This window comes from Ammospiza nelsoni, chromosome 1, assembly GCF_027579445.1.
Source record: "Ammospiza nelsoni isolate bAmmNel1 chromosome 1, bAmmNel1.pri, whole genome shotgun sequence".
In the NCBI taxonomy this organism is placed as follows: Eukaryota; Metazoa; Chordata; class Aves; order Passeriformes; family Passerellidae; genus Ammospiza; species Ammospiza nelsoni.
The window spans coordinates 102,489,645-102,633,823 of NC_080633.1; the positions used below are offsets into that span (position 1 = coordinate 102,489,645).

At 39.6% G+C, this 144,179-nt stretch overlaps 3 protein-coding genes across 8 annotated transcripts; all 3 read right to left on the bottom strand.

Annotated features, from left to right (window-relative positions):
• Positions 1 to 747: 747 nt before the first annotated feature.
• TWSG1 (twisted gastrulation BMP signaling modulator 1) lies at positions 748 to 24,335 on the bottom strand. The gene is made up of 5 exons (XM_059480902.1): positions 24,225 to 24,335; positions 22,098 to 22,263; positions 15,026 to 15,125; positions 11,233 to 11,499; positions 748 to 3,251 (listed from the first exon to the last, which is right to left on the bottom strand). Exons 2-5 carry the CDS (start codon positions 22,218 to 22,220, stop codon positions 3,070 to 3,072), a joined length of 672 nt encoding a protein of 223 aa, XP_059336885.1. The 5' UTR covers positions 22,221 to 22,263; positions 24,225 to 24,335; the 3' UTR covers positions 748 to 3,069.
• Positions 24,336 to 26,406: 2,071 nt separating this feature from the next.
• On the bottom strand, positions 26,407 to 85,865 carry ANKRD12 (ankyrin repeat domain 12). 6 transcript variants are annotated; one of them, XM_059483536.1, is made up of 12 exons: positions 85,582 to 85,865; positions 66,555 to 66,692; positions 60,110 to 60,257; positions 52,429 to 52,575; positions 51,198 to 51,398; positions 47,838 to 47,980; positions 46,123 to 46,270; positions 39,040 to 43,721; positions 32,862 to 32,960; positions 30,582 to 30,725; positions 28,007 to 28,102; positions 26,407 to 27,679 (listed from the first exon to the last, which is right to left on the bottom strand). In XM_059483536.1, exons 2-12 carry the CDS (start codon positions 66,639 to 66,641, stop codon positions 27,494 to 27,496), a joined length of 6,081 nt encoding a protein of 2,026 aa, XP_059339519.1. In that variant the 5' UTR covers positions 66,642 to 66,692; positions 85,582 to 85,865; the 3' UTR covers positions 26,407 to 27,493. The 6 variants fall into 6 exon arrangements, 4 of the variants coding, with proteins under 4 accessions (XP_059339519.1, XP_059339637.1, XP_059339831.1 ...); XR_009419565.1 differs by having other exon boundaries at positions 27,536 to 27,679; positions 28,007 to 30,285; XR_009419576.1 differs by having other exon boundaries at positions 27,536 to 27,679; positions 28,007 to 30,343.
• A 5,620-nt stretch (positions 85,866 to 91,485) lies between these two features.
• On the bottom strand, positions 91,486 to 103,525 carry NDUFV2 (NADH:ubiquinone oxidoreductase core subunit V2). Its single transcript, XM_059471438.1, has 8 exons — positions 103,367 to 103,525; positions 102,234 to 102,296; positions 96,605 to 96,667; positions 96,404 to 96,520; positions 94,663 to 94,831; positions 93,344 to 93,453; positions 92,551 to 92,627; positions 91,486 to 91,641 (listed from the first exon to the last, which is right to left on the bottom strand). Exons 1-8 carry the CDS (start codon positions 103,523 to 103,525, stop codon positions 91,548 to 91,550), a joined length of 852 nt encoding a protein of 283 aa, XP_059327421.1. The 3' UTR covers positions 91,486 to 91,547.
• Between the last annotated feature and the right edge of the window lie 40,654 nt (positions 103,526 to 144,179).

Below are 144,179 nucleotides of genomic sequence, written 5' to 3' on the forward strand. Positions count from 1 at the left end.
TAAAGATACAACAGGTGTTCTTACATTTATTTTTTTTGAAAGCCATTAAGCATAATAAAGGTAATCCAGGAACCTTTAAGAAATGACAGGAAAGCAATGTCACATTATGACCTTTGTACTCAAGTGTCTGTAAGGAAAAACAAACTTAAAAAACCTGAACAAAAACCCAGACCCCAAAGCAACTAAACTTTTTACTTTTAAAGAAAGAATAACAAAAGTCCCTCCACCCCTTTTCGGTCAGACCCCCAACACACTAGGGTGTCTGGCCACAAGAAATTTGTATAATTTCTTACTATATGAATTCCCTCTTTGCTTCCCTTTATGTTCAGTGATTTACAATTCTGTCCCAAAGGACAGTGATAAAAGTGGCCAATGCTTTACCTGGAGAACATTCCTAACTAAAAGAAGTTTTAAAAACATGTTCTTATGTAGGTGATGGTTTGCTGGTTATCCAGACATAGGGTGAAATAAGACCCCCCAAAATAAATGGTGATTTTTTTTTTTTCCTGCAAAATTAATAAGACTAAATAAACAGCTTTCTAAAATGGTTAGGTTTTTTCAGAAAGAACATTCTGAGTATTCATCATTTATGTACAGAAAAATACTTCAAAGCAACACTTTTAGGTATGGGAAAAAACTGCTGGAGAGGTAATTCTTAGTATTGTTCTATCCATCTAGATCAGTAACTTTTGTAATATGCTTCCTGGTAATGTTTCCCTGAGAAACTCTTGAGAAAGAACACACGAGAACCAGTAATGTCTTTTTATTAAAATACCTCTTAAAACACTCATCATCATAAAATACACTGGGTGTTGCTGCATGACATTTTTGTACACACAACACTTTCCGCAAACTCTAGACAGCATCAGGAATTACAAAAAGTAAGGCAAGCCCCAGAAGGTGTGCACTACCTTCTCTCAGGCCACTACAGACAATTGTGTTTACATTTTTATGCCATTCCCCCAGCATTTCCTGGGACACCTGTTAGGCTGCTCCCCCATCCTTCCTGCCCCCCACTTGATTTGACCTCACAGTGAAATTCTGAGGATGTAAATGGAGACAGTGTCACAGATGCATGGGGCTGCAGGTGCCTGACCAGAAACATCAGCCCTCTTCCTCCCCCAAGAAGATTCTGAGCTACCCTCATCTTTCCAATAATTTAAGACTGCAAAAATCTGAAGCATGCTAATGACCTCCTGCTTGTTGACTGCTACGTGTCTCCTGTCTCAGTCAGGAACATGGATGCATCACCCTCCAGCTACAGTCACAGCTACTCTTAACATATTCTTCCTCTCCATTCATTTTAAGAAATTCTAGCAGAAAAAAATATAACATGAATTGTAAAATATAGGAAGAACAACTCCTCCATTATAAGCTAAGTTTTTCTATTTTTGTCTATGATCTTTTATCACTTAACTGTAAGTTTAAAGTATGAAGACATTCCATAATCCACTAGTTCAAAACAATAACATTCATCTTTCAAGTACATCTTTATAGCTGAAAAAGACACTGAAGAAAGTAACATTATTTAAGGAGAGTAGATTTTTCTTTTATTATTATCATTATTATTATTATTCCATCTTATTGAAAGAACTGTATCATGAGAAAAAAATGGAAAAAACCTTCAGGAAAATTTTTCAACAAAATAAATGTAATATGACTGCTTTCATGTGTACATGGTACAGATAGACAGGTGTAACTAGAAAACAGTTTAATCCCTCTAGCTGAGGTTAATGAGAGAAAAATGAATAGTCAATAGTTCCTTTTTGTATTTGCATATGCATATATGCATAAAAAATTGAAGGAGTTTAAACCTACATTATTATAAATACAAAAAGCTGATCATTAACTACTCATAGACTTTATTCTTGTACTTAGTACCATTATCAGTGGACACCTTAAATCAGTCATAGTAACTGCTATGTAACTGTCAACATATAAAAACTCTTACTTAGAAAAATGCACAATGTTCTAAACTCAGAGCACTTTGCCTTTGCAGACACATATTCCCTTCTTCACTGACAAAAATTTATGGGGAAAAAGAAGAAATTTAATAATAATAAAAATGTTTTGGAATAAATATTCACAGGAAATTACTAAATGGGAACATGCTTGCTGCCAGCTGCTCAGCTGGTAGACCTGTACCACTTGCTTGTTCCTGTCATTTCATTCTTTATTTCTTTAGTTATTAGATCCATCATAGCCTTTCATGTTTCCTTTACTGGACTAAATGTTCAGGGTGTAACAGCCCTAGAGAACAGTGCAACAGGTGGGAAATGCAATAGCACTTACCAGCTTTGTTTTGGGATCTAAGAGAAGACTGAAAAGATTACTTTGCGTAACACATAAATTATGCATCATGGCCCCAATGAAAAGAGAGCAGGGCAAATCAAACTTGCAGGAAAAGTATGACATATATGGTGTTTTGCTGGGCAGCCCTTCTAAGAAGTTAGGATTTTATCCATGACAGCCCATTCTTTGAATGTGAAGAGGAAACATGAATTTTAATTTTTTCCAAATATCACTTCCACAATAAAAGCTAACCTTAAAATCTGGAAGGTAATAAAGTCAAAAAACAAAGCCAGAAACCAAGTCCCAAAAACCCAGCCCCTAAACAACATCCACCCTCCCTCCAACCTAGCAGCCATTTATTTATTTGTTGAATTTAGATAATGGAAATCTCATCACCATATTCTAAAAGTTTCCCTACTCTAAACTACAAGATAGAGTACTATGTTCTGAAAACCAGTATAGACAATACTTTCAAATCAAAGGAAAACAATCAGAACAATAATGATGAGCATGACTGTACCATTTGAGCAGAAACAGAGAAAAACAAGTTTAAAACATAGTGTTTAAACATCTACTAGTTAGCCTCGCTTATATGAATAAAAAAAAAAAAGAAAAAAAAGAAAACAGTTCTCTGATTTTATACATCCTCTTTTCAACCAGGTACATTTAATTGCAACCAGCAGGCACTCCACCAAAATGCAGTATTTGCAATCCCAGTCTCTTTAACCGAGAGAGATTACTTTGGCCTCAGTATTGCTATAATACAATTTTCCTGCTTCAGAACATGCAGTTCATACATTTGACAGTTTTACTGCCATAGTCGATGCATTCTGGCCCAATGCACTCACAGCAGGCGTTGTGAAACCATCGGTATTTGGAAGCTCCCATGGACTCGCAAGAGATCTTGCACTGATGTATTGACATGCAGTCATCAAAGTACACCACAGTACACATGTGTTCTAAACCAAGAAGGGAAAAAAAGTTTGGTTTAAAAGGTGTTTTTAAAGGTTGCTTAGATATTAGTTAAATGAGCAGCTGTAGAAGTATGATTGCAAACCAACAGTACTATGAGGCATAAGGAAAAAAGTGACAGTAAAAGCAGAGAGGCAAGGCAGAGAGACAAGGTAAAATCTATCAACTTCAAATTTTCAGCATCTACAACTCAACCTGTTGTCTGATCTTCTCCTGGATTAATTTACTTCCATATTCACAGGCAAGAATGTTTTTAAGTTTTGTCCCCCAGTTACGAGAGCGTAAGTTATTCCAAAATTACAAGCAGGAATGTGTCCTCTGAAGGTAATATGCTACCACAAAAAACTTTAGGTTTAGAGAAGTTATTTTAAAAAACCATCAAAAACCATTACGTGGTTGTAAACGTTTCTTCCCCCCCCGCCTCACACTCCACAATGATCTTTAGCCAGATTAAATCACAGACCTAAATAATCCTTTTTTCATCAGCATCAAACTGCACACTTTTTTCTTTCCTTTTTTAAGCAACACCACCAGCTTTACTACTAATCTTAAGAAACCCCTTCTGCCTAAGTGTTGACTTCATGCTTCTAACACCCATGCAATTACTTGAAATGCCATGAAGTTTGGTGCTGCAACATCAAAATGGAGCTAAGGCAGTCACCACAAGTATAAATAAATGACTGCTAAGGCAGTCACCACAAGTATAAATTCCCCCCTCAGTCCACTGTCACCATCATATTTTCTGAAAAATCCCCTTGTCCAGGATTCTTCTCCTTGGGAAGCTAAGAAGCCTCAGAGAAAAAGGAAAACAATATGATGTCATCTGCTTCTCCTGTGTTTTACTGCTTTGGATTGTGGTTTGGAGATTGTTTATCCAACAGGTGATTGCTTCATTGTTTTCATGTGAATTGTTTTGCCTTAAATGGCCGATCATGGTCAGGCTGTGTCTGACCCTGGTAGGAGTCACCAGTTTTCATTAATATCTTTCTAGTCTTCTGTCTGTATCCTTTCTCTGTTCTTTAGTATAGTTTAGTTTAGTATTCTTTAATATAGTATAGCATCAAAAAATAATAAATTAGCCTTCTATGAACATGGAGTCAGATTCATAATTTCCTTCCAACAATGGATGTCCTCAGAAAATACCAGTCCACTTCCAATTCTCCAAGCTGGCAGATTCCACCACCTCTTCTGTACTGACCATAAAACTTTGTTCATCCTCCAAAGGACCACGGTTACATAACATTTACCCAGACCATAACTGGCAGACTTTGGGGAAAGCACAACTGGCAGCTGTCTGCAAACAGGAATGTCTCCCTCACGCAGATCAGACCAACTTGTAAGCAGGAGATGTCAAAGGGCTTTCTAGCCTATTACTACTCATGGTGCACCTGGGAGAAACCCACTGATTTACATTCCAATGTGGATTAGAAAAAAGTAATACAAACTTAAAGAGTAAATCAAAACAGTGGGTTTGGTTTGGTTTGGTTTTTTTTAATGGCTGATTTTGATCACTGTCAAATTATTATGCTACTACCAAAACAGCTGCAAGAAGGTCAGAGGATGTGCTGCCAGCCCACTGAAAGCAACAGAGTATTCACTGCCTGGGTCAGGCTCCAAACTGATGTACATGCCTTGCAGACACCAGACACAATGCAACAGGCAATAGGGATCTTAGGTAGGAGAGGCAGACCCAGAGCTGAAGCCGTTTCTGCTTCCAGAAAAGCTGTGCTGCAGTTGTCAAAAAAATCTTGCAGTACTTTAAGTACTACTGGAAACATCAACCAAGTCCACTGTGGCTATGTAAGTCCTGTCCCATTCTTGGCACTTCTATTTCTATAAGCCCTTATAATATATCCTCAGGCAAAGCAACCAGAGGAATAGAGTTCTCAGAGAACAAAATCTCTACCTGAAAACAACCAACATATCTACAGCTTCAATAAGGATGTTTGACTCACAGAGAGGAAGAGGAAAGACCTGAATAGAAATATGGTACCATGTGCAGAGTGATAGGTGCACACCTGAAGTGCTCAGCCAAAGCTAGAAGCAGTAGGGAGATGCAGCCACTGTAGCCTCAAAGGCAAGAAGGCAGAGGCCAGACAGAGCTCCAACTTCTGTGGGGAATGCACAACAAGGACTTGGCAGTATTTCATCACCAGCGACAAAAAGTTCAGATTGCCATAGTCCCAAGAAGAAGCACACACCATCCATACCTAGAAGGCCCAGATAGCCCCAGGTATATGTTCCCTTCACTCCTCACAGGAAGTTTCTAGTGGAAGGGTAGGGATGAGAAAATAGGAGCAAGTCTCCAGACAGTATTCTCATTCCCATCAGTCATCCAAGCCAGTGCTGGGGCTCAAGCACAAGAGCCTTACAGAAGCCTCTGCTGCACATTACCCATATTCTTTATATCCTTTTGCTTAATCTCTATTCAGTCCTTTGATTCCTTTTTAGTAGTTTTCTACTGAAGTGTTACTACATTAAGTTTGATCTTAAATTCCATAGTCTTAGAAGATGTCAGCTGGAGGCATGGAGCCTCTCCCTTGAAACAGGCAATCCTGGCTAAACAAGAAAGATTTCTTCCTGCAAAATCACCTTTTGGAATGCCATCTCCAGCTGACTGACTTAGTCTCCAGATAAGCCTGAGAAGGCAAAATGGCTATTTCCAGATTGGAGTGAAACAGCTCTTCAGTGGAAGCAATCATCCAAGGGGTTGCCAGAAGTGCTCACTATCTGTTGATCATGGCACTCCAACTTACAACACAGAAAGGAAAGCCTAGGGTAGACCAGGGAAGTTGTCAGAAAAGCTGTGAAAACTCTGAGGTGTGCTAACTGCTCCCAGCACTTACAGACTGTCTTCACACCAGAGAATGTCCAGTCCCTTCTGTGTAAGGAGACATCTGTGCTCACCTTCATGTTAACCTCATCTCTGACAGCCTCAAAACTGTTAGCACTGCTTCACAAGTCCTGCTGAAGCCTATCAGCTAATGTCTGCAGAAATGAAATAAACTTCCTGGGGAAGGAGAGCTCTGATTTCTAGGATGTAAAGATCAATGACACTGAACAGGGAGACATCTCTCTGGATAAAGGAGGCCAGAGGAGCAGTAGCACCTGGCCTATAACTCTGGCAAAACTAGGTGGCATCAGTCAGCTCCTGTGAGACCGCAGACTGGTCTCCTGAATCACTCTCCCAGGACCAAAGCCAAAATTCAACCTTATTATGGTGGCAGTGACAGCCAAGGACATTAATCTTGACTGACTGGAGAGTAGAAAAGAAAGTTTATTTCCACCTGCACACAAGTCAAGGGGATTAGGTTCTTGAGGACAAACACAAAAATGCTGCAAAGGGGAGAGAGCAGACTGCATGTGGCAGGCCAGAGCCAGCAGTAGATCCATCTGGTCCCAAGCAGCTCTTGTAAGCAGCTGGAGGATGTGCTCCATGTATATGTTACCAAATTGTTTCTGACATCTTGCTTACTGAAAGACTTGGCAGGTCTGAACGAGTCAGACTGTCCAGGGTGCACTTTGTCACGGGGCACTTGTGATCCCCTCCTCAGCAATGCCTCTGTGCTCATGTGGAGGCTGAATTGCTGAAAGCAGGAGAGTTCCTCCCCTCAAGCACTAAATCCTGCTCTATAGACTGCAAAAAGAGAGTTACACAGGGGAAAAAAATACATACCTACAGGCTCAGCTGGGAGCTGGGAGAGTACTTAAACTCCTTCACAAAGCTAATTACCGAGTCATCACTTGGCTCCCTCAGTGTAGATAAAAACAATATTATTTAGTGCAGTAACAGCTTTCTCATTTGCATTTTGCCAATTTTCACACCCCAAGGATGACAGACTGCAGATGCTGGGAGGGAGAAGGATGCAGCAGTAAACTTTTTTCCCAGAACATTAATTTCTCACCTTTTCCCCCCTCACACTTCATACTCAGTGAAGGCTGTGTAGGAGAAACAATAATCAAGCTTAAATTAAAAGTTAACAGAAGAAACTACCAGGCTTTGCTATAAAACTATCTGTATTGGTGCAATATAGAAAAATTTAGCAACTCAGAGAACCTTCCCAGTTAATGATAGCTTCCTCTATGGGATCTTTGAAGTTATATGTGCTGTGTAACTTCAGCTGTCTGCTGGCCACTTTATTGGTAGCTCTAAAAGTTCTTTAAAAAGATAACTGTCCATCCAGCAGTCATACCATTTTATCATAGAACAGCCTGGGTTGGAAGAGACCTTAAAGAACATGTCGCTCCAACCCCCCTTCTGTTGGCAGGGATACCCCTTCCACTAGGAAAAACACTAGTCTAGTGCAGTAGTGAGGAGAGGGGAAAACAAGAACAAGATTAACCTGCAACTGCTTATGCACAGTCCATTTACATAATCTGGTACTTTTGGACAAGTCAATTTTATGTCAATCAATTTATAAAAAGAAACATTAAAAAAAAAAAGTCTTCCTAGACTACCTACAGAAGTAGATGTCTCTTCACTGGAATTCTTGCTCTCCTCCCCTGTTGCACTGGAGGGGAGCAGAATTGCAGACCAGACACCATTCCCTGTGTCACCAAGCAGTGCAAGTCAGAAACTCTTAACTACAGCACAGATTTTGTTTTATCAATTGCCAAAAAATTATCTAGTTCCCCTCTCCCTCTCGCCAACATCCTGTCATCATCTGAAACAACTAAGCTTATTTAAATCTCTGAACTCACAGTTCAGAGCTCTGAGGGTATCAGCTAGAAGTACAGCAAAGAGAATGAAGTACAAATGTAGCTCCAGATTAGTAACCCAGATTAATCACAATCCTCTCTGAACCAGAGGCTCAAGTGCCAGAAACAACAGATACAAAGAACTACAGCAGCTCCAGCAGCGCATGCATAACTTTGGCAGCTAAAGCATTACAAGTCAGCTCACAGGAGGAAAGGGAAGACACTCATTAGGAAAATAATGGGGAAGTTCAAGGTCTGGTGGCTGGGTTCAGAGTAGCTGGGGCGAGAAAGGAATGCTTTATATCCCACCGCACCCCACCTCCTCCCAGATCCACAGCCACCCTCCCTGGTGGTGGCTCCACGCCCCTCAGGCACAAAGCTCGTGGTTCCTGTGGCTGGTGCTGCTTTTCCTGGCACTCACCCAGAACTGCATCAAGCAAGTCTGGCACCCTGGGCCAGCTTAACGGCGATCCCTGCGAGAACGCGCAGTAACGCTGAAATCAGAGCTGTGTTACACTACGTGACAAGGGGTATCTGTAAGCAGAGCCTTTCCAAATTTTGGAATGTATTCCAGAAGACAGCACAGACACCACTGTCCCCCTACAAAATCTACCTCTCATTAGCCCCTGTCCCTTAACAGACCATGCCATCGGCTACTGCCAGCACACCATGTTGGAGGGAAAGAAGCAAGGAGCCACAGAAGAACCACAAAATGGAGGAGGCACAGCACTGTAAAGGAAACATAAAGCATCTGTGTTCCCACTCACAGGAATATTCTTTCAGATCCTTGATTGTCACAGCCTCAAAGACAACTGCTTGGCAAGTCACCGTAAGGGTATCTAGGTTTGCAAGACCTGCCCTCAAGCCTAGCAGCATTTCTGGGGAGAAGGAAAGGGTAAAGACATGGCCTGTTTCTCCCACTGCAGGCTAAGCCTGTGTTTACTGCCACTGAGCACACACATACACCTTCACAAACCCTCCCTCTCTTTCAGTGGCTCTTACACTTGCCAGATTGTTAAGGCAGTGACCCAATTGTGTGACTGAACTCTGCATGGGCAGAAGCCATCAGGCTCCAGGAACTCCCTCAGCTGCCTCACTGTGCCCATGCTCACAAGGCTCTTCAGTCCTGACCTACTGCCTGTCCCTCCACCTTCTGATTATGGCTTCCCCAATGAACTCAGCAAAATGGAACTGGAAACAATGCTAGCCCATGGCTCACACAACATCCAACACTCTTGGATGTCCAGCTGTCCTGCTTCCACCATAATAAACATCAGCTGATAGAGGCCAGATGCTAATTGTTCTTTCCACCTCCTCTGTTCTCAATGCTCAAATCATCAATGTTTTTATAAGCAAAATTTAATATGACTTTAGAGAAAGCAGAGCACTACAAAGTTATCTACACTGTGACCAAGAAAAGAGACTTTTTGGCAGGCTTACGTATTTAGGTACTTAAAAGTATGGGAATAGGATGTGGAAAGTAATCCTCTATCTTTTCCAGTTCTTCACTGGTCACTAAGATGGAGAAGGCACAGCAAATGATTACAAGAACAGGCTCTGACATTTATTTCTGTTTTAAGTGTCTGCTGAGGCTTGAAAGCCAGTGGCATTTGGTAACTATTTCCAAATATAACTGTTGTTTTTGGACTGTCCTCATTCCAGTAAGAGCTCTCTCAGCCTAATCTCTAATATGTTCCTAGTAAAAGAAATGAAGGGGACTTTTGACTAAGAAAAAATGGCAGTGTTATGTATTTATCTGTGTTGTTGAACTCAAAACTGGTCCACACCCTTGAGATGCAATTCAAATTCTAAGTTTAATCCAAAACTATCATTAGCCCATCCTGTTGGTACAGTAGTAAAGGACTGTCGGGAACAGCCATCTGGATTGCAGTACCTAAGTACAGTGGGATATATTCAAGGCTGTATTAAACATAATTTTTTCCCCTGAGTTTAATTTATAATTGTAAGCACTGTAGTCTTTGTACACAGGGCTTTTTGTGGCTTTCCATTTTACATGACTTTGTACATTATTCTCATAACGGCAAGCAAGCATTTTAATAACATCAAAGACATATGAATGAGATGCTTTCTGCCCATCTGGTTTCCTAGTTCTGGAGTTAATTTATTTTTCTAATGTGCCTTAGCCAAAGGAAATTAGAAAAGTTGCCATTATGGTTCCATTTAATCAGCAGCAGTCCTACTCAGAAACACAACTAGGTCATTGGTTCACACTGGTGTGGAAAAGCAGCATGTCCATCAATTAGGGTATCTTTTATTGATAAGATAAAAGGGCCATCACAACAGCAACATATGGGTTACAAATATTTAAAGTGTATGTTGGGAAGGATGCAAAGCATTAATTGCACTAATAAATCAGATGCCCTTTTTCCCCTGTTAAGCAGCAATTCCACTATGAACTCTTTATGAGATTCTTTAAAGTCTGACGTAATGATTTGCAGGGAAAAGTGTTTCAGGTTTAGTATGGAAACCAAAAAACAGACAGTGTTTTTTTTATATCACCGTTGACTCTAACTCAAAGTTCTCATCTTTCCCCCACCCAACCACAGCAAACAGTATCCTGAAGTCTGTCCTCTAAACTGAAGGAAAGAATATAAAAAACTTAATATTAAATAGGAGGAATGAATCTCTAAGTTGAACCCCTACCACCAAGTTACTTATTTTGAAGACATTCTGTCACATATCCTTCCTTCATCAATGCTTCTAATCTTGCTTAGGTTTACTATTAATCCTGGATTTCATACAAAACATCCCTCTAAAGATTTCAAGTTATGCCAGCTCAGATGAAATAAATCAACAACTGTTCCAGATACAAGAGCTTATGGCACATGGTTCTCTCAGACCTCTTAAGCCATGTTTCAGTTGCCTACTTCTGCACCTATATGTAATTTGGATTCAGGTTCTGGTCTGTCCTGTCTCCTAAACTACAGGTAACTGTTTCTGGGTCAGAGAATACACTGTGCCAATGCACATGAAACAACATGAACAAACTGCCTCATGCCACGGGGTAATTATAAACTCACATGGATCAGTGTCTCCTAAGAACATCAGTCATTTTAACACCATCTTCCATGTTCATCAACACCTTTGCCTCACTCCTTCTGTTATGTCATGCTCAAAATTAGGCTGAACCTTTCACACATTCTTATGGGAAAAGAAGAAGTGAGCATAGAGAAGAATAGGACATGCACTGAGAAGGCTCCTGGAAGAGACAAGAGGAGATGCCAGGGATTTAGACACTACACTCCTTACCTTTGTCACTGGAGTAAGGTGTGTGGACATTGTTGTTTGGAACAGAGATGTTCTGATGCTGTGGCTGGTTCACTGTTTCTAAAAAGGAGACGAGGTTCTCATGGTGTGACAGTTCTTCTGCCACAGGGAAGGAAACAATATTCCAGTTCAGCTGAGTATCCCCTTCTGTCAGTGCCCGGAAAAGGGAAGGAATTGGTTCATGCAGCTCCTCGACAGTGCTCTTGGATGTCGGAGGTGTGTCACTGTAATTGCGAGGATTGCACATACCTGCCGTGGAAACAACCAGTAAATTACACAGAACTCCCCAAGCTCTTCTTGAAACAGGTAGGAATATTTGGAGAATTAAAATTGCTTCTTTTCTTACTGAACAGAACAGAACAGAACTCTTTCATATCTATCCCACTCTCAGCCCAATAGTAGAAGTGCTATCAAATACAGCAGGACAAGTTTTCCATTACAGCAGGTTTTGGATTGTTCAGACTTCTACAAAACACACCTGTGACTTGTGGAAAGAAAAACCCCATCTAAACAGCACTTTCCTTCCCTGTCAGTATTACAGCTTAGGAAATGGAGGGTTCAGTGGAAGGTTTGTTTTCCCTGGGAGAAGAGATTATACAAAGCACAGTATAATCGATAGGAGCATAAACCTGGCATGCAAGGTTAGGACTGAAGAAAGGGAGTATCTTGATAAGTCTGAGGTATATGAAACTTCTGATCACAATTTAAGTATTCCATCTCATCTGCTTCAGCAGTGCACTAGATCTTTTTAGTCATCTGCCAGAGACACAAAGATCACTCTCAGGACAGAGCATGAGTCTGAATTACTTTACTTGTGTAGAGACAGCCAAGATGAACCTCATTTTGCTACTTAGCTGGAGGGGCCACAACAGGCAAAATACTCATTTCTAGGTTACCTCTTCCTTCTTTTTCAACATCTTCGGCAGTATCTTTTTTGAAACCTCGTCATTTTTTTTCACTTTGCCAATTCCTACAAAATGCTTTTGTGATATGCAATGCTGGTTCCAGCTTTTCGTTAACCATTTAAACACTAATATTTATTACTAGCAATTAAACCAAAGGTCATTTCAATTTAAATCCAATCTGTGGAAACTTGCAAGATTAAAAAGAAAATTTGTATCTGCATTGGTATTTTAAACTCAGGAGTGATAAAACACTGTTGCAAGTCACCTGTCAAGAGACAGGCAAATCCATTTTCCCCATGTGCATCTGAATATAATTTTGGGTAGTTTCACAGACACAGGTTGAGACAGCTACAACTGCAAAGCACACCAATTCCTGAAGTATTAAAGTCTTATGAGACATGAATGTTCAAAGTCTACCTGCCTCATACAACCAGAGAAGCATCTCCTGCCCCACAGATCCACTAGGGCTCTGGCTTCACAAATAATTGTGTTTAACTAGAGCCTTATACAAGCCCATAATCTTCTCAACCTAAGTAGATGGATTACCACAGTGAACAAAGCAGAGGGAAGTTTGTCCATGGTGATTAGCATGAGATCCAGCAAATCTTAAGCAAGTGGTTAGCATTACCAGCATTTGGTAATAGGAACACTCCATGACAGTTTGCTCCTATAAAAAGGCGAGCCAAGTACAGAGTAGGAAAAAAAATAAGCCTCTTTTCCTAACAACATCAGGTCATAATAAAATATAATTCCACTTACACAGACACCCTACTGTACATGATTGTTTTCCTGCTCCTCTCAGTTAGGTTTGCTCTTCACAGACCTTTCTAGACTCACTGCTTTAATAAAAAATTTCTATCCCTTCCTTACCACCCTTTAATAAGCACTAATATTAACAATGCTTTAACAAGCACTATATTAACCATACAATTGCAATAGATGATAACCACATGAAAATCAGTTAGGAAGATATCAAACCAGGTAAGAGTTTTGTACAGATACATCAAGGGATGTATGCTTGATTTGATGGCATTTTATTAATGACATCATTAATAAATTTCACTGATAAAAATGACACACAAGGGAAAGAAGAACCAAAACATCAAGATTGTTTACCAAAATCCTGCAGAATGTATACAAGTTTGTGTGCATATCAATGCAATGAAAATATTACCTTAAGATGGTACCAAAAAATCATTGCTTATAGTTTAATGGGTAAGTGCTCATCCACAAAGATCCTTCACCCTTGCTGTTTTTAAAAGCATTTGAATAATAATATTTTCATATAGTAAATATTGGTTAAAAAGACAATTGGTTAAAAGGTTGAAAACAAAATTTAAAAAAGTTTAACTTATGAGCAACCTGTAAGGATCAAACATGTCTACATTATCACTTTGGAATGGATGAAAATATGCAGAAATGGGCTGTTAAAATGATGGAAGCAGATAAACCTTTACACAAGGGACTAGAAGAGCTTAACTCAAAGGGAATGGGGGACTTGCTGCTGTTCTCCCTCCTCCAGCATGTTTTTCCCTGTCAGAGAAGGCAGAGAGCATACACAAAACATGGGGCATCAACTGAGCACTAGTACAGTTAGTGGTGGAGGACAGGAGGTAATTCCTGCCCTCGAGGCAGACATGACCTTTAAGACACAACAATCTGTCTGCTTTTACATTAGACATGATCAGCTTATAAACAAACTTGAAACATCAGCTCAATTATCAGCAAAGAACTGTGTCTAGGGAGTCAGGTATGGCATGTATTCATGTATTCCTGTTTCTTTATTTGAATAAAGCTACAGCAAGGATGATCCTACACTGAAGAGGAGTAGGACTGAGCCATAGAATCCAAAAAGGCCTGAGGAACCCAAAGAACCATCAGGAGAAGTTTTAGCTTACTCAGTACTGGGAAACTAAACCTGAAACCCTGTTAATTCCTCTCCAGAAAAACACTATGGGAAAGAGCAGCAGAACAGTGAGTCACCTGCAGATTTATGAAGAGAAGCTCATGTGTGGACTTCACAATCCCAAGAGGTAGGTTCTTCTTCTCCCTAGAGATCAGTACACTATGCCTTGTTTTCTACACCAGGTTCTAAACTAGGAAATAACCTGCACTGAAAATGGGCATTTTGACACTAATCACCTCCATGAATTCAGAGAAAACTGACCTAGAAAGCCAGGATTTTGGATGGTGGCACAGGGAGATTTACAACAACCACAGGAAGATGAAGCTTTTTTTACATATAAAACATGAAACAGAACTAGAATACAACCTTCTTAAGCTGGGACAGCACTCACTTGCAAAGATTTGGGCACTCTGAACACCACCTGTCAGCAGCAACGTGTTCTTTAAGACCTTGTCTGCTTCTTTCTCACCCTTCACAAAGGGCTATTTTTGTAAATAAAAGAACAGTGGAAACACTGGGCCGTGCATATTTACTAGTTGTCCCAACCCAGTTCTAAAGTTCTAAAGTTGTCCCAACCCAGTGCTGTACCTGTCAATGCACCTTTTACAGGTAGAAACCTTCAGAAATAGAGAAACAACATCCAATCCCACTGGGGAGTTACCTCAAGATGACAATTCAAACAGGAGTTTTATGTTTGAGAGACAAAATTAATAATCAGCTATGATGACATTTAAAAAGCAATACCTGGGCTACTGCCACCCCCATCTCCACAGAGCAGACACAGCCCTCAGATGTTTGGGTCTCCACAGTAATTTATTCCATACCCACACAACTAGCTGTAAGGTGCTTAAAGCACAGATTCTGTCCCAGTGTTTTACTCCTATTTTAGGACTGTGAGCTCAGCATGTGGCAGGAGAAAGCAATGTAAAAAAAGCAAGAATTCCCCCCAAAAGTGCAAACTTACCAACACAGTCACAGCACTCATCCCAAAGTGTGCCCAGGCAGAGCATGCACTCCTTACAGCAGGAACAGTTCCCTTCCCCAGGGCGGCACTGACACAGCTCCTGGAATCAACAGACACTCATTACACTGCAGCAATCCCACATAAATAACTACACAGCACAGTGATTTTTTCCTCAAGCCACAACTCAAATTAGGGCATTAAAAAAGCTTAGTACACTAATACAGCGAGTAAACGGTGAAACAACTCTAGCCAAAATCCAATCCAAGTTTACAAAAGGATCTTTTGCGAGTTTGCTTTATTTTTCCCTTAAAGGTGACATTCTGAAGAGAAATCTGAAGCAAGCATTTAAAAGACAAAAAATCCTATTCATGGGAGAGGTGTGTGCACTTTTGTGCATGTGCATGCCTAAATCTACAAGTTCTTTGAATGTTTTCCCATCACAACAGGAAACTTGGAGACAGATTCTTCTTTATATATAAATAGTGACCGTACATTATAATTTAACCAAAAAAGAAAGCTACTGTAAGCCACATGTGCCCACTCGAGACAGGCATGATGTCTACCATCACACCTATCCCTGGATTCTAAGAGGAACTTACCCATTTAAGCCATCTGACCACAGGATTTTCTGCATCTCCAAACACTTGTTACACATTGCTCTCTGTTTCCAACATTAGTGACCAGATTTTCCCCCCTTCCCACCCGCCCCAGGTCTGGATGATTCATTTTTGCTATTATGAAAACAACCTTTTGCTTTGTCCCTCCAAATTGACACCTTGGGATACCTATGAGATTTCTAGAGCCTCTAGAAAGTGAAATTACCTACACAAGTACTTTTCTTTAACTATTAATAACCTAAAAAGATGGAAAAGGTGTGGAAACATAAAGACAAATATTTCTCTTCATACTACCTAAACACAAAATCTCTGGTTTAGCAGTCCTGCAGGAGACACACACTTGTGGACTCAAAGCATGGAAAAAGCCAACAGGGATGAAGAAAATCTAAAAACCAGGCAGTCTCCTTCCCTCTAACTCAAATCCATACTAGTAACTCCAGTTTGGCCAAAAGCCTGCGGCTGCACGACAATAACTCACAGCCTTGAATTACATCATAGCACAAAACACAGACTGGCCAAGAAGTCCCTTTGGTTGTCCTGTGTAAGGATTTGGCTTTGATGACGTCTGTCTAACTATCACATTACACACAACCAGGGGAGAAAACAAATCCCATTACTGGAAACACTGACCACGGGATGGGATCGTTCCACCCCTGGCTTTACTGGAAGGGCCATCGGCAAATGTGTTACACACCAGGCCAGGGGGGAGATTATGGCCATCCCCACTCTTTGATCCCATTATCCAGAGGCAGAGGAAGGACACACTGCAGGAGGTGCTCATGGACAGGAGAGAAGGGCAGGAAGGTGGTTTGGTTTGAAATTGTCCTATCCTGCAGTCTCCACCCATGGATCCACCCCAGCTGGGTCAGGGCCACCTCTCCTTACATTGGTGGCAGGCACCAATGTAATTTTCCAAGTGAGGTTCCTTTCTGAAGCACATTGGGAAGAGCTCAAATTGAGCAAAATTCCATTTTTAAAATATTTCCTTGCTTGCTATGGTTAAGAAGCACAAGGTAGGGGAGAAAGAGGCATTTTTATAGCAGATGTCAGGAACAGGTTTGCAAGGCACAGTGAGTGCAGTCTTGCACCTGATAGTGTATGACTCCTGCTCTCTCTTTACTCTGCAAAACTGGCCACTGCAAATACCCACAGCCTGCTGGGCTGCACAGCAGCCACCCCTCGCTCACACCAGCTCACGTGGGCACACAGAGGACCAAGGAGAGCCCTTCAGAGAGGGAGGCCAGAGCAAAGTCTGTACAGGGACAGGCTCCCAGAGCACAGCAAATGGAGCTGCAAGGCTCCCAGGCCTGAACAAGCCCTAGAATGTGCTGCAGACAAGCTACAATCTACTAATGCAGTATAAATCCACTGATTCCTTATTTTTCCTTTCACTTCATCCCAGATCACAAGTCATCTTGTATCCAGCAAAGAAACAAAATTCACCAGCTATTGCTTGTGCTACATAATGCTGAGAAATGCTGTTGCCTGTAGAGTTTATTGTGACCTCACTGACTGATGGAGAGTGAACCCCTGCTCCACGCTCATTTCTGCAATAGGCAGCCCTTGCAAGTATTGAGTTTTTATTTACAGAGTGGAAAGCTACTAAGATTTATTACTTTTTCATCTTCCAAATTTATGAATGGCACCTATCACTGTTTCCACACAAACTGTGCCGTTTCCAAGTAAAAGATGAAAACAGGCTCATTAACAAAATATGTACATTTTTCCACCACAGGATACACCACAAGATGACTTACGTGAGTTAATGATGCACTTCTAAAATATTTATCTTACCATTTGATAAACAGATTTTGTCAGACTTTAGAATAAAAAGCCTGAATAGAACAACTTTAAAAATAACCACGAATTTAGCATTAAAAATATCCAATTTTTCTTCAACAGTTAAACCAGGCAAACAACTTTTACATTTTAAAGACACCAATAGGCCAGCATGTGGGAGGAGGCAATTCTCACTAAACTATTAAATGTAATGCATGAATAGAAGCCAGAAAGTTCACTAAACTAAAGTAGTTGTGGTTTTATGCAAGAGTACTCTCAGAGAATTAAATGTAACCTTAAATTCTGCACTTGCAACCTGTTAACAAAAATTTCTGCCTAGCATCTGTGTGTAAGCACTCACTTGGGGCCACCACCATTACACCTACCAGTATTGTAACAAGCTTGTTTTCACAGGAAGGGCTCATGAGCTGTGCAATGTTTAAGGGTTTTTTTGTTGCTGTTTGGGGTTTTTTGTATGTTTATTTGTTTTTTTATTACTATTTCTTTATTTTAAAGTTGAAAAGAGAGGAAGGAAGAAAGAACAACCTAATTAATTAGTCTTCTGCCACTTTGGGGCAATAACTGTATGTTTTTCCATGTATCTGTTCGCACATCCATGGTTTCCTTAACCAGTTTTGAGTCCTCCTGCCTGACTCATCCACACTGGACACCGGTAGAGGATATATCTTTTTAAAAGAATGCTTACATGAGACGTGGGTGACAGCAAGGCAGAATAAGGAATGTTCCTTGTTGATAGCTGGGGGTGGTGAGGCGTCAGTGGAAGAAAATATTACTCATCAGCCAACTTGGCAACTTCCCAAGCTGAACTACTGAAGGTGCATCAGAGAATGTATTTTGCTAGGCAAGAAATAAGCCTCAGGGTTTAAAAATACAGTATTAAGTAGGAAGTAGGCATGTTTGTACAATAAAGATATTCCTGGTCCAGAGAGCAAACAATAATTTTTAGAAGATGTTAAACATCTAATTTTTTTCCAAAGCTTTCTTGCAATTCCAGAGAATATTTTCTTGGTGCAGGGAGAAGCAGGACCTGAAGGCATTGGAAACCTCTCTGCAAACTGGAAGGGGGACTGAAAGAGAGCTTTCTTCCCTAGAACAGTTTAATAACAGAAAATCTCCTGGAAGTGAACCAACCAGAACTGTTTTGTTAACCCAGCCGGGTTACGTACTACAGCTACAACACACATTGGAAGTAATTTTTAGCTGCCGAAGCCCTGAAGTTAAGGAGTGGCATTTATTTCATACCACGGGGCTAAAATGTCTTGGAAATCCTTTCAGGCTGACAAGTTTGTACACAGGATTAACAGGAGGCAAAAAAGACAGATGGAAAGAGATTTTAATTGGAATGATACCACACCAGCTGAAAGGTGGCTGCAGGTCTGTAGAGTTCAAGAGAGAAAATCCCATTTTCTCCACAAAACAACTCTCTTTAGAAGGATCATAAAACCATGCCTGAATTAAAACACTGTTTGTTTCCCATGCACAGCAGTAGTTTAAAGCACTGTTGCAGACGAGGCAGCAAAGCTCAGCTTCCAGCCCAACACTGACATTCCACCCAAGCCTGACTCCTGCCAGGAGCTCTGCACCTCAAGAGCCAACCTGGGACCTTTTGCTATGAACAATTGTGGGAACGTCTCATCTCGAGGTTTCTGCCTTCAAGGATTTCCTCCATGTTGCAAGGACACAATATTCCCTCTCCCCCGCCCAGTGAGGGCCTTTTCATCTCCTCCACACATGGAAACATCAAAACAACCCACGGGCCAAGCCAGCAGCAGATGTGCTCAATAAACACTGCAGCACACGCTCCCTGTGCGCCCAGGGCTCCCCCTGGAATGCAGGGCAATGGTGGCTCATGGACTCCAATCCCAATCCCAGGGACGTGGGAAGGAGCTACAGCCAGAGCCTTGAAGGGCCAAACTAATTTTGGCCCTTCACTCTCTATACTCCCAAGTCTTACCCACTGCTCTCTCAACAGCTACAGGAAGCCACAAAGTTTCTTAGCGAAGGCTGAGCTGATGCAGAGAGATGCCTCAAGCTATTTTCTTCCAGGCCTTTGCTTATGGAAAAAGAGGAGCACCAATAAAGCTAGAGCCCAGGATGCAAAAGGAAAGCTGAATCCATGGGAGTTGTTGATCTCATGCACTGTTCTGGACCTAACAAAATAAATATTTATGTAGGGACCACCCTTAAGCAGAGGAGCTCCTAAGGAGTGGCAGTAATGACTGTACTGACTTTTAGCCATGCTGGCAAAAATATTTATGCTAACTGTATGCTTGTTGAGAGAGCAGGTCCCTTGTCCCTCTGTCTCCAGGACAGGCAGCCTCCCTTTCTGCACACAGATGCAGATGACAAACACTCACAATCTGTTTGCTCCCCCAGTTGTCTCTGAGTGACATTATCTGGGTTTCAAGACAGGGATTTTTCTAAACTTGAACATCGATAAAAGTCGGTGAGGGAAAAATGTCATGCGATATTCAAGCAACCTCCCTCAGCATGGTATTTTATTTTTGAGTTCAGATTCCTCCAGAAGAGTTTAGAGAGGGAAAAAAGTACATGGATATCTACTTGCATATCTATCCAGGAAAGACTGTGCATTTCATATGCCAGTGCAGCATTTCTGCCACACTAGCACTGAAGTTTTAAAACAAATGAAAAAGCCAAGAAGAAAGATGACAATTGCTTTAAATCAAAGCTTTAGGATATCTTCCTGTCCACAACCAGACTAGTCTGACCTGATCTGTTCTTCTATAAAGAATGAATACTGACTGGTAAGTCAGGCCTGTGTGCAGGAAGACAGCAGTCAGATGGTGAAAGCAAACAGTGGAATTCCCTTGCAACTGCACAACATTTACATGGCCTAGGCCACTTTAGGGTCTCAGAGAATTGCATATGATTTTGATTTTAGGGAAATGCTTTAAAAAGGGACTCCACATTACCTGCACAGAGAGAACACACTTACCACAAGTAAAGCAGTTCAGTGGTTTCTCTGTATGCACAGGGCTGTGTTGCTACAGAGATGCCAACATAATCCAAGGACAGCAGAGTTGTATGAGCCATTTCAATGCACTGCTGAACCTCAGCCACTTATTGCCAGCTGAGTAAGGACTCCAGTAGTATTAACTCCACCCCTCCTGGGCTGTGCTCTATTCAGACTAGCTCATAAAAATAAAGTTTAAATGCTTGCTATCTCAAGCTTGACTCGATAAGAGATGATTTCTCAAGGAGAAGATATCTGTTCTTTCACAGATGGTGGTCTCCATCAGTGGCACCAGAAAAGGAGATACATCTTCCCTGTTGTCCCCTTTGCTTACAGAGAAACAAGCAGCAGATCAACAGCTTCCAGGACTGAAATCCAGCACCTGGACCAATAACTTTCCCCTGAATCAACAAATCTGTACCATTGGATTTACTATTTAAGTGCCACTTACATACAATGCCACAATTAGCATGTTACTTCTTACAGGTTTCATTCCTGGAGCTGATTTCAAAAAATGCAAGAGAAGGGGCTCATATGTGCATCAGTTTGTCACAGTGCACAGTATCCAACATGCCAGCAAAACCACTGGAGTTCTGTTTGAAAAGGTAAAAGTCAGAAGCCTCATTCTTGCTCCCCTATTTAACAACTCCACAGATTGTGGTGGGGCTGGAAGAAGCAGCAATTTCTTTTATTTTTACTTTTAAAGCAAAGGCAGTGCAGAATCCAGAAAGAAGATCGTTCAGCCTACAGTCAGTCTTGTGAATCTGGATGGATTTGTGAGTGGCAAGTGTTTTATTTGTAACCCAGACAAATTTTAGACAGAAGTCAGCAAAATGAAGTAAACATGGAAATGCTTGAGGCCACTTGTGCATCTCTTTTCAGGCTGTGACCATGCATTTACAGTAAGCACATCACATCTTACTGCCATATGACGTTGGTGCTCTCTGTTATTGCCTTTCCAATCTACAAAGAGGCAGTAGGAAACAGTTGCTTTTAAAAAAGCTGCAGCTGACCACATGAAGCCTCCTTTCTCAGTCGGGAGTCAAGAAGCATGCCGTGTTTACCATGACTAAAAAAATACTTGGTAGCTACCAGAACTGCTTGTCTTTTTGCTAGAAAAGGCCCTTTTGTTCTGCTGCACACAACATCTCCTAACTCCGCTCTAAGAAGAGCAACCTGGTTTCTTTCTTTCTTTCTTTTCACTCTGTTTCTTTCACTGTACAGACATGCAGTGAGTCTAAAGCAGCAGCATGAATTTAACATACATTTCCTAGGAGTTCAGCTCATAAGTATTTGGTTTGGTTTTTAGGCATCTTTTAATTCACCATACAAACCTGATTCTATGGAGAGCATCAGGTGTCAGCTCCTGACCCTCTGCTTGAGACTTAAGGAACTGGACAAATTGAAAGTTAAGGGCAACAGCTCAGACAGACATAATCCTTAGCTTGAAAAAAATTCAATTACAAAAAACGCAAGAAGCATACCCATATAAATATGCCCTTGGTATTCTCTGTCTATAAAATGGTTGTAAATCTGCACTTATATGAGTAGGAGCTCAAACCAACCTCTTTACAGAGACACTACTTAACATAAAATGCCAGTTACTGGTATCTTTTCAGGAGGCAGTTTCGGGGCTGCTTCCTGCACCCTGGAAAGCAGATGGAGGACGCAGGACCCGTACCTGTATCAGGCACTTGCTGACGTCGCTGGCACACAGAGCCTTGTTGCAGCCTGCTGAGTATGGGATCCACAGCAGGAACAGAAGGACGGTGACTGTGGGCGCCGTGATGTACTGTGACCTCATGTTTCCTGCAGGCGAGCAGTTTTCACAAGTACTTCAACCAGCACTGAAACAAGAACCAGCGACTGAAAAGGCTGTTGGAACACAAATTCCATTCCATTCCCCCTTCAATAAATATGAATATTTTAAAAAAATGCAAACTGGGGTACTTTGCAGCATACCAAATCCCTCCTCCTCCAGCTAACTTGTTTGTACAAAGCTTTCTGCTATTGCACCTTTGGATTAAAACTGCAATAAACTTGAGGCGAGCAATCTCAAGCTTGCAGTATCAAATATGACTTCCTGTGATATAAATTGCCTCAGATGAGAAAACCCACCAAAGGAGACTTAATTTTGCAAATGCCCAAAGCAGGAAGATGGGTTTTGTGTAGTATCTCCTCAGGCTAAGGTACCCACAGGTCTGTAGGGCCAAGGCCACACAGCCATCTTTTACAACAAGGTAAGTTGTCCCTGTCACCTTTAATGCAGACAGGCAGCTATGTTCACATGGACTCAGATGTCACACAGGCTATCAACCCAATCACAAAGTTGTTAACTTATTTTTTAAAAATATACAGACACCACCATTAAAAAAAACCGTACCAGACACTTTGAACAACGTAACTTTCAAAAGCCAAGCAAGTGTCTGAGGTCAACCAGAGACGACAAGCATCTGCTACATCAAACAGACAGGAACCGGGTTTGTTCAAAGCATTCCACCTTTCTCCCTTTGTGAAAGCCCAGCCTGTCGGCAGGTGGTATTTGCCAGAAATAATATATCACGATTAGCAGCGTGCCACTCAGTTTTCACTTGTGCTTTGCATGAGAGCCCGGCTGCAAGAGGACCTATTGCACCAGGCACTGTACCAACATATAATAAAAGGCAGCCCATGTTTGGGCAAGCTTACAGTGAGCCTGTATTGTTCTCCTAAGAGAGAAAGAATGCTAATGGAGCACTGGATTGCTTTCTTTTGGTATCTAGAAATGTTTTTCTGTTTTATGAACTACAAAACCCTCAATGAACAAAAAAGTGGAAAATGAAGGCATGATCTGGACATTCAAAGTCTGCGTCCGATTAGTCCCTCTTACAATGGTTGTTAAATGCCTCCGAATCTCGCTGTGCAGGGCACGTCGCCATCTGTACCAAGTTTTGCTGGGGAGACCCCCCTGCAAGACGCACGGAGAACACGGGATCTTTTCCCCCACCGCTTTCCCTCCCTGCCATCGGGAGCCAAGGACGCTTCCCTCCAGCACCCACAGCCGCCGGCCCGGACCCAGACCCGGAGCCGGAGCCGGCGGGTGCCGCATCCCGGCCGCGGGAGCGGAGCCGAGCACGCTGCCTGCCGGGGAGCGATCCAGGCGTGCTCCCGCACGGCTCAGCGCGGGGCTGCGTTACATAAAGGGTCCCAGCAGCGGCGCCGGGCGATGCCGTCCCCACGGACAGCCCTGGGGAGCGCACCGGGGTCCGGGTGCTCCTTCCCCGGCTTCACCCCCCGCTCCAGCTCCGATTCACCGACCGCTGCTTTCCCAGACTTTTATCCGGCACGGCACCCCCCGGAGCAGGACCCCCGCCCGCCGCCCCTCTGTCCCGCAGCCCACCGCGGCGGCACCGGCTCAGCATCGCTCCCCCGCTCCGCCAGGATGGCACCGGGGCGGAAAACTCCCCAAAACCCCTCCGGCCGATCGACCCGCGCCCGGCTCCCCGTCCCCGCCGCAGCTCCCGAGAGGCCCGGGCCCCAAAGATGGCACTGCCAGGGGCCGGGAGGCCGGTGACAAGGAGGGAGATGCGGGAGAGCATCCCCCCGCCGGAGTGGCCCGGGGCAGGCGGGGCCCCGCACGGGGAGCGGGTCTCCTCCTCCTCCTCCTCCTCGGGCAGGCACGCAGGCAGCGGGGCGGCCGCGCCGAGCCGCACCGAAACTTTCCTGCCACAAAGAAGCAGCCACGGCTCCGCCGCCTTCTCCACCTCCTCCTCCCCAGCCATCGGCTCCATCCCGGCCGCCCCCCGCGCACTCCCCCGGCGGCGCTCACCGGGCGGCCCGGGCCGGGCACCCCGCGCTCCGCAGGCGGCTCTCGCTGCTCCGGAGGCGGCGGCGGCAGCAACCCCGCGCCTCGTCCCACTGCTCCCCCCTCGGCCGCAGGCAGCGCGGAGGCGGTGGCCTCGCATCATCGCCCCGCCTCGGGGCACCGTCAGGCGCCGGGACCCTCCCCCCGGGACCCTCCGCCCCGGCGGGCGGCGGCTGCGCGGAGCGGCGCGGGAGGAGGAGGAGGCGGCTGGGGCCGGTGGACGGGAGCTGCCGCCGGGCCGTGCCTAGCGGGACGGGACGGGACAGCCAGGCCACTGCCTTCGGAGGGGCTTCTTCTGGGGGGGAGGAGGAGGGACTATCACCCCCCCAACCCGAGTGCGAAACTCGAGGCTCTGTGGGCAGGCAAGCAGCCCGGGAAGCCGGGGCGGGAGCAGCGGGCGCGGGGTCTCTCCGAGCGGCTGCCGCGGGGAGCAGAGGGCGCCCAGGGCAGCGCTCCCGGGCCGGAGGGAGGCGGGGGAAAAGGAACCGGGGGCAGCGCCCCTGGAAGCGCCAGCGGGGGGGAACGCGATGAACTTCCCCGATGGCCGAGGAGGTGCAGGTGCCCGGGGGAGGGCAGGGACCGCCTGCATTGGGAAGGGACCCTGGGCTTCCGGACAGCCTCTCCCAGGACCTCTAAAACGCGGCCGGACGGCGGCTTTATCCTCCCACGTGCCAAGCCCCAAGGAACCAAGGTAACAAGTTTGGTCCCTAGAAGAAAAACACAAGAGGATCCTGGCTGGGTACCCAGGAACTCAGAGTAGCTCTCGGGCTTCCCAGGAGGCAGCTGGACCCTGGCGAGGGAAACAGCCATCGCGCCAACGCGTTACTGCCGTGTTTCCTCTCATCCCTTCTTCCCAGATTCCGGCACTGTGCTGAGGTAAACCCACAGGCCGGTGTCCTTAAACAACACAGGAGGTACCATCCCACAGAGTAAACTCGGGGAAAGAAAAGAAAAGGAAAAACAAAAAAAGGGAACAAACCTTGGATTCAAATGAGAGAAGCCAAGAGATCATTATCTATGGGACTGAAACATTTGGAGCAATAAAACTTACTAAGAAGTTGCAATTGTAAAAACTCTGTTGCGGAGACTGGGAAATCGTTTCTCCTTATAAAGAAGACCCAGAGTAATGCTAAGAAACATCTGTCTTCAGATCTCCTTACAAGATACTGCCAAAATATTTTTCTTGTCTCCTGCAGACCAAGTATTTTTGTCACACACTTCGTTTTTAACACAGCCAAGACTTGTACAACCCAGTTTATTTACTGTTCTTTTTGCTAGCCTCTTAATTACTATCTCATATTTCTGCCACTTCCAGTCACGTCTGTTGCTTTTTACTACTCTAGCAAGTATCTGATAGAAGTAACTTGTACCCACTTACTAGTTAACACCTTGCAGCTTTATCCATTTTTCCTCATCTTTTCAAGCAGATAAAATAGATTTCTGCAGCATTTTAAGATTTTACAGCTATGTTCAGAAGAGTATTTAACTTGGAGAAGAAATTTGCTCTTTCCTCAATAGTTTCAATTTTGAATGAGATCAGAAAGATATTCCTGTAACAAAAGCAGGAACAACTTCTCCTTCCACAGGTACTTAACAAATTAAAAGTGAAAAAAACCAAAAACAACTTACAGGTCAGGAACTACACACTAATTGGCTTTACTGTGCTTGAGTTACTATTTATTCTAAACTGGCACCAGCAGTGATGTGCAGAGGGAAGGAATCTGCTGTCCACAAAGTCTCTTGTGTGTCCACATTCACACAAGCACAAGGAATAAGTTCTCTGGAGTAGCTCACCTACTCATTTAAAAATCAGTTCAAAACCAAGGATTTAAAATCTCTTATTCTGAGTAACCAGCTGTCCTGTCCAAGCTTCACTTCCTTCAGAAATAATTTCACAGACATCAGATCTCGAGCATTCTTGAATAATTTACGGCCTGGAGGGTAACAAATCTTTTTCATGAATATCTGTAACCTCCTACTAATAAATAATTAACTGTCTGGTCATTAACAATACTAAGAATAAAAAGCATTAAATTTCACAACATGGAGAATTTTTTTTTAACTTTTCCACCGAGTCTCCTTATATATTCCAGGAATGCTAAGGTTTGATGTATCAAGTGTTCCAATACTAAGAAATTCCAACTAATAACAGGACCAATAAAATTTATTAAGTATTATATTTACAACTATTTACATATCCCTTCCATAGATTAATATTAAAATAGACAATATACAATTTAAGAATTTTAATTCAAAGGCATTTTGTTGGAAAAAATAGGCTCTATTACGAGACCACCATATAAGAGAAAAAGGGTTTTTTTGTTTTACACAAAAATATTTTCAGTATAGGAAGTCGTAGGTATGGCATTACAACAGCAGACTAATATGAAGTATGATTTTGTAAATATTACAACAGTTTAGGTATCAGTTATTGAAGGGAAGGAGTTCAGAGTCCTGTGGAGCATGCAATACAGTTCAATCCTCTTACAGTTATGGTGATGAAACAAGCAGCTAAATCAAACGCATGCCATACAAAAGGGAACTGCCAACCAGGAACACACTACACTTAATAAAAACGACAACTTTGGTCCAATAAAACATTAGACAAAAACAGTTTTACAGTTAAAATATCTATTTTATACAGGTTTGAACATTAATTACAAGACTATTTACATTTGCACAATATGTATAAAATAAATTATTTAAAAATGAAGACAATATTACATCTTTTTCCAAAAAGAATTCTGTACAGTAATTTACAAAACATCATAAGATTGATTCTTTTTCTCCAAGTCTTACACTTTCTTCCACAGGCTTTCTCATAATTTTTCTGTGGGAGTTCAACTGTTACTGAAGTTTCATAATACAAAGCTTTATAGCAGATTATAAGTATCGTTTGCTTTTTGGTGGATGTTTTAGTTATTTACAGCTTCCAGCGCTGTAAACTCACCAGGTTTTGTCATCTTTTTCAGCAATAAGCCATAAAGCTACAGGCAATTTTAAAACACAGATAACAGCAGTTACTGGGAATCTGAATTTAAAATCAGCATCCATCTTCTGTGTTTGAGCAAGTGTCTGTGCCACACTTCTCTGTAGGAACACCTGAATTATGGAGAAAGGTAGTATTCCACAGAATTAAGTGCTCTGTCTCAAAAGAAAAAATACCTTTGTGCATCACTGCACCTCAGTCTCCAGCTGTCCACGGCGAGGGACGAGCCAGGCGGTGCCGGCTGTCATATGGGTGTCAGTTCAAAGTCATCATTAACATCAACAAGAGGAACATAGAACTCCTGAATTTCATAAATGCTGATAGATTTGTAGGTAGCAGGATCGAGCTCTTGCAGTTTAAGCTGCCACTCCAGTCTCTGCACTGCGTTCAGCGCCGCTGCTTCGTGCTGCTGCCTCATCAAAAGGCACGTCTGGTTTGAAATTGAGAAAGAAGTTATTGAAGTATTTGAAAAAATATTATTGCAGCAAGTTTGAACACAGGAAAAGTCTCTAAGAGCCTCTCTGGTGATAGTAAATAATTCCCCCAGTATATATTTAGAAATTTGCAGAATATTTCATTACACTACATGGAAACAAAAGTTAGGTTTTTTCTATACTGATAGACCTTCCTTTGTGTTGCCTCCACAGAAGCCCATGATACTGCACACAAATCTATTCTTTATTCATCTCATCTTCATGTTGACATTAATTTTGGTTTGGTTTTTTTTTTTTTTAAGCAGAAAAACTAAGATGTGTACCTTTAATTTGTCAAATTTATCATCAACGTCTTGCAGCCATGACATGAACTGCCTTGCATTAAACCGATCCCTCACCGATGTTTTGCTATCATCAGTCTGCAAAAAACAAACATTTATTAAAACCTGATGATTCAATCTGAAACATTAAAACACAAAACCTACTCCGTGGGACATAAACAGTAAACAATCCCACAAACACTGCTTCCCATGGAAAAAGAGATTCAAAATACAAAGGTATATGAAAATATAAATGTTGACCAACACTTCCCTCTGTGAGCCAGCTGCTCACTAAAAATGGGTATTTTCAGACTTCCTCAAGCTATTTATTGTGCTCTGGTTTTGAAATTTAGAATGGGAAGCTTAAGGATTTACACCTTAAAGTCTTAACTAATAAAAGATCCTTCCACAAAACTACTGTCTCTTTTTGCTCTTTAAAACACAGTATCAAATCAATATCCCTCATGGAAAAGCAAAAACATTAATAAAGGAAAAATTAAGCAGCCTTATTTAACTGACTACACAAGTATTGAAAGCAATTAAAAATATTTCCGCCATCACAATCCTCAAAAGGAGATTAAAAAATTGAGCAGACCTGTATTACGTCCTGCTTAATGAAATAGTTTTATTTTTAATTCCAACTTTTTCCAAAGGATTTGGAATGTTACATCTGTCCGCTGTGAAAAATTAGATATAGTCTATGCACAGTCCTAAAGCCAGACTATGCCAATCTAACATTTAAATTATAACCACTAAATACAAGAAGCTGCTGTTCCTCTTTCAAAGAGAAAAGAAGACACTGCAGGAATTTGTATACTGTAGCAGAAGGAACAAAAAGAAGCCCAACCAAATGTGCAAAGATTGACCTTTCTAGAGAACAAAATAAGTTGTTTGCTAATGAGGTAACAGGAAAATTGCAGGATGCACTACAGGACAATGTCTTCTTATGCATCTACACTCTTCCCATTAAACAAATTTGAATCAAACCATCAAGCTGGTAGTATAAAACATTGATTTCAATTATATAAAAATGTATTTCATAATTTGCTCAATATTATATGCAATGTAGTTTCCTAAGAAAAATTACCACAGACCAAAACACAAAGTTGTTGAAGCAGTGAGGGGGAAGGAGAGGCATTTTATTGCTCTTGTTATTATATAGATGGTAAAAAAATGGCAGTACTTGGGGGGGGCACATCTCAACTTCTCCCCCAACAAGGATTCCTTTTGTTTCATAAATTCAAATACAGAATCAGCTTACTTAAAACAAATTGTAAAATGTTAACTACAAAAATGCACTTATGTGCACAACTCACATATTCCTCATCTCTAAAAAGCTCAAGGCCTCTGAATTGGAGCAGAAATAAAGCAAAGGATTTTCCGAATTTTGGAAGAGAAAAATTTTTGCCCTATCAGTTAGAAGTACTAAGGACATGATGCTTTAAAAATTTATCTGTGTGAAGCTTAAAATGAGACAACAATACAGTCTCCATAAACTGCTATCTCCTGCTGAATCACCTTGTAGGGCATAGCTCTAGTTCTTTAAAGGCTGGGTAAAAACGTAGCAACTGACTGAAAAAACACTGGAAGCTGTAATAATTCTATAAAGGGCTGTAGAACTAATGTAAAATCTCTCATATGTTGGAAATGTACGTGTTTCATTTTAAAATGCTCAACATCCAATGCACCAATACTTTTATTACACCCAAAATATCAACATTTCCTCCTTGCATTATGTGCTTCTCACAGCCACTGTAACAGGTATCAAATGTTGGTTCTGTGTTTGCTAATTGGAAAAACTGTCCACTAAATACCAACACCACGAGATAATTTTATCTTAGAGATACAGCTGCAGCCAACTTTTGAGTGACAGTCCATACAACATACACAGATTGTGAAGCACATTTCTTATTTTATATGTTTTATTCAGGACTAAATACTCACGCTGAACATGTAAATAACAGGGCACAAGTAAGTCATATAGAGTCTGAAGTAATTTTGAAAAAGGTTATTTCATCTGGTAGCATTCAACATTTCACTGCTGGTCATCTGTTTTTTATGGTACAGTTCTAGCAGCTGCCTTGTACAGAGGAGGGAAGTGTAATGTGGATACGTCCACAAACATCTCCAGAGTTCACAAACCAATTTCATCACTTCACACACTACTGCATTCCAATTATCTGGATTTCTGATAGATGTCATCTTCTGTGCTGATAATTTCTTTGCTCTTGTTTAAGCTATATTCGTAAGCTTCAAAAACATGTTCTGTTTATGACTGAAATCTGTTTTTTATAACAAAATCAGCAGAGGAATGTTCTTATTTTATCCATCTCATAATTCCTGGATTTGAAAGAAAACCAGACACGGCAGAAAACAGAAAGAACACACACATACACACATATCCTCCCATTACTGTACACCCAATGGAGGCCTAATATAAGTAACAACCTATCATGGGCATAATCTTAATTCCAGGCAAATCCACGACAATTTTGCTATGGGAACAGAATTCTCTCTGAATACTTGAGCCAGGCTAGCAAGACCTTTTTGTCTGAAGCTGTGAAGGACAAATCTTTACCTGAGCATCCAGAGGCACGTTGTACACCTCAGCATCCAGCAGCACAGTGCAGGCACTGAAGGGCAGAGTTTGATTAGCCAAGGTCCTGGCTGCTCGGTAGTGAACACGTAAAACCTCTTGCTCATTAGAGACAATAAGCTTTTCCTAAATAAGATATCAACATATAGATATACATTTAGTAAGTTAAACATTCATACAAATATCCACTAATTCAAACATATCTTTTCAGGGCTTACACTTTTGAACACTGTGAGAAATTGCATGCTGAAGGTAGGAGGGGTTGTTCTTCTAATCAAATAGGAAATTGCAATTTGATGATGCAAAGATTGTCCCATGGATGTCAGAACTGAAAACACCTTCTCCTTAGCCCCAGCCTCCACTGATGGCTGAACGTTTCCACTTACTGAGGCAAGTCTTGGTTAATGAAGGTGGTGAAAGATGAAAGGTAGGAGGAGCATAGGTTTAGAATACACATTTGTGAATGTTAACTGTATGAAGCCTTTTCTCCAGGCACACTGGCCAAGCAAACTGAAGCAGAAATGCACTATTTGCATGATGATGTTTTTAAAAACAACATGCAATAACTCCCTAAATTCACATCGCATAAATATTCTTTCCTAAACTGAGACAACAAAAATACAACTCACTTGACAAAACTTGACTTACAATTCTATAAAGTGGATATAATTTGAAGAACAGCCTATATGAACAAAATAACTAGGCATATGTGTAATTTTTTAAGACACAGAAAAATGTTTGTATGTGTTTACTGCTCTACAATAAAATGGCTCTAATTTTTATCAAAATAAAAGAAGGTGCATTATAATATTATAATATATTTCCTGTTTTTCAGAAAACAGGAAAAGGACCACCTTTGCTTTGGTTAGAATCATAGAGTCTGTGCTGGAATGGACCTTAAAGATTATCTATCTACAACTCCCCAGCTGTGGGCAAGAACACCCTCCACTAGACCAGTTTGGTCAGGGCTCCCCACAGCCTGGCACTGAACACTGCCAGGGATGGGGCACCCACAGCTTCTCTGGGCAACCTGTTCCAGTGCCTCACCACCTCACAATAAAGAATTTTTCTTAATATCTAATCTAAATTTCTCTCCTTTGGTTTACAACTGTACCTCCCCTTGTCTTATCACTATTTGCCTGTGTTAAAAGTCACTTTGCCTCTTTTTTACAAGCCCCTTTAAGTACTGAAAAGCACCAATGAAGTCTCCCAGGAGCCTTCTGTTATCCAGGCTGAACAGCCCAGGTTTCTCAGTCTGTTCTCCATAAGAGAGGTGCTCCAGTCCTCTCATCAGTTTCCTGGCCCTGCTCCGGACTCACTCCAACAGGTCCATGTCCTCTTTCCGCTGGGGACCCCAGGGCTGGATGCAGCACTCTAAGGGAGGGATGTCCCACCAGAGCAGAGGGACAGAATCCCCCCCCCCTTGCCCAGCTGGCCAAAGTATTTTTAGTTGCAACTGATTTCTTTTCACTCAGAACTTGAACCACGTTTACAATTTCTGTGCTACTTATTTAATACTCTTCACTGAAATACTAAATTCAAGAAAAACCCCTCCCTCAGCTGAGTTTGTTAAGTCACATCGGAACTGTCAATTGAAAAAGTAACACACTGGGTTTGATGTGGCAGCTCCTTGTGTAACTATGTGGAAATCCTTGTGATGCATCCCTGTCTGTGCCCACAAGTTATCTGGCCACAATATTGGCATCTAAAGCTAGGTTACCAAGGAAAAAGGGCAACCTAAAATTACAGAATACTCATAAACCAGGAATATTTTCTCTGTTTCTGTGCTCAAAATCAGTGATGACTACAGATGTAACTCTAATATAATGTTAGGCAGTTTCTGAGCAGAATACTGCCAAACATGTTTCAGTCTTACAGCCACACACGTCTCCTCTCAATAAAGAATTTACTTTATCTTCAATTCTTTTAACTAAGTCAATTTGGATCTGAAGTCTACAATCATCATTAGCTTTTAAAATGACAGTGTGAAGCTTCCTTCCCACTGCTTCTAGGATAAATCTGGGACACAACTCAGAGCAATTAACAGAAAAAAGCTGTTGTCTTACCAACTTGAGGGTTCTGCTAACAGCTGTTCAAACCATTTTGCCCCCCCCTACTTCGAAGTTTCTCCAATTAATAAATTTGGATAGACAGAAGATTACTTCTAAGCATTGTTAAATTAAGAAAAATGTAGTCTGTTTGTTGAAAAGGCAAAAAATCCTAAAGCTTAAATCCAGGACATAAAAAATAAATTATTCTCACCCTTTCAATACTGTGCTGTAAACGCAGTTTCATCCTTACAACCTCCTGTTGTTTAAATAGCTCCTTAAGTGGGTCCGACAGTGATGGAGGTGGTGTAATCTGTGGAAAAAGTTTTATAAATAATATAGTGAATGTGTATTTCACATGCTTAGCATTGCTTATGTGATCTATTAAAAAAAAAACCCCAAGAAACAATAAGGCATTTTAAAAGAAAAATAATTTTACTTTTTTTAATTATGTGAATTCAACATGTTTGCAGTGTTTGCAGTAAAAGGTTTTAAGAATTCCATACCATAAAATTAATAAACCCAAGTGAAAACAGCATTTCAAGCTCTTTAGAGCTTTTAACCAGTCATTATCAGCATTCCATAGCTGTTCTTTTTAAAAGGCTATAGTGTAGAATATAGTAAGAATACAACTTGCTTCCTGTTCTGAAGATTCTTTAAAGCACAGCTGTTCATTTTGAGAAGATAAAAACTGCCTAGCAAAAAGCAAGAAAAAAGTAAAAAAAAGTAAAGCATTGCTAAAAAAAAACCCCAACCCCTTCATATATTCATACAACAGCAACAGCATTTTATACTGCACAAAAGATAACCAACCATACTCCTAATCTTGCAATCATACAGAACACAAGAAAGCACAAAAAGTAGACTAGAGACCCAGACACTAGCTTGAAAAAGTGATTCTTCCTGTCAGTTATTTAAGTAAGTTTTTAAAAAACCTTATTCCTTGGAAAGAAAATAATTTTAAAAAATCAAATAGACTTGAGTGACATATCAATGCTGTTACTGATTTGCTATACTATAAACATTTTGCATCTTCAGTCAATTACAGTAAACATCCAGAATTACTGTCTGGTCTGAGCTGTAATGAAAAACATTGAGAAGGCACCCGGAGCCCTCCTGGCAACTGCAGAAATCAGATGCTTTTTCAGAAGTAAATAATAAACTTCTTGGGAGTTTTAAGGCTCCACCCAAAGTTCACTTTCCTTTATGCCAGCTCTATCTGACAGTTCAGCATGGGTTTTAACACCTGACAGATGTAAGAGCACTGATACTGCTTTGCAAAGACCCATTCAAACTACATGAAACACTGCCTACTACCACTGATACTCAAAAACTACAGCTCAAATACATATCTGCAGTTACTATACCCTGCCTCATACCTAACACAAGCAGAAAGATAAATAACTCTTTTCAATAAAATAGATCCTTCAACTGCCAAGAAGAAATAAATCCATTATGGAAATAAAGACACACTGTAGGTTAAACTAGATTATTAGTATCAATCTTGCACCTATACACTCCAGCAATGAAGTGATTTATCTACCAGAAATGCTTGAATTAGTATTATATTGGAAAATTATTTCGGGACATTTTTTTTCCCAATTGGAAGTTAGCCAGTGCCTCTGGAATTATAGCACATAATCTGAATAACTGATTGCAGTCAATTCCTTAAATTATTATATTGTATAAAATGACATTCAACTCCTTCACATTTCAAACTACAAAACAAGATACACTTCATTTTTCTAAGTGAAAACAGTTTGGTTCTCAAACCAGTAATGTTTATGGCATGTCATTTTGTGTAAAACAGCAGTATTAAAAACAAATACACCTCCTATAGTCTATTTTTCTTGAAGATTTTGCATTCATGGTACAGTACAATAGTGCTGTCGCAGTCTTTCAATGAAATAAGACAAGATGCTTGTAAATAATATCAAGCTTTAGTTTCAAGAAACCCAAAACGTCTCCCAAAATCTCCACTATTTTGCTTACAGAAAAGCACACAGATAAGAAGCAAGACAGAGTATCTAAATAAGCTTTGGGTTTATGCACATGGATTTTCCAGAAATAAAAATTTCAGAGCTGGCAAGCATCCTTATCACTTGAACAATTTCACAGAATCACAGAATGGTCTGGGTAGGAAGGGACCTCAGGGGTCATGGAGTTCCAAGCCCCCTGCCATGAGCAGGGATGCCACCCACTAGACCAGGGTACTCAAGGCCCCATCCAATCTGGCACTGAACACTTCCAAGGATGAGGTATCTACAGTTTCTCTTGGCAACCTGCTCCAGTGTCTCACCACTCTCACAGTGAAGAATTTTTTCCTACTACCTAATCTAAACCTCTCTCAGTTTGAAGATGTAATGTCCTTGTAATGTCACTACATTTCAAATATTTTTAAATGTTATGCCCTTAAATTTACAGACAGTTTGATTGTGCAACAGAAATAAGAATCAACATCATAGAAATAACCTGACAAGGAGCTGATCATCTAGACAGCAGAGCTGTGTGGTATTCTATTTAAATGTGTAGAACTCTGTTTCAGCAGATTATGCTCAGCCCTGAACACAGATTATGTTCAGACTTGTGTGACACTGACAGGTCTCCATGACCCCAGAGATCCCTATTGCCACCGGATACATTCATAAACTCTTCACTCCCGCCCAGCCCAGCACCACCTGCCAAAATACTACGTTTGGTTACAGTCATTTATGGAATTTTCTGGTTTTTCCTCTCTTCTTGGAAACTTGGGAAGGGTGAGCCTCAGATCCTTAGGAGTCTGAACACAGGATTAGGGCAGTTGCACACCACCTGCTGGAAATTCCAGCTTGTGAAGCAGCACTGGATTCAGACAAAGGAAATTGGTTTCTTTGAGACCAGAAAGTCTGACCTAAAGGCTCTGAGGCAGGAACAGCCAGAGGAGCCTCCTGGACCTTCCAGTCAAAGAAACAACTACTACACAGAACACAAAAAACTGTGTAGGGAAAATACAAACACATAAGTTGGACTTGTAAGAACAGAGCATGAAACTGAACACCACAATAAAAAAGGTGCCCTCTGTTTTGCATAACCAAAGCATCAAACTATTTTAAGGGCCCAGACTCCATAGAGAAGAGAGAGAAGCAAACGGGCCCTGCCTGCTTCAGAGAATTCTCTTTTCCCAGTCTGAGAAATGACCCAGAAGAGCCAGACAGATCTTGGCCTTGTGCCTCTGCTCCACCTCCCTTGGAGCCAGCCATTAGGGCAGGTTTGATTGGCCAGAGTTCACGTTCAAGGCATGCCCTTCCCATCTCCAACACATCAAAATCCATCAGCAACTTTCCTGCAGGCCTTGCATGCTTCAAAACAAATCCAGCTACAGCATCAACTCTTCACTCTATAAACCTTCAATCTCTATTTTGCCTGCTACAAACCTCCACTCTTCTATGTCATCCAAACAACTGGCCTGCTCTAATGCTCTGTTTCATGTATTTTGAAAACAAGTTTCTAGTAATACCCTTAAAAGTAGATCTTACTACTTGAGTTTCTACAGCAATGCCAGGGAGAATGGACAGAATCCCCTTTACTAAAAACACATCTGCTAGATAGGCACAGGAGGATGGCAGTGAATCATCCTGGCACCTTCTCTCAGGAGACAATACAGATAAAGATGACTGAGCCCTGTAGAACATGGAATAACCTGAAACGCAACAGAGCCAAGTACAATTGAAATTTCTCTGTTAGAAGAACCAGATTTGTTTCCTTCTATTTTGAACTGACCTGATGTCTCCTACCTTATGTTTTGTATTTGTACTGGTGAGAGAGAAGCCATAATTCATACATGAATATCCTCACAGCCTTAGGTGATCCGGGCTGTAAGTTACAATGTATAATCAAGGCTGTGGAAACAAGGTTTTTGCACACCATCTCCTGGCTCCCACCTACAGCATGTCTGAAGTTCATGAGATAAACCACAATGCATCATTAGAATTCCAATGCAAAGAGCAGTAAACACACTGTTCCATACACCAACCATTCCAAGTCTCAGTATCAGAGCTAAATATGCAGTCTCCACACAGACCTACACAAAGGATATCTGTAACACAGCAATAATTAAAGAAAGAGTATCTACTTTCTCTCCATGTAAATTGATGAGGCAAAAATTTGGTTAACAGAGAATCATTAGAGAATTGAAGGAAAAAACTGCAAAACAAACATGACAAAAAGGTATTTTTACAGTTGCTTATTAAATTCTGCATTATAGGGATAACAATACACTATTAATATTTCAGAGAGACTAAGCCTAGTCTTTATTTTCACTTTATTGGACAATATGTACAAGAAAAAAACACTCATTTCTGAGAATGAAATGATCCTTGGTTTAGCAATTCCCCTGTTCACAGTATTTGTAACAGGAATTATTATGACTGTGACTTTCAGTGGTGACAAAATAAAATCATTAGACTGTGTACACAAGCAAATTCTGCCAGTAAGTTAAATCTGAACTATTACTAGTGTTTTAAGCAATATTTTTTTTCTGAAAGGAAACCTGAGAAGTTTTATCAAAATTGTACACAAGTGACAGTAATTAAATAAAGCACTTAGTCATATTGGAGATTTTTTAGACAAGCAAAACTGAATTGCTTAGAGTATCTTCTTATTTAGAGCAAAACTCATGCTTTTTCTTACACTTTAACTCTAATGAAAATAATCACCAATTTCCCAATAATTTATTTTGGCTTCTCAAAATTTATTATCTTCCTTTTTGCTTCTAGGAACTTGAAATAAAAAGTTCCACCTGTTTTCTCTACTATCTGTAGAATATAACCAGGAGCATCAAAGTATATACAAAACAATTAACTGTTTAAAATATCATTACCATCAGAACATGTATGTGTAAGGAAGTAAACCAGAAATCTAAATGAGACAAAAATCAGTAACTGTAATCCTTCAACTACATACTCACATTTCTATCAACCTTATTTAAAGAGGCTTTTCTTTTCAATGATTAATTAAAAGCCATTGAGAATAGGAAGCACTTATCCATCTCTGACATTTTCTGAACCTGTTACCTGAGATTTTGCTCTCCAATACCTAAATTTATTTTCATTAACTGCAGAGCTCCTATTATACACAGCAATAGAGACAGGAAGGAATTATAAGGCAGTGCTTTAATATCAAGTCAAAACTCTGTCCTCCTTATGGTGTCTACACACGTTGCCATTTATGATTGGGAATTGAATTCTATTGCTCAGGTAGGAGATGGGCCAGGGAAAAATATATTCCAGGTTTCTCTACTTTCCACTTATCCCAAATTAAGCACTGAAGTGTGATTTCAAAGCAGTAAGCTGTAGCTCGGAAACAGTATGTACTTGACTAGCAGCAGCTTTAAAAATATGAAATCTGTGCCTCCAGTGATAAAGATGTTACAAAAGCTGCAACAGCTTCTGTAACATTGAGAAAGATTTGCAGACTTGGGAAGGCTGACAGCCTGGAACATCGTGGTAAAGCTTACCATATACCCTTGTTCACCTACAGACCTTGCAAAAGGTCTTACCCACATTCTTTCTTAGACTGTAACTGGCCTAGTAATTCCCAAAAAATGAGAACAAATAGCTTGTGTAGGGAATTAAGACTAGCTGCATAATGAAGCAAAAAAGTAAATTTTAAAATTTACACATTAAACTTCTGTTCATTGCTTCATCAAAAATTCCTCAACTCTACTGGAAAAAGCTAAAGGTTTTTACTCTCAAGTAAGGCTGAGTTATCTTAGATGAGCTGACATAATAACTTGATCATTCAAAAATGGAGATCTTAGACCTAAACAAGTGTCTCTGAACTACAGATGTTCTTCAGTAAAAAGGAAAAAAACCTTGACATATATTTAATAAAATTATGAACACTTTAGATTGATGGATTACAAAAGCCAGGACACAGCAGATTACATCTGCTGCATTTGAGATAGCTGGCAGGCTATCCTGCTTAAAATATTGGCAATAAAACATTTGGCAATGGACTTGGTATTTTTTTTTAAGCACTGCATGTCCACCCCCCTCCAAACAAAACAGCTTTGACTAATTAGCTTTAACGAAATTATTGACAGCAGAAATTCAGAGAAGCTCTCAATAATTTACTTCACTTCTGAAAGAGCAGGCTTTACATACTTTGAAATATAGTACTTGTCTGTGTGCCCTTGACATGGTTTGTCTTACAGTGACTGAAACCACTGTTTGTATTTCCAGTGAATGGGGCTTTTACATATGATGCTATTAATCAATATTAGTTGACATGTATCAGCTTACTGCTTCCGGCAGAATATTCAGAAGCAAGTTAGGAAGAATATGGAAGCTACAAAAACAAAACCAAAACATGCCTTTCCATTGCACTGCATGTTGAAAGACCATGTTACTTACAGTTGGGATGCATATCTTGCTCAGGGGATTGCCATCCAGCAGGTAGGAGCCATTGAAGGTCACATATTCATCGTAATATTGAGGCGCCTGAGGAATAACACTGCACAGCAATTTACGCTTCTCTTCTATTTTCTTCCTTATGTGCAAGTATTCAAAATAGGGGTTTGCTCTCTCTGAACTGTACGGCTGAATCTCTTCAAGTTTCAAAGAATCAACAATAGCTGCCAGTGACTGCTGGGTTTTCTCCTTGGCCTGCAGCAAAGAAGGGTTTGCTTGCGCAGGCTGAGGCACGCGTGACACCTTCCTTTTACGTGGATGATGTACCTGAACATCATCATCTTCAGTTAATCTAATTCTTGCTTTCATAGATGCTGACGATTCAGACTCTTTTTCTAATGTTTGTGTACAGCCAAGAGGATTCTGCTTGCCCTGGTTAGCAAGCAAATTTGCTCTGTTCCTCGTGATTCTTTGAGGTACTTCTTGCTGTTCCATCTTCTGATCCTCAGCAACTTCTTCTTCTACTTTAACTATTTGGCTGTATTTATGCACCTCTTCCTGTATAATCTGTTGTGAACTATTTTCCAAATTGGATATAGAGGAGTACTGTGGTGGGTCATCCTCCAACACATTTCCTCTGTCTGCAGTGCAGGGGCTTTTATTAACCAATTCATTTGTAATTCCCTTTGACATTCCTGAACTTAGTTCACAGAGATCAGCATTGGCTTTACTATCAACAATGTGCACAGAGACTAACTTTTCTTGTTGATCTTTTTCATTTCTAATATCTGAACTATCTGCTGTGTTACCATCCACTTCACTCAGGGCATTCTTACAAACAACTCTACTGAATGAGCTCATGTTTAACTGTGAACTGCTATCACTTTCAGGAGTATCCTTCTCTAATGGTAAATCATTCATCTTTTCATAGCTCTGAGAAACATCATTTGCAGAGCTCTCAGAATATACAGCCACAGGTGCATCTGTCTTCCTGAAGTTTGAAGGGGAGAAAGCGTTTTCCAGCTCTCTGGTACTAGTAGTATCTGTTTCCAAAGCAGAAGTTGCAGTCTGAACTAGATTTTGCTGCTGTACTAATGATGAATCTTGACTGATAATGCCTGGTAAAGAAACGTGTTTTGACACAACTGGAAGTGGCTGGATAGGTAAAGAACAAGGAGATTGTGAAGGCAAAACTGATGCAGATTCTTGAGAACTGGAACTTCCCTTAATTTCAGGGTGCTGAGGCAAAAAATCAGATACTTGTTGCTCTTTTAATGTCCTGCTCTCAGAATTATGCACTGCTACAATGCTTTTAGCATCTTGCTCTGGTACACCACAGCCTGAGCTGTTAAAGTCATTGTTTAATGAATTAAGTCTGTCAAAAGGCACATCCCACAATTTGGTTTGCTGAGTCACACCCCTTTGACTACATGGTTCTAAATGCATGTTAGGGTCTTCTGAAGGGCTCATCTGAGCAGTATCTTTAATGGTACTTGTCCCCGTTGTTGCCTGCTTGTTGCTAACAGCTCTGCTGGGAGATGATGTGAGGTTTGACTGCAGAACAGCCACACTGCTTTGAAAATCTCTTTCGAGCATGCTGCACAGTAGCTCTGGTTTAGGAGAAGTGCTATTGTAAGTCTGAAATGACGGCAAAGTGTTCTGGTTGTTTTCTTCTGATGTTCGAGGCTGTTTGCTGTGCTCAGAAACTGCAGCAGGCATGCTGCATCTTCGAATCTCTGTAACAGGCCTACACTCATTTAAAACCAGCTTAACATCTTCAGCAGATGCTGATCTCACATACATTTGTGGGAGCCGGTTCGTGAAAGGCGGCTTAATGCGATCTGGCAACTCAGCAAGACCATCGGCCTCTTTTTCCACAAGGGCTGGTGATTTGGCACTTGCCAAAAATGGTGACTGTGAAAAAGACATTTGGGAATCAGAACCTTCTGGCATAAAGTCCGAATCATATTCGATTACAGGCCTTGGAGTAGTCACTGTGGTATGGCAAGAATCCTCAGAGCTCGCAACAGAAACCATGGACACGGACCTGGAGCTCAGCCCCATCTTTTCATTTTCTGATCTGGGGGATCTATTTAAATTATCTAAAGCCAATGAAGCCTTTGCAACACTGACACTTCTTGTATCTACTGACTGTGATCTATTACTTGTAGCATCTTTCTGCTGTTTTTCCTTCATACAAACATCTGGCAACTCGGAACTTTTGGAACGAATCAGTTCTTTGCCTTTTACTTCAGTGAATGAGTGCTTGGGTTTTTCCTTCATTTTGTTATGCTCTGAACAAGTGCGGTTTCTCAAACGTTCCTTCTCTTTCTGTTTTATTTTTTCTTTATGCTTTCTATGCCACTGTTCTATTTCCAGATCTTTAAGGCTAAGCATTCTTTCGAAACTAGTTTGCATTAAATCATCATTGACTAATCTTTTTTCTTTAGGCCGAGCATCCTTCGATGCAGGAGCTAGTTTAGGCTTAAGTTTCTCATGTTCAAGTTTTAGTTTCAGCAAACTACTTTGATGCAGTTTATCTTTGTGCTTATCCCTCTCTTTGTATCTGTCTATATCTTTATCTTTTTTATCTTTCTCTCTACCATCTGGAGTTTTCAACAAATCATCTTTTGGTTTGTCTTTCAAAGATGACAGTTTGTCATGAACTGTTTTATTACTTTCGGTAATAGTGCATCTCCTTTCCTCTTGCATATGTTTCGAGCTTGCTGAGGATGAGGCCTCCTTGTCTTTGGATTTGTCTTTTTTTTCAAATTCCTTTTCTTTGGTTCTACTTTTTTCTGATTTAGTATATTCAGATTCTTTTTCAGACTGTTTGACTTTTCTTTCAGTACAGTGTTTTTCTTTGCTTTCAGCCCAGTGTCTGTCTTTATCAGCCTTTTCTTTATCATGCTTCTTATCAGTTTTTTCTTTATTTCTTTCCTTGTCATCAACTTTTTTAAGAGCACCCATGCTTTTTATTTTATCATTTTCCTTATGGCACCTTTCTGCTTGCTGAAAACTGGACTTCTCTTTTCCTTTCTCTGTATTCTCATTTATTTCTGCTTTATCCTTCTCCATTTTGTATTCATGCTTTAACTTTTTCTCTTTTTCTCCATGTTTTCTTTCTATCTTTTCAAAATCTTTTTCTTTGATTGAGAATCGCTTTTCTGTCTTCTCTTTATTTTCTTTTAAATTCTTTTCCTGCTTTTCAGTATCTGTTTCTCTTTCTACTACATGCACGCTAGCTGCCTCATCTTTAACACCAAAACAGAACAATTCAATTTCTTTATCTGCAAGCATAACATCTTTTTCTTCTTTTGTATCTTTTATTTTTTCATCCTTGAGAGACTTCTCATTTTCCTTTTTGCTCTTCTCTTTTTCTCTCTCATCTTTAATACTTCTCTCTTTCTGGAACTGTCTCTCCTTAACTAACTTATCTTCTTTTGCCACGGTTTTTTCTAGCTTTGATTTTCTGTCTGAAGAAAGAGATTCATGTTCCGTATTTATCAGCATATCATCATTTTCATCACTTTTGAAAAAGTTCTCTTTCCAAAATTCTCTGTCAAACTCAATACTTCTTTGAACCTCTTTAACATTATCTTTATGTTTGTGTTTTTCTCTTTCCCCATCCTGTTCCTTTTTGTGCTTTTCCTTTTCTCTTTCTTTGTGCTTTAATTTATGTTTTTTAAGTGTTTTACCTTCCTTGTCAATTTTTCTCAAAGTATATTCTGAATTCTCAAATGTTGAGCTATTATCTTCCTCTTTAATTTTAGGACTAGATTTTTCACCAAATTCCAAGTGAAAATCCTTTTGATGATGCTTACTTTTTTCTTTGTGCTTGCAAGATTTGCCACTAGAACTTTCTACCACATAATCAGAATCAGTGTTGTGATCATACCGAACTAATTCAGACTGCAATGTTATTTCAGAACCTCCTGGTGATAAGCAAGTTTTGGTGTTCTCTTGCTTTAATGGTGTTGACTGCTTTTCACTTAACCCACAGGGATGCTTTGGAGATTTTCCAGCAGTGATATGAAACAGCTGTAAAGAAGAGTCTTCTTTTGAGGTGAAAGACTTCTTAAAGGTTTCTTCCTCTCTAGCTTTATCTAAAGAATCTAACCCAGAAGTAGCTATATTTGTTACTCTAGCATTTTCTTTTTCTTGCTTTACTTCTTGATTCTCTTTATTTTTGCTTTGATTTTTTACTTTCCTTTTAACTTTGCCCTTTTGCTTGTGCTCGTTTGTAACCATATATTCTTTCTTCATTCTGACATCAGAATTTGATGTCTCTGAAACAGAGCAAGGAGAGACCATTTTCTTGTCCTGCATTATTTCTTCATCTGAACTTTCAGAACTTGAATAGAGAACTCTAGACGGTTTCTGCTTTTTGTTTTTGAATGATTTTGAAAACACAACTTTTTCTTGTTTCACAAATAAGCTGGTCTTTTCAACTTCAGTCTCATCTTCTTTCCTTGGGTCTTTTCTAAGAATATGTTTGTCATCAATCATTTTTTTCATTTCATCATCATCATCATCTTTGAACTCATACTCATCTAGAGCAGATGGAAGTGGCGCCTTACTAGGGACCGTTTGTTTGCTGTTGTTGGCTACTGAGTCCTTTTCTGCTTCTGAATCAACATTCCCATCTACACTGGAAGGATTTACAGATGGAGCTTCTTCAGAATCTAGAGTAAGAAAGTGAAAATTAATTGAATACTGATGGAACACTTGTCACACTTCAGGACAAAAGAGTTCAGTTGAGCAGTCACCTCTTCACAAATGAAAAAAGAATAAAACCTATCTTAAACACACAGCAAAATTTCTCACTAGAATTAAGCTTTTTAAGAAAAAACAAAAGGTCATGAAATCAAAGTTCTCCCCTCCCTTTACAGCTTTCACTTAAGCATGTAAAAATACTGAATAATATTTATATCTAATAAACGTAATGCAATTTAAATTTTGAAAACCTCATCCATTGTGCGTAATTACTGTATAACCTGACTCTTTCTAAAGGACAATACCCTGCACAGACTGTTGAGGAATCAGTTGCTAAATTGTAACAAGTTTCTATTACACATATGTAAAAATATTTGTCTTAAGATCAATGCTTTCACTAAGCTGAAGTTGATTCTGTGAAGTGATGCCACAACAGTCCCCTTAGAACAGAAGGATCATGCACTGCATTTCAGGTCATTCTAATGCCAAAAAAGCTAACACTACATCAGACCATAGGGCAATTTGACTTTTTTCCTTGAAGTATACTGAAACTTTGTCTAGAAAACATTCCTAGGGGGTAGTGTTTTATGTATTTGTCTGGGAAAGAGAAACCAACTTTTACAATCATGTGACATGATGCTTTTCTTCATGTGCTTTTCACAGACCACAGAATGGCTGAGGTTGGAAGAGACCTCTGGAGATCATCTTGTTCAACCCACCCTGCTCATGCCAGGACACCCAGAGCCAGCTGCCCAGGACCATGCCCAGAAAGCTTTTGAATTATCTCCAAGGAAAGAGACTCCACAGCCTCCCTGGACAACCTGTGCCACTGCTTGGTCATCCTCACAGTGAAAAAAATGTTTCCTGCTGCTCAGAGGAAGCTTCATGTGTTTCACTGCGTGCCCACTGCCTCTGGTCCTGCCACAAGTGACAAGAGACCAGCTCTGTCCTCCTTGCAACCTCCCCTCAGGTATTTTTATACATCAACAAGATTCTCCTGAGCCTTTGCTTTCCAGGCTCTTTGTCATGCTCCTGGCCCTTCCCTGGACTCTCTCCATGGTGTCAATGTCTCTCCTGTACTGGGGAGCCCAGAACTGGACCCAGCACTGCAGCTGTGGCCTCACCAGTGCTGAGCAGAGGGGGAGGATCACCTCCCTCAACCTGTTGGCCACATGCCTCCTGCTGCAGCCTGGGACACCACTGGCCTTTGTAGCAAGGGCACATTGCTGGCTCATGATCAACTTGGTGTTGTTCAGCATGAGCCAGGGCCATTTCTGCAAAGCTGCTTTTCCAGCTGGTCAGATCCCAACCTGCACTGCTGCTTGGATGGCTGTTCCTCATCAGCTGCAGGACTCTGCACTTCCCCTTGCTGAACTATATGAGATTCCCAGGAGCCCATTTCTCCAACACAGGAAGATTCCTCTGGATGGCAGCACAACTCTCTGATGCACCACCCACTCCTCCTTAGAATCCCCAGTTCTGTGTCATTAGGAAACCTCCTGATGGAACACTCTACCCCAGCCATTAATGAAGGTGTTAAACAGGAGTGGACACAGTACTGATACAAGGTACAGAGGCAGTTACTGGCTCCAAAAAACTTTGTGCCACTAATCACCACCATTCTGGCCTAGACGTCTAGACGTTCAGCCAGTTTTCAATCCACTTCATTTCTTTTACCTAAAAGATTCTGAATTGTTGAATATTCTGTGAAAGCCAAATGAAGAGTTCCTGTCTGGCACTCAAGTAAGTTACCCATGATCAAGAATCTTTTGCTTCTGAGGAGGCAACAATTCTTTCTGTGCTCCAAGAAGTGTTACATACTCCTCAATCTGCAGGAACACAGGAGAGACAAAGAATTATTGCCTCCACTTCAGCAACTTACTTACCTGGTCACCCACAGAAACCAGTGGTCCCACCCACTGGCAGGAACTTTTCTACACTGAGTAACTAAGTTACATCCATGTGAAACACTGACTTCTGATTGATCTACTAAAGATGGGAAGTGACTTTGGGGCTATTTTTCACCATGAAACGAACCATCTCAGAAACACACTGTATCGTAAAAAATATGGTATTTTCCTCTATATCTTTCTCCGGTAAAATCATCATTCTGGTATTGAGTTGATCTGCAAAGTGGGAATGGATTACTAAAGACAGAGAGAAAAGTAAAAAAAAAAAAATAAAAATCAGAATATACATTTCAGGTAATTCAATTGAGAAATTTAACAAACTACCCCTAAAAATGTAAGTGAAAGACAATCAATTGTTACCTGCAGCAAGCCTTAATAGCTAACACTATACAAAAGATTAAGGTCACTTAAACTTAGGTGAAGTGATGCATTAAGTATGTAATTAAATAGCTACTTTTACCTGAGCAACTGTCCTCATCATCAGAGATGGGCACCTCTCTTTTCAACAGCATCTCCAATTCTTCAGTTTCAGCAACATCAACAGGTCTTTCCCCGTGCTTATTGGCTTGAAATGGATTTCCACCATGTCGAAGCAACAGCTTCACAATCTGCAGCATTAAATAAATCATCTTTCAGGTTATCCACAACATGTTACTTGACCAGCATAAAAATCCTCTGTTGCACATGAAACGTGAATAACACAATATGCGATCCTAAGTCCTATCCATGATACTGAGATTGGAAAGCAAGACTTCAGCAAGTAAAATGCAAACTCCAGGTAGTGCATAGAGTCTGCTCTGTAAAGGAGGTAAAGGGGAAGACTAGAGACAGCTGCCCTTTGTTACACAGCATCATTATAAAAGAAAGAAACAAGGGCCTTTTTTCTTGCTGTTCTAGCACTTCTTCACACAATTTATCTGGTTCCCCACCTACCAGGCTCTTTACTCCTCTGCAGTTGATTCACCCTCTTGCTCCAAATTTTATTTCACTTCAATAAGGAACAGATAAACTTTTGCAAATCACAATACTATTGGTTTCCCCAGCAGTTCCAAAAAGCCCAGAGATCCAAGATCTTACTGGAGGAACAAAGCACCCCACCAGCAACTACATGCAATAAATCAAAATCATCAACTTCTCCATCATCAAATGCAACAATTCATTAATATTACAGTGAATCCAAGGCCACTGCATTACACAGTGTCCAGTATTACTTTTTTTTCCTATGTATAAAGAATGTGGAAATTCAGCAGACAGTGATACCTTAACAGGAAGCTTCAGAATTATTCTGGTACATAATGTCAGTGAGATTGCCACAGGTACCTGTATTGATATCAGATAAACAAGAGGTCCTGTTCTCCAAGACTCTGCAACAACTCTATGAAAGCTGATCTAAAGACCCAATTTGTTTATATACCTAAAAAACCACTTACTAAACAGCTAATAAAAAAATTCCCAACAGATTATGATAATTAATTTCTCTCTTTTCCAGAAAAGCCTTTCAAACTGAGCATCTTGTTTTCAAGGTGTACTTGATTTAAGGATTTCCTCAGCAGGCACCTGTCTTTCCAAACCAAGACAAGGATGCATTCTATCTTTTGCTTTATACAACAGATCGCATACACAGTAATGAAATAAAGGAGATATAAAGGGAAAGCAGAGTCATTTCTGCATCTTATTTGCAGAAATCAAGAACAATTTGAAAGTTAATATAAAGCACCTACAGATCTCCATTTATCTTCTCCATTAAGTGCTGATTGGTAAATTAAAAAAAATAAGAATATATATACATCTATTTCAAAAGAAATATAGGATATAAACCTTGAAATATTTATAAACATATATGTACAGTATAGACTAATCCACAGTATACTTTTAGGAGATCATTTTCTTTTGAGAATTCTATACAGTAAAAGTTTCTCAGAAAAAGTCACTTCAGTGCTTATTTATTAAGAAACTAAAGATGAAGCCTATAAATAATTAAGAAAACAGATATTAGTAGAAAATATCTGGCAATAGAAGTCAGATGAAACAATCAGAACAACTTTAGGATGCTCCCAAAACAGCAGAAGTAGAACTACAAGACCATATGACTGCAATGAGGACAGTCAGGATTTCTGAAGCTTTAGCATTTCAAACCACGTATTTATCCCCCTCCCACTCTCCCAGAACACTCACGTTTCTGTGCCCACTGCTAGCAGAATCATGAAGTGGGGTATCATCATCCAGGCCCTGTGTGTTCACATCTGCTCCCGCTGCTATCAGAACTTTAGCAACATCGTAGTAACCAACATTACAAGCTTCATGCAGAGGTGTCCAGCCTAGAGTGAAGAATGGTAGGTTTGAGACAAAGATCAAAGATTTGGTTTTTCATTCCTGTGCTATAGATCTCTATTGCCTCTGAACATTTCAAAACACTCTCACACACAGTACTTGGCAGAACAGCAATGCCATCCGTCTGATGAACAACATACACTTTATCAACTTCAAACCTCACATGGAATTCCAAGTTTTTCTGAGATTATACACTGGAATCAGAAATCAAATAGTAGAAGACAAAATCTGGCATAAAGTCCCCAGGCCAAACATGTCAGAGATTCTTTGACAAGTAAACATTTGAACTCTGGTAAATACATATAAAAATAATATTACAATACATGGAAACCCTCTGATAACCACACTATTGGAAATGGTAAGTGCAGCAAACTGCCATAACCAGTGCTCATTTAGAGTTACTGAACATGTACTAGGAATCAATAACAACATCAGCAGCTAGAGAGCAAGCTATTAATAAATAATGGCAGTGAACTTATTCTGCTATTTCCCAGAACACTAGTCATTTTTTGCAATTATGATTTCCTCGAGTTCACTGCTCATTCTCTGTAGCAGAGTGTCAATTGTAGATGACAACCCACACATGCTACATTCCTTACCTTAATTTCCTCTCCCCAACTTGATGACTTCCACTTCATAGCTGACCTGAACTGCTGTTGATGCCTTCTCAAAGCCCAGTTCTGGGGAGGCATTCAACTTTTGTTTCCAACATAACCAGTAAAAGAGTTTAATCACATGAGCTTTGTATCTAATCAGTAGCAGTCTTGTACATCTATGAAGAAGAGGTACAAGAAACCCCTAACTTATCTAATCCCTCAGTAATGGGATTTCTCACCTTCAGCCTTCACTCAACTTCCAAGCTGCCACTCATTTAAATTTTAAAAGCAGCTAAAAAAAAAAAGAAAAAAGCAAAAGGGAAAAAAAGAAAAAAGGTTCTAAGTTATTCTAAAGCAAAACACTTCTTTCTCTTCTTCATACACTAAATTTCCTCTTCAATCATCACTTAGGATACTCACTTACAGCACTGTCTGGCTACTACCACCTCCATTTTTCCATTTTCTTGCCATTTGCTCTTTTCACACTCACCCAACATGGTAACACTCTTCTGCTCTCAGCCCTCTGATTCCTGTCTTTTATCCTCTATATTAATTACCTTCATAATTTATTTTTCTCCATGTTGTACTGCTTTGCTTTTCCATCCTTTCACAATGTCCAGCCTGCCAACTCTAGTGCTGGCTTGCTGTCAGTATCTGTTTCCTTTACTCTTGTTCTCACACAGCAGTATCATTCTGGCAGATATCCCATGAGCAGGGTTACTTCCTCCATTACTAATTCATTTTCTGCTCCTTTAGTTCTGCCAAATCCTTAGCAAAAAAACCTCTAATTCTCTAAACTACATTGCATCCTAAATTCCTACTTTTCTCCACTCATGACTCACTGCTTCAATCCTCCCCCTCTTCTTGACTTCTCCCTCTGCACAGTATTTTGAAGTTCAGCCATCTCTGCTTCTCACTTTGGATCACCAATAAAAAAATATCTCACTTGATCCCAAACAACTCCTCCAGAATTTTGAACGAAGCCTCCAACTTGTATCCAACTGATTCTCAGAACCAGTTCTCAGCCATTGTCCTTTTCCTTTCATCTGCCTTTAAAATAAAATATCTGCCCTAGGTGAGACTGGGATGAAGCTGTGAAGTTAACTTCCTTCAAAGCAACTCATACAGTAATGTGCACTGCATTTGGGAGCAGCACCAGTACTCAGAGCATACTGGTGTTTTGGCTACTGCTGAACAGGGCTTGTGAAGTGTCATGGTTTTCTCCCCCTCCTCCTGCACCAGAGTTTGGAAGGGATCATAGTCAGGACAGCTACTCAAATGTGTATTCCATAGCACAGGATGTCATGCAATAAAAGCTCACTGAAAGGAGAGGGAAGGAGGGTAGTTTGTACATAATGGCATTTGTCTTTCTTTCCAAGTATCTGTTACACCTGCTGAGGCCCTGCTTCCTGGGAAGGGACTGAATATTTGCCTGATGATGGGAAGTAGTGAATGAATTCTTCTTCCTTTGCTTGCATAGGCAGCTTTTGCTGTTATTAAGTGGTCTTTAACATGACCCACAAATGCTTTTTTTTATCTTATTTTCTCCCAACACCTTGTTGAGGAAGGGAAGTGAGAGAGCAACTGGGTGGGCGTGTGGCAGCCTGCCAAGGTCAACCCACTACATCTCTTCTTCAAGTGTTTCTATGATTCTCCCAGTGATTTCTATGGGCCTGTCTTCCCCTGAACCTCCCCCTCCTTTTCTAAAATTGCTCTTGTCAACAAGTTCTTCTCATCTCCCCTCTCAACTTCTTTGAAGATCTCAAAGTGTTCTACTTCTGCTTGTCTTCTCTTCCTCTACATGCCAGTCCTGGGCAGCTTCATGTACAAATACAAATTCAGCTACCCTCTTCAAATCAAGAAATTACCCATCTACTTCTTACCTAAAGTCAGTATTTCAGTTCATCTCATTAATATCTTCTCTTGAAGTCAAGTTTGAGCTGACAACTATTTGTGCTATATAGCTCTTAGCTTCTTCCACAGGGGCCTGCTACCTCAACTCCTCTCAACCATTCCCACTGAGAACATAATTCAGATCATAAATCTAAGAATATTGTATATGTCACAACTTAACAAAGCTCACCAACCATTATGTAAATCACAGCAAATACTACACATTAAATACTGACATATCAAAGCTGTCATTAATCCAGCAGGACTAGATGACAATTGCAACCATACCACTCTCCTCTGCGTTACTGCATTATCAGTTGTCCCAGTGAAGACACTGCACGTCACAGCACCATCACCTCCACCACTATTCAACTCTGCATCTCCTCACATAGCCCACAGTCTCACCATTTAACTCTGCCCAGCACAGTCCTACCAAGTTCAGCAAGAACACAGAATCTGTGTGCACATTTTTCTGTAAATACCTACTACACCAAGGCCCTGGACGTAACTGAAACCTCTCAGTATTAAAACACTGTTCTAATCATAAACTATGTTCTACAGTGTCCCAGTACTACCACTGCCACTGGAAATGAAAAACACAACTTTGGGAATTTCCATGAAATTATAGTTTTTCATTTGCATACGACATGAACTGAAAGGAAACCTTCAGTCTTACATTTAATTTATACAGTTAAGAGTACTCATATTCACTTACCTGCAAAATCTTTTACATTTACATTTGCACCTAATCTGATTAGCTCCTTGACCTGTTTAACATCCCCTCGAATTGCTGCCATATGTAGAGGAGTTTCCCCTCGTTCGTTCCTCTTGTTAACTTTGTCCTTTTGTCTTGAAGAAGAGGTTGGAGTTTTCTTTTGGGTTGGTGTTGTTTGTAAGGAATGATTTAAGGTGGAATCTACAAAACAAGTTTTTAAATGGTAACTGTTAAGTCAATTAAAGTGAGATGAAGAAAAAAGATTGTCAAGACTTGCCTTCAAAGATGATAACAACCAGTGAATAATTATATTTCAATAAAAGACACTTCACCCTTCATACGAGTCAGTACAATGCTGATTTCCAATGTGAAAAAGGGCATTTTGCAAAATCTTACTATTTTAAGCAAGTTTCTAGGAAAGATGAAGTCTATCCAAACTACAAGGTTCACATACTCTGGTATAAATTCTCCTGAATCAAGACAAGGCAGATCAGTATCTACCCTGCTTTCTCCTTCCTCCAGCAAAATTCCACTATATTTTTATGTAGTGGGATGCCAATTTAAAGAATTACAGTCTGTGTATTGTACTACATACAAATCATCATCTGTACCAACACAGCTGGACAGCTGGATAGTTCCTTAAGTTCCACAGCTGGGTGGACTGGATAGTTCCTTAAGAAAACCCAGCCATTTGCTTTTAAATAGCAATTTTGTAAAAACTTTACACCTGTAGAACATATACACATATAAAGATTTTTTTACATGCAGCTGGATCAAGGACAGCTTGAAATGGTGAATTAAGAACAAGATGTCTCCCCTCTCCCATTAAATCAAAAGGAAATAGTCCCATTTCCTCCCAAATTAAAATCCTGATCCAAAGTGAGAAAATGAGGTAATAGTTAAGCTTCAATAAAAATCAAAAAAAGAAAGTATTTCAGGCTTTAAATAATCCATATGGAACAGTGTCTGTGAGGGAAAAATAAACAAAGGAAGAAATTAAATTTTCAGTTTTTACAGCTATCATGGTGCAAAGCTTTTCACATACATATAGAAGATTAAGACTTTTTCATCGGATTAATCATCCATGCAAAATAAATTTTAACAGGAGCATGAATGATTTAAAAAATTAAAAAAAATAAAAGATTGTTGAAAAACATCAGTGTTCTGAATATTCTGCTAGGACAGAATTAAACAGGCAGGAGGAAGAAAACTGTTAACTCTGTAAGATCACCTGGGCTGTTGTCTCTTGCTGTCATCTGCATGAGAAGTGCCATCTGTTTGCGCTCTGACAGAGGGTAACCAAACAGAATGCTAACGGGTGCTGATTTCTTATTCCCAGCATCCTTCTTCATTTTCTTTTTCTCCGGACCTTCCTTCTCTAGAAATAGGAACATTTCAAGACTCAAGCTGCAGTTCCATCAGTATATTTTTCAAAAAATACAACCATCCTCTTAAGGCCTGTAAACTCGTGACTGGTGACAGGTGATGAAAACCAGAAATTACACCTCTGACTTACTGCATTTGCATTAGTGTTGGTTACCTGCTCTAATCATATTAGGATAATAAGCTACTGAGATAAAGCACTTAAAGCTGTAAGCAGGATTACCAAAAAATTTTAACAGATGAAAAACCTGTTTCATAGAAGGAATGCTGTGTATGCCACAACTTTAATTCTCAGAGATTAAAGCCAAGAACTTAAAATTTCTGTAAAATCAGCTGTTCAGCTTTGAATACAGATCTGAGACTACCCACTCTTCTACTTCTCTCAAGACACCATGGTAAAAATTAGGAAAAGACTAGTTAATATTGGTATCTGCTAAGTAATTGGTTAAGATTGTTTCTCTCAAACTCATCCTGGTATTTTGTCTTAAAGCAATTTTTTCTCCAGAATTCATATCCTTCAAACACATGCAGCTATTTTACATACATAACTTCTTTCCTTTATCAATATTTACGGAAGCTTAATATTTCATCTCCAAGTTTTAAACCAGGAGCTAAAATTACACATCTGAGTAAACACATAAAAAATAAAACTCCCACCAAAACCAAGAAACCCTACCATCTGCAAAATAGGAAGACCTTAAAACAGAGGACTCCACTGAGCAAAACTTCACTGAACTTCTGCAGAGGTAAAAATTAGAATCTTAATTCCCTTTGAAGTTCCTAGTTGCCTTTTAACTTTCTATAGTTCTACCTTCTTTCTTGTACCATTCTTTTCCTCTCAACTAATTTTCTGCTTTCCTAGCCTTCTCTAAATCTCACTTTCTAGACCTGATTACAGACACAAACTCTAGTAATGCAGTGCACTTGAGGCACAGGAAGGCACATCAACAGTTCTTATCTTGAATTCCATACTGACCCATAAGAAATACATGATTTTATGGGCTAAACAATTGCCAGTGAGAGTATTTAAGAATGGAAAGCTACTGACCCATGCATATATTTTAAAAACCTCTGTACATTTATAGAGGTTTTTTATTTATCCATCATGTTTAAAAAGGAAACAAGATTCCTTTTACAGAATCAGATATTCTTTTATTCTTAAACTGCCGGCAACTCAGAGTCTTGAATATCTAAAAAATTAATTCAATATCCAAATCAACGCTATTTGTGTTCTGCCCTATTTGTAAAAACATCTGCATAGGAAAATAATAAAAAACCCCTTAACAATAAATTTGTGCTTTAATCTTTCCACTCTAAGCATGCTGCTCTTTCTGCAAAGATAAAGCACAGCATACACTTTACTGATTAATTTAGTACTTCCATCAAAATAACACATTTCAGATTGACCAGCATAATCAGATATTTCTTAGCATATGCTATTTATTGTTCACAATTCTTTCCTTGAAAAATGTATTTATTTTCATTCTGAATTATTTCTTACTATTTTAGAGCTATTTTCAGCTTGAGAAAATAAGGCATCAAAATAAATGCAATAAAGTTTTTTATTATCTAGGCTTTACTCTTTTATACATTGGGATTGTCTGAGTTTTTTGGGTTTTGCTTTTATTTAAATCAGCACAATTTATTCCTGCCTCATGTTCAGTGCTCCATTTCAGTGGTAAATTACTCTTCTATTACACTTTATAAACACAGTGTTTGCAAAGCATTTCTTACAAATTAAAAGCATCAAATAAGAACACCTGTTCTCACCAAGTCAATACTGTAATTATGCACTTTCTGCTCAAAAGGAGACACCCTTTAATTTAAACGGATATTGGACTTCATATATGTTGTCAGTAAATCTAAACAGTTTAATACACAAAAATCAATATGATCAACAACAAAGCTAAAAAAGTCTCAAGATTATAGCTGGTGCACCTGATTATCCCCTCCAAGATCTCACAGATATGAACTGGTTCTGACAAGAGGGGTGGAAGAAAGCAAAAAACCCCAAACAAACAAACAAAAAACCCCCAACAAACAAACAAACCAACCAACCCAAAAAAACCCACCAAACCCTTCCTCCCCCCAAAAAACCCCCGAACAAATAAAACCCCCCAAAATCAAACCAAACCAAACAACAACAACAAAAAACCCCAGGGGAAAGTGAGTAGGGCATATAAAATAAAAAGTTCTATACATAAAAAAAAAACAAACAAACCAATGTTCCAAGAATACCAACACATAGCACACTTCACAGGATGAGACCAACTTAACATTTAGGAACTTCAACTTCTTAGCTATTCTTCATCTTATAGTAACAGGAAACTTTCACCACTGTGAACTTGATGTTTGTACAATTTGAACAGTAAAAACTTCCCTCATAAAGGAACAGAATCAGTTAAGATACGAAGTTTAAGTAGAATTTAATTACAAAATTGACTATGAAACTCCATCAATTGGTTTGGGCTTTTTTTTTTTTGTTGTTGGTTTGTTTTGGTTTGGTTTGTTTTTCTGGCTGTTTTTTTTTTCCCCATTTTTTATACTTTGTTTTCAGGTTCTATGGAATTCAATTATCTTCTATTACATTCACATTCTCATCACTTTCTGCTGTTCTTCAGCAGTTAGAAATGAACTTACCTTCATTAGAAATGGAACATAAGAGATTTTTTCATTTTTTATTTAAAAAATAGAAACTAGAACTATTCCAGTGGCTTCATGTTCAACCACCTTTATGAAATAAATTTCATAATACACAGCCACACCCCCTTGTGTGTGGCTCTTTAAGAGTTTCCCTTGGCAACACAAGCTTTTCAATGAACAGTGAAAAAATTATTTCTAAATACTCAGGTTATGTGAAACAGGAATTCAGGAGCATCTGAGTACTTATTTGTAAAAGGGCTCAATGAAATCCACTCACAACACTTAGAACGTACTGGCACGAGGAACATCAGAGACACTGGTGATTGTACTAGGATAATTTACACATGACAGATTTTGTCCCAAGGCAACCAATAATGTATCTGGTTTTTTGTTTGCTTGCTTTGTCCTGCAATTGGATAAAGTACAAATACCCACTCAGGTAATTTTTAATGTATTGGAAAATTAAATTATTAAGTAACATAATATGTAGATTTCTCAAAACAAATCAAAACAAACTAACAGAGCATTTAATTTGGTAAAATAATCACTTCAGCGGATAAAGGAAATTAAGCAACAAAACCCAAAAAAACAACAAACCTCAAATTCAAACTTCAGGGTTCATCGTACACTGTTTTTATGTAAAAGACTCCCAATATAGTCTAAATCATAAAAATTACCAGGATCAAAAAACAGGACCATGCAAAATTAAAATATGAACTGCTTAAAATGAATATTATGAAGTCATAAGATTGAATGATATACAATCAAAGAATAATATGTTCATTGCCAGGTAAAGACCACTTCTGCAGATGACGGAGTTCAGAGATAGAGTTTATGGAGCTCTGAGTGATCATTGCCACCTGACTGAAGTTATTTTCAAGTTACTTCCAAGAGAAACACATCATGACTGGCTGTGTTTCCTACCTTAAGGGAAAGGGAAAGCTTAGAATGTGATGCAGAGACCCCACAGTGCATTTAACAATGTAGAGATTTCAAGGTACTAATGTGATACCTAATTAATCAAGTTTATGACATATTTATTTAACAAAACCAACACACAAAACCACCTCCACTTTCCTGCCTGTAGCCCAAACAACAGTTAAATGAAGTTGTTACAGTTGAACAATAAGCCCAAATCCAGCAAGCAGTGTGTGAGCACTCCCTCCAACACTCCCACAAACCTCTCTAACTACAGAAAGCAGGAGCACAGGAATTGTGTTACTGTGATGTACCCCTGCAGCATGAAGAGGTCAGCTGTTTTGCTCTTCTGGATGACAACTAAATGCTAAAAGAAGTCTGACTGTGCCAGGTTTGGACTACTTTAAAAACTGAAATTGAAGAGGTCAGAAAACAAAACCAAGATCCTGCTATAAACAGTAAATCTGGATAACATAATTTGCAAGAAAGATTAACAAATTACCACATTGAGTGTAATTGTAACTCATTGTTGTTCTTGAATAATCAACTCTGTAACAAGACTCTCTTTGCAACTGAAAGATTTTTAGGATCTGTAGTTATGTTTAATTATTATGAAAAATTCTAATTTCTCTCTTCAGACTAATAAGGTGCAGAAAGCAAACAAATCTGACCTCTGCAAAATCAACACCTGTGTACTGTTCCTATTCCAATAACCACATCAGAGGTTACTTAAAACTAACCAGATTACTTAAATACATTAAGAAAATTTAAGCAACTCTGTTTAAGCAGTCTAAATAACTGATGGCTTTTCAATCAAATTATGGTTTTGGATTGGGAGACTTCAAATCAGAGAATTTATTTTAAAATATATGAAAAATAATTCTGCTTTGATCATCCAATCCAGCAGTTTCAATCAAAGCTTGTGTGTAGACTACTCCCTAAGATTTACTTATAAATAGGTTAAAGCTATACTGCAGAATAAATAAATTTGCCTGCAGGATGTATACCTTGTATTATTTTTGTGGTTGCTCTGACCAAGAATGGAGACGTCACAAAGAGCTCTCAGTTTCGGGAAGCCACCACAGCCAGGGGAGTGTCAGAGCCCTGCACAACAGCAGCAACACAACAGGATGCTGCTGATAAAGACAGGGACAGAGTGTCCTTCCAGGTGTGTCCTGTTCCCAGGGGCCTCTTCAGAGGGCCACAGCTCTCCTGGGACTCACACTGTCCTCCAGACCTGCACACACTTGGCAGCTCCTGCAGCCTTCTCAACTGGCTGCAATCTTCATGGGTATCCAATTGTTAAGAAAGTAACTAAAAGGCTCAATCTTAAAACACTGAATATAAATTTATTGTAGCATTTTCTTAAGAAAAAAAATTAGATAAAGAGGTGAGCCATAATTGTTCTAGACTCAACAAATGCTGTTTGGTTTCAGTCTTGCCAAAACTGACTGGGTGTAAAATGTACTTTGTGTGTACAGTGTTGCAGAAATCAAATGAAAAAAAAACCCAAAATATTTCTGTGTTACAGCACTATTCATTTGGCTGTCCATGTTCATTATCACTTGCAATATTTAGACAAAACCTGAAACAAAGCAAAACAAAACAAAAAAAGCCAAAAAAACAAAAAACCCCCAAACAAACAAAAAAAAAAAGCCCACTAGAAAAAGGAGCAATTTTTACAAAAATCAGCAAAAAAAGGGCAAAGGTTTAGTTTACAGAAGACCCTGGAACTAGAACCAAGAAACTTTTAAAGATGTAACACTCTAAAATTAAGTATCACCATTCTTTGACTCATTTACATGCCTAACCAGGATGAAATCCAATTGTCATGGAGTTTCTACAATCACCTAGTAACCCTATAATGTATCTTGGGGATAAACCATTTATTAAACTATTGAACTAAAAAATTTCAAGTACCTCTAGCTACTTTTACATTTAGGGCTTTTTTAACTCAGACATATTTTTAAAGACCTTGAAGCTGATAGAAAGCTTTTCATTACCTTTTCTATTTCCACCATCTGTGTTCAATTACACTCTAATTTCCAAAAACTTACTTTTTTGTTTCTCAGTGTTTGCCATTCTCTGTACACAGCTATCAGGGAGACACTTCTGTCAGAGGTAACAGTTTAGCTCAGTGACAGCAAACCTTTTCCATGTATAATGCCATGTTTGTGCCAGAAGCAGCACTGCATTTCATGATCACTGATGTCACTCCTGATCCATGTCAGTGACAAACTTGGCACCAGTGTAAGTGTCTAATTCCCAGTGGTCCAACCTAATTGGTTAGGCACAGAATCTGCATTACAGGAACAGTTTTTTCATCATAGCAGTGCTCCTGCTCTGAAGTTTCTGGAAGGTTTATGTACCAAGTGTCCCACCTGCAAAAGGGCAGTTGCTCTAACCTCCTTAGCTAAGCAGAAATTAAATCTTGACCAAGCTGTGTTGTTTGCCAGCACAGTTAAGAGCCACATGCCTTCTACTTTTATGTTAAATATTTCTTGAACTGTCTATTTCACCTCCCTGCTACAACTTCTAACAAAAAAATTTTATAGTGTGAGCACTGTCTTTTTGTGCATGTCTAAGCATCTGAAGTAATCAAACTTGTTTGTGGCAACTGTAACAATATATGCTACAGCAAAAAATCCACAAAAAGTTTGGCTACTTTACAAGATGCTCGGGACAATGACTTATTTAAAGTTGATGGGGGTAAGAAGACATGACTAAACATTTTCAACAGAGAAAACTTTCAATATATATTTAATATTACATCTAAATACATTTACTTCCACTATGAAAAAATAGTTATCGTCTAATATCAAGCAAAAAATTTAATAAAGCAGGTGCTGGGAGCATACTTCTAATTTAGACATAGTCTTTTCAAAATCAAATGGTATTGTGAATAGTGCAAGAATGCTGTAAAACCACTGGGAACAGAACTAATGCCAACAGCATTGTTTTGTAATGTGACTATGTCAAATATGGATTTCATACTACAGTCTCTTTACAGTAATAAAAGTATGTTTGTATTATCAAGGAGCCAAATCTGCATGAAATCAATCCTGAACAAAAATTAAACTCACACTGACATTTACACTTCTACCTTGCATTTAAATCTACACATATTAAGGGAACTCTCTGGTCATGAAAATATTCAAATGTACAATAAGCAATGTATAAACAATTGTAGCACTGAGCTTTGAGAATTTTCAGGAACTTCAATGTGTTCTGCTGGCCATGGAGACTGGTTATCAACTTAACTATTACTGAACTATAATTGCACAATGACACAGATAATTAATTACCTAAACCCAGAGATAACTGTACCTCTTGGAATGGATTCAGCTCCATCCATCTTGACTAGACAAGAACTGTGTTACGAATGGCAGTTTGAAGCCTTGAAATCAGTTCTAATATAAATAAGCTTATGCTCGGAAGAAGTACTTAGGCTCTGCAGAGAAGGTACAGGTGATAGGAACTTAAACTGAAAGGAAAGTGTGCTCTCCATGACTAGCTCAGTTAGCTCTGTCACCTTAGCAATCTCTTCTATGAAGGACAGTACATCTACCAATGCAATGCTCCCTCCCCAAAAAAGGCTATGAAAGGCTGACAGCTGTGTCTCAAATCAAGGCATTCACATGGTTTTTCATCTGTTTACTCATTTGAACAAATGGACCTCTAGGGATGACAAAACAAAGAAAGATTTGTTACTGAAGCAGAAGGAAAGAATGAGGTTAGGAAACAACTGGAGAATACAGATCAACGATGGTGGCATGCTGGCTATTGCTAATGACAGGATGAGAGCCTATCAGATTGAGATGCAACAATCAGAAGGAAACAAGCAACTTTTATACTTAGTATTCTTTTTAAAGGGGAAAAAAATCAATGTAAAAACATAACACACAATTAATTAAGTTAGGACATATTTTACCAACAAATAATTAGTTAAGGAAATAAAAAGGTTCTACCTGCATCTGAATTGCGATCTTCATTTCTGGATGGACTAATTGTAAAAGGAAGTTTACGTTTCATGGAAGACTTTTCTTTCATCTCCTTCCCCACATCACTCCTATCCACTTTTGGAGTTTTGCTGTAGGATGCAATCTTGTCCTTGCTCTAATATAAATAAAAAGTATACTAAGTAATTTTTGCATAAAGCAGGACAGTTTTATAATGTATACAGACTGAAAAGACTGACATGTGAGAATGCATGTGCTTGTGTTTAAGTACGTGTAATACAAAATTTATTCAATAAACAATAGAATCAATTGTCATTTCTTTTTTAAATTACTAACTTCTATGTTATTTCTACTTTCAGACACATCACTGTAGAAATGCTGTTCACTATTAGAGGCTTAACTAATTAGCAAAGGAGCAACATAAACTGAACAAGAATTTGCCAAATCTTGATGACCACCCCAATTTCCTTCCCAGACCATAACAATCCCACTAAAAGCACATTAAAAGCCCACACTGCAATTTAGACTGTGAATTGTAAACCCCCAAAAATCCTTCTAATTACCCTCCCCTGCCTCCACTCCCACCCTGTGATACATCAATGCAGAACTCCCTTTCTATTTCAACAATAACAGTGCAATGTTTCATTCAAGAAAAATCTATGAAGGAAGGTTTTAAACTGATATCAAATTTAGAAGAAAAAAGGTGCAAGTTATTTGGATTCTTGAGTTGTATAAGTCTAGATATTTTGGCTTATAACCCATATTTCAAATAAACAGAGAAAAATCTACACAGGCTCGCTATTAACTTATACTTGATTACACTAATATAGGATAAAGATTGCAAAAGATACCAGAGTAGCGTAAAGACTGCTTGAGAGAGCCCTCTGCAAACCCAACATCTTAGCTACCAATCAAGTTGCAATGCAGAGATCTCTTTTCTGTATAATACATGCTGCAGAAACAATTATCCACTCTGTCAGCTATCACAGCTCTACAGCTTTATGTCATTCTTAACACATGATCAGACGAAAGTACTAATAGATTAACTTCCTAAAGGTAGAAGAAGAATATTCACCACCTTGCCAATCACTGAAAACCAAAAAGCTGGTCCTTGGTACTTCTGAAGATTTATTCATTTGGAGGAAAACTAAAAAATAACTTGAAGTAGAGGTACTGTTCTCAAAGGCACCTTTCCTTTTTTTCAAAGAAACCAAACTCAGGTAGGAAGACATCATCTGACATGCTGAGTTTAAAATGTTGCCAAAAAGTTAGGCAGAAGTGATTAGAAAAAGAACCTGTAACAAACCCTACAAAAGACAAATATCTGTACAAGGGAAATGGCAAAGAAGGCATTAGTCTGTATCAACAGAATTCCTGAAGTATAAAGGCTGCTGCCCTCAGAGAACATCTGTCTTCTTCACTCCAAGTTTAGAAACCCAAAAAACCAAAGTAAAATGCAGAATAAAATCCACACACCAAAACCAAAGCCAACTCTCCTTCAAAACCCCAAAGGAAACAACACCTTCCCCCTTTTATTTTTTTTACAAGCTAGAACAAACAAAAAAAAATCTAAAGACCCAAACCCCTTAAGACACCCCTAAGCCCTTGAATCATATAGTGCCTGTGGTATTAGTTATGAAAGAAGTTCATCCATCTAACACAAGTCATCAATTCCAAACGCATCTCTAAGTTAGCAAGAGCAAATCCAAACTTCATTAAGCCTTTCCACATCTCGTCCACCACCCACACAAGTTTCCCACTTGAGCCCAACCTCACCAAGAGCTTTCTGATCCCTTGTTTCAAACAAACCATTTATTTCTCCTATCTATGTATGTGCATTTCCCACAATATGAAGTGGCATCAAAATTTTATTTCTTTCTCTAGAATATTGTCTTATGTTTGGTACTATGCAATAGAAAGGACAAACTAAAAATAATTTAAAATTCCTACGCAGAAAATCTTGGTTTCAACTTGTTCAGTAGAAAAAAAAACCCCACAACTTTTTGCAGTTGGTAATCTCTAAGAAGAATTCCTTTTTTGAGGGCACTCCTCAGTAAAATACATCAGTAGGTGCTCACAAAGAGGCACAAGCTGCTTAAGTAATTTGATAGCTTTACATTAATTCTTAAATTGCTTATATGTATCATGTTAAATATTATGAATGATGCAGTAGTTTTTGAATAATGACTGAAAATTAATTATATGAAACTCTAATTAGGAGGAGAGACAGTTCAAAGTGCATACTTTCAGATAAATAAAAACACATTGAAAATTTAAAAAAAGGCTATACATAGAATACACAGAAACTGAAAAAAAAAGGGAGACTATTCTGTTCTTTAGCTAATGTGGAAATAAGCATTCAGTGATGGACTTTCCAATCCAAAAGATGCAATGGACAGGGTGTTTGAGAAATCTGTATGAAGTTGATGCTATTTATTATTTTTGGTGACAATGCTGAAATAGAGACACAATCAGATATGCAGACATCATCACAACTGAAAGAGAGGAAGAAGCAAAGAGCCCTGGCAAGGCAACTGTAAAATGACTGATTTGAAAAGCAGTCTTAATACAAAACAAAAATAGGAAAATCCAGAATAAAACCAAGGTCCTACAAACTGATAAAAATAATTAACTGTACTATCACAAAATGCTGTGTTAGAAGACAGAAAACTCTTAATGGCATCCTAGAATCAACTCCAAGTAAAGGAAGTAGGAGGAGGAACTAGAAACCCTGCAGGTCAGACCAGGCATTCCGTTTTCAAGAGTGAGCATTCACTGTTCCGATTGTTCCTAGTCACTGCAACAGCATGGACATCTCTCAGGGTCCAAGGCAAGGTTCAAAACACAGCATCAACAGGTCTGTGGCATTACTTTAATGTGACCCATATAAGCAACCTAAAAGGAAGCTGACATTTTAAATAAAATAATCTGTAAATCCTGTGGACTTTCCAAAGAGGCTGATTAATCTCAAGTGAGAACTCTTAATCAGATAAAACACTGATGAGATGTTGATGTTAAAAAAACTAAACTACTGCTGCAAAGTGAAAAGCATTACATACTTTCCATGTCCACTGCAGCTAGAGAACATTTAATGGCTTTAAACTGCAACAGGAGACTAGCAAAGGTTACTTATCCTTCTACTAAGTATCTAACTCTATGCCAGTCAGCATAATTAAGTATCAGAATAAACTGCCCAAGGAGACAGGAATTTCCATCAGGCAAGCCTTTAAAGAAAAGGTCTGGCAAACATCTGTCAGGAACTGAGTACAGCTTATTCTACTCTGGGGCAAATGGATGGACTGGATCTGCATGTCTCAACCTTTAATGCATGCCTCACTGGAGGATGTAGTAACAAGGAAGAATTTTCTCTGTCAACAAAACCATACTAGTGTGCTATGATGAGGAACACATTTTTAATCTGTTCAACAGGAACTGTCTCAGAAGGCTAACAAACAGCAGTCTGGACAATTTCTTGATATCCCATTCCAGCTCTATTGTCTGGTACTGCTACAATCAATGACAAGACACAAAAGGAGGCAACAGAGAGCCACATAATCTAGCAGATGTACTAAGGCCTGGGAGAACAAGCATTCTTTTTCTGCCTATCAAAGATAATTACATACTGAAGAATATTCTGTATGGTACCAAATGGTTTTGGGCACTATTGCTGGAGTCTTCCAAGGAGAGAATTAATTCTTACAAACTCCAAATGTGCTTCTCCTTTGGAAGAGATATCCATAGTTTACTTCCTTAGTTTGGCCATATGAAGTATAAATTCAGATAAATTAAAATTTCATCATGTTCATATGTTAACAAAATATCTCATGCCTCATGAGATAAAATACCTCAAACATTAGATGGTCTAGCTGCTGTATACACTTCTACTATTTTTTTATGCTTGCCAGATAAGCAACTGAAATAAAAATACATGTACTCTAATGCATACATGATACAAACTCATTTTATTAACAGCAACGTTATTTCTAATGGTTTTTTTGAGTTGTCAGAAGACTTGAACACATAGTTCACATGTTCACATAGCTATTCACTGGTTATTAGGGCTGCACAATAAGCATTGATTTCTGGACAAATATGAAAGATTATGCCTAATAATAACAACAGTAATCTCACTACATTTCTCTGTCAACAGTTAAGAGTGCACAACTAGAACCAGCTAAACAGTGTAAAAACTATGAAATGGAAATAAAACCCTACAAGTGTTTTTTCTTTTCTCTATGCTAACCATTGGAATAGTTTTATGCCATTTAGGTCACTACAGCTTTTAAATTGTGAAGAATGGGAATTTTTTATGGACTGGTATCCTTTAGCATTACTCATCACTTGTAAGAGGCACTGTATTTTATGAACATTACTTCACACTAGGCCTCAGCACTTCTTAACACCAATTACATTACCTAGTGAATCCCTAACATTTTTCATACTTCTAATGAGTTAAGAACTGTAACTTTTAAATTCATGGCTGCACATGTTTATGCATTGAGAAAAATCCTTATTTGCTTTACAGATATTTCCACTACCTTTTGAAGATATTTCATTAAAATTATCACTGTTGATTAGCCTGGTCAATCTTTATTTACTTCAGGCCTCTATGTTTGTGTATGTAGTACAGATTTACCTTCATGACTTTGTGTTGTTCTAACTCACACTTTACCTTAGCCTATTGCCTGCCTGATTCCAAATAATTTTCTTGGCAGAATCTAAATTATGACATTTTGACAATATCTTCTCTATCTTTCCTAATGCACTCTGAAAAGTGCAGATTAGTCAAAGGCCAGCTGAACACTTCTCACAATTGTCCATTAGAGAACAGGTATGTGACAGTTTAAGTGATTATTTAACATAACCATGTATTCAGTTCTCAAAATATGACAACTCTGTTTATTATGCTAAAAACCTGAATACAGAAATATTAACTGAAACACTTCTACTCTCCATTAATAATATTAATTCTCTGTTTTTATTTAGGACCTTATATTACACATTATCTTATATCATGCAATTCCAAACCAAACCCTACATTATTCTAATCTCAAGCTATCCACTGTACCAGGGTGGACAGTGAGCAACACTGGACAGAACAGTATAAGCAGTTTATCAGCTTACTTTTTGGTATCACCTTCATCAGTCCATCACTGGGATTCCATATTCACAGCTTTTATTGATCTTCCATTCTCTACTCTGTCCCTAAATTACTGAATGATACTTCAATTAATGTGACCATATACCAAATAAAGACCAGAATAAATAGGAAAAAAAAGAAAACCCAACATTATTTCATCTCTTTACTAGTAAGCTGATTTCCTTTCCCTATTTTATTCTGTTATCTTCCTCGTCTTATCTAAGTAGTTCATCAGAGTCAGCAGAAAGAATTACCTTTGCCTCACTTTACTGGGACCAATGAAACAAACTAGAACGAGACTAAAAGGTCTAAAGGTTTCTATGAATGTTTTTGGAAGATAAAAAGTTACAAGTAGATGCTGAATCTTCTAATCTTTTCCTGTTTTTTAACCTCCTCCTGTCTTATATCCATTCATCATCAAATGGTCTTGCAGAGAATCCAGATTTCGACACAAGAGTAAGTATGACCACACACAGAGAAAATCCTTTTCTAGAGAAGACAGCTTTATAGATTGTTGGGAAACAAACAGATTCTCTCTCCTTAGGGCAATATACATGTCACTCATCATTGTGAAAGCAGAGGATTACTCCAGCTTCTGTTACTCATTAGTAGCACAGATAAATCTGTGCTCTATTGTACAAGTGCACTAGGCAGACAAACTGAAGAACTGGGTGATTTGAAACTTGCCTCCAGAACTCTGAAAATCACGAGATACTTCACATTCATAAACAACAAACAACCCTTCAGCATGACACGATATTCCTTCATTTCCCAACACTCAAAAATGGTATGTACAATTTTTAGATGGGACTCCCTTGTACAGGAGCTACTCTAAAGCTTTGTGCAGCATTTGGCTTTTAAGTCCTCCCTCACAGGGGAAGTAAGTCCCTCTGCTATAAAGGAATATTGGAAACTTCTGTTTTTCTTTGGTCTGTGCTCTGTCACAGGCCTTCACACCTGTTTCGTGTGTTTGTACAGAGAGAAATACACATAAAATAAAATAAAATATGGACTGTTGTTCTTGTGAGTATATGAAGACTTCAAATTAGCTAAGATATGGAGACTATATACTAGCTTATATCAAATAACACCAAAGCATCCAGCTCCTTTTAAATTAACTTGCACATTACAATAAAAGTAGAATTCTATCCCACAGTTTAAGTTACAGTTAAATAAATGTAAAAATGTATAACTTTTTCAATACTGAGTATATCAGAACATAGATTCATATTTATTTCTTCCAATTACAGCAACAAAAATCAAGAAACATGCTTCATTTTACTGAAATTAAAGGGGCATTAATATAAACTTTACCTTTCTTGCAGTTGTTTTTTCCACCATGGCGCTATTGCTGTCAGAATTTTCAACTTGAACTGTTTTTGTAGACCCAAATTTGGGCATTTTATAGCTGTTTAGCTAGTTGTATCTTGTATCAGTGGGTTCATCCTGTGTCTGAAAAACAAACAAACAACATTACATAAATATACACACGGCAGTGTCATTTCAGGACAAATGTTACTGCAGGTGGTAGCAGAGCTGGATAGTACCCCAAAAAAGACGACTAAAACGACACCTGGCTCCAAGCATCTTCCTCACATGCAGCTCAAACCTTGGGGCAAAACCCCAAAAGGTCTAACACAGCTGTTGCTGGGGATGGTGTATGAAAAAAGCACCAAGTCAGCTGCTAAACTACCTCATCCCTCTAGCTTACCTTTTTGGAAGACTGAACATTTTTGGCTATTTTAACAGGTTCATAGGTTCAATATCTCACTTTGTGCTAAATGTCCTAAGGCTTAGAAAGATGAACAAGATTTCTAGCAACACTGGAAAGAGAAATAAGGCTTTCTAGCCCAGGAAATTGAAACACTGTATATTCAAAGTAGTATGGGAAAAAAAAGTCAAGTCTTATGATTTATGATTCTTTCTGGATCAAGAGATGCCCTTTTAGAAGAAAAATCTTCTAAAGCTTAAACCCAGAACTAGAAACCTTAATTTCCACTGTCTATCAAATCAATTACATAAGCCACTACTAGAGCCAGATATATATTTATATAAAGCTCCAAGAGCTGTGTAGTGTTTCATCTCCATGGTACACCAAACAAGTGTCACTACAGATTCACATGATGGAAGGGGTCTGACTTGCCTCTTCCACAGCAGGAAGAGCCACCCTTTTTGCAAGAATGGCTGAGAGGAAAGGTCACACAAAAGGTAAAACTGCATTTGACAGCACTTTAAAGATTATGACTTTTTATGGGTCTTTTTAAGTTGATGTGTTTTGTTACAAGTATTTACATGATCACAATCTTACTGAGTTGTCATAATTCAATGCTTGATCAAGTCACCATTTCAGGTGCAACACTTCTACTGTTGCTTTACCATTAAGGTTTTGGGATCATCATGTAGAGAATTTGTTGCTGTTCTAGGACCATGGCACTATTTTGGTTTGACACAGTTAACTGACAACAAATCTGGACTTTGAAAAAACCATTTTGCACACTACACCTGAGTGTGTAGTGAGACATTGATATTCAAACAAATTTCTACATCCTGCCCACACATCCATCCCCCACAAAGCTTAAACTGTGGAAAATTTGAATATTTGTCTAAGAGTAATAGTGCTGTACACAACAATGTAAAATGCTACTTTGTTAATCTTCCAGATAGGAGGGGAAGAAAGTTCAAAAAGCTAAATCCTTGAGACAGAGAAGTAGGAAAGGTTGCACTAAGTTCTGCTGTTTTCCTCCCTTTCCCCTACACCTGAGGAAGTTGCTTTTTGTTTTGTTGGTTTTTTTTTTTTTAACACTAACCACAAGCTTATGAAAAACAGGAAGAGATTAATTAGAAACAATCTCACAGTCTATAACCAGAATCTTGTCTCCACTATGATACAATATTGTGAAACTCATACTCTTCTACTCTTACTTAAGACAAAAGAAACATTAGTATACTCCATTTATGGAGTGTTAACAGGATTGATGCAGCCTTACTGATACAGAGAGTAATTGTTCAATTTTAATGAACATTAAAGCACATGGTTATCAGCCTTTTGTTTTTAGTTGCTTTTTCTAACAGCTGCAGGAACAAAAATATGGTTATCAGTTCAAAGAGAAAGAAAACTACACTGAGTTTCCTGTAATTTACAAAAAATCTTTCCTGAATCCTAAAAGAAGCAACAAGTTACTATCTTCACAGAATAGTACTGTGCTGATTAGACCAAACATAATGTATTACCATAGTAGCAAATATCTGTTCCCATGGGTTTTAAAAGGGACAAGTCATAAATCTGCTTCTGCTCATTTAGCCTCTGAAATCCTCTCTGTAAGTTTCATTCGTAACAATTCCCATTGTATATATCATGATTACAACTACTTAAAAAAATAATGGGTCAAAGTTTTCTTTATTGTTTTAATTAAAATATTTTTCATTGCATATGCTGCTGTTTCCTTTCCTTCCTTTTTTCCTGCTACCTGGCTCCCTGAAATTATCTCCATTCCTGCTTTCCTTCTCTTCCTTTCCTGGTTTCATATGCCATTCACTGGTGTATGACAGCAAAAAGCCAAACTTAAAGAGCTTAGGCTTGGCTCCCTTGGTCTCATTTGCTTCACCAGCAGGAGCTGCCCTTCACAAAAGGCCTCCCTGCATGTCTCATCTGGACAGCAACAGTTTATTTTTTTAAATGACAGGCTGGTATACCAGCCTCAAGTATTGTATAGGGGCAAGAGGAATATGAAAACACTTTCAAAATAGATTTCAATTAAAGGTATTTTTAATAATACTGTTAGCTTAATATAGAAATAGAAGTAAATGAAAACAGAAAGCATAGCATGTTTCCATTTTGTTTACCAAATGGTCAACAGGCAGAAGCAGATGTGCAGGAAGCTCCACCTGAACATGAGAAGAACTTGCCTGTGCAGGTGACCAAGCACTGGGACAGTTAACCCAGAGGTGTCAGACACAATCCTGTGCCACGTGCTCTGGGATGGCCCACTGTGCTCCCCTCCAACCTGACCCACTGATTCTGTGATCCAAAGTCAACGTGAATTCATGAAATTCTTCACCCAAAGTCAAATATGTTTTGGGAAAAAAAAACTGATTTGGAAGTTCACTAAAACTGAGTGTTACATACTGGATTACCAAAGCAGAATCACCACACTCTAAGACTAACAAACAGCACTATTTCCATAAAGTGTTCCAAGTACCAGATTGCTGTTGCACAATGGCTGTGCAAAATTTAAAACAGACATAAATGCATCAAGTATGTGAGAAAAAAATACTTTTCATAAAGAGCAGATATTCAAAAAAATTATTAAAATATCACTATGGTGGCCCAGAAATTAGGCAAACTATTCAACGGGTGATTACACAGTGTATATAATAATAAAATTTTCTGCGGAATAAGTGATTTTACTGACACTTCAACTTTTATTTCCATTTGTCTGGAGTTCAGTGCCATTTCAACTCAAGTTCTAAACACAAATGTTTGCATTCATAGTGAAAATGTAGAACATTAACAGGGTCTTCCAGGGAAATCTAGATCTGTCTGCTTTGAGTTTTCCTCACTGCCATTTCTTAATGCAATTACTTGTTTATTAGACAATCTTGATGGCACATTTGGAATCACCAGAACCCTAAATTAAAAGTTAAACTCTTTACATTCAAATTATTCTCCTCTGTCACAACAAGCAGTGTCCTTACTTTTCATCTGATAGACAGGCACAGCTGTGCTTTCTCTCAAGCAGACTGATTTCAAGCTTTTCAATAAAACAGAATTTGCTTCCTACTAAAGAAACTTCTCTGTATGTAACAAAATCAGATATTCTTATTTTATGTTTGGACATCTTTCCTGCACATTCATTACCTATCATGAGTCATACTACTGGAAATACTGTTGAACTCTTCTCTCAGTCATTTTTCAACTAAAAAACGAAAAATTCTATTTTCTCCTTGAAGTAATAAAGGTAAGCATCTAGACAGATCTATGGGCAGTGACATACAATGCTAGGATTATTTCATATAAAAAACCCTGAACATAAAAAAAATCCCAAAAAAATCCCACCAACCACCAGAATTTCAGATATAATTAGCTACAGAAAATTAGTGATATAATTAATGTCTAATGTTAACAAGTCATTGTATTAATTTGTATAAGCTTACAACTAGCACTGATGAAAAATATGTGAAAAAGCTTCTCCTTACCTATGCAAAAAACCAGGAAATTCAAGCAGTACTACAATGGTGCTGCTGCCACTGTCATTCACTCCTTTACACCTTTCAGTTTGTTCTTCTGAGAAATCAAGGGCCATGTGTTTGTGTTAGGTGCATATGTATGATTCACTAATGACTTCCAAGCCTGTAGATGGATTTTCTTTTAATTTGGCAGCAGCAGAAATTTTCAAATATATTAAGCACTCACAAATTTCAGGGGTAAAGGTGGCCAGTGGATAATAAGAATAACAATAATAATCCATCACTGTTTTTCGCATGGGAAGGCTTCAATATAAGCTTCATGACATACTGCCTGGAAGAATACTCCACATGAGATGGCCTTTGTAAACCACTTTTCCTTTCTTTTTTTCTCTTAATTATGGGGGGCAGTTTTAGTTGAGACCTGCACATTACCAGAGTCAGTCAATTACAAGACACAAATTGCTATGAAATTAGGCATCATTAGTTTTGGTGCTCACTGAACTAGCTGTTTCCTTTCTGGTTCAGACTGTGTTCCCTTCAACACCTACAGCAAAATGCGACAGGATGCTTTGGGAAGGTTTTCTCTGGTAGCCCTGCTGTACAGCTGATCTTGAAGGTTAGCTGCCTGCTGGGACTACTCAAAGCAAGGGGGCACAAGATTAACCTTCTATGGGAGTATCAGTAATTGATGAGTTCATTTCCAAGACACTGCATCTACCCTCCTGCTCTAGAAAGCATCTGCATTTGAAAAGCAGGGATCTAGAGTAAAGCAATCTTCTCAACTACCTCTGCTTCATCTGCAGGGAAAAAGAAAAACAAAACCAAAATCAAACAAACAAAAAAAATATCCCTCTCTCAATAAGGATTTACTCCAGAATGGGAAACAGTGAATCAACTATAGCAAATTTCTGCTATAAATGCTTCTAAATGTTATAATAAAATTAAGCTACTGAAAATGACAACTATGGCTACATCTAAATTAGCAAGAAGTAAAGAATTATCAAGAGCAGATCTGTAGACTAGAACAGCTGGTAACAAAAATCCAAATTTCCACTAGTCACATTTAGCAGGTTTGCTCTGGACTACTTTAGTGCAGTTCCATGTACTAAACGCACATTAAAGGTTGGAGTACATTCAACAATTCCTAAACACGTCTCAGCTTAAACCAGGAGGAATCAAGCTCTGAAAGCACTGTACATAGCAAACTAAACTACAGTGAGGAGAAAGGGCAGTCATTGATTTAAACTAATTCAATGTTTAATTGACCTGATTTTCTCTTAGCAATCTCCTTCCCAGCCCTAAAAATTTGTCTCTTCCAAGTTTATTTTGAAATGGCTGGTATGATCTAGATCTCAAAGCTATTAAGAGTCTACCAAAGGAAAAAATAGTTAGTGGATGAGTACAAGAGAGATGGCTAAGAACAGCTGAACTGAGGGAAAGGCAGGCAAAAGCCAACATTACATATTCTGCTCAGAGAAAGCCAGCTGGCCAACCCGTATGCACACACTGGCTAATTAAGAAGTATGTAGGTAGCTCACGCCTAGCCACACCAAATGTTATCTGCATTCTGGTGGGAGTGTGTCAAAGACAGATGAGGTTAACACACTGAGAGAAAGGGAATGGGTAGAGTACAAAGGACCAAAAAGCTAGAAAAAACTGGTATTTTCAAATCCTGTAAGAAGCAGAGTTTTAGCAAAAAGATGTTCATTTAACTAAGTTTAACACTCTTATGTTCTTTTTTCTTCTTATCAGGAAAGTGCAAATGACTTCAGTATTCTATTTCACAACAAAAGCATCCTTCAGCAAACAGCTGAGAGAAGTGATTTCTTTCCAAAAGAGAGGTTAACTAATTATTGATGCTAAATGAAATGTGTGATGGGAGATGTAGCAGCATGGCCAATTATTTTCTTCTTACGGAACTCAATCCTTCTGCACACAGTTACTCAACCACAGCCAACTGCTACACAATGAAATGGCTCCTGGTAAATTAACATGTCATCAGATCAGCGTCTACCTTTTCACCTACAGTGTCCAGTTAGAAAAAAGGGCTTGAGACATAACAAGAAATTATTCAGGATATTTCAGTTAGAGGCTAGGGATGTGCTAAGAGGCACAAGCAATTTGCTACTGTGAGGAAAGAGACCATTCAGGTTACAACACACAATAAGAGGGCAGTGAAGCCCAGTAGGACAGGGCCAGGCTTTTCTGGGTTGCACCACGTCTACAACAAGAACATCTGTCTGTATTTTAACCTGGTATCTCCCACACAGAAATATGTCTAGAGCTTCAGATTAGCCAAATGACAGAATGTGACTGTGACAAGGAGGCAGAGGAGAGAGAGACTTGACAGGACAAGGCTGAGAAGGGATTGTCTCTGGGAGGAAAGCACAGAGGACTCCATGATCAACACACAAATATTTTTTCCCCAGAATACTTTTTTTCTGTGTTACAGAACACAAACCAGAAGCCTTTAGTCTTGTCATTCCTATGCCTTGTAAAAAAGCATGAGAGTTCCACTGTTTAAATTGAGAATGACCAGCTTATCCCTGTGTCCATTTTCCACTACCTCCTTGGACAGATATACTTCAAACATGGCTGATGTCTCATGAAAATGTCAAAAGGATGGTAAAGGATGGGAAACTGCTGAGAGCAAGCACTTAAAAATCTCATCAGAACATTATACAAAACAGTGTTCTGAAAGGTCAACATTTCAGTGACTGCAGCCAGAAAAATATTTGTACCAAGGTCTTAATTGAAGAAAACGGTATCAACACAGCTATTCCATAATCATTACAGCAGTTTATTTGATCTTTACAATGAAGACATTGAAAAGGTCATCAAAGGCTTTATTTGAGCAGAAATAGTTTAAGGTTCTTGTGTTACATGGATCTCCCCAAAAAAGACTTCCTCTCAATCATTCAGCAACTGAGGGCACTGCTATAGTCCAACACATTTTACTGCTAAGTAGGAATAGGGAACATTTGAACTCCCTGGGTGCTAAAGTCAAAGCTGAATAGTTACAAAATCTAGACAGTAAAACATTTTTTTTTAAAAAGCTGATAATACATTAGATATATGCAGCTATAATGGACTAAATATACACTGCAATACATCCCTACTGGCAAGCCTGCCTCCTGCTGTAGGCTAGAACCATATTCTCTACAAGCTCAAAGGAAACCACATTCTGCATAAGAAAAGATTAAACAAAAGGCTATTTGTGTACACTGCCCTATTAGAGATTGTATTTTTACCATCACCACTTCCTGCATGTGGTACACACTATAATACCTTCAAACACAACGAACAGAACATTTCACCAGGCTCTTTCTGCCCTGCGCTCCATGTGTCTCATTGTACTCACAATTCAGTTCTCTGGCAGTAACCAGCAAATAAATTACTAACCACTACTGGCTTTAGGAAGCACAGCAATTTAGTATTGTAGAGAGCACTGTGTGAATGATACATGCAGTGGCTTTTGCAGATGAAAGGTGACAAGAACATTTTTATTTGGAAAATATTCACAAGGTCTTTTCACACAATTGTGACGGTTCAGTGCATGCACATTCCGGTGTTAGGGTCATGATGAAAGAACTGAGCTCCAACACAGTCTCAAACTAATGTGCCTAAGGCAAAGTCTGGTGCTGTATTAAGTGCAAATGCAGTACCCAGCATGGACATGAGTCACAAATTTGGCAGATTTTACAGCATTTGATGATAAAAATATGACAAAACATTCTTGGTTCAGAAGTGAGAAATTCTTTTTTATTACATTTTTTCTTCAAGATTTGCACAATACTTGGGACAACTTTGTGGCTAGACCATGCAATGCTGGGATTAGTTCTACTCTTTTGCTATACCTATTGTGCAATCTTAGAAACAGTGCCTTACCTCTCCCCTGCAGCAGTTTGTCCTACCAGATTTTAGTGGATATATTTAAAAAATTGAAGAAAACAAAGCATCACGTGCCATGACCTAAGTTGTATATATATATATATTTTTTTTTAGAGACTCCTCAGATACTAGCTAATAGACAGAACAGACTCATTGTCCTATCAGAGAGCATTCCTACATTTTAATTTGAAATGTTGAGATACCGAGATTCAAACATAAGAATCGCACAAATCTTTCTGCAATAAGTAAAATAAACTACTTATTTGAACTCCATTTTATAAAGGTGTCCTTTGTAAAATAAAGCGTAACAGTAAAACAGGCATGGGCAGTGACTACTCACAATCTCCAGAACAGCTTGTAATACACTCTGAAGTACCTACTCATAGCATGCCAGACTACACTATACAGGGATAGGATGAAGGCACTAAAAAACAGCCAACACTCAGGCAGCAAGAAAGATTTTCCAATACTTCAGCTGGAACTTACCACTACTTCCTACCAAAATAAGAAATGTATCTCATAGTCTAGGAATTTCTACTAGGAAGAGAAAAAAAATGAGGACATACAACACTTTCCTATGCAGAAAACAAACAAAACCTTTGCAGTGGTTTTGTTGCACTTGCCTATATAGTTTCTTGGGCTCCTACAGATAATCCCTATTTTAAGAGCCTGAGTTTACCTGTGCCTGGTTTCAAGTGTCAAGTTCCACAGATTTCACAACACTCTTCAATTGATTTCTGTGGCAATAGCAGCAGCTAGACATGTCAACTTCTTTATAACAAATATTCTCTAATAGAGTGTGACTGAATCTACAGCTTTCTAATCAACCTTTAATAAGATTTTTGTCCTCTTTTATTTTAACTAAACACATATTTATCAGAGAATACAAGAACTTCATTGTACACAGAATTAAAGAATAGTTGAGGTGAAGAGACATTTAGAGGTCCATTTAAGTCTCTCAGTTAGCTAGTCAGTCAGATATTTTCAACTTGAGTTGAACTTAACACAGACCAGGTTGAGTTTGTTACTTGAGCAAAAAAACACAGTAAAAGAAGTATGGAAAGTACAAAAGTTCCTAACTGTAGGCACCTATAAATCATGCAGCAGCACTTCACAAGCAGCACACTGTGGAAGAAGAAAACACTTTGGCCCAAGATTTAATTTCCAAAATCCTATTCACTGATTGAAAACACCACATCCCAGAATGGCTTAGAGATGTGTTACATGGACTGATTTCAAGTTTAAAGGTACTACAGGCTCATACATATAGTTTATTAGAGAGATCATGCTGCAGTAACAGCTGTATCTGAGTAAGAGATGACTCCTCTTTTACATCACAGCTTGTCTTTAGGAATTCCCTTGCACATCTTCCCAAAGGTTTTCTTGCAACTACATAATATTAAAAATAAACCAAGTACGGACTGAAACATTTACTGGAGTAAACTGGACATTTCCTGGTTCACAAATTCTCAACTAAAATTCCAAAATGTACCTGTCAGAATGAAACCAACATGCTGACAACCTGGTGAAGTTCTGAGGAACCAACAACCACAAACAGCTGCTGCAAGTGGCTAAACTTGCTCCTAGAGAAAGATAATTTATTTCTCCCTCTTAACATGATTCCTGCTATTTCAGCTTGTCTTGATTTCTACCTTCTTAAAGGGATGAAAACTTCTACCATACCTTAAAGAAAAATACAACAAAAAACATCAACCTAAATAAAAAGCAGCATCTATCCCAGGCAACTCTAAAGAAATTACTATTCATAAATCAAAACCAGGAGTGCTCCAGCTCCCTTCACAAATATTAATTTCTTTTCACGATATTGCTGGAAGATGAAAATGCATTATTTCCTTCATTTTACAGATGGCAAATTTGGTTGACAGAAATAATGAAGAGAAGAAAAAATGAAGTGAGTTTGACCATCTACCACACTTGTAACATCAAAAACTTTATTTTTGAGATTCTTTTGCATTAGATAGTAGACAATACTTGGTTAGACCATAGCTACTATTGACTTAATTTTCAACTTCTGCAAGCAACCACTCTTTCTGCAGAAGGAAAAGGTCAAACAGTCTCAAAGCAGATATCCCCAGGAGGAAAACAGCATGTGCTCATAAAAAGCCCATAGCTCACACAAAATCCAAAACAGACTGAAAATAGGTAATTTTCAGGGTCAGTGTTCAACTTCCTTCAACATGGGACCCTCTTTTCCGGTAACCTTCTTGTAAGTTACAGAACTTCTTTCAGCTTTTGCCAGAGGACTCTTCTTAGAGCAGTAACCTAGACTGCACAAATGCATTTAACCCCAGACATTCGTACAGTTTATCATTTAAAGTGGAATATCATCCAAAAACCCATCAACTCATGCTGCAGTTCTGCTGTGTGCAGCAGGGCAAATGAGCAGTGCTGCTCTAATACAGAGCAGACAGCATTTCTGGCACAGCAGAAGGTCAAGGTTAGCCACACTGCAGAACACAGCAAGAAGTCATGCAAATATGGACAAGAAGCACTCGTTTTACTTCTTTTGCAACACACTCCTCCCATTTCCTTCCTCTACTTTCTCTGAAGTTTCCAGTCTCAAACAGATTCTGAGATCCTCCCACTGCAGATGTCACTCCACTCATCAAGATTACAAAAAAAAAGAAAAAAAAAAAAAAAATCAAAGCAGTTTGTTGGTATCACACTTCTAAACTCATATGGAATTAATTACTGTTTATGTCTTTCCAAGACACTGCAAAAACACATAAAAACGAACATTTTGTCAAAATATCCTTGCAGGTGCTATGTCAACCAACTGTATATTGTTTGGCATGTAAGACCTAAAAATTACTAGCAGAGCATGACAGAGGAAAAGAAGAATGATCCCAAATATCTATAAATTACCTTTAAAATACTTCCACACAGATAACTGAACAGGAAAGTATTAAAAAAAAAAAAAAAAAGTGTGGCAGTCTCTACTTTAACATCTCATAGCAGTATTGAAGACCAAGTATCCAAAAAGGTAATTTTCAAAGGATCGGACACTCTCAAATTATTATTTAGATTCATGGACCCTAAACCTGTGTAAATCTTTGTAAAGACCTATCCAAAAGAAGACACCAAGAAACCACCAAGAAAGCTGTGTAAGGTGCTGAGAAAAGGTAGAAAGCAAAAGAAGGAGAGAGGAGATTAATTATTTTCTAACTCTTGTACAGCTCCCTTCTAGGATGCTGAACTCCTTCCTTACTTAAAAAAAGAAAAAAAATCCTTAGGAATTAATCTGTTTACATAACATTATTTAGGGTGAAAAAACAATGTTGACAAACACAGCCTGAACAGACAGGACAGCCCAACCCTGAAAACACATGAACAGGGAAGATGGTGCTTTGCAACAGGGATCCCTTAGAAAGATTGTATTTAAACAGAGAGTTGAGAAATGAAAGCACTGATGAGAAGGTACCTGAAGGAACAAGAAAGTGAGATCAAATATCATGATTTCTGTTTTTAATTTTCGAACAGAAATAGTTTCACAAGTCTGAAATCCTAAATACTAATTGTTTAGTAAAAGGAACACACAGGGTTCAAGGAACTCTCTTTACAATATGTACTTTCTGACATATACAGAAATAGTATAGATGTCTACATTCAGGACAAACCTTCAGAACAGCAGCTCTACCAGCTGGAGACGATGGAATTCTCCATTACTTCAGAGAATTCTCCACTACTTCAGAGAAGTTTTTGAAGGGCTGTGGGCTTGCTTAATAGTGAAGCATGTAGACTGGATACATGTATTACAAATGAACTTGCACAATCATAGTCTTAAGTAATTAGTAACTTTCACAACAGGCTTGGAAAAAGGTGACTTGTTCTAGAAAAGTATAAAACAGTAGAACATTTGGTATCACAGTGGCATCCCAGACTGCACAGGAATGGCAGAATCCTTATCAATAAGCCAGTATTATCTTGCAAAAAAAGACTGACCATTCTATTACCACTATTCATTCAATCATATAATTTCCCCTCAGTAACCAAGAAAAGTGCTGCATGGAAAGCATTTACATTTTATGAAAAAACTGATTTTAAATTGAACAACTTTAAGTACAAAAGCTGGAAGTTTGTGGAACTTGCACCTGATGATATTTTCATTAAAGAATGGTTAGGAATTACTTAAAAGCAGAAACTCCTCCCCCTGATTCTGAGAGACTTGTGTTGAAGCTTCTCTTTATGCATATAGACACACATTGCCTACCACAAAATGGGAAGGATAAGATGTAAGAAATGAATGTTTAGGAATAGGGTTATCTTGGGTTATCTCCTGGCATTATCAACAAACAAACAAACAAACAAACAAACAAACAAACACTGCCTCTCCCAGAATGGTGACAATCTTCCTTTCATAAGTCAGACATCAACCCTCGTTTCAGTGGGGCAGGAGCAGCTCCCACACAGTGACAAGGGGCATCATTCCTCCTGAACCACTTACACAATTTCTACAGCATTCCTTCATGTGTGCCAGTAAGGAACTGAACTGCTGCCAGAATTCAAGATGAATCTGAAGGACACTTGTCAGTATTGCATTATTCTCAAGTGCATTTCTCTAGTCTCAGATTAACCCTTTGTCTTTTCATGGAGGATACTATCATTATTGTTCATACACAGGCTGGCTGCTCTGCAAGGAATCATTAGGGAAAAAAAAAAAGAACGGTTTGAATAAAGAATTGTTTTTTTTTCTTTAAAGAATTCCAAATGATGAAAAAAAGGACTAAGTTCCTTTGCAGATGTTCTCAATATTCATATAATTTCTGAATAAATTGTCTTATTGCTAATTATACTTCAGTTACTTTTCATATTTCTCCTTCAGCAAGAGAAAATAAGATTGTTTCACTTTCAGTTTCTCACTCCGAGTCAAGCACCGGAAGAGATATTTTCCATTAAGTTATGGCACAAGTAATGTACAGAAAACATAGATGCATTTGTATTTCTTTAAAAAGAAATATCCGAAGCTGCATTTTTGCCAGGCAAAATGAAGTCCAAAGAAGTCTCTTACAACCAGCTAATCAGTAATTTAAGTATTTTTTTAAATGACTTAATTAAGAATCTGTACAGCAGAACTTGGTAGAACGTACCACAGCTTTACAAGACTACCACACACAGGCAGTACAAGAATGCATCCTCTGACTATTAAAAATCAAATTAGTCAGGAAAAACACAATAACTACAACAGCTGAAATTTTATCAAGTCTTCAACAATAAGTTCAGCAAGGAATCTCAGCAGACTAAGTAAAATTAGAACATAATATTTTCCTTGCACTATTGAGCCAAATTGCAGGTTCAACTGGTCATGACCATAAGCACACTGCCCTAGCTGAGCCTGCAGGGAGCCTGGGAGGGACGAGATGATGGGGCCAGAGGGGCCTTCTGACCTCAGCTGGTCCATGATTCTGTCCCATGAATCAGAAATGCAGATGCTCTTTACCTCAGCAACAGGATGGCTACGGGCTGTTCTCTCCTCCTGCTGACACATTCAGCATAGGACAAGGTTTGTGTCTTCTGCATTCTCCAGAGACTTATGCTATGTGGTCAGGACAGCATTTATTCTAACAAATCCTCACACAGCTGGCCAGAAGAACTGGGGCATCTTGTGAGTATGGGTGCCATGCTCCCACCGTGTCAGGACAACTGTGCAGAATGCAAACTCCATATTCCTACTGAGGGAAAGACCTAGGTGGCAAAATAAACATTTACATGGAAAAGCAACCTCACCTCTTAGAATCAGACACAGGTAAGTTTCCAGAGTGCCTGAAGGGATTGCCCTTTATTCTCAATAGTCTCTCAAAATAAAGGAGATTCTACAAAGAGGAATTCTATTCCAGGGAAATAAAAGAATATGCTGGCCCAAGAACTCTGGCTCTTAGGAACCCAAAACGCTCCTTGCAAAATCCATTAGTCCTCCCTTTTAACCTACAAGTCTATAAACTTGAATGTTCACAGGTGCTTCCTCTTGAGTCTTTTTTAGGATGAGCTATGGGTTCAAAGGAAACACCTGCACAGTTTAGCTTCATATGATACACTCTTTAAACTACATGGAGAAGTGGAGTTGTAAACGTCAGGCTTGATCTACAGGTTATTACTTAAAGATGTAGCTACATAAATATTTTTCAATTAAGAAAGATTATTGCATATGCAGAATCTACCAGAATAAAACTTAAAACCCTCTTTATCAGTGCTTTGACAAACATAAAATAAGCAAACCTACTGCCAAACAATTTACAATCCTTCCACAGGAATCTACTTTCCCTCTGGAAACCTACAGATCTCCAAGACAAGAGATTTCATGACTATGCCATACGTTATTACTACAACCTCAATAATTTCTATTTAAATCTTCATAAACTAATGATAATTTTGTCAATCTAAAACCAAGAAAACCCACAACTTCTCTGCAGCACTGCCAGAAAGAACATGACTTCAAACACACACAAAGGCCCTTCAGAGGCTGAGAACAGATCAAGTGCCAACGCCTACTCACAGTCCCTCAGCTATAGCAGGATTCAGGACAGGTGAAGCAGGTAGCTGGAGGGCTACCATTCATAAGAAGAATCTAAAGCAGTAGATGCAGGACAGAAAGGAATCTTGGCTTACTCATGGGTTCCCAAATGGACAACAGAGGTTTTTGTCCTGGCTAAATTGTGAAGACATGCAACATATTCAACAGGCTTTAATGCCACCTCTTGGCCATCACCAAATCTCGCAAAAATAACAACAAAATCATCTGTCAGCTCCTTTACAGAAATAATCTTTCTTCTGGGGATAAGAGATAGCAAGGGAACAGATGGAGTGGAAAGAGAGAACAAGCAGAATACTGTTTGCAGACAAGTATAACTATTTAGGGCTGTAAAACTACAGTGAGTACTGCAGTTGACTTTCACTGAAGTTTTACTGTGTCATCTGCAGAACTGGACTGGAAAGCAAAGAACCAGTTCTTTTCAAGACAAAAACTAGAATTGTTTTTAATTTGCTGAAAAAAGGTAAAATGGGTGTCAAGACACCTGTTTCTTCTTGAAGTCAAAAAATGAATAGATTAGCATTACCCACACATGAAAGAGAACACCACCAATGAAAGACCCATTTTCCCTTCATTATTAATCTAGGAGTAAGAACCCAGATTAGTAGGTTGCTGAAGAGTACAGAGCACCACAGAACATTGGTTTCTCTCAATTACTTGTTTGTTGCATACAATATTGAAGGAAACAAACAAGAGGAAGACATTTCCACGAACCAGCTAAGAAAATCATTTGGCCAACAGAGCTTGAAAGGTTTGATAGCCAGACACCTCTTAAGCAGGAGTAATGCAAAAGGCCTGGAAAGAGAAGGGAAACCATAGGAAATGTCTTTACACATAAGCTCATTTCTGCTGTCATCAAACAATGGAACTTTTTAAGATCTACTACAGAACACTCAGAAATGTGTTAGGGTCATTTGGGGTTCATTGCACTGAATACATTCTGAAGCCCAGAGAGGAGGATAAAAACTGCTTTCTACCTGATGCTTTCCAGCCTCATAAATGTAAGATATAAGCCAAGGAAAGAGTTGTTCCAATACTCTCTATCTCCAGCAAGCTACTCAAGGGTAGAAAACAGATGACCAGAGAAGAAAATAAATAAAGTTTTCCTCCACAGAGTGCATTTTTAGTTTTTGCCTCTAATATAGCCCCTAATTCTGTCTCTAATGTTGCTAATGGCTTTTCTTAACATAAACCAGTGTGAAATCAACCCACTTGTGACATTACCTAGAGCACTCTGTGTAGAAGCCATGGAACTGAGGAGCATTTATTCATATGCTGCTTGTGAAAGACAAAAGCAGTTGCAGCAGACATAAGGATCCTTCATAAGATCCAGGGAAATAATCTAAAATAAACTAAGGCAAAGTCATACTCTCAAGGGCTTCATGTCTCTACATGAATATTTAGTCTTTAAGCAAGGTGGCAATAAAGGTTCTCAACTGCCTCCATAAGCTTACAGAAGAACTTTTAAGGCTCTTGTATGTTCTGGAATAATAATGAACTGACAAAAAAAACCCTAAAGATGTTAGCAGAGCTCTGACTTTTGTTATTCTGTTAATAAAATCATTCAGTGTAATAACACAAAATGCAAGACTGAGTTTGTGCTAATGTTTATTTCATACCATCTGTCACTAGAGTCTAATGATGTAGTTAAAAAATAGTTTGATTTGGAGACTAAATGACCAATCAACATTTATAATATTCCATCTGCAAGAGAACACAGAAAAGAAGAAACACCAAACAGTCATGCCCAGTCCATCACTTTGTAGGGGAAGATCAAAAAAATGTCAAAAGTAGGTTGTTCTGAGTGTGTATATTAACAGTGTGGTAGCAGGTTAATCATTATGTATTTTGTGATCAATAGTTTTTTCCAGTTTTAAAGAGGACCAACTGCACCAGACTCTCAGGCAATTTCATCAGCCTAAGATGGTCTAAACATGGTAAATCAGTCCAACAAATACAATTTGTTTCCTTGCCTGTATGCCCAATACTGAGGAAGAAGTTCTGAGTACTGAGGAAGAAGTTCTAGCTCAGTCATTTCTAGGTGCCTAGATTTCCACTAAAAACTATCTCCAGCACCTTGCACCTAGTTAAGTGAAAGCTGAAACAGCTTTTGGAGTTTCTAGCCATTTAAACAGACATCTAAGGGTGCAAAGAAACTATTTTTTGAGAATGACTGATGACCATTGATTTGTAAACATAGATATTCAACTTTCAGTGTATGTTTTTAATCCCATGGTTAAGGGATAACACAGGAGTACCTTCTGCAACAGAAGCTTCACACAAGCACTCATTTAGCCTGCTTATTAAAAGACCCTTTCCTCTAAGAAGTCACCAATTGTGCAAGCCTGTTGGAAGAAACTGCACACAGACTTCAGTTTGTGGCATGGGGCTTACTTTCTTACACAACATCTGTCCTAAGCTTTAATGTCTGTAGTATTCTGAGTTCACAAACAATTCTGAATAATCCTCTGGGTGGGAGAAGAACACACAAAGAGATGGCAATAGAAAGGCAGAAATATTTATAATTGAAAGACTGAGCTGTCATCTTTGTGAAAGAACCAAAGGCTCTCTGATCAACTGCCCACACTCAGTGATTACTACAGAAAAGCTTGGAAATAGGAAAAGGGATTCACACACCACACACTGAAAAACTAACTTTGCCCACAAGAAAGCCATCATGGTCCTCTGAGTGCCAAGAAAAACACTGGTGCTCCTTGACATTTTGGCTTGCAAAACACATACAGAAAAGTAGAACTATTAAGGGGAAGGTGGAATGTAAAAAGACACAGACAGTCAATGGGTTCACCATTACCTTCCCAGAGAAATATTCTGCTGTACCTCAAACCATACAATTTATTTGAACAGAGCAGTTCTCAAGATTGCAGAGAAACCTACTAAATCCACAGAGGGTGAGATTAAGGTCCCCAGCTGATCAAATCACAAGGTCAGCAGGGAGTCTGAATTTCCACCTCAAAGAATGAAGAAAAGCAAGAGATACACAACACCTGCACAAACCTCAAATAAAAAGAACAGTTGAAACACCCTGACATGTCAGATAATGCTGAAGATCTGTTGCTCTGGGGACTTTTACCCAGTGAACTATAGCAAAGGATTACTGCAGAAGAAGGAAAAGAAAGCACAGGCTCCTTGCACTACACAGCAGCTCACCATGTCCCTACCTACAGTAACCAAGACTTGAGGACAACCAAGCTACCATCAACTTGCATACTGAGAAACACCCACACCCTTGCTGTTTCAAAATTAGAGAGAAGGAAGTGCCCCCAACCTCCAAATCAAGGCTTGTCAATAATTTGTCAAAATGAATTATTTTAATAATAGCTAATCATTTCTTATAGACATGATGATCTCACCCTTTCCTAGCATTCCAAAATTAGACAATTTTTTCCTGGAATATAAGTACATTTGGACTGCTCCACATCTGTCCAATAGCTTTTTGTTCCTGTAAGCATCACCACTCACTCACTTACTTTTCTCCATTAAAGATTTGTTTTATCCCATCAGTTACCTTGTAATTCAAGGGCATAGTATTCCCTTTCTTCCATATCACATGGGCTGCAGAAGAAAGGCATGGAACACAGTGACAGTGTCCAGGCAATTTCCAAAGGAGCTCTACCCAATAATACCAATATTAAGTAATTGATATTTAATACCAATATTAAATAACTGATATTGGAACGTGTTGCTCAGGGAGGTGGTGGAATCAACACCTCTGGAGGTGTTTAAAGAAAGACAGGACACAGCACTCAGTGCCACGGTCTACTTGACATGATAGTGTTTGGTCACAGGTTGGACTCAGCGATCTCAGAGGTCTTTTACAACCTAATTGATTCTGCAAAATATTTTATTTGGGAGTTTAACGTAAAAAAGAAGAATCCTTTAATTTCTTATTGCATACACATTCTTTAGGGGGAAAAAAAGACCAAATTTAAAAAAAACTAAAAATCCTCCACCAAAACAAAAAAGCCCAACCAAACAAGACTGAATATTATCAATGGTACCTCGAGAATCTGACAGAAATCAGAATGAAGAACTGCGCAACTGAGCCTGGCATTCTCTCATTCCTTGCCCTTCCTTTGTTGCCTGCTGTCACCTGTGCAGCGCGAGTTGCCGCGCTCCATGCACACCGGCGGCCGCCTGGCGCTGTCAGGGAACGAACGCGTTATCCCGCCGAGCTGCCGGCCAACCCCGGCACCGACGGAGCAACTCCCGAGGCTGCAGGGAGCAGCCGAAATTCCCGACACGGAGGCGGGGCGTGTGTGCTATGTGCGTGCGTGTCTGTGTGCCGTGTGTGTGTACACTGCCATGCCGCGCTCGGCACCCGCGCCCCGCTCGCCCGTGCCGCCTCACAACCGTCCCCGCACATTCCCGGCCCTGCCTCCCGCGGGACCCTCCCGTGGGCAGCGGGCCCCTCACGCCGGGCGGCGGGGCAGGGGCCGGGCTCGGCGGGCCAGGCGGTGACAGCGGCGGCCATGGTCCCCGCCGCGGCGCTGACGGGCTGACAGCGCGGCCGGACGGAGCAGGGCGGGAGGCGCGGTGCCCGCTGCCCGGGGGGACACGGCGGCAGCGCTGACACCGCCGAGGCGGGCACCGGGTGGGCGCTCCCCGGGCTCGGGGACAAGGGGGCGGCACCTCGCGGGCACCGGGTGGGGCCGGGGGTCCCCGCCGCGCGCCGGGAAGGTGCGCTCCGGTCCTTACCTTCTCCCGGGAGCACGGCAGCGGGACGCGTCCTCCTCCTGCTGCTGCTGCTGTCTCTGTGGACGGCGCGGCCGCGGGGAATCGGGCAGGGCAGCGAGTGCCGCCCGCAGTGCTCAGGGGCTGAAGTTCAGCCGCGGCTCCGGGGATTGCAAACACCCCGCCCGCCGTTCTTTCCTTCTTTCTTTCTCCCTTCCTTTCTTTCCTTCCTTCACCTTCCTAGCTCCCTTCCTTCCTTCTATCCCTGTCTCTCCCTTCTTCCCTCTCTCCCTCCCTCCTTTCCTCACACCCCGCGCCGCCGCTCGGCTCCCCCCGCCCCCCTCCCAGCGGCGCTCCCATTGGCCGCGCGCCGCCCACGTGGGCCTCGCGCAGGGCACGGGACGCGGGCGAGCGGTGCCGCTGCCAACGACAGAGCGCTCGGGGCGGGGTGGGCAGCGCGGAGCTTCTCGCCATTCCCGGTGCCGTCCCCATCCCGAAGGAGACGGGCGCGGACGCCCGCAGGGCGACGGGAGATAACGGGCTCGGGGATGCCACACACGGACGAGGCTGGGATGAGGACTAGGGCGCGAGCATTGCGCATGCGCGACGGGGGGGTTGCTGGGGGCGGCCGCGCATCCTCTTGGGCTGCGGCCGCTGGAACCTTCTGGAAATGGCGGCTGCGGCCCCGGCTGGTCACGGGGCGAGGTGGCGGACGAAAGCTTTTCCGGTCCGTGCCGCGGGACGGGAGCCGACCTAGAGCTACCAGCGCGTCTCGCTTCGCCTCGCTCGGTCCTGGCGCTGCCGCCCCCTCCCCGGGGAGGGGTTTTTCCGGCGGTGATGGCGCAGTGAGTTTTAACTGTCCGGCGCTGTGCGCGTGCGCGGCTGGCGCTGCCCATCCCGTTCCATCCCGTGTTCTGTCCCGTTACCAGGCGCTAGCGGGCACGGAGGGGCCGCAGCTAAAGGCCCCGCAGGTTTTGGGAGAAGGCCCCGGACGCAGGTGCGTGTGGCGCGGTGCCGGAGAGCCCGGGGTGGCCCTTCGCTTTCGCGAAAGGCTGCGAGATGCTGATCCCGCCGCGCCTGCGGGTCTGGGCAGTGCTGCGTGCCCCCAGCCCCCACTCAGGCACAATTCCCATCCGCCCGCCGCTGCAGGACAAGACAACTTCTGGGTTTCCAAACTAGTTTTTTGGGGTGCTCTGCTTGTAGAAGTGCATATAAAGGCATCTAAGGCGTTACTAGACTGACGATGCAGCCCTAGTTGCAGCCTTGGAAGGGAGTCATTCATCTGCTCTCGTGAAAGGTTTTACATTTGCTTGTGACAATAGTAGTGTGTGGCAGGACTTAAGGAACACGTCTGATGCTGTACTCATGGACTCTCGAGCAATGCTCTCCAGATCGCTTCTGGGAGGTGCTGAAGGGGGCCAGGTGTAGTGTTTTGACGCGGCAGCTAAACAAAGCCCTTTAGCGTAGTTTTAATTGCCGTGGTCACTCTGCTCCTGGATTGCTTTATTCTGTTACTGGATGGAAATTCCTTAATAGTTCTTATTCATCAGAAAAGTGAGTTTTTTCAGTATCAAAAGATGACTTTGATTGAGGACACCTATTGTGTGGACTTGCTGTATATTCTGATCCTCCCCCATGAGGTACCAGCGTGGATGGAGGATGGCATCAAAAATCTCTCATATTCCCATGCTCCATGGTTTACTGTTCAGACAAACTTCTCTCATTTGCTTTCACAATCTTCCTGTACAAATGCTGGTACAGATAATTTGTTTTGTAAACCAACTGTCTTCACTTTAATTTGATTCTGTTAGTGTACAGTGAGTACTGTCTAGTGGCCAGGAACAGCTCTGTCAGCTGAGTGACCGTGTCACAAAGGGAGTTGCCTTCATATTCTTTTGTGTTTGGTTGATGGCAGAGGCTCTCTCTAGAAGTGGAAAACTCATTGAGTAGCAGACAGCCTATGGAATGTCAGCATAAGTGGAGTAAGAGCAGTTTGCAAAGGCAGAGTAATTTTTCTTTTCATGGATTATACATGGATCCACACTGTAAAACGTGACAGGCTACAGGTGTGGCCTGCATTGTGATACTGCATTTTGATCCTTGTGCATGAGTAGTGTGGAATTCCAGAAATTTGGTGTGCATTAGGTGTTCATAACCAGCAGCTGAAGTATTGGGGAGGGAGTCTCATGAGCAATATCTGCAGGAGGAGATGTTAAGATCTTATAATAATATCTGGCTGTAACTGGAAAAAATACTGTTCCTTAAGCCTTTTGTAAGAATTACTGTTTGGACTAATGAAAAGCATCAGTCAGTTGACTGCTAGTTGCTACCCCTAATTTCTTGCCCTTGTTTCCAGCAGCCCCTCCCTTTGACATCTGGCACAGCTGCAAGATGCTTCTGTAGCTGCTGGTGTTGGTGTGCATAGGACTGCCCTTGATCTGCCCTCCCATCCTGTGTCACCAGCCCTGTGAACTGCTGGTCTTAGCACAAACAGGTCCAGCATCTGGTTGGACTGTGTCATTGCTGAATTCAGTCTAGTAACTGCAGGACTGAAAATTTCAGACTGCAGTATCAAACCTGACATAAGAACTTGCAGGTGCCACACAGGTGGAAGTGTGTGCACCAGCCTCTAGGAGGTAACTGCCAGGTCAGCCCATGGGGCCAGCAAACATCCTGCACAGGTGGAGTGGGATCTCACTGCTTCTCCCTATTGAATGACAGAACACTGTTCCAGATAACATTTTTCTAGCAGTGTGTGGTGGTCATGGAAATCTTCTCTGTTATCCACCATCACACACTTCATTGGCTATATAGAACTTCCTGTTACTCCACACTTCCTTCTGTCTTCACCAAAAGAATCATCATCTCCCACTCTTGCAGTCCAGTGGATTCTTTTGGTGTCTTGTACTTCTGTGTCTTAAATCATATTTCCTTTCTCAAGATTACCTATTTTAAAATCTTCTCAAGGTAGTCTTTTTTTTTTCTTTCCCAGTTTCTTTTACTTTGTTATCTTCCACGTTTAGAGACTTAATATAATATGTGAGTTCTTTAATTTTTGCCTCATTCAGGAGAGGCAAACAAAACCACCAAAAACACAGACTCTGTTGGTGCTGGAGCAGCAGTTTCAGGAACGTGTGGACTGGTGCAGTAGTTGACTCATTTTTTTGCTGAACTCACCACCCAGTACTCTTGTAATCCAGGATATTAACTGCTTGATTGGAACAGCAGAATTGTAAGTGTGTAATTAGTTGACAGGTTAGTGCTACTGCCTAGAATTAATATTAGTGACCCTCTGCTATTAAGGACAATGACAATTCTGTCCTGTTAATATTTGTTACAAAAAATGTCCTACTGCAAATGTATATAAAATATACACTTTTAATACTAGTAAAAGCTAGCACAAGGTATTATCTACAGCTATTAAAAAACAGAACAGAGAACTGAGATGTATCAATTCTTGCACTATTCTGCAACTCTTTCATAACGATCACCTTGCAATTCACAATCCTGCCTAAGTTACCATTGTGAAAATAATTTAATGTATATAGTAAACAGCTACATGTAACAAATAATGCAAATTTGTATTTCTACTTGAGATGTTTGAAATGTTCGAATTTCAAAACCTGAAATAACACAAGATGTGATTTTTTAAAAACCATTTAAGACAATGATTGCCCAAACTTTTTGAGGAGAAACCAGAAACATAAAGCCTCATATTGATGATTGATGAATGAAAAGGATGAGAGAGAACAGTAGTAGTTACTTTCTTATTTGTCTACAATCATTTCACAGTCCTGTAGCTGTCCCTCCAGTACTCAGTTTAAAGAGTGATGTATCAGATTTGTGCCATGCAGTAGGGATAATATAAATTATTCTATTCTAGTCAAGTGATTGGCAGACTCTCACATGTTGCATCAAAATGACTGACAACTTGTTTGTGGAACATCACTAACGGTCTCCAAAATATGGGAGCTGTGGAGATCCATGTTCTGCTCCTGAGGCAGACATCAAAATTGTCATGTGCAGATGGAATAAATTGGGGAGAAAAGTGGGATAAGGCTACAGATTCTTTTTGGCTTTAAAAATGGGTGGAGTCTGGCATTCTAGAGCTTTGTTTTTGTATAGTTGGATGTTTCAGCCTTGGCAGGTCCAAAACTATGTTTCCCTTCAACACAATTATGAATCCCATGGGACTTCACTGTTACATACAAAACCATGAATAACTGTAGCACAGTACAGTTCCATAATGCATGCAACATCCTCACTTGTATTCAACATGTTCTTCAAAGGTTAGGATAAGGTAAAGCTGTATGAACTAGAATACAGCTTTGCTGTTAAAATGGAACAAACAGCATACTCAGGCTGGGATATTGAAATGAGTCTGTCTTTGCATCAAGATGTGAGATGCAGTCTGCCTCATCTCATGTCTCCAGAGAAGTGCCGGATGCCTGGCCTGCTACAAGGCCTGAGGCTATTACAAACATGGAGTGACCTTTCAGAAGAGCATTCAGAGGCTTTAAATGACAGATAAGATTTCAATCCATTCTATTTTCTCCTGTGCACTATGTTCTGTACTGCTTCTACACAAGATTTTTTTTTCATGCTTGTTCAGAAACTGCTTCACTCATGAGTTGTATGTATTTATTGAATTTTCTTTTCCATTTGTATGCAATTAGATTATTTCATTTTATAAATATAGTAATATGGAAGAGATAGCAAGTTTCTCATACAAATAGTTTATAGCTCTATTGTGTTCCCAGAACTACCAACAGTAATACTGCTTTTTTAATGGCATGTGAAGGAACTTTGCAGAGCATGCTGAAATGGTGGTGCATGAATAGACTACATGACATAGCCATTATGCTGGTAATCTGTAAAAACACCATTTAACTCTGAAGAGGGAGAATAGTTTGGTGAAGTACTATTAATTAGACTATCAAAACAAACTAAATATAATGTAGAACAAAATTATAAATGATACAGTTAAGCTTCATCTCTCTCATCAATTTACAAATATAAGTTCCATGGCAGATTTGAGACAAGACAGACACACTGTGCCTGTCTCAGGTGATTGATGTGTCCGCACTTCCTAATTTACATGGAAATGTATGTCTGTATAGCTAAAGCATATGCCCAGTTTTAGAAGCATAGGTATGAAGTATCAGTATGCAGTCAATTTCTTAAAAAATTATCTTCAGCTTTTTTATATTGAAAGAAATTCCTCAATTTCACACAGATTAGTTCTTGCAAGTAGATGGTGCACAGTAATAAGGTCAAAGAAGGATCTGTGAATCAAAGATCCAGTGTCAGATATTATTACCCTTAAGCACACGTTGAACTGTTCTCATGTATTCTGTCTTCTCCCAACTCCATACGTTGTCTGTACTAAATAAACTTGCAAAGGAAGTTAGTTGGTGTCTGTTGCTATTAATTCTTTTAGTAGAATACTGCTGCTCTTTGGGGCTTTACATTTTTCCTGATTACAGAATGATATTAAGAAGCATTAAGCTTAAGAAACCACTTCTAACTGAACCTATGATTTTTTATACAACACGTCTCAGATAACCTTTCTTGTTTGTGTGTGTTTGTTTGATAATAAATTGCCAATAAAAGTAACTTGATGAAGTTTTGTCAGATCTCCTTTCTTTTTGGTTCCTTGTGCCTTTGCCAGATTTGAAATTTAGTTTTGTTGCTTCTTCAAAGAGCTTTAGAAAAAGCTGAAATTTTCAATGACAGATCAAAAGATGCAACTTTTCATCTCTTGTTGACCATAAGTGGACATGCTCAAAGAGTCACCTTACAAAGTCTACAGAACACTTTTCTTATAATCTGGAATTGTGATTAAACTGTGCTGTAGTTAAAACCACAGTAAGTCAGATAGTCTAATTGCTGTTAATTTTTAAAAGCAAAATATTAGAATGTACATAATTTTACTGGGATTGAAGATACTTTATTCTTTTCAGACAGTTCATCTTATATTACAAAAATCCTTAGAGATCATCTCGAACTCCAAAACCTGGTCCTTTGGGTGGTTCAGTCAGGGAAGTAAGGCCACCAGCTGGCTCACAAGAAAAACGTCCACTCCTGAAAAATGAAAGCAGTTTATTCATTGCTGGTATTGATAAAAACTCAGATTCTGTTTAATCATTTGGTAGAAGACAGTCAAAAATCTGACGTGGCTGAAGCCACTATTTTTTGGTTTGTCCTTCCCATTCAACCTTCAGAAAAAGTGTGATGTAGCTGTTAAAGGGAAAGGTTTCCAAATCCAAGTAGTGACAAAAAAATTCATAACTGAAATGCAAGCCAGGACCACTTGTTGTCTTTTATATTCATTTATAGTTGGCCAGGCAGCATCACATTTTATCAATCAGTTTCGTTATAGGTGGATGCTACCCTGTGTTTTTTTGAAACTGTAACTGTTTTAAGATTATTGTTCTCGTACTCAAAACATCTTTATAGAAACAATAGGAATAAGTAACACCAAAATCAAATTAATTTCCCCATTGACACAAATGTAGGTGGGCTAACAAAGAACAGTGGGAAATAACAGATAAGAAAAGTTCAGCAGTAACACCTTTCTCACTAACTTAAAATCTTTGGTTTTTGTCAAATCAGAAAAAACCAACACAACCAGCCAACCAACAGGAATTTGTTGGTTTAAATGATCTAGGCAAAAATTCCAACAGGTGACATCATTCACCTGTTAAGGACTAAGACAAATCAGAATTCATGTTTTCACATTCCATGCTCCTCTGGTCAGTCACCAAGAACATGCAAATTCTCAGTTCTTTCCAGTTTGTTTTGGCTTTGAATACATGCACTTCTGTTCAGCAAATTAATTAATGCTTTTTAGCTGTAGGCTGTGAACTCAAATCACTAGAAAAGTAATTTAGTTTCTCAGAAGAGTCACCTTCATGTAGATGACCAATATCATGTATATAATTTATAAACACAGGCAATTATATATTATAGCTTGTAATAAATATAGCTAACCTTGGGCCTGGTTTGGGAACTTTGCAAAGCTTCAGCTCATCAATTATGTCTTCAATATCTTTGGGTGTCAAATCCTCCTGTTAAAAAAAAAAAATGATTACTGACAAAACTGAGAGTCACCAGTTATGCTAAATGCAGCACTTCAAATTTATCAGATCAGTGTGACCCTAGCAGAGGTAATTTTGATCCTATCCATTAACACACATAGTGGCTTAAATAATTTTCCTGCAGGAAAATTGAAAAGTCTACTGTCATTTTAATGTTGACACTTTATTTTGCGTGTAGTTGCAGAAATTATGTTAAACAATGTTTGTGTTTTCAGCTTCCTCATATTAGGGAGCTGGATCTCTGCCTACCCACTGCACACATGCCATGACACATAATGCGTGTCATGCAGAATGGTGCCGGCTGCAAGAAAAAGATTTTGAGTACAGTTCAAGACATCACTTCTTAAATTAGTGCATAGTTTGCAACAGACTGCTTTAAAATGCTTTCAAAAGCTTATCAAATACCTATTTCAAAATTCCAGATTTACAACAGACCACAATCACAAAAATGCATCACTCCTCTTGTATAATCAAGACAGTAACTGAAATGAAAAATACACTGATAGATCTGATACAAATGAAGTGTTCTAGCAAGAGGCCAAGAAACTAAAAGATGCTGCAGGAAATGAGTACTTCGTGTCAATAGGAATTGAAAACTGACCACAACATCACAATCTGGAACAACTGGAAAATACAGGTAAGCCAGCAAAGAAGTTTAATCTTTTAAAAGGGGATGCAGTACTTACATAGTAATTGTCATTTATTTGTACCATTGGTGCGTTTACACAAGCACCTAAACATTCCACTTCTGTCAGCGTGAAGAGCTTATCAGATGTTGTTTCCCCAACTTTAATACCTAAACCAATACATTAATTAGGTTTAGTAGTGATTATGAACGAGTAATAAAGCATGAATCTAAGTACTCCATAGACATTGCATTACTTGTCGTTGGGCCTTAAAGGCATTTGCAAAGTTAAGCGCCCTTAAATAGTCAAAAATGTTTCCATTAAATAGAAGTTTCTAATGAACCATTAAGTCAATTTTCAGATACATTTTTGAGACCTTGTTTACAGGTATGAATCACTGAAAAATAACCATGAAATGACAATTCCAAGAAACACAACAGATCCACTCAAGAACATTTTTAGTAATCAGTACAATAAAATGGAAAAATAGGGACAGGGACACACAGCTTTTGTGTGCTGATAGGAAATGCATTAATATACAGTGTTGAATATTCCCAAGTTAACCAACATCCAAACACTGTTAGCTACAAATTCATAAACAACTTTCAAGTTATACACAAAAGATGATTTACCAAACTGTACACATACTTAGCATCCATGGCATGTTACTGATCTACTGCTAGAGATACAGACCTTCCCCAATATGTGAGTTAGTCCACGTAACATCTCAGAATCTGATCTCTACAAAATACTCCATGGAAGGAAGAATACTGAAAAGCAGTTTTCGTCCATTAACTAGTAATGGGATGGAAATAATCAAAGGTATAAGTAAGGCCTGTCTCAGTAGAGACTACAGAATCATCCTTACTGCTTTGATTTCTCAAGCTGAGAGTTTCACTTGAAATTAAGCTATGCAGTAACAAGATATTTCATCTAAATATGCCTTTTTCAGACAACAGAGTATATGCAATTACAGATGATTGGCAGCTGTTCTGCAGGTCTTATCACCGGTTCTTAGAAAAAGTTAACACAGCTTTTCATAGAAGGGGAAGAGTTGTCAGTTGCTAATCTTACCCTCTCTTCTCCCCATAACCACCCAAAAGGAGGAAAAAACCCCAACCCATACACAAACCCCTGAGTATTCCTTACAACCCATGATGCACCATTCTCAATTGACTTCTCCCATGGAGAACTCAAAAATTATGTTAACATCATGTTATCATCCAAAGGGACCTTGACAGGGCAGAGGTGGGCCCATGTAAACCTTATGAAGCTCAACAAGGCCAGTTTTTTTCTTCCACTATATGAAGAATTTTACTTCAGTACCATTAAACAAAGGTAAAAAAATATAAGAAGTAAATTACAAACTTGTGTCATACCAAGTTTCTTCTTAATGGCCTCTAAAATGCTGTCAGAGTCTCGCAGCATGCACGGCGTGGTGGTGCAGACCTGGATGTGGTATTTCCCAACAGGTTTGCGATTGTACATGGTGTAGAAGGTTGCTACTTCATAGACTCTCATGGGAGGCATTTCTAAAACTTCAGCCACCTGTGACAGGCAAAACATGCTACAGTGAATTCTCAGAGGGCAGCAGTAAAGGCATTAAGCAAACCATTTCAGTGAAGTCACCTGTCCTGTTTGCAGTAACAGGTAAGTAGGGGGGTGGGGGTGGGTATCAAAGCACAAATGTATTTTATTCCAAGCGCCAAGACCGGACACCTGAGTTCTCTGAGTGGCATCACCCTGCTTGAGCACAAACTTGACTAAGCTGTGGATCAGCACAGTGAGGAGCTTGAGTCAGCTCCCCTCCAGGATCTCTCGTGAGACACAAGGAGATGCAAGGAGTCAGCTCCAGCTCACACTGCACTTGGGCTGTGTGAATGAACCAACCTGTACGAGCCTGCTCACACTAATCCATGGAAGCCTTTTGGTAAGGAATACCTTTAAGCTGGTACTGTGCTTATCTAATTCAGAGTAGGTCTCCCTCAGGTTCTGTGACACACCAGGCTACATCTGCAGATTCCTGTCCCAGCTAATAAGTAAGGATTGGAGCATGATCTCCATGGAGCCAGCTCTAGTGCAAGTATCCCTGATCTCATTAAGATGGAACCCTGGCAAACTGCTCAAGTTGAGAACTGGCTCTGGTTTCAATAGTGTAACTGGTTTATGTTCCAGTTTCTCTAGCAGGCAAATAACAAATCATGGAAAATATCTGTTCACTTAAAAGCCTTAAGATCATTTTAAACATAATAGCAACCTGAAACTGAAAAAAACTAATATACACTGCCAGCATTAATGGAGCTTTGAGGCTTTATGTTATGCTGTAGAAACTAGCAGACAACTGTAAGTTGCCTTTCTTTAAAAGCTCATTCACCTCCTTCAGTCATTCCTCTAATGCTCACAATCCCCACCTTAAACTGAATTTAAAACTTTAAACTGTAAAATTAATAGTATGCCAGATGGTAACACAAAGTACAACAGATTTATCCATACGAATATAAACCAGATTTTTTTGTTTCTTGGTGTTTGGTTACTGTCATGCAGCCTCTCACTTTGGAGCAGTGTAGTTGTTTGCCTGGTTATTTTGAAACCATTTTAATAATTAACCTGACAAGTCTTCTGGGCACTTGCTGTGAGGTGTTACTCAACACTCCTTACATCAACTACACTAACATTGCTCTGCAGAGTCCTTACAGATTTAGAGACTAAGTATAATCCAGGCAATGGATGAAATGCCATTAATCTGGGAGGAAGAATGCTCCCCTGACATTACCTTTTTCTTCTTCCCCCACATTCAGCAGTGAACAAAATCAAGTCTCTGTTCCTAATTCTACGATCACTCTGGGAGAAGAGCCTATCTGAATAGATTTTACCTAATTTTTTATTTGTTCTGCCTGTAGTTTTTAGCAATGGGCTAATATTATATAAACAGAGTCCTGAGTTTTTCTGCATTAGTTTTCCCTTTTATCTTTAAAAATGTAGTCTCAGAGGGAATTCTCCCAATTCTGTGCCACATGTAAATTCCCATGTTAGTAAGCTTTCATTAATCGTTAATATTCTAGTAAGATATTGAAAGAAAGCAATAAAATTATGCTTGAAAGATAATCAAGTACTAAATACCCTGTTCATAGCCGATATGGGCAGCCATCCATGCTGTCTTTGGGCCAAATCCAGTACTGCCATGACAGCTGCAGACTTGTGTCCCTCTGGGTAGTTGTTTATGATCGCTTCTATTCGCTGGTTAAAGGCAAAGAAGGAAAACAATCAGTACTGCTCTAAAGACAAAGTCTGTGTATTGATCTTTTTTTTTTGTCTGCATACCTTTAGGTTATCAGGTGTGAACTCAAATGGAGTATCTGGATTGTTTTCAGGACTGTCTCTATGCTTCAAGAAAAGAAGAAAAACAAGTAAAAATGGGTTGTTAGAAAAATATTCAGGACATATTTACTGTTGTAAAATACCTTTTCATTACACAGTTACAGTTAAGCTACTTGAATAAAAACTATGTATTCCACATAAAAATGTAGTACTAAAGTGATGAAATATATTTGGGAAAGTTATCAAAAATATTGATAATTATTTCATCACTCGTGAAAATCATTACCTATTCCCATTACTTCCTATTAAAGAAATTATTTACTGAGAAATACATGAAATTATATATTGAGAGAATGTATGGTGTTGTTATCAGAATACATATTTTTAATACTGTTAATACAGTTTGATAATTATGTTCAAATTTACAATAGGCAGAGTAAGAGCACTCTGGTTAATACCTTAATAAACAAGAGACAAAAACAACAGTTCATTTTTCCCTTTACCATGAAACATTAATTTAAAAAAAGCTGCACAATTCATCAAGAAGTTTGTTGCAGAATTAAAACATCTACACATTCAAACACATTATTAATCCATGTTAATATACTGTTTTGATTTGTAATGGATTTCAACATTTTCATTTTACATACAATTCCAAATCAAAATGTGAGAAGCAGAATTCTAAATTAGTATTTCCAAAATAAGAAATATAATAGTCTAATTAGTTATTTTTCTAATTATTCTAATAAGTTATTTTTAAGGAGGTCTTGAAAAAAGTAACATTTTGCTGTAGTAAAATCTTAGTTCTGATGAAAATACTTATCCACCAGAAAATGTTCCTGCACAGAATTTTTAGCTGTCTCTAAGCAGCTCATTTTGGTTTCTTTTAAACACCTATAGTTAAGTTTAATTCCAAACTTCATATGGTTTTCAAATTGAGAAAATTTAAAATCAAAGGGAAAGTTTGTGGGAAAATACAAGCTATACTTGAGGCTTGATGTTAGAAGTAGTCCACAACTAGCCAATAATAAAATCTTTAGAAGTGTATTTAGAACAAAGTAGCCCCCTCCACTGATTTCCACTTGCATAATTTCCTCCAGTAACCGAGGGTGATTTTGCAGTTGCCACACTCCACTCCTTACAAAGCAGCAAAGGATTTAATGAAAACCTCAGCATTGCCAAGACATCTGCACACTAAAGTGAAGTTTGTATCATCAGTGAAGAACTTAGAACATGTGTGGTCCACAGCTATTCTCAGATTTAGCAATTTTAATATGGAAATATTGCAAGGGCAAATACTTCAACTACATCTGTTGATCTGTCCAGGGATTGCCTTTGCTTATCCTGTCTATATCCCAAAGCAGACAATATGACTGCCCCCATCAGTTTGAAAGTATTGTGCTCTCAGCACAGTTTCAAATCCAATATAAAACTACTGTGGATAAATACTTCACCAAGGATGACTTTCCTATAAGAACAGGAATTACAGAAAGATGAATGATGCCCTTTGAACACACTAATATTTTATTTAGTGTTAATTTCTTGCTTATTGTGTGGTTTACAACATAATAGGAACACGATTCCCATTATTTCAGACTGACTCTTCCAGACTCATATTTAGTCTTGGTGAGTGTCTTCTATCAATTTTATTGGTAGAAAAAGAGTTTAAAAATCTCTCAAAAAGAGGCTGATGGAGAGAAGACTGCTTGGAAATACTGGACAACTTTTATTATTTTTTCCCTTACAGACCTTTCCATGTCTTAGCTGCACAGATCAATTCCACAATTCATGGTAAGTATTTCCATAACTTAGCTTTTCCTTCTCAAATCTGCATGCCTATTTTGCTATTATTTTGCCTTCTGTAGCTATTTGATAGTTAGCAACTGTACTTCATCTCAATTGCTTTTGCAAATAAATGTATTTGATGTATTAAAAATTCTCTTTGTCTGGAGCAGCTGTTCTTTTCAGTGTATCATCTCTAAACTGATATCCTTAAATGCCCTGCATGTGAAAAGGAATAATAAAGAGTTTATATTGGAAAATACAGGTGTAGCTCTAGCAAGGTTTCACAATATATTGTAAAGGCTATAGCAGAGGCGAGCAATAAATAAAACATGTCACCTTTTGTATTCTCCCTTTTCCTGAAAGGGCTTCATCTAATGCTAGGCCATGGAAAGTTTGATAGTTTTCATCAAGAGCTTACACAGTTCTAGGACTCCAGAGCAGTTAGGAATTTTTATGTTCTCTAGTCTTACATTTGTCTGACAATGTGCCATTTATCTGAGACTTGCAGACACTGACATGCTCCTAAATGACATGGGTGCATTTCCACGTTTTTTTAGGATACAGACTCTAGAGAGCAAGATGAGAAATAAGAACACAGTATTGGAAAGAGTGTTATTTTAAATTACAGAGTGGTTCAAGTTGGAAGGCATCTCTGGAAGTCATGTGGGTCAAACTCCCCTACTGAAGCAGGAGCACCCAGAGCTGCTTGCTCAGGACTGTGTCCAGATGGCTTCTTCTGAATCTATCCAATAATGGAGACTCCACAAGCTTTCTGGGCAACCTGTGCCAGTGCCTGTCACTCTCATAGTGAAAAAGTGTTTCCTGATGTTCTCTGAGGCCATTGCCTCTGGTCTTGTCACCTGGCACCACTGAAATGAGCCTGGCTCTCTTCTCTTTCCACTCTCCCCCATGCAAGCCTTTTTCCAAGTCTCTTCTCATGCTCCCCAATTTCCCAGTCTCACGTGAAGTTTTCACTCCATTCGTACATACATTCCTATTGCAGAACAGAGCCTATTTAAGTAGGAACACCTTCATTGCAAAGGCTACCCAAGCCACAAATGCCAGTGGCTCCCATGGAAGCCACCAAGGCTGCTGAATGGCCACCTCATATTCCTTTTGCTGTACCGACCTGGGCCCTTTTATTATTATGCTTTCTTCTTTCCCAGTGATCCATCTGTCTTTCCTGACACAGAAAATTATTAAAGAGCACTGAAGAATTACAACAGAATAGTTAGAATAATTTAGTTTCCATGTATACTGCAAAAACATTGGCCTGAAACTTGACCTATGCCCTACGGTAAACACCAGTCCAAAGCACTGTAAACCAAAATCAGAAAACTGGGGGGTCTGCAGGGGCAACGTTTAGGGCAACAACCTGCTCAGAATCCATATCAAATCAGCACTGAAAAAACATGTATTACTTCTCCTTTAAGGGGAAAGTACTCTACATTCACTACTCCAACAGAACTCAAAATATAAACTCCTCTTACTTAAAGAATGGTAGAAGTGGTCTCAAACACAAGTATCTCACTGACCAACTTCACAAGTAACTAAAACTTGAATACAGCAATTCTTCAACCTTTTGTACTGAACCCCATGTGCAGCCCTATGACAAAGCCCACATCAAGGGCTGTTGATTTGTTAAAGAAACTCAGTCTGTGTATTGAAAACAATAAAGCTGCAGAGCTAAATTTTAGCTGATAAGGGTAAAATCAGGTAAAAGTCAAGTATAGAGAATGCATGTTTCAATAATGAAAGGTAATCATAATAAATGTCTATGGAATTCCATAGGCATCAGATTGCAGAGATTTGGAGCATCACTCTTACATTCCTATGGGCAAACAATCCATCTAATTTTGTATTTGATATCCTCTCACTGGAAGTGTGATGTAGCTGCCTGTGATAGCACTCAGTTTAATGACTGAGAGAAAGGCTCTTTCTGGGTGTTTCAGAATGCCAGGGCACTTCAGCAGAAGTTCTCAGTTACTGATTTCTGTGTGTGTCTGTTAACATGTAACATGTTTGCAAAGGGAAGCATGGACAAGCCAATCAGAAATGCCTTTTAATACTTGATTTTGTGATAACCAGGTCCCTTGCTAGCCTGTCCTCTGCTGTTACAACACAAATACACTGCATGCATTTACCTTCCTCATGTACAGATGAAAAGTGCAAGAAGTAGCAGCAATAAGCTTTGTAAAACAAACCCATGACATTTGTGTGTAAACTGATATACTAAGGGGACCACCACAACAGGTCTGAGTTACTCCCATGAGTCCTGCACAAGCAGTTTTTAAACAAACTTTTGACACTTCTTCTGCTTGTAATTAAAAAAAAGACCTTAAAAATTTTTTTTCCTCTACAGAAATCCAGGGGGAGTCCAATTTTCTGATAGTATATGAACACCTGGTGTTGATGAAAAGAATGCCTTTGTCTCAAACCAGCAGGACAAGTTTCCCTTAAAATCTCCCACTTTAAGTACCATCTGGAATTTAGTTAGGGCAAACAATTACACACACATATAGTGACATCCATCTGTCTTCTTCCCATCACCTTTTACTTCAGAGAAGAACAAATATTACCTTATTAGAAAACAACTGAGAAAAAAACAAGGAAAAACCAAGTTCTTATGCTCCTTTAGCAAAAATTCTGCTGTGGAATAAGTCATCAATGATGCTATTAAATAAACATCTGCAAAGCACACAGATTTTCTACTTGCCTTCCTCTGTTATCAGGCGCCTCCCTGCAGCAAATAATTTAAACAATTACAGAAATCTTGAATTTACAAAGCTATCTAGCTTCATATGTCAGACATAAAAGCCATTAGGGTGCCAAAGACGTCTTTTGCCTGTCTTCACCAACCTCCAACTACACTTGAAGTTTCCTAAATTGCCAGACTACAGCATTTCCTCTATTCCTTGAACACCAGCTCTCACTCTGTAAAACGCCAATTCCGGCTCAGATTTCTGGAAAAGTACACAAAGCATATACTGAGATCCTATTAACTTCATTTTATGATTAAAGCTGTAGAGACAGCTGCAGAAAGGAAATAACAACAACAACAACGTGTCCAAAAATCCCAAGCACCTGTTTTCAACAGTGGTCAACTCTCCAGTAAAGGGCTGATTTTCACCAAGTGTTGGGAAAATGCCAAATTATTCAGCTGTTAAACTGCAGACCAGCTAAAGCTCTGAATGAAGAAGAATGGCACAAAATACATATTCTCTTGAGATGCTTCAGGTTCTCTTCAGAGGTAGACAGACAACACAGCTGCTTGACACACTTAAATTCAAGGGCTTTTTAGTTTTTTCAATTACTACTACTGTTTATGCCTTTTGTGACAGTGCTTAATGGCCTCAATTACAACTCATTTTACGACCTGCTGTATCACACACAACAGGAACAAGAACTGTACTTTTCAACTCCTGTAAACACAGCTAGGACCTGAGCCCACGGGTAATTCTGCAGCAAATTTCAGAAAGCAAGAAACTGCACCTGCAAAAAGTTTAATGAGATTCAATTACAAACTCAACTAAAATAAATAAAGGAAACAAGAACTGGTTTATAATGAAATAAAGTTTAAGCAAAGTCTCATCTGCAATCACATACAAATTATGAAGCATTTTCACTATAAAAGGCAAGAAACACAAGAGACAAAAACTAAAACAAAGCCTAAAATAAAACTCCACTACAACTCTAATAGAAGGCTCTATAGACAAAAACCCTCTTTGTAAATGCCAGTAGGTTTCTACAGCAAAGTTCTGCCCATCAGAAGCTTTTAGGCAGATTTGAAGAAGCACATGCCAAACTCTTCTGACCCATCCCCCTTAGAGTAAAGCAGATTATTTACCACAAATAAGGCTCCAGTGGCATTGCGCTCTGCTGTTCCGTGCAAGTATCGGATCTGCCTTGCCTACAAGCAAAGTACAGGATTAGTAATGCACATACTGCCAGTGGCTGCTTCCACAACCAGTCTGATTGCCATTCCAACTGGAAGCCACTAATTCTACTGCCATCACTAACAATTTACAGTAAGTCAAGAAGAGATTATTAAGGGCTCTCCTGTACTATTAGGAGAGCAAATCTCTCAACTCCCACCTTGACCAGTTGAAACAATGTAGAAATTAAAGGTTTTAACTCTGCTACTGCTTAATTTAAGCACCTTGAACACAAGTTCCCATCCAACATTTCATGAAGAATTTCCCAATTTCTGACTTTACATGCTATCTGTTATAAAGTTTGCAGAAACCACCACTGCCACTGACATTCTTCTCCAGTAAGCATTTGCTACTGAAGTTCTTCTCCAGTAAGCATTTGCATGTTTCTTCAGCTTAATCGAACCAAATGCTGAGAACTGGCACAGGAGGGCAAATGTAAACACAGACCTGAAGAGTGAACAGAACACAGACCCATAAGCAAGTTCTGTTCAACTATTGTCTGTACTCTCTAACATGCCAGAACAGATCAAGATTTCTAGATTCTGGCCGTTATTAGTAAGATTTGATAATTTTACCACAAGTATTTATTCTATTAAAAATCAATTTTATATTAAATTACGTGTATTTTACTGTTTGATTCCTGAGTAATTCTGAGCTTTCTTAAAGTAAAACCACAGAATGCTTCAAGGTGGAAGGGACCTAAAGATCATGTCGTTCCATGGGCGGGGACACCTTCCACTGGAGCAGGCGGCTCAGAGTCCCATCCACCCTGGCCCCGACCGCTCCCAGGGATGGGACAGGTCATATGACAGGGAAAGGCTGCAGCCATCCCGTGACATTACACGGCGGGTGCACCTGGAGAGCCGCTGCCAGAAGCACTGAGCTGACCAGGCCGTCTTTGCGGAAGAGCCGGCACTGCGGGTCCGCGGTCCATAGACTGGGATTGCAGGCACGGCCCCACCCCCGGGCCCCACGCCCCGCCGCGGCCTCCCCGCTGTCCCGCGGCCTCTCCCGCTCCCGGCCGGCGGTGGCGGGGAGCCCTTACCGAGCGTGCGGCCGCGGCGCGCAGAGCAGCGCACAGGAGCATGGCGGCAGCGCCGATCCCCGATCCCCGCTCCGGCTGCTCCTCCTCGTCCCGATCCCTCTCCTTGAGGCCCGGGCTCGCCCTCCGCCGAGCCGCGCCAAGGAGACCCGCAGCGCGCATGCGCCGGGGCGCGCCGGCAGCGCGCGTGCCCGCTGTGGGAGCGGGGCTGTCCTGGCCCGCGGGGATCCCGGCCCGACAGGGGACCCGGCATCAGCGGTGCCTTGGGGTGCCCGCGGGAATTTCAGCCTCTGTGGCACGCACCGGCGTGGAGAGAACAGATTCCTTGGAAACAAACAGCGGAAAATGGCAGGAAGCTAGTGAGGGGTTTTTTCAGCCCTGTGTTTCCCACCTTCCTACCCGCTTCTTGTTAGGGCTGCTCGCACCTATGTTTTGTCCTCCTTTAGGAAAAACAATAAGCATTCATTGTATTTTTGGCTTCTGATAAGCGTTCTCGTATGGCCCCATAATCCAGGTAATACAGTACAAATGTTGGAACCGAGGATCACCGAATCACAGAGTGGTTTGTGTTGGAAGGGAACTTAAACATCTTCTGGTTCCAACTCCTGCCATGGGCAGGGACAGCTCCCACTAGGCCAGGCTGCTCAGAGCCCCATCCAGCTGGGCTGGAGCCCTGCTGGGAATGGGGTATCCACAACTTAGCTGGGCTAGATGGGAGAAACAGGCTCTTCCTTAGGTGCAGCTGGTTCTTAGGAACGTGGTTCACAGGTCCATCCTTGTGTGAAAAATGCCAATCACTTGCTTTTAAAATTTTAAAAGTTTAATAGTAATAAAATGTTTATAAAAATAGAAATATAATTAGAGTAATAAAAAATTTGGACCATTAGGATTTAGGACAATACGAGACAATAGAACAAAGAGTTACAGACGGTCCAGGTACCTTTTCTGGGCAAAATAAACTCAAAAAAGGACCCACGTTAACAGAGGATTAACCCTTAAAAACAATAGCCTGTTGCATTTTCATACACCTCATACATGATGCATAAATTCCATTCAAACACAGGATTCTGTCTGGTCAGTGTCAACTTCCTCCTCTTAATCCTGACGGCGTCTCAGGACTGAGCGAGGAAGGAAGAAGTTTGTTTCTTCTGATAATGGAGCAATTATAAAATAAATTCTATTTATTAAAAATACATTTTATTTATAAAATAAATAAATTCTCTTTCTCTGAAAGATTTAGGTGTCCTGTGGCTGCTATCTGGTGCGAGTACCTCAGTCCTTTCTTAAAAAAATATCCCACATACATAGTTTCTATTTTAACATTGTTATAACCTAAAACTATATTTAACACACTACTTAAAATAATTAATACAGCATAACCTTCTAACATAAACATATAATAATAATTTTAATATTTGCAAAAAGCCAATCATAAAATATGCATTTTCCACATCGTATGACACCATAATCCAGTTCATACAGTACAAGTGCTAGAACTGAGGATCACAGAATGGTTTGTGTTGGAAGGGAACATAAACATCATCAGGTTCCAATCCCTGCCATGGGCAGAGACATCTTCTACTAGGCCAGGCTGCTCAGAGCCCCATCCAGCTGGGCTGGAGCACTGCTGGGAATGGGGCATCCACAATTTATCTGGGCTGGATGTGAGTAACAGGCTCTTCCTTAGGTGCAGCTGGTCCTTAGGAACATGGTTCATAGGTCCATCCTTGTGCAGAGCCTTGATCATTCAGGTCTTGTGATGAGGAGCAAAAATGTACCCTTTTCATTGTCAAATAAATGCACATTTTTCGAATAGCAGCCAAGAAGGAAGTCTTTTATTCCGATGAGTACTCAGCATTCCAGGTTGGCAAACATCACCTGATGTTCCAACATCTCTTACCATATCATCCTTCTCTCTGAGGAGGAATTTCCCCTGCAGTCCCCACCCTCACATCTACCCTGGCTTTCAGTGAGACAGCCTTATTAATTTCATTAATTTCACACTGAAAATCTATCCATGCGTATTTTATTTTTTTACTAAAACTTTGATGATTTGAAAGCTGACGCTGTGAGAAACACTTTTAATAAGTACACAGGAGAACAAAAATTCAGCTTCCCTTACAATGTTTTCCTTCATCCAAAGCGCTAACTTTCTTTTTCAACTGCTTACTTATGTTGAGAGACCCTCTTTTGTTTCGTATAAACTTTCAAAAAGGCAGGATTAGCTATGCTACAGCAAACTGAATTGTATTAAAAAGATTTCATGATTATGGCACGAATTTTTACTGACAAAATGATCCATCAGGGCACTTGTTGGGACAAAAGGCCACGTCAGCGAGAGCCATGGTGGCAATGCCTCTGTAAGTGCACCTGAACAAAGAAAGGTTTCCTGAAAAGAAATCTGGTGTATGAGGAGACAAGTGCCACAGTACATCATACAGATAGCTCTAGGGAAAACCCAAAACATGAAACATTGCATGTATTGGGACATTTTAGGATATTTATTGCTCCTTCAGATAATTTTATGTGTACCTACAGGGATATGACCATATGTGCACAGATATACTTGGGAACTGTTAGTGTAATTTATGTCCTTTTAACAGAATGCTTTTCATTTGCACTGGGGATCAGGCAGGATGTGGTACTAGCTCTGATTAGATTACTGCCCTTCACATTTGGGTTCACTGTAGTCAGGGGTTGTGTTCCTGCTGCTTATTCATCATTTCCTCAATGCTGACAGGTACTAGCAGCATTTTTAATTTAAGTACTGCTACAGTATTTGGTATTTAATTGATTTGTTTTCACTGTTTACTTGTTCATAAACCTCATTTTTTCACTTGCAATCAAATAATTAATTTCTGTGCCATTTGATTTCTTTATTAGTATGCATTATGCCCAATAATTACTTTCAGGCTTTTGACTTAAATGTAAATAATAGTAGGGATATTTAATGGCTGTTACATTACTCTCCATTTTGAAATACAAAAATAAACAAATCAGCTTTCATTAATCTTTAACCCATTATTCATGTACACATGTACAGGCATTCACTGTATATTTTCTGACATTCAAAAGTCACATTTCAGCCACAGCAGTACAAGTAATATAACAAATCATACATGAAAATGTTAGATTTTTATTATTTTATAATCATAGAATTATAGCACAGATTATCAAATTATAGCAAAGATTATCTAGTTCTAATCCCCCTTCAATGGGTAGAAACACCTTTCACTAGGCCAGGTTGCTCAGAGCCCCATTCAACCTGGCCTGGAACACCTCCAGGATGGGGCATCCACAAATACATGCTCTAACATTAAGTAATATAAATAGTATGTAATTTGCAGTGTAGGGACTGTGAATGTTGGCAAGCCATTAGAAGAGATTATTTTGAAAGCAAGTCGTCTGGAGAGAACCTAAAAATCTATTAGATGGTATCAGAGGCTTTTTATCCCATTAAAATACCTTTAAATAGCTCTGGTGTCATCTATGTAAAGAGAAAAGATAAAGGCTATTAAGATAGCCTCTGGTCTTTCAAAAAAAATTTTTTTTAATACTTTAGTATGTTTGTATTTAACCAGTACAGAGATCTATTTTAGGAAGTGTAAAAAACACAGGGGACAAACACAAGAGGTCATATTAAATAATTAAGACCATAAAACATTGGAAAACAAAACATTTTCAGTTGCAATCTTCATGTTGCAGTGCTGTACAGAAAACCAACCTGTATACCCTGGAGTGTTTCAGATTAATAAATGTTGTTATCCTTTTGATAGGTTAGCTTTAGTTAATCAAAAAATGTTATGTACTAAGAGAAAAATTAGTGTAAAATATGAACGGAGACCCATTTTTGTAAGCAAAGTAAAGGCAAAGTGCCTGCTTGCTTAACATACTCACCCAAGAACAGTAAAAATTAAAATGGATATTTATTAGCATCACAGAAGAGCTTTTTCCAACAAAAGATGCCTGTATGGGTAGTGGAGAGATTGCACATGGAACCACTTCCACAGAACATTTTTATTTAGAGAAATAACTACAAGAGAACAGAGACTGAAAAGAAAATGAGAAGGCACAGAGAACATGGAATAAAAACAACCCACAATTACTTTTGATAGCTATTTGCCCAAAGGCATTGTACACTTTTACGAGTCCTTTGATACTATATTTGGGTTTTCTACAAATGCAGTTGTTTCAATATGCTGTAGCAATGTAAATTTAACTTTTATGCAAAAGTACATTTCATATCATGTATGAAAGTGTAAATGCACTTAAAGTTTAAAAATAATCCTAATTTAAGATACTACTCAGATTATTTAGAAATATGTAATGATAACTTAATATGTCGATAGATAGTTGTGCTGGAACAAAATAATCATAGTATGTAATTAAAACTTTGTTACCAAAAGATGAAGATTTCTTTTTGAATGTGATTAGGAATTATTGAATTTTTTTTTACAGATAGAAAAATGTGAGGAATATGTGTACTGACTCCCAATAAGCTACAAGAAGTCACCAAGAGCTGGAAAAGAACAGATGCCTACCAATTCTATGGGCATCCCATTCCATGGGTTCTGTTTTTCTCCTAATCTGAGAGAAATTCCGTTCATAGTGATCAGACATTCATAATCCTTGATTTGCAGCATAGGAAGGGCACTAGGAACAAATTCTTCTGAATGAACAGAGAGGAATGAGGATGTAAATGCATTTACACACTTAGCATTAGATACTTAAATGCCCAGGCTAGGGACCTGCACACTTTCCGGAGTTATCTGACCCCTGTGCTCCCTTTCTACAGAGCCTGCAGAGCTACTTTCCTAAATTAATCTCCCAAATCAGCAACAACTGTAAGGAAGAACATCTTCCAGATAATGTACACAATTTAATTTTAATTCTTGCATTGCTTCTGTATTCAGGCTAAATATTAATTTAAGATGAAGAATGTTTTGATGTGTAAATAAACTGGTGTTAGAGACATTGCTTCTTTCTTCAACAAGGCTATGACAGGCTGGTGTGGCTTCCATTGGCATCTCCTCACTTTTTCATGTTAATAATCTTGAAGTTCAAACACCATTCAGAAAAGGTATCAGCCTCTTTTTGCAGCAGCTTTGAACTTTCTTTATTCAAAAGGGCAACTAGAACTATAATTAGGTACAGCTAGCTGTCATTATATAGCTCATTTATTATTTATATCTTCCTCCCACAGTGCCTGTGAACCTCATATCTTGTGTTGGCAGAGATAGGAGTCTGAATGTTGCTTTCACAGGCTCCAAGCAGCACAATAATCCCTGTGGCATGGCCCTGGATTTGTAATCTGGGCTTCAGGGTGCTGACCTAATGCAGCCAGTGAGGTTACAGCCTGTAGCAACCCACACTCAGAATTTACTGAGGCAGTCTCTCTCCACCTCTCAGGCAAGCAGTCCAGATGAACCCTCGTGTAGACAGCTACTCCCTGCATGTACTCGAATTCTTGTCAATCCCTCTCTGAGGTCTCTCCCCACCCCATGCTGGGTAAATGATTGTTTTGATGTTTTGTGAGTTATTGTATTAGCAAGTTCTGAAAGGTATCTGGGAGATGGGAGAAGAGTTAACTGTAATTTTCAGTGGAGACAAATATGGGAAGCCCATAATTGGATGGAGTTTTAGGCAGTTTTCTTTTAAACTCCTGATGGTCAGTAACACACTGTCTTTTTACCTGCATGACCAGAATGGTGACAGCTTTAGTATTATTTAGGTTGCATTGCTTTGTCATGGTCTTTAAGAACAAGTTTCCTCTTTTCTGCAGTATGCAGAATTATCTTTCTGGGATGCCTTCTTCCCCAAATCCTTCTCCATGTAGGACTAGCAGATGGAAAAGCAAGAACTTGAGAACAGCCTGGTGGGTATTGAGTGGGTGAGGTTAAAGTCAAATTCAGTAGAATTGCCAAAATAGATTTGAAATTTCTGTTTCTTTTTCCCCGCCCCCCCTCCCTATTTTAAAAAGAATAAAGAAAGATTTAGACTACAAGTTGTTTTAGAAAGAGGACAGTGCAGAAAAGGAAAACCAGTGACCTACTTAAAGAGAAATTAAAATGCATTACACCTCTTGGGGTTGAGGTTACAAAAAATAGTAACAAAAAAATGCAACACAATGAATGTGTGCATGAAAGGAGATGACATCTTCCTTTTGCCCCTAAAGGCAGCAAAATTCTACCAGGAATGAATTTGACTTCTGGTCAGATTATTATTATGCAGTTGTTATTATTATGCAGTTTAAAGGGCTGGTTTTACTTTGCCTTGTAAGACTTCTAGGGCACTGACTTTCTAATGCATTAGTATCTTGTCTAAAAAAAAATGCTGCTCGTTCTGTCAGGTATCCTAGGGCACAGTAAGTTTCTGCCTTCCTTGTCTGAAATCCTGTCTATTATAATAATTATGCTGTATTATAGTAACTTTTTTCTCCTGAGTGATTACATAGACACCATCCTAGATGACCAGAAGCTGTTTTTCATCTGTTCTTTAATATTTGATCTGTTCACCTTGGATGGTCCTGGCAGGACTTTATGCTTCTTTTGGCATAGCTCTGGCTATCACCAGGTCAGATCTGCCTTTCCCTTGCATCAAAGTGGATCCTCAGGGAAGGAATCTATTTTACCTGATGTAAACCAAAACATGCATTCCTACTCACAGCTACCTTCACAGCTCTAAGGATAATAATTACAAACACAGGAATTAAGTTTGTCCTATATCCAAAGAGTAATTAAGTGTGTTGGGAACAGATGGGCTGATTTGATACCTCAGTGATTTGTTAGAATCCAGCTGTTCCACACTTCTGATACCTGTGGTGAAACAAATCGCAGCCAAGCTGACAGGAGCATCCTGGTGCACAGATCCTGCTTGCACTATGAGAGCCTCCCACAGCTGTGTTCCCTACACACTCACACCTTTCTGGGACCCAGCACCCAGCCTGGGTGCCAACAGTGTGACTGCCAGAGCCTGGGCCCAGCTTTCTCATGAAAGCTGACACAGTGATACATGCTCATGCTGCAGAGCCTGAGAGACAGAGGAGAGTTCCAGACCACCCAAAACCACATATGCCCTTACTTGTCTGCAGAGTGCTATTCCTGCCAGGATAGACAGTGAGACTTGTAATTTTCCATTTGTCTTCTGACCATGTTCCTAAGAACTTCATTTTATCCTTTCTTTTAGTTTCTGTTTCCCACTCATCACACTGTCTTTGATCATCGTCAGTCCTTCTAGTCACTCTCCTTTGGGTTGTCTTCTCCATAGATCCAGGCATGATTTAACCCCTCCTATCTCAAAATCTTAAAAACTCCCCTGCCTTTCCTGTTTAGTGCTTTATCATCCTTTCTCTTTACATCTCTCAGCATACAATTCCTATCTGGGGTTTCATCAAAAAAATCCCACTTTAATACAGCTTCTGCCCTTGTGCTTTGCTGACTTCTAAGTCTGTTATGTATTTCTGTCACTCTCACATTCTTTTCTCCCTTCTGGACAAATGTCCTAGTGATTTCAATCTTTCCCCATTCACAGCCCTTCAGAATTTTGCTGCATACACTTTCCCTAATTTTGGCCACAAAATATGGGAAAGTTCTGACTTTCCTTTATTCTCCAAAGGATTGCTTTTTCTTTCAAGACAAGCTGCATTTGGAACAGTTTCTTCTATTTAACCCCTGTAATTATTCTGATTCAATTGTACAATATCTATTTTGTGTCAGAAAGTGGGTGACATCATGAACTATGGGACCAGGAAAGATACCAGGTATCATTTTGCATTCTGGACCCTTCCTAACTAAATCCATGGTTCAATCTGTACAATGCTTGCTGTCAATCACTCCTCAAAGATAAGCAAGGACCTGCCTTGGCACTAATTCAGCAGAAATGCCTGTCTCTGCTGCAGTGCTGTCATCCAGACAATTCCCTCTCCATCCTGGACACTGTCCTTGTGCAGTGGACAAGAGATCACCCAACTTTGAATTGCCAGCTCATGTTTGGCATCAATTCAGCCACCTGGGCTGCACAATGGCGAGTCATGAACAAAAACCAAGTGCATGGGATTTCCTGAGCAGGCTCTTGTGCAGGTCTGGTTTGGGTGGGTTTGTGGAAAATCTGTTACAATAAGCATTGCCCAATTGTTTCATGTTTGCCCTGTGCTGCCCACTAGGAAGAAATTCATGGATATCTAATATGTGTATGAATATCTAATACAACCTTTAAATTCCTTGTTAAAGTTCTTCTTTGCTCTGATGACAACACTTAAGACTGCTGGAACTGATAGCAGACACACTGATGGGTACTGATGTGTCATTTTCTTGCACTTCCCCATCTGTCCTCTCCTGTTTATGCTTTGATTTAACCTCCTGGAGACAACATAGGATGTAAGAGAGGGCAACTCAGGGGAACTGTTAAAGTGACCAAACCAGTTCCAAAATAAAAAAGCTATATTGGAAATTACTGTAAAGACCTCACTGGAAGAGTGATGTAAAGGAAAGGAGAACCAAATCCCAGTTTTGGCAGATGTATTCTTCTCTCTCACAGTTTCTCTTCCATTTATGGTGTGGATGATTCTAAACTGCCAAATGTAATATTTATTATCTCAAAATCTGCTCAAATCAGTAGATGTTCACTGCTTGGAAAGCTGTCTTTCCTATTTTGCACAATTTAACTGTAATTGGTGTTAAGTTATTCTTGTTTATTATGGAAATACAAAATGTGTTACTGTGCTCTTAATCTGCATAGACTGAAACCATCTGCTGTGGTTCACAGTTGAAGAAAAGGAGATTATAAATTCCCTCTAGTTTTTGTATCCAGCTCTCATTAAACAAGTAATCATTACTGCTACCAAGTTGCAAGTCAGAGAAGTGCGCAATCATCATCTTAACATTTAAGCATATGAATGACCTGTTCCTTTTTATAGAAAACTCAATATTTACATGCAAATTTATCTTTTGACTGATAGGAGAAGGCAGCTTACAGTGGCTCAGGTAGAGGAGGAGTAGAGAGTGTTCTCAGATGAGTCAGTGACTAGCTCCATGCTGAGTAAAAGGTGATTTGACAAAAAAAAGAGGAAAGTTATGCTGTGCTCAGTTGCGGGATGGCCTAGTTTACCTCCAGAATGTCAGGAAGCAAGAGTCAGTAGGGAAAATTTTGCAGTGAGAAGACCTTTTTGAGAAATATATTTTGTTTGTGCTGTACCCAAATATGCTACAAGTCTGCTTGAGTTAAAGCAGAAACATGAGATGTCCTGCTTGCCTTGTACCCAGACACATCACAAGACTGTTTGACTTAGGAGGTGAAATATTGTGTAATACCTGTTTGCTCAGCATGGTTACACAAAAATAGTAGAGCTGAGATAATTGTACCCAGACTGCAAAGACCTGAATCAGATGGTCAGCATGCAGTCAGCAAAACACCCACCTGGAGAGGCTGGACTGGACCTGCACACAGAAAAGTGTAAAACCTGTCTGGCAGACAGACCAGACTGGCTCTGGCCTAGAGAAAGAGGAAGCACACCTTTGGACCAGACTGATCTTGATCCACATGAAAACTATGTGTAAACAGAAGTGACACACAGTGGAGATTGGGGAAGGGAGAGAATGCCTCCTTCAGTTCTGGTTTCCCTTGGAGAGCTGTCAAACTCAGCCCCCACTGCCTTGGAAGCTGAGAATTGTTAAATGATGTAACCATCAGAAACCACGGTGCAGCAGCAGTGTCACAGTGTTGTAGATCTAAGGCTTTGTGTTTAGGTCTGTATGTTTAAACATTGCCTGATTTTTGTTTGCTAACAGGAGGTTTGCCTAAAAGCTGAGCATAAACAGATGACTTCTTGAAGTGTTGACTGGTTCACCCTCTCAGAACTCTTCCATTACAGTGGTCCCCAGGGCTCAGTTGCTCATCAGCAAAAAGCAGATTCTGATACCAACACCAGTTTACCAGGCTTTGCAAGACCCAAGAAGAAACTCCTGCCAGGGGATGTAGTACCACACAGAAGCTGAGGACAGGAACAGGATATCTGTGAGTCCAATAGACCAAGTCTCCTGTGCAAGTAAATATTGAAGTATTTTCATCCCTGTATTGAACACTAAGTATACTTACTGGTTTTGGATACTCAATATATGTAGATAGAATTGTATCCTGCACTTTACCCATGCCCACTCTGTGTTATCTTCTGGCAATCAAAATATTGATTCAGTCTTGATCTTAAATCCAGCTGAGTTAAACCAGAGGTGAATTTGGTTCTGTCTCATTGATAAATAGATTTTTCTTCTGTTCTAAATTAAATAGAGAAAGAAATAAGAGCAGCAAGGCTAAATTTGTAAGAACAGATTTGAATCCTTATTTAGCTTTTTTTCCATGATGCAAGTCTTCAGCTCACTATCTACCCTTATGTTTCCCAGAACATATTTTAGATGATGATGCTGCACTCTTTCTGGAACCGTTTACTCAATGTATTTGTTGTAATTGCGCAACATTTTGCAAACAAGATAGGTCAAATTTTTTCCTTGTTGACATAATTCAACAGGTTTCACATAGGTTCAGCTGGAAGGAATGTGGTCCAGTTAGTTTTGTTTACAGATTTATTCAAAATTAATTTTAAACTCTAGGTTTGCACCTAACTTTCTGGCTGACCTTAGGATGGGAAAATGACAAGGCCCCTTTTTCACTTGTTAAAAATGACACGTGAATAAATGTAATAAACTTCCAGGCCTTTATCATTAGATTTTAATTGTATTTTCTATAAAAAAGCTTTCAACCACAGGTCTTTAAATTGTTTTCCAAAGAAAAGTTCTTTTTCCTATCCATTTAAGGGTGCAGGTTCACTCATAATTACCCATAATAGGCCTGACTTCTAGAGGAAGCAATACACTAAGATCTAAGCTGTCAAAAGGAGGAACCACAGAGCTTCTTGATGGATTTAGTCTAGAGTCAGTTCAAAGAGGTTGAACCTTTTGCTGACTTCAAATATACAACATTTATTTTGTATCATAGAGAAAGTTTTAGAAGGAGGAGATGATACACGGCAGGGTTGTGACCCTGTGAGTGCCTCAGAGAGTTTTAAACAGTGCAAGTTAACAGGCAGAGCTCCTCAGGCACAGCCAGCCTCAGAACTGGGTAGGTGTAAAACTATCTTCACATTTAAAGATCCTGTAAGATGACTCAAGCATGGCACATAATCTCACCTCAGTGCTTTATATCACCATACTTCCCATGTGTCATTATGAATATAACACTTTTCTCTCAGTCTGGAAAGGCCTGAAATAATGAGCTTTATACTCACAGCATCTTTATGCCTGGATAAACATTGTGCTAGTCTGGTTCTGAAGGTCATAGGCTTTGTAGCCAAGATACTGTAATCACCTGACTTCAGAGAAGATATAAAAATAATTGTGACTCCTTTTATATATGATGCAAATAGCATGAGTAGGTCTGTTTGGTTAGGCAGCCCTCCCATCTGATTTAAAACTGTCAAACTTCTCTCCTTGTGTCTAACACATACTTACATCCAGCAATATTCTTTTTGTTCAAAACAAACATAAATAGACCCCTTTTCAAGCAATGTGTACTTAAATGTGGAACATATTGCCGCACAGAGTGTCCAAAGGCAAATTGTATGCATGTTGAAAAAATGGAAATAAAGCAAGTTCATTATTTGTACCCCCACCAAATAAGCAAAAGAGATACCAAAAGCTATAAAGCACAAACATCACCTCTGTGTGAGTGTCTGAGCTTCAGGCTGCTAGGAACTGCAAGCATTTGCCATCAGTATTTGGGTTCTCATTAAAAAGTGATGTACTGCTGGCCACGGCAGGACTGGATGGGTCCTCAGTGTGACCTCCTGCAGCAAATTCCATGTTCCCACACCATGTTTCTAAACATACAAGTGGAAAACAAAGGCCTGTGCTGATACCATGTTTTAGCAGGCAAAACCATAAGCATGAAGTTCCTGTGAGGGTTTTTTCAGATATTCAGTTCACTTCAAACAAGTTCATGTCACAAAAAAAAGAGAAATATTTAAAGGAATTTTTTAAGATTAGTGTTTGTCAAAAGACTAGGTTTGAGTCCTGAGGAATGCGCATAAGTCTTGAAAGATTGGCATTTGTGAGGCTGCACTATTACATGCTAACAGATGCCAAGTTTGTTTTTCTTTGTTTCTATATGGTGGGCACTGCATATTACATTAGGTTTGGTCAACAGCTGCATTAGAGCTTCTTCGTGAAGGTTTGACAGGTTGATTTATTCTGGCTTTTTATCACGAAACAAAGGATGAAGTAAAGGTCAGGCTCTGATATGAGAGATGGACAGTCATGAGCCAAGTGCCGATTGCTGCTGGGGCAGTGCCTTGTTCTGTCTGTCACAGCTGCTGTCTCCATCCTGTCATCCAATTGCTCCAACAGCACACAGTGCTGCCCTTGCCGGCTGTCAAGGCCAAGCTGATGGAGAGCAGCCAGCTGTGGTTCAGGACAGTGCTAGGATCGGGGGAGGCTTGGGAAGGACCCGGAGCGGGGCGCGCCCGGCGCTCGCTGCACGCCCGGTCATTGAGCGCCACCCAGCGGGGCTGGCGTGCGCTCCCGCTGCCTTCGCCGGGACTGCCGCTGCGGATACACAGGTGTGTCACAGCACACTGGGCTGGTAAAGCATGTTTTCTTTTCGTGTGTTTTTTTTTCCTTTTTTTTTTTTTTTTCTAGATAAAAACTGAGGACTACTTATTTTCATATGAATTATATCAAATAGAGTGTCTGCTAGCTGTTACTGTGCAATGATTCCGTTTGCATTCATCTGTGATTTTCTCCAGGGATTTCTATTTTTGGGTTAATTATGGCCTTGTGTACAGCCTTTTTAAACTGTTGGTAATAAAGTGTTTCCACTTTAACCATGGTAACATAAAGCCTTCAGACGTGTAAAATATATTGTTTGTATATTTTTAATAAATGAAGCATGTTGGAGGAGACAGTTCTGTTGTGTATTTTGCAATTTATTACATTACCCCTACATTTTTGTTGGGTAGCTACTAAATTATATACTAGGGAGGACCAAAGTCATAACCTAACATTTGGAAGAAAGTCCTGTGCAGGCTTTCTAGATCACAGTGCTTAATAGCTAAAAGAATCACACTTGGGGGCTGTGGGATTTAGGTCTTTTCCTTCTCAAGAATATATCTGTGAAGTATGGCACTTACCAAAATAAGAGCTTGTGAGCAATGCTGGTGTTCAGAAGGTGGAACATAAGTTCTTAAAGCATTGTGAGTGTCAGGAGGGAGGCATTACTGTACACCCCAATCAATAGATGGCTCTATTCTCTGCCACTTGGAGCAGTGTTTTCAGAAGGACCTCCATTCAGGCTCTCCATTCCTCTGTGCTTAGGAAAGATTGGTAAAAGGTGAGAATTGTAACAATGCAAAAATCCACTTTCATAAATTTTAGATCATTTATGATCTAAAGCACATGCCTGCAGTAGACAATGTTCAGTATTCCCAAGCTATAGAACATATGACACAGGAGAAAGATGCAGACTGAGGAGTTAATGTTGTTCTTCACAAATCTGGAAGACGTCCTGGAAACTCTTTGTTTATAAATTTATCCTCTGATGACAGCATGCAAGATAAAGTGGAACAGATACCAGACACTCTGTGCTTGATCTTGTGGCTCCCTTTGTCAGAATAATTTTCATAATTTAGAATGGTTCATTTAATGGAAATGTTAGGAAAAAAAACCCTACTGAAAAATTAAGTGCTATTCACACAGGTTTAATGTAGCTATGGAAATTAGTCTCCTTTTCCTTCTCCTGTACCCAATGGAATGAGATAACTTTTTAACAGCTGAAATATTGTGTAAATGAAGTGAGTAGAAAAGCAGCCCTTGGAAATTAGAGCCCTAAAAAAGAGCGAAGAATATCACTGACTATTACACTCAAATTCATAACTTTAAGAAAAAATATGTACATGCTGCTCTGACCCTGCAAAGCTCTGGCACAATATTTTATGCTCAAGAAGAAATAAGAGCAAAGTGTAAGCTCTTATACAAACTGGTCTGCTTAAGGAAGTGTTGTGCCTCAAACATGTCTGTCTGCAAAGCATGTTCTTTCCCTTTTGTTGCCTTGTAACCAGGAAGATAATTTACTGCAGTTCTTTGGGAAGAACATGCACTTCCTCACACTGCTTAGCCAACAAAAGGGCAATATGAGATTTTATGGGACAATTCCACTTTAGATGCCTGGACAATCCAACATGCCTTTGGTGTCTCAGGGACTGCAATGATGCAGCAAAGTTTTTGGCCAGCACATGATGTTTGGGTGTCTTCATTTCCCAAATGTGGAGTAAATTTGTACCATTTTTATGAGCCTAAGGGAGATGACAGATCAGGCAATATATTATTTATATTATATTAATTCATGTGCAAAAATCTTTCAAGGAAACAGAGGCCTTTGATTTAATACAAAGCATACTTATGTTTTCAGCCTTAGTAACAACAATTTTCATGCAAACAACAGAAACCAAAACATTCAGCTGCAAGGATAGCCTTGGGATTTGCACATGTAAGCACAGATGTATATATGGAGCTCCCCTTATTGAAAATGTGGTCCAGCTAATGCTCTGGTTCATTTGGGAGGAAGAATTAAGAGGCACTAATTTGCATGTAAAATTCTATGGATGTGCAGCTTCACATAATAAAATTTTACTAATATACTAAATAATAGGAACATATTGTCACCATGTGTAAGTCCGATATCACCAGATTAACTCCTAGACATTTTCTTCATCATTGTAACATATTAATGACTTCCATAACATCTGAATACACCCATACAACTTCAGACAACCTAATCATTTATGAGTTTACAAAGATTCTTTTCTACTTGATTTTTATCTTTTGAAAAACAGTGTGTTGTCAGAAAACTAAAACCTGGCTAAGTTAGGACCTTGATGTTACCTGCTGCCACAATCCTTTAATAAGGATTATTATTATTATTACTACTACTACTACTACTACTACTACTACTACTACTACTACTGATAATCCTGTGTGGTCCATGGAAAAACAGCCACTGATGAGGACAAGATATCTACATAGATCTTGGGTATCCAATTTTTCCAAATTACCTTGTCAACCAAGAGCTGGCACTTGAGTAGTTTCTTCTGCTGTGTCTTGACTATCCTTGGGAGATGCCTTGGAGGAAGTACTGAAAAGTGACATTTTGTAAAACAAATGGAAGTATTTTAAGCAATTTTTCTATCTTCATAGCCCTTATAGTTTCCTAAAAATCTGCAAGCAAAGTTAAGTGATTTTTTTCAGAGCTCAGCAATTCCTCTTATTTACATATGTGTGAGGACAGCCTCTTAATCTTAAGAAATCTTAATGTAACTGAATCTTCATCCCCAAAATGGCAATGAAGAACATTGCCTAAGTCAGCACACATTTTTATAAGCTAAGCTTTGCAAGGCAGTAACTTGTGAATAGCAATTTCTCATCTCCTCCTCTGGAAAGACATTTTAGGCAAATTTACCAAAGGCAAATGTAATGATGATGATGATATATTAGGAGCTCCAAAGGTGATTAGTTTTCAGAGGCAATGGAAATTTATGGAGAGCAGTAGAACAGCCTGTGCTAGCCTCTGGTCACAAGATAAAAAGGTGTTTATTTTAAAAATGCAAGTGAGGATTGAGAGTCATAATCTATTTTCCACACTATTGCACCCGGTCAAGGAACCTTTGGTGTTGCACAGGGAAAATGCAGCAGCCTGGATGCCCAGTGCTCCCCAAATACCAGCAGAGTTTCAGAGCCAGAACTGAAATAAAAATCCCCAGTAAGGTGAGCTGGTGGGTAACTGTTCCTGTGAGATGCCTGTATTCAGGATTGTCATGAGGATGCCATACCCACTGTCTCCCCACCTCATTCCCTGGGGTACCAAGAGATATAACAGCTTGTGTGATAGTGAGGTTGTGTTTCACACACTTTTAAAAAAATAATAAACTTGTTTAAGGATTGTTTCCTCTGGGAAAGTTTTTAATCTATGTTAGCTTAATTATTGCCCTGACAGTGAGTTATTTTTAGTCTTACTGTAAACCTTTATGTGCTTTTAAGCTTGTTTTTGTTTTGGCTTGAAGTGCTTTTGAAGGGACATATATTAGGCTGAAAAGAGATATTCCAAATCATGAGACAAACTACATACAGAAACTGTTGCACCCTGTCAAAAGTATCACTGTAACTTTAACTGTGTTCCTGTATCTATATGGATAATTTCACTCCACACGAAAGCTTCTGCTTTGTAGCAGTGACTTTATATCCAAAAATACTCCCATTTTATTTCCCTGGGGTAGCAGTGGTCGGAAGCTCTGCTATGACTTGTGAGCCAGTTTACAAGGTGGGGATGGAGAGGAGTGTTCATCCAGCACTCAGTAGAAAGCTATGTTGGCTACATAATGGATTTCACTAATGGAACATAAATTTTCACTAATGGATTCTCACCAGAAATATTTTAATAGGCAGCTGCTCTTTTGTAATACACTATTTCTGGCAGTGAACAGTTGCAAATTACTGTGGGGCTGCATAATACGCCAGAACAACTGATTCTCTTTCAGCTCAAAGATACCCAATGCAATTACTCTACATAAAAACACCTGAAAATAGGTAGATTAAAATGTAATCTATCTTTAGATAGAGCCTTTACTCCACCAGACTGAAATAAGCAGCCTGAGAGCAGGGAGAACCAAGTTCAGAGTAGCAACAGCTGCAGGTAGAGAAAATATGGAATTACTTGGTAAAGTACTAACAGTTGAGAAATGGAGAGATGTAACCCAAGAGCTGAACTCAATACATTAAAAGGGTTAAAAATTGATACATAATTTCATATTGCTATTTGCAATGAGGTAGATAACTGTAATAGGTGTAAAACTTGAGTGTATGAAAAAAGATCAGTATTTGATAAATATAATTAGTGCTCCCAGAATTGTGAAAAAACCCAGAAAATCTGAAGCATTGTATTGTAAACACCAATGCCAGAAAAGACAGAAATTAATATCAACAAACTTTCAACCATCACAATTTTTAAGCAGAGAGGCCATCTCCTAAACCAGACTCTGCTAAGTTCAGAAACAACAGAAGTATCAGATAAATGTGTCTGGCAAAAGGGTTATTTTACTACCCCAAGTTTGTGATTGAGGATGCAATATATGCATATAAATACATAAAGTAAGATTCCAAAATATGAATATGCTTATTTACAAGTCCAAGGATTATACTTTACAATCAAATGATAGCAACATCAAGAAAATATTTCTATTGAAACATCCAGCTTCAGTCACAGCTTTGGTATCAATGTACATAAATACATTTAGAGGGAACTCTATCTTCTGAAAATCTGGTGTTGATAACATTCTTGGTCAGGTGGAGGAAGGACAAGGGAGGCACCAGTCTGCCTGTAAAACCCTAGAGAAATGCAGCCCCTAATATCATAAATATGGGTCATACTGCAAACAACTGTAGTTGTAAAAATAGGGTGACCCCAGGCTACCAATACAGCTGTTTTCTATCACAACACGGAGTTTAACTGTGGTGGTTTCAAATTTAAACAGTCCAAAGGCTTTGTTGCTATGGCAGCATCAGCCCTCCACTTCAGAAGTCCAAATATATGTGATGCCATTCAAGTCCTTCCCCAAGTACCCATTTTATTTCATAACAGAATGTTGGAGAGCCAGCATTTAACCATGCTAACACAACCACTGTGTTGAGCAGAGTTAAGGGTGTTGCTCTTAGGAAATACATTTCAATGGCATTGAACTTGATGACAAGAACCATGACTCATAACACTGAAGAATGTTTTCATGGCTAATAATAGACTGCAATTAATATTTTCCTGAAAAACAGTTTCTGCTGTTACATAAGTATGCAGATGATGATCTCAGGGACTACAATGATATTTTTATTCCAATCAGTCAGATGGCAGAATATTCTATAAAAGTAGAAGTGGGTTGTATTTATACTTACATGAGTCTTATTACTGGAGATGCACCTTTCATCCTCAGTGTGTTCATCTTCTCTGTATTGCAGAGAGTCAATGTTAACTAAAAGCTCTTGTAAAATTGTGGATCTTTCTTGCCAACCTCTGAAATGTTTCTGCAAGGTATGGCATTGATACATGTGACATACACGTATGATTATTGGCTCAGCTGAGAAAATTAGCCTTTCTTTTTTCAAATTTTCACAGTATCCTCCTGTTTTCCTTGGTCAGAGAATTCACAGATGTAGATTTTAAGAGATTTTTATGGAGGCCTGCAAGCAGGAAAAAAAGCACCTGTTTTCTCAGTTTTCCATTTAGTGCTTTCAAGCTTAGAGACTCCTGTGTATGTTTTCCTCTCAATGAGGATTATAAAGTAGCCATGCATAATTTGTACATCCTTACAAGTATCCTGGAAACATCTCTTAATTTCTCAATCAGTAATTCAGAAGATCCTTTACTTCGAGATCAGATTTTAGTATATGTTTGAGTTTTTAACTTTATATCATGAATTTTGTTGCCAGGACTTGACAGGTCTTTGTAAATCCAGCAATTAAGACAAGGGCTTCTCAGTATGTTTATGTTAAAACAGTACTGCACTTGAGTCCTATCAATTTCCATGAGAGAAAAATGGCATTTGGCTTCAGGTTCTAGTGCAAAAGAATGGCTTGGAACCCTTTGTTCAAGAATGGAATTGTTAACGGGAAAAGAAAGTTCCATGCGCAGACTTTATTGAGAAAGTATTTATCTACCATATACAAGATTTGAGATCTTGTATAGAAAGAAAGTGGAGGCAAAGTACAGTCATGGAATCATAGGCTGGTTTGGGTTGGAAGGGACCTTAAAGATCATCCAGTTCCAATCTCTCTCTGCCATGGACAGGGACACCTTCCACTAGACCAAGTTGCTCAAAGCTCCATCCGGCCTGGCCTTGAGCACTGCCAGGGATGGGGCATCCACAGCTTCTCTGGGAAACATTTTCAGTGTGTCACCACTCTCATAGTAAAGGATTTCTTCCTAATATTTCATCTAATCCTGTCCTGTTTCACTTTAAAGCCATTTCCCCTTGTCCTAACCCTCTCTGCCCGTGTTCCTCTGTCCTTCTTGTAGGCTCTCTTCAGGTACTGGAAGGCTGCTAGAAAGTCTCCCCAGACTGATGGATTACTGAAATTACTGGTTGTGAAGTGTCTACTTGAACTATTTTCCAGTCAGGATGTATATATTACTGATTAATTAATTATTTATATTCTTAATCCTAGACATTTATTTAAATTAATAGAAAAGGGTAAGAAAGTTGCAGCCAGGATACTGAAGGACTTTCTTTTTTCTATTAAAAATAAAAGCAGATGCTGCAGCAGGCTTTAAAAAAGCTACAGAGTTTGTTCTGAGGGCAGTAAATCTGACTTTTATCAAGCAAATTTGTAGGAACTATAGGAGAGAAAAAATCAGACCATGGGCAAAATGTAAATATGAGATATAGGGGAAACATCAGCTCCAATTTGTTTTTAGTTGCAAGTTTATTGCAGTCTTTTGAAGGTGTCAATGAGCAGATCATTATAGTTGTTCATACAAATGGATTTTCAAAAATATTAAAAAGATTTCTTACCAAAGGCATGTAAAGCTTTCATGAACTAAACCAGAAGATCTTTTTGGGATGAATATCATGTTGAAAAATAGGAAACAAATGTAGGAGTTCACATTCTGTTTTATTACATGAAATACATTTTTCATGTAATTAAATTCTTGTGATTGATCTAGAAAGGGTTTTACTTGAGTTGGGAAGGGTGCTGATAAGAATAGTGACATTGATCTGCAAAATGGAGCTACTCCCACAAGAAAAAGAGTAAGCAATCTCAAGATCATCAACTTGGAAAACATTCTGTGGGAGGGAAGGGGGAGAGATGTGTTAAATTTTATAATATCAAAACTAGTACAAAGAAGGGAGTTGAGGAATAACTGTTCACTATTTCTCATAGTATAAAAGCTACAGAATACTCAGTGAAATTGTTTGGTATCAGGTTTAAAAGCAAACAAAGAGAGAAGAATAAGCTCTGGTGATACCTCATTGTGGCCTTTCAAAATTAATGGGGGATTAGATTATAGGAAAGATGGGGACAGAATTTTCAGGAGGGCCTGTAGTGATGGGACAAAGAGAAATGGTTTTAGGCTGAAAGAGGGTAGATACAAACTAAAAATAAGTTGGTTTGTTTTTGTTGGTTTATTTTTTTTTTAACCATTGGGGTAGTGAGACCCAGGACCAGGTTGCCCAGAGAAGTATTAGAAGCCTCATCCCTGAAGATGTTCAAGGTAAAGTTGAATGGGGTCCTGAGCAACCTGATCTAGTTGAAGATGTCCCTGCTTGATGCAGGGGAATTGGACTAGATGACCTCTAAAAATCCCTTGTGACCATTCTGTGATTCTAAGACTCTGTCACCTGAGGGAACACTTACAAGTGAGCAGACTCCAGTGATTTGCATTGCTTGAGAAATGTGAAGGCCCTTACAGACATTTGGAGTCTTAATTTGTGTTTTATTGCTGCGAACAAGTAAATACATGCCTCTTGCTCAGCTTAATTTCACAGGCATCTTTCCACACAGCTACATATGATACGTAGGATGGATTCCAGGTTTTGTTTTGTTGTGTGCATGAAACATGACAGATTAGCAAGTTCCTTTTGAGAGACTCAGAGCAGATGTTTTTATATGGCTGGAGAGCCAAACTGAGCACAAGAATTGCTCTGAAAGGCTGAAGGTAGGAATGTGGGTGAAAAGAAAGATAGAATTCTTTCATCTACTCTGGCTCTGTTTTCCCTTATTCCCTAAGCCAGTCCAAGAAGATACTTTTACAGTTTATTCATTTGTAAGAACTATTAGCTCCTAAGGTGGAAAAAAGCTGCCCCTTGGAAGGCATTAAATTCCTGATGCATCCAGCTGAGCTGGTAATGTGATCAATCTCCTGCACTAAACAGTGCTGGGCTCAGCATCACGCTGCATTCAGCCTTATCAGCCCTCTGAGGTTTGGTCCCTCTTGCAAATCCATTGGGTAAAGGCATCCTCTTGTGTTGGCAGCACTCCCTCCTGTGTAGTGGTTCATGTCTAAATGCATCCAAATGCACCATCTGGCTTTTGAGTCTAGCAGCAGGTATTGGCTTCCCCTGAAGAGAAAGAATTCAGTTTAAATAAACAGCCAGAACTTTGTTTATTTTTGGGGTAAAACCGAGATAAGTCCACAGATTTGTTAACCTAATGACCAAACTAGCCTTGGCAAATGAAAACAAAAGACAACAGTGCTTGGAATAGTATTAATCTGTCTTGTGCAGTGTGTACATTAGGTCTCTAGAATGATGTTTTCATAGGGTGTTTTTCTTATGTTTGTGAAAAGCAGATGGGTCACTGGTTTTTGACTGATTTCCACCTGAACTCAGACTTTCTTACTCTTCTCCCTGCTTACTTTCAGTCTGGCTTTCCTCTCTTGCAGCAGAATCATGGTTATCTCTTTCCCATCTAAACATCTATTTTTGATTTTATTTTTACTTCAAACTCTTCCCCATCTTATTTAATCTCACTACAAGCAATTCTACATTCTAAATCTTACTAATTATTTTCCATCTCCTTTGCATCTCCTGGATTGTAGAGGGTTTGTCCAGCCCATTGCCTTCGTTATTCTCATCTCAGAACCAGTGCTCCTTTACTTTCCTCAGCCTGGTCTAGGGAGGTAGACTGAATTTCATAATGGTTTGGATGTACAGCCAGGAGAAGGAGGAAGAGAGAGACATCCACATTTGGACTGTGAAGGCTGCTTCCAGAACCAGGCATCATGCTCATGGGTGCAGCCACAACCTCATTAAGTGCTAGCACCCAATGTATACCCCAAGGTCCTGGCCTGGGATTTGTGGAAGGTCTGAGAGTGAGTTTGTGCTGAGGATCTACAGGGTGATCAGATGAGATTTTTGACCACAGGGACAAATTTCATTCTACTGTGACTCTCTACAATTGCTTAGAAGATGTAGGAAATGTACAGTGAGAAACCTGTGGGCTGGAAAGGTGGATCAGTATCCCTTTTAGTGTTTGTTCTGCTCATATAACTGTGAGTGGTATCAGTAAATGAGGAGTACTTTGTAAAGGCTGAAAATCCACCTGCTTTAATAACCTCTGGAATACTGACATTAACAACTGACACTTGGGGAAAGGAAAGGAGAGTAATCTTATTTTGTTTTGTAAATCAGAGCAAATGTAGAATCTATTGAAGAGTAACTACTGTAGAACGTCAACCTCCTCTTTTTAGTTACTTCTTAGGGTGTAACTGATATTTTGAAGCCCGTACATAACACTGTTGATTGTAACAACTGTTAATTAAATCTGGTTGGTTTGCTTTTGGTTTTATTTTTTTTTTCAGTAAGCCACTAGTGTTTTTTAAAATGCATTCAAGCAGATGTTTTATTCTTTCTGCAGAGTGAGAGCATATGCAGACACAAGCAGAAATATCCTGAGCTCCCTGGAGAGGAGGTGGCCATACTTGTTTATCACCTGTGACCCAGAAAGAGAGAAGCCTGCCTTCTGCACAGCCTGAAGCAGGGGCAGACCTGGTCCCTGAGTGACTGGCAAATGTAGCTGTAAACACTGCTGCAGTGCAGAGATTGTGGCCCTGCAGCCTGAATAACCATCATCACAACACGACACCAAATTGGGAATGAGAGACCTGGCAGAGGAGGAAGAGGGAAGATGTCATTATTTGGGGATCAAAATTGGTATCCTAATCCTCTCCCTCAACTGCTTTTCTTCTTGAGGGGTTTTTAATGTCAAACCTGTATTTGATGTAGTTTTTAGTGCTGAGAAATTAGCAAAAGTGGTTGAACAGTCATACTGTCCTGCAGGTACTATTTTAACTCACCTAGAAGATTTTAAAATAAAATTCCTTAGGTTTTCATCTTGAACAAAGGTGACTCAGATGAGATCTTTACCGTTGGGCTGCAGATCACATTTCAGGCTGCCAGCCTGCAGGGAACATAAGAACTGATTATTCCTTTTACCAGAACAATTAAGACTAATGTGCAAGCTAAGAGCTGAAATGTCATCCTAAAGACAGGCTAGGAGCTGTAATAGCTCCTTCCCCTAGAGCTATTCATCCATAGGGTAGATATCCAGCTAATCCCTTGGTCAGTAATGCTAATCTCAGGAGATATCTGGCTAGCCACATATTTTATAGAGTCATAGTATGACTTAGGCTGGAAGGGATCTCTAAATGTCATCTAGCTCCAGCCTACTGCTTTGGGCAAGGATGCCATTCTCTGGATCACATTGCTCAAAACCCTATCCAGTGTGGCCTTGAGCACTTACAGGGATGGCGTAGCCACTGTTTCTCTGGACAATCTCTTCCGGTGTCTGAACACCCTTAAAGAAAATAATTCCTTCCTTATGAGCAATCTAAATCTATCCTCTTTCAGTTTAAAACCATTTCCCCTTGTTCTATCATGTAAGCCTTGGTAAAAAGCTGTCCCACTCCTCAAGCCTGTCAAGATCCCTCTGGATGGCATCCCTTTCCTAAAGTGCACCAGCTTTACCACTCAGCCTGGTGCTGTCTGCAGCTTAGCTTAGGGTGCACTCAGTGTCACTGTCCATGTCATTGGTGAAGAGATTGAATAGCATTGGCCCCAGTAGAGACCCTGGAGGAACACCACTTACCACGGGTTTTCACCTGAACGTCCAAGGCATTGCCTGGGGACACAACCATCCAGCCAGATCCTTGTCCATCTGACAATGAAACCTTCAATTCAGAGATAACAGTGTTGGGAGGGACCATATCAAAGGCCTTACAGATGTCCAGGTAGGTGACATCTGCAGCCTTTCCCCTGTCCATTGATGCAGTCAGTCAGTCAGAAAAGGCCATGAAGTTAGTCAGGTATGATTTGCCTTTGGAGAAACCATGTTGTCTGTCTTTAATTAACTCCCTGTATGTTTCATGTGTTTCAGCAAATCTTCTAGGAGGATCTGGTCCATGATGTTACTGCACATGGGGGTGAGTCTGAATGGTCAGTAGTTCCAGGGTCCTCCTTTCACCCAGCATTTCTGGGGACTTTGCTCAACTGCCATGATTTTTGAAATATGATGGAGAGTGGCTCAGCTACTACATCAGTCAATTCCCTCAGTACCCTGGCATGTATCTCATCAGGTCCCATGGATTTAGGAATATTCAGGTTCTCCAGGTGCTCTTGAACCTGATTGTCACATAACCATGGGTTCCTAATCAACTTTTGGGGAAATAAACTACTTTTTAAACTTGGAATTTGCTCCCAATTCTAATATGCTCCTGAATTATTAATAAAAAAACATATTTCTAGTTTTCAGATAGCAGGAGAATCAGCTCAAAACTCTAATTCTTTCTTACTCAGAAAATAGTTTTCTGAGTAAGCTTGATTTCCTATTTTCTGAGTATGTTTAAATCAGGTATTCTACCAAAATCTATGATCTATTGAAATCTGAATGGATAACTTCTTTTCATTTTTGTATCTCTTAACTGCAATATATGTCTAAAAAGCTTAAATTAGAGAAAACAGATAACAAATTATTAAGTAATGGTAAAAATACTTTTCCCATAATTTTTTTCTTTGTCTTATTCCTGTATTTTTCAAAAAATAGCTCCAGCTGAAAATCTGGTTAAAATCAAGTGTACCAAATCAAGCAATACCAAAGAAATTGTAACACGCATTAGCTTGACCAATTGGGAATAAAAATCAGGTGCTTGCTATAAAAATATGGCCATCAAAATGTATCATGCCTTTAAAAAGCAGCAAAGAGGCTTGGGCTTGTTAGTCTCATCATTTAGCCATAGGGAAAAATATAAAGAGAGAATTATAAAGAGATTAGGTCACTTGATAGAGGGCAATCTTTTATTTTTTCTGGCCTCATTTCACTGAAAGGTTATGGCTGTAATCTAAGCCAATGAAAGCTAAAAAATCCCCTGTAACTAGCAAGCATAATTTTTCCATGGTAAACCTCAGTTTCACTGGAGGGAAAAATCTAAAAATCAAAATACAGTTTTCAGGGTGAAAAGCCCCAGGTGCAAATGTGTCATCTTAAGCACCTCATGCAATGTGATTTCACCATACTCAGAACGCTTTCACAGAATGTATTGTTTATTTGTAATTCTTGTGTGATAAGAATAGATATTTTTTCCTTCTGTAGTTTAAATCTTTCTTCCACAGTGTCTTTTTAAGCATTTTCCAAACAGCTCTCCTTTCACTGGTTTTTTTATCATTTCTAGATGAGACTGTCAAAAACTCTCAAACTTGGCTTGTTGCTGTTCTTTCCAGAGTCAATCCCCAAAGCCCTCGGTGTTACAGCTTTTGGTCCCTTGAAGTCAGTGTGATGTGACTGCCTGCCTGACAGGTGCAGGGGAAAATCTGCATCGTCCTTTTTGGAACCAGCTTTGTGTGGAAACTTACAACTGCTCGCATTTCTGGCAAACTGAAGCAGCAGAAAAAAAAGAAGCTCGCACTGGGATGCAGAAAATTTACTGTGACCTTATTTTGGAATTTCAATTGAAATGACATAATCTTGGCCAAAAATATTGCAACAGCCTGCATCTGCATTCCTTCCATACAGTTTCACAAGCAGCATATACATTCTTTCCCACTGTGAGAGCAAGGCCAACATATAAACTGAGTAGAGTAGGTATTATTCTCCTCCAGAATGCCACTGTTGATTTTCAGTCAGCACAACCCATTCCAACGCCATGCACAATTTAGCCATTTTAAAGGTACTGAGGGAGCTCTAATAGGTTCACTTCCATGTAAGTAGTTAGATTACTTCTATGTATTCTGAGTTCAGCCTCTCTCTGAACTCTGCCTGATAGTTAAGCTATTAAGAATTAAGCCATTACCATGAAAATAATGATCTAGACTTCCAAGGAACCCAATCTCTGAGATGGGAACAGCTTGCTTTTTCACATTGGCTTCAAAAATCTTATTTGTGTTGTTAAAAAGGAATTGTGTCTAAAATAGAGAGAATGTAGCAAATTGATACAACATATGCAATCCAAGCACCTGGTTCAATGAATATAAAGCACCTCATTTCCAGTGAAATGCTTAGTTCAATCAATGGTTTACTCCTATGACTAATACTCTGCACCTTTTTCTTCGTGCAAGCTCAAAGCCTTCTCTTTAGGAAATCATACTAATTGAATGGATCCTTGCTAACAAAGCATGACAATTCTTTCCTTTTTTATTTTGTATTTAAGTTTTTGACAAATGAAAAAATATAGAATTTTACTTCTATGACCATGAAAATATATGTCCTTAGATTATCTCCTAAAATGACCAGTTTCTCATCATTCAAAGAGGAACACAGATTTCTCCATTACTTCTGACAATGATCGAAATATTGGCCAGAGACCAAGAATCCCTTTTTATACTGTCTGCAGGAGGGAATGAGAAATCCATAACAATTGTCTGAACCAATAAATGATGTACAGTGCCTCTGAGGACACACAGGGAATTCAAGGATTAAGGTCTCCCAGAAATTTGGCGGCATTCATTCCAGTGACCGTTCTAAGCGGTCCCATCATCCATTACTGGCTTTATATTCATGTGCCACTTTTGGAGCACAGGTGATCTTGGGACATCTTTTGAAAGTAGAGGAACAAGATATAAATCTCCTGGTCCTGGCTGGATTTAGATACCCTGCAACCTCCTCCCTCACCACCACAGGGATTCAGTGCCCTGTGTGTTGAAGGCCAGCCCTGATGTGGTGTAACTGTTTATCCTGGGACCAGGATGCTGTGGAAAGAGCTGTGTGGGAAATCCAAGAGCAGCTTTGTCAAGGGCCTTCCTTTCCATGGCTGGAGAGTTGCAATAAAGTTCAGGCTCTCACCCCTGGTCACTGCCTGAGCTATGCTGTACATCAGTGCCCGGTCACCTGGTACAAGCAGGAACAAAAAAAGGCCCTGTTGGTGATGGCAGCCTGCACAAGCATCTCACTCCAGCCCTTTAAACTATGGCCAGGAGCACAAGGCACAAGTCTGGCAATGAAATTTGTGGCAGCTGAAGCCTTGGTTTTGCTGGAAAGAAGCCTGTGTTTTAAATATCCATGCTAGGGAGTTGTGTCAAAGCCAATGTTATTATAGCCAGTTGTGTCTGGAAAAGGAGAGAAAGACAGATATGTACATAAGAAGCAGGAGCCATGAGCTAAGAAAGAGAACCCATAATGAGTTCAGATTAGATTAAATGAAGGAAAGCAAAGTAAAGCTTTTAAGACAGAAAAAGAATCCTACCTATGCTTGTACAATGATAGGTTTTTAATTACCTATTACCGCTAGGGAAAGACGTCCTGCAGTCCCTGCATTTACTGCTTTGAAAACATTAGTGGAAAGCAAAAGGCAAATCTAATGACAGGATTTATTATGGAAGGAAGAACTAGTGAAACAGGAAGCAACATTATGCTTCAACATGAATCCATTAATAGTCTCTCTAAGAAGAGAGACTGTAACTAAAAAAAAAAAAAGAAAAAAATGAAAAAGAAAAATAGAAAAAGGTATGGTAGCAAACAACTTACATGCTTTTGGTGAATGGCCTGGATATGGTTTTCAGCTGTTTCAATCCCTTTGAAGCTGGCTGTCATAGCTGTGAGTGGCACTTTGTGTTGAGTTTCCAGCCTTTGGACTCTTTCTCTCCAGACCATTAGAGAGCAATCCTTACAGAACACTTAAGGCAATTCTTACTAGACTGAGTTATGATTAGTACTAATTTTGGAAACAGTAAATCAAACATATAGCTGGGAAATGGTTGCAACTGTCTGTGGCGTGTCAGCTACATAAATAAATTTTCCATTTTTCTTTTCTTTACTAGCAAAATACCACCAGGATACAAACTCATCCTATTTCACGGCAAAATTTCCAAGCCATTCTAGGTAGCCAAAATTTCTCAGAAATTCTCCTGAACCAAGTAGGAAATGTGCTTGCAAAACCAGCAAATATTGGAGTTGCAGCATCTGCAAAGTTTCTGCACCAGTACAGTCTAATATTTCAAACAAGAAGCAGCAGGGCTAGGTGTTTACCTGTCTGCAAACCACTGGCTGGCCTGCTCCCACTTGCTAGAAAACTCAGCAGAAATACAATGCCTGTCTTGCCAGAGATGTATCTTACAAGAAACAGGATCACACATGGCTGGAAAGCAAGATTAGCAGGTAAAGCCAAAGCTGGGATGGGGATTTCCTCTCATGTTATCTCTCAAATACACTGAGAGCATTTGGGCTCTCCAAATGCTGAGTGTTACCTACACAGACTTTATGCTCTCTATGGGCCCTCCCCTGCAGAACAGACAAGGAGGCTGCTTGAGTTACCAGGGATATGGAGCATAAACAACATTCCTTTCTGTTCTATGGAATTTCTGATTTTAGTGCAAGGCAAGTGTACTCAAACTAATGTACTTCTGCAGTTTGTTAGCATTTTAAGTAAATACAGACTAATAATAGTTTCTCCTTTTTTGACTAGATCTTTCTCATTCACCCAGATCAGGAGTCTGATCTCACATTTTTAAAACAGGGTAAGCTCTTTCTATTAAAATTTAACTTAATCCTGATTTATACCAGAACAGCAGAGGCAAGACCTAAGCCTCACATTTCTGGATGGAGGCCTTTTTATTCAAGTTGTCATTTTATCTTTCTCATTCCCTGTCTGTAAATTTACTTGCAGCAGTTGCAATATTAGTCCTTGTAAATGTTTCCACAGCACTGGGGAAGCTTCCAATTGTGAGCTACCAAGTAAATGAAAAGCATGTTCCATTTGCTAATGTGCCACCTGTAACCCCTCCATTCAGCAGGTCAGATTTTTTCATCATATGCCGTGTTCCAATGCACAGCAACTCTAGAGAGAATTCTAGCAGCTGAAAATGAGTATTTCTGACAGTAAAAACCAGGTAGATTTAAAAATAATCCAGGGAAAATATTCTGTGAAGATATTCCTCTGGTATGCGTGATACACGGCAGGTCGCAGATGGATCCTTTTTTATTTGTCACTCAGTGAGGTGCCTGCCTACATGTCCCCAGAGTTATAATCAGCTTGTAGCAGTCATCAAAAAGCAGAGATACCTGTGAAATGGAAAGTAAACAAGATCTTTGTTTTTGGCTTTGCCAAGGCAAATTTTCATGGCACATTAATTTAATTTGTACTTTGTTGGGATGCTTAATGTATACTCAAGAGTACATCCCCTTCCTTTGGGGATGCCATCACTTAGCAAGATGCTAAAAATGTATTGAGAGAGGATCTAGCATCACTACTGCACTATTTTTTCCTCTCTGTGTATGCATGTGTGAAAACTTTGGCAGCTGCCTTGGAAAATCCACTGTACATTTTTCCTCCAAATTATCTTCCTCCCCACTTTCCCCTCATTTTTTAGAACCATAGGTTTCAGACAAAATTAGCTCCACATAGGGCAATTGCCTGTGTGGGTTCAGGTGAAATAATACTGAGAAAGCAGGTTTTTTCTGCTTATTTCTACTGGTACTGAAAGAGCCAAATTCTACTTCCTCTGCTACTCTTAGCTCAGCAAATGACCCCAGGCATTTTCACACATTGAAGGGGTCACTAAATTGGACTTTGTGAATTAGAACAGTGCAAATTGGAAAGCATGCAAATCAATGGCAAAGACTGAGGGGCAGGACCCTCAAAAATATTTAAACCTCATATTCAGATGTCAAAACCAGGTATATATTACTAGGTATATAGATATATAATTCACTGTGAATAAATAGTTTACATGGGAATTCAGTCCTTATTCTGAGAGATGCTGTTACATCATGGAAGAGATACAGGTTTAGGTCCAAAATAACTACATCACAATTTTAGAAAAATCAAAGTGGAAGCAATCTAATGGAAAGCCTTTTTAAAAGCAGTAAAAATATATTCCAAAAATTCAGTGAAAACTATTACAGGTCTAAAATCTCTGGTTTTGGAAAAAAAAATAAAAGAAAGCAGGGAGTGGGGTTAAATAGGACAGATCTTAACTGTGAGAAGAGCAGATAAAGTATCTAAAAATAGCCAACCACTATTAGCAGTTGCCAAACATGCCTTGGAACTGTAATATAATTCTGCCTGGCCTGGAAAAGAACCCTTTCTGCCAATCACAGTCCCCAGGTGCCAAGGTAATAATGAGAATTGTTAGAAATTGTACAAAAATAAAAAATCAGATGATACCATGGGCACACTGAGCAGGTGCAGAATTAATGGCACTCGGAGGGCTCCATCTCAGGATTCTCTCTCCAGACCAGAGAACACTCTGGAACCTGTGCCCAGTGAACCAGGTATTCACCACCTTTTATCCATTTTCAGGCAGACTTGGTTGAATCAGTAAGGCAGGGAATACTTGGGAATTCAGCAGTTGGGGAGGCTGCTTGAAGAGATTTGGAAGTCATTAAAGAGATGGGGGTGTGGAAAAATATTAAGGTTTCTGTTCTTTGTGTCACAATGATCCTGGTGCAGGGAACTTGACAGAGCAATTAGGAATTTGCTCAGGGGCAGTTTCTCTGATGGTAGATTAGCTCAGCCTCAAACAAGCAAACAAACAAACAAACAAACTTGCTATTCTCTCAATAGTGAGATATGTTTTAGTTACTGCCTGTGATTAAAGTCATTGTAACTTGTGGGTCTGGATGGGATCTAGGGGTACCGAGGGAGGTGGTGGAAGTGGTCACTGAGTCATTTTCCATCATTTGTCAGCAGTCCTGGCTTGCCAGGGAGGTCCCAGTTGACTGGAGGTGAGCAAATGTGATGCCCATCTATCAGAAGTGTGGAAGGAGGATCCAGGGAACTGCAGTCCTGTCAGTCTGACCTCCATGCCGGGGAAGATCCTGGAGCAGATCATCCTGAGTTCCATCATGCAACACGTGCAGGACAGCCAGGGCATCGGGCCCAGCCAGCACAGGTTGCTGTTTACAACTTTCTTTAAAAAAAGAGGGAGGTGCTGATGTCTTCTCTCTGGTCTCTGCTGATAGCATGCATGGAAATGACTTACATCATCAGGGGAAGTTCACATTGAATATTAGGAATAGCTCTTCAATGAGAGGGTGGTGAGTCACAGGAACAAGTGCCCCAGGGAAGAGGTCATGGCCCCAAACTTGGTGTTTGTGAAACATTTGGACAACACATTTATGTATATGGTTAACTTCTAGGTTGCCCTGTGTGGAGTCAGTAGTTGGGTTCAATGATCCCTGTGGATCTCTTCCTACTCTGTATATTTTGTGATTTGATTCTATGGTTCAGTGGTTCTATTTCAGCATAGCTGGGGGAAGGAGCTGAGATCAGGGTGCTGCAGTGGTAGACACAAAGCAAGGGAACAGCCTGTAGTCTGAAATGTTACAGCATGGCAGGCTCTGGGCAGAGCTGGAGGTGAGGATCCCAGTTCAGGCTTGAACAATGAGCTGTCTACAGGGTGAGTTTCAGTAGGTGAGTTTGGTGGTGAGGGTGCTATCATAACCAATAATAGTGGGCTACTGCAGGATTCAGATGCCTAAAAATGGGCTCCTGGTACTATGTGAGATGTCTCATTGTCTCTGGAACATCCATGCAGTGTGTGTATGACACAGGACCCTCAGGAGACATTTAATCTTCTGGAAGAGCAGCAGGACACCAGGCAAGATAAGATACTTCTAGTGCAAACACAAGACCAATGCCTATGAACCCTCTTCATGTCTCCAGGGTAACCTGCCCCGGGATGGATGGATCTATAGGATTGTTGAATGCATGTCAAAGTGTGCATTCCCAACTGCATTGACTGGAGGTGTGATCCATTTGCATGGACAAAGACATACACGTCATGATTTGATCACCCTCAAATATTTATCCTGTGCCAACTGAGGTGGCCAGGGTGTCTTGCCTACACAAGCATAGTTATCTGTCATTTCAGATGTGTGTATGTCCCCCAAGTGTCCTCTGTGCTATCTCCCTGCCTGTGCACACCTTGGATTTCCCAGAGTATCTCAAATGGCTGTGGATGCCCACCTGTGAGAGAGTAAAGAGAGGCCCTAGGCCAAGGTCATCCTGCCTGGTGTCTAGCAGGATCTTTGCCCTGCAGCAGGACACAAATTCCCTGAGAGCTTCCTGTGATAGCTGCCCTTGAGAGTCTCAGACAGCACAGGACACCAATGATTTAGGAAGCTGAACTGCCCCTTCAACCTTCTTCATGTGTAAATGATGCCACAGACAGCTGCCGTATCATAGACAGCAACACTGTCCACATATAAATTTAGGTGCCTGAATCACACTTTATAAATGGATTCTGATCCCATCCCTAATGAATGTCACCCCCTTTAGTTAGAGCCCCTCACTGCTCCATCTCAGTTTCAGAAGTTGTGTAGCTCAGTGTTACACAAACCATGCCAAGCTCCACTTTATCTCATTAGTCTGACTGTCTGCATGGAAACTGGATGAAAGCACACAGGGAGTACAAGAAGGAGTTTGGAATAGAGTCTCAGAGCCAGTCTGTGAGACTGTGATTGGAAAGATATCTGCAATCAAAGAAATTGAGGAAATATTTCTCCTTGCTAAAAAAAAAGGCAGCCTTTTCGTCATATTGTCCCACACAGTTCATGAAACAAATGAATGGGAAGAGCTTTGGATGACTAATTTGCAGTGCAATAACATGTTGAGATGTGTGTTGTTGAATAAGATTCTTTGAACTTTTAGAAAGTGTTTTGAAGGTACTTGTTATTATTCAGGTGTGACAGAAGGATTTATCTAACCTGGCATGCTATGCTTCCTTCCCTAATGATGCCCAAGGATCTGTTGGACAGTCACACATCGAATCTCCCAGATGCTCTCATTAGTTGGCAACCTGTGACAGCCAAATTTCAGCTTAAAGCTGTAGATGGTGCCTTTGGGATGCCCTTTTTAGCCCTTTTTCTGCTGCTGGAGGGACTCATATCTCTCACAGATGGGAAGGGCTCTTGTTGAGACACCAAGAACACGCCTGCCATGGACTGAGGAGAAAGTTTACACACCACTTCAAGTGTTAGCTTTCATAGCAACTCACTCCAACTATCAGGAACATGAATTGGCAGAGAAATAATTAACTATTTATCACCATCACCTCAAGACCCCATGGTCAGGTGTAGCTACACGTGGGACTGCTCAAGTATACAGGAGCACTCCAACTTGGGCTCTGTGCTATGGGAGGCATGTGAGCCCTCCTAATACAGCAAGAGGTTCCTTTGAGCTCCCTCTCAAAGCAGAGAAATGAAGTTAGTCAATCTAATTAGCCTTAGCAGTGGCCGGGAGGACTTGGTCCAATAAAATATCTGCTTGGAACTGCTCTCCTACCTTTGTGCCACCCTTGAGAGCTGGATGACCAACAGAGGTGCAGTCCCTGGCAGCAGGTCTGACACTCCCAGAGCCGGTGGGACTACAAGGAGTGAATGGCTTTGATGGTGGGCATCTGGTACCATTCCCCTCAGCTGCAGACAGTGTGGAGTGGAGCAGGAACTGCCTCCTGTCCAAAGCTGTGAGATGAGTTCTGCAGGGCTGAGATAAGGGCACCTGTCAAGTCTTCATGGCAGCCTTGTGTTGATGAAGGGAGCTGAAGAAAGCCTTGTTGGGTGACAGAATCTGTCCCTTTCTGTTCACTTGTCCAGGTATAATTAATAATGCTTCCCTAGTGAATGGATAGCATATTTATTCTCACTTTAACTTGTCCCTTTTGGTGTTCTGAAGTATTCCTCAGAGATAGGAAATCACAAAGATACACTGCCAAGATGTGTGAACTTCTTCATAGAAATACAGAATTTGTCCCAACTGGAATATCTGTGGTGAGTTCTAGAAAAGGCAGAATGATTTTGTCCCTGTTGCTGTAGGTGTCTGCTATAACAGACTATAGGTCTACTATAAGTCTGCTATAAGTCTAAAGTAAAGTAAATTTATTGAAATTCTGTTCTTAAACATAAAAGACTTTTGGCTCACTGAGCCTCAGGACTTTTTGACATTTTTCACTAATTATTTATTGCTTTAAGACTCTAACTACCCTTTTTATTATAAAATCATAAAGAAAATGTCTCTTCTCTGAAAAACCTACAGTTCAAATTGGTGAAGAAGACAAGCGTTGTATATTTTCTCTGTATTTTCTCTAAATCTATGATCTATTGTTAAGTTAGAATGACTCAATAAATGAGGCTGGAATTATTTGCAGTAAAACTAAAGCCCAGTCAGACTCCATAAACCCAGTCAGCAATATCTTTGTGGGGAGCTCTATTTTTAGAGGGATCTCACAAGAGATATTTGTAACTACTTGCTCTGTTGTGGAGAGGATTCTGTCACAAAATACTGCTCGACTTGTTTTGAACACAGATTTTGGAAGATTTTTATCAGCGCTTGGGCTCTGAGTGATTTCTGAATAACAAATGAGCTTATCTGAATAACATGATGAAAGGACAACCTGCAGCTGTCCTGTTAATACTTACATAACAGCTCCTTCAGCCACTGTGCTGAATAACATGCAAAGTAAAATGATTTATGTGACAGTGCAATTCTGAAAGTTTCATGTTCAATTAACATATTCATAATTTAAAAAATTTCCTCATGGAATAACTAACTTTGTAAAAATATTTTTATTTATAAATTTTCTTTATAAAGAATGTAATATTATTTGTAAAAATATTTAAACAGAGTTATTCAGGAACTGAATTACGCAGTGCATACAGTTTGCAAATTTGGGAATTGCAATTTAGTATAAAACATGGTACATGTGCTGAAAAAATGTTTCAGTTTCTTGCTTTTGAACAGGGAAAAAAAATCTGTAAATTCCATTGTATCTGTGCTGGGATAATTTATCCATTTCTCAAATATTTCCTAATGTTTACAATTTCTCCCTTTCTCCTGTGTTTTTGTGGTGGAGCCTTACAGGGGAAGAGCAATAGTCCTCATACTGTAGTCATCAGACTCATAGTTATTATCCTTCCTGAGGTTTTTACACAGATTTATTGCTGGCTTGCTCTTTTTTCTTTTTTTCCCCTATCAAACCGCTCGTTGTCATGCAAATGTAGGAGTAATGAGGTTAATATGTGGGTCAGACTCAGTGCTGAAGAGGAGAGCCTTATGCATTTCCTGACAGTGTAAATTCCCAGGACCTTTGGGCAGCTGGCTGGAGCATGGCAGCAGCCAGCCACAAGGAGAATTTGGGACAGGAATAAAGAGAGCAGTGACGAGGTCTGATCACTGCTGTCTCCCCTGGGGACAGTTTTGGGCTCCCTGTGCACAAACGATGCAATTTTTGCCTGATGGCAGGGAGCTGGGATGCAGCTTGAAGGTGCAGGGGTTAGACTGAGCCTCCCAGGCTGAGGAGACCAAAACATTGAGGCAAAAGAAGGACGTGGCTCCTGTCTGCATGAGGGTTTTGTTATGCACAAAGCCTGATGTGTGAGAAGACGGGACTACATTTTCTCTCTGCCATTTTTCTATAAGACTTGAAGAAACTCACCGTAGGTAACTGGATTGCTAAAAAGAATCACACATCAAACAGACAGGACACAACTGGATTTGTCCCTCTGTGTATTTTCTTTTATGCTGAAGTAGAACAAATCATGGAGATAAAGTTTGGCAACAATGCAGGACCTGTATTTCAGACTGCAAAAATTTCAGCACAAACAAATTATTTAGGTCAATGTTTCAAGCCTTGTCTTCTCAAATGTGGTCCTGATTTGTAAGACAGATAGACAGATAGAAGAGCTTGGGATTTACTTACTATTGCTAATAAACATTTTAAAAAATTTAATTATTTTTAAGAAGTTATTTATTAAGTATTTGTCAATAGAGCTTGTTTGCCCCACTGTTACAGTGAAGCCCGTTTTTCCTTCATTGAGCTTTATAAAGAAATGTAATTTTCTATATATTCCCATACTCTTTGCATTAGCTAGAAATCAGTTTCCAGCTTTTTCTTCCAAGTTTCACAGAGGCTTAGACACGTTAATACTGTGAAAGTTGCCAGATGGTGTTTCTGCAGGTACTATTTACAAGTCCCATTTAAATGACAGTGTACTCAGACTTTAAAGAAGTAAATCCTTTAATTGGGCTGTACCTGTTTTTAAAACCCACCTTGAGTTTCATAACATAGCAAAGCCACTGAAATTCTCCCTTTAACTCATTCAGCCCAAATTTTGGAAATGCTCCTCTAAGAATATGTGCAGGGAACATCTCCTGACTAAAAACAGGCTGAAGCAAGTGAACAAATGTTTTCCCAGAGCTGGGGCTCTTCTCCTCTAATAAAATCCCTTTTAGGACTTGTTCTATGACTGCATCCCCCAATCCCCCAAACAAGCTCACAGAGCATGTTGCAATGTAAATTATAATGTGACTAATTATGAGCAACTTGCCTTTAAATTTTATATTTGCTTTTAAATGGATGTTTGCCAAAATTGGTAACGGTTTTAAAATGGGTATATGAAAGCCAAGAATCTTCCAAACAGGCGTGCTCATATGTACATTGAGATAAACACAGAGCAGTTATTAAAATGTGAGGTTTTGTCAGTTAGGGTTCTAAACCACATGTTTCAATTACTACTGAAATAAAAAACAACAAAACAATGATGTGCCATCAAGAGGACTTTTGGATAAACTTTTGTTATCCAGGATTACTTGATTTAGCCTCTGATTTCCAACATCTGGTTTAGATTCTTAGCAAAGATATTCAATACTAATTATTTTGAGGTTTAGCAGCCATGCAAAACATATCTGTGAATCTTGATAACTTCATGGCTCCTAGCCTTGAACTTTTGATCTGTTCATAACCACAAGATATTTTGTTGACACTTGATGCTTTATTAAGTTCAAAGCATGTGCAGATTTGGGACAACCTTTTGATTTTCCTCCTGGTTTCCTTCAATTGTAGTGTTGTACAGTTTGCATTATTTTGCTCAGCAGTGGGTGAATTTTTTTTTTGTGCTGGTGACCTGGATTAAACCCAACTTCAGAGAACTCTCTATGAAGTTGACATTGAGTCCTTCTGGCAAAAGTGACAATAGTATCTACGAGGGCACAGTGACCCTGGTGTCAAGGACAGCATTCACCAAAGACTGGAGGCAAGATGAAATAATAAGTTATATGACTTTTTGCCAGCTGCAAATGTAAGCTTTTGTGGGACTAACTCCATGCGTGTGAATGTGTAACTAAACACAGCAAAACGATTCCCCCCCTGGGTGTCAACTAGAGAAGAGACCATATGTGATCAGTGTGCTCAATGGAAAAAGTGGCAGTAAGAGGTAAAAGTAGCAAAGTTCCTGGGCATTTCAGAACCCCCTCCCTTAGTGAGTGCTTCTCAAAGTAGAGAGAAGTGTTGCCCTGTGTGGGTCACCTCCTGGCTCCCATTGAGGAGCAGACCCTCCTGTTCGTGCTCAAGCTCAGCGGCCTTTCTGGTTTCTAGTGATCATCTTCATATAGAAACTGCAGACACAAACTTGTAAATCCTGTTTCTCAAAGGAAGCCCTTCAACATGGAAGGGTTCTCACAACAGAAGCATTCTTGTGAACAAGAAGTCACATCCTTGTCCTCAGTATGGCTGGTGATGAAAGAAGCTATTTAGGACTTCCCCTGCAGTTGGAAGTGTTATGGAATGTGGATTCAAATTCTGCTTTCCATCTGACCTTGGGAACTATGATCAGGAAACTCTTTAGCATCACCGCCCTTTAAAATCATCAGAGATGGGTATGACAGAGGTTGAATCCAGGTCAAGAGTCCTAAGAGCTGAGGGGGCTCAAAGGTCCTCTGTGGAGAGCAATGTAAACTGAACTCTGAAGGGGAAAGAGGTTGTAGGGAAAAAAACCTTTTTCTGGGTGAAGTAGCCTATGGTGCTCAAATACAAGCATCATCACACATGAAGAAACAGCAGCTGGAGAGAGAAATAACCAGAAATAAGAAATGTAATAATTATACTATATCGTAACTGTGACATTTAATAGAATATTGCAACTCCTTGCAGAAAATCATGTGTCTTCAGCCTGATTACAAAATCAAAAGAGAAAATATTTTAACTCAACTGAAAGCCTTTATATATACATCCATCCATATATATATATATATATATATATTAAAATTTTTTTAATCATGCATCTTTGCTGATTAAGACTGTACTTTCCTCTTAAACATAGCAAAACCAGAGGGGAAGTATAAATAGATATCATGGAGCTGTGATTGTTTCATTGGACTCGCTAGCTGTCAGCAAGATAAATTAATCATCCATACATAACTCATATTGTCATATTTATGTGAGTGGGATTGAAAAAAGAAAAGGAGTCAATAAAAATTAAATTGAATAGGAAAATATTAGTGCAGTACAGTTTTCCAAACACATGTGACAAGTGAAAATGAAATGTGAAAAAAGTGAAATGTGAAATATTTTAGGGTTTTTTACTACTGTTTATATGTTTTAATACTTTATAGTTTATATGCCAAGCATTAGCTCAGCATACAGGCTCATGAATTTTATCTGTTTCTTATTTAGACATGAGATGAGATGAGATGAGATGAGATGAGATGAGATGAGATGAGATGAGATGAGATGAGATGAGCGACAGGGGTACAAAATGGGCAGATTTTCCAAATAACATTTACTAGCAGTAGTAGCAATGGAGAAACAAGTTCAAATTGAAGCAAGACACAGTCAGGAATTAATTTAGGCATTTACACCAGTCATTCTGGGAGAAAAGAATGCCATCTCCTCAAGAGAATATATAATATTTAGCAAGTGGGAACATGAACCAGAGATGATCAAAGTATCAGACTGAGGAATGTCAGGGAGAAAAGTGATGAACCAACCTGATCAGAAGGGAATAAAGTCCCCATGCTTGAGCAACAGAAAATATCCCAACTTCCCTTTCCCTCCAGTGACATGAAAGTAAGTGAGACAAGGCTTGTGCATTGCCACACTGGATGAACTGTGTGGGTCAGATCTCTTGGACCAGTTTTCCTCTTTTTATTCTTAGCAATTTTTTTCTAACACCAAAGTAGAATCCTAGTTTGAAAGGCTTGAGATGTTACAGCCACAAAAGAAATGTTAATCAGATATTAGAAAATAAATATGTCATGTACTGTACATTGCTGAGTGGATATTTGTGTTGAAGACTCAGGAACTAAGATATCTGAAGTGTGGGGTGTGATGTTCCATGGACATGAAAAATGCTGAACAAGCTCCAAATGTCCATCACTCCATGTGAGTACCTCTATAGCCCAGGGGCCACCTAATCAATGGTGTGAGCCAGAGGAAGCAGCAGGGAAGGTGTTACATTGTATTACAGTCCATCACACAAGAGCTCCGGAAGAGAGATGTGATAAAACACATTAATTAGTGACGTATTTTGATGACAAATCAATCATCACCTGAGCTTCTTTGTATTTATTGTTCCATTTGCTATGCAGGGAATAAGCAAAGGGGGAAAATCAGACATTGTAACAGATATTGTTACACAAAACCCACCAGTCAATAAAAGAACTTTAAACCATCCTGAGACCAACATCCCTTTGTGTGGATGAATCAGACTATGCCAGAATTTCAGGGGATGGGAGGGAGGGGAACATCTGGTGGGTAGCCTTCCAAATCATCAATATAATGCTAAATTACCTTGTTTCAAAATCATATCTCTTTATATAAAGAGTACTGTCTGTTCTAAAAATAAGAAGCCTGACTCTGATCCCATTCATAGCTCAATGAATCAGGGACACTCCCAGCAAGATCCACAGAGTTTCTTTAGTGCAGAACAAGTCAGTGACAGGCTGCATTCTGGATGCATCCTGGGGGCTGAGCATGTGACCCATAGCTGAGTCTTATTCTGTAATTGTAAAAGGCTTTTTGAAACCCATTTAAGTCTATTAGTGCTCCCAGAAAATTGTGCACTCATTCATTTTTCTCAAAACAAATATCCTGGACTTAATGGAGTGTGGTGTCCTTTCACTACCAGTACCGAAGAACTCAAATTATGCATCATTAAGCTATTAAGCTGAACTGAACAAGAAGAAATGGCACTTACTGGCAAAACCACTGTTCTAAAATGCCTGGTGATAAGCTGTGGAAACATTAGCAAGCTGTAATAAAAGTGCCATCTCCTACCAGCCGCTATAATTTTGTTTCCTCTAGCAGTTAGAACACATTTATGAGCACATCTTATGCACACACAGATCTTATGCACAGAGGAAGGCGCATGCAGGGGTCTACCTGAGCTGTCACACACTGAGCTGGCAGGGGATTTCAGCAAGCCAGCTCACTCCTGGGCATGTTGCAGGCTGGTTCCTGCAGCATTTCCCTCATTAAAGACAGTGTTCCCTCTAAATAGTCTCTAAATGCCCTCTGAAATCAGAGAGCTTCACAGACCTCAGGAGGTAAAGCAAAAAACCTTCATGAGCCCCCAGATAGTTAGTGACATATTTTGATGACAAATCAATCATTGCCTGAGCTTCTTTGTGCTTTTTGTTCCATTTGTTATGCAGGGAATATGGAAAGGGGAAAAATCAGACAATGTAACAGGTATTGTTACACTCTTGCTAGGTGATATGATCCATAAACTTAATATTTTCAAATAAAAAGCAGATGGCAAAACTACAAGAGGCTTCAGGGGTGTGCAAATACCACAAATTATAATTTAATGCTTCATCTGTTTGAAAAATCTAGCAAAACTAAGCTATTTTTGACTTCAATGCTAACCTATTATGTGACTTGGCCTATGCCTCTTACTTAGGGCACTGTTCTAGACCCACAGTCAACCTCCATGATCTTTGCTTCACACCAGACTTATGGCAAAGCACTGCCTTCATTGCTTTGTCTGCAATGCTGACACCCATTATCACATATTTCATTTGTTTTATCACT

Bases quoted from the DNA above. Each gene is read 5' to 3' on its own strand.
- TWSG1 (XM_059480902.1), bottom strand. From the start codon at position 22,220: ATGAGGTCACAGTACATCACGGCGCCCACAGTCACCGTCCTTCTGTTC. The intron at 11,500-15,025 runs GTAAGTTTGCAC...TTTCCACGGCAG, and splicing joins TGAGTGCTGTGACTGTGTTG to GTATGTGCAATCCTCGCAAT. The intron at 3,252-11,232 runs GTAAGGAGTGTA...TTCTTGGTTTAG, and splicing joins ACCTTACTCCAGTGACAAAG to AACACATGTGTACTGTGGTG.
- ANKRD12 (XM_059483536.1), bottom strand. From the start codon at position 66,641: ATGCCCAAATTTGGGTCTACAAAAACAGTTCAAGTTGAAAATTCTGAC. The intron at 60,258-66,554 runs GTAAAGTTTATA...TATTTATATTAG, and splicing joins AAAAAACAACTGCAAGAAAG to AGCAAGGACAAGATTGCATC. The intron at 46,271-47,837 runs GTGAGTGTTCTG...TTAATGCTGCAG, and splicing joins CTAGCAGTGGGCACAGAAAC to ATTGTGAAGCTGTTGCTTCG.
- NDUFV2 (XM_059471438.1), bottom strand. From the start codon at position 103,525: ATGCGCGCTGCGGGTCTCCTTGGCGCGGCTCGGCGGAGGGCGAGCCCG. The intron at 93,454-94,662 runs GTATGACACAAG...GTATTGGTTTAG, and splicing joins GGCCATTAAGAAGAAACTTG to GTATTAAAGTTGGGGAAACA. The intron at 91,642-92,550 runs GTTAGCTATATT...TTCATTTTTCAG, and splicing joins GTTCCCAAACCAGGCCCAAG to GAGTGGACGTTTTTCTTGTG.